Source organism: Urocampus carinirostris, chromosome 5, assembly GCF_059441175.1.
Source record: "Urocampus carinirostris isolate Australia breed hairy pipefish chromosome 5, RoL_Ucar_1.0, whole genome shotgun sequence".
NCBI lineage: Eukaryota > Metazoa > Chordata > Actinopteri > Syngnathiformes > Syngnathidae > Urocampus > Urocampus carinirostris.
The window spans coordinates 34514287-34658465 of record NC_142353.1 but is presented as its reverse complement, the minus strand read 5'-3'; the positions used below and the strand labels follow the sequence as shown (position 1 = coordinate 34658465).

Below are 144179 nucleotides of genomic sequence, written 5' to 3'. Positions count from 1 at the left end.
AATGGGAAGAAACCGGAGTGCACGCACGCACGGGGAGAACATGCAATTAGAGTTAATACAATGGAAGTAATGGTAATTGTTTATTTTTAAAATCAGTAAATGAAGGAAAACACTACCGGGTGTCGGCAACTGTCAGGTTGAAACCTTTGTCCGGGGGCGGCAGTGGCTCAGGAGGTAAAGCGCTCGTCTTGGGATCAAGAGATCGCAGTTTGAATCCCGGCTCCTCCGTGTTACATAAGTGTCCTTGGGTAAGACTCTGAACCCCTAATGCCCCCAATAAGCAGGTTAGCGCCTTACATGGCTGCACGGCCGCTATTGGGAAATGTGAAGCACACTGTAAAGCGCTTTGGGAAGTCTTGACTTGAAAAGCGCTATATAAATGCAGATCATTTCATTTCATTTAAGAAACTTTTAAGTTGCAATCAAACTTGTTTATTAAAGAAAAGCAAGTACATATAAACAAGGCACAGCTGCATCCTTGTAAATTGAAATGAAATACTTTTGCAGACTGAGGTGTGCGCCTCTTTTTATACAGTCTTGTGAATTCTGATTGGAGGACACAATAAGGTTTCTGATTGGTTCACACAGGAAATGCAGTGTTTAATGTTGGTCGCTTGAAAGCGTGTGAGTATAATAAATGAGCAATAGAAAATTGGAATTTGGGAGTCAAGCTTTCCCAAAACACAAAGTGCCCAGCGGCCTTTAAGTTGTAGATGGTTAGCAAGGGAGTTCCGTGCACCTGTTTGATAACAGATTTAACAGTGAGCGTCTAAATTGTTCAGGGTCTCCCCTGCCCACTGCCCGAAGATGGCTGGGATGGGCTCCAGCACCCCCGTGACCCTACTGAGCATAAGCAGTGAAGATAATGGATGGATGAAGTCATGTTTATTTGTACAGCCCTGAATCGCAAGGAGTCTCAAAGAGCTGCCTGTACACATGTTTGGACTATTTGAGAGTGCCTCACAAAAACAGACCGCAGTTACGGCACCCCTGAACATGACACCTACATGAGGGCAAGGAAAAACTCAAAAACCTCAGCATGAGGGAAAGGGAAAAAAAACTAGAAAATGGGCCGAACATGAAGTAATCCCCTGTCCAGGGTGACCAGACTATTTTTGTTGTTAGTTTGACAAATAAATAATAAAGAGAGCGCTGCTACAGTGACAAACATGTATTTGGGGTTATTTTTATGTGCAGCAATCACCTTTTAGACATAGGCTGTTTTGGCTGAGGCAAGAGCTGTTTTATAATTCAGCCAGTTTTGGCACATGGACGCTACTGTATGTCAGACTGAAATGGCATCCACAAAATAAAACACCAAAATGAGAATGACTTTTCTTTCTGAATGACGTCAGTTAGGTTAGCTGGGCTATAAATAATACAGAATTCCCTTTTTTTTTAGGAAAGCCATGAGGTTGCACATGGACACAGGTCATAGCGTGTCCCAGAAAGAAGCATTGCCTCAAGACGGCCTGCGCTGCCCCTTCTGCCTTTACCAAACCAACAACAAAAACAACATGATCGACCATGTCTTGCTGCATCGCGGTACGTCACCTTCACATTTCATTTATCATTCCTTGACGCCCATTTTCTAAGCCACGGTCATGGGCATTTGGGAATTTTGTGGGTCTGCAGAAGAACGTGTGGTTCCCATTGAGGTGAGGCGGCCGAAGCTGTCTCGTTACCTTCGAGGCCTGGTTTTCCGTTGCCACGTCTGCACGTACTCGAGCGCCAACGCCGACAACCTGCGCTCGCACGTCGCCAAGCACGAAAGCGTCAAGCCGTACCGATGCCGCCTCTGCTACTTTGACTGCGCCCGACTCAGTGACTTGGAGGCGCACTTGTGCGCGAAACATCAAGTGAGTGGAAGAGACGACATATTGTTTTGCTTTTAGGGTTGGGACGGTTACTCAAAAAATGAAATTCGATACAGTTTCGAGTTTGCCCAAAATATGTCTTGTATCTCAAATTTCTCTGATTTAAAATACTATAATCCCTTGGTTGACGCAAATCAATACAGCTGTGTTCCCGTTTGCCCGCGTCCCTGCGTCCTAGATGCATAATTTTTGCTGGGGACGCATCGTCTCAAATCAACGTGCGTCCCCGGGACGCAACTTTTTTGACGCAAAATTGCCATTATTACCCGATTACATTTTTTTTTAAACAAAGATTTACCGCACTCCAAACTTTTCGTCAGGCAGATCCGGCAGATGTTGTTTTCGTCTGCACGCCGATCTCTAGTTGTGTAGTGAAAAGTCCGTCTCTTTTTAGAGAACTGGCTTTTTCGGCTCAACTCATTAAAGAGGGCCTGCTCTCAAACGGCTCACTTGCTTTGATGCATTATATTACGAATTATGATGTTGTATAAAGAATTTAAGAAAAAAAGGAAGTATAAAAGGAGAAAATGAAAAAAAAGACAGGTTTGTGGTTATCCCTTTAATCGGTATATTACCAACAATAATTTGATGCAGAAAATGAATTAATAATTAGATTATTAAAACTGAATAAATATATAGATTTTTATTATACATTTGTCACCAATTTACAATTTCAACCTCGATAACACTAAATTTTGGGGAACCCATAGATCACTGTTGGACCCATAGATTTTTGATCATGCGAGTCCCCGGACCCATCGCTTTTCACAGGTAAAATGAACACTGGTACAGTGATGAGATAGTAGATTTTGAACATTTACCTGCCAAAATACAAAAATAAGATAATCAATTTACTGTACTGAATGTCCAGGACCGCATCATTAGCAAATTACTTTGCTGCTTAGTGCCCAATACACACACGACAGCAGCCTCACAAAACTGCATGCTCATGCCAATTCAACAAAATGAGTGCTACGTTAAAGAAAATATAAAATTCTGACAAGAAGAAAAATGCATTTACCTGCAACACACTAACAAACATGCAGAAGTGGATAAGGTGTGTACAATCTTGGACATTAGAGCCAGTTTGCGCACATTGCGTGTAAACCTAATCTCTCTCTGTGTCTCTCTCGTATCAGTGATTGAAATTATGACACAATTTGCATTATATGTACAAAATATAGTTTAAGATAAAATTGTAATCCTTATTTTAACCGTGGGTATTTGTCATCAGGTTGCTTTTTTTCTGTAACTGTTACAGAATACAGTTACATGTTGTTTTGTGTCCTTATTACATAATGCGGTTAAATGTATTCTATTGATCCCCTAAACGACAAAAAAGAGGTGTTGATCGATTTTGTCAAAAATATACATATCTCTAAATATCAACACATGATATCAAATTGATTATATTAATCCTATGAGTTTCCAATACAAATATTTGAAATTGAATTAATTCATAATTGATTAAAGTATATTAATATGTGAATTTCATAACATATATATTTTTATATAGCGTTAAATATTTTTTACAAATAAAAATTTAAAGCAAAAGATGACTACCAAATCACATAAAGTAAAAAAACAACCTTTTTTTGTTTTGCTACACAATATGAAAAAGTACTGAAAAGCGGGAATAAAAACTGAAATCTAAAAAAAGGTTTAGAGTAGTAAAATGTATTAAAAGTAAGAAAAAGTACTGAAAAGTACTAAAAAACTTAAATGTAAACAAGTGAAAACTAAACTAAAAAGTAATTAAAGTTCTTAAAGTAATAAAACATTAAAAGTATGGAAGAGGATGAAAAAGTATTGAATAATTTAAAAACCATGGAGAAGTATTGAAACTGCAATGTAAAACATGCTACTGAAAAGTATGAAAATGTATTAAAACTCTTTGAAAAATATGACAATACACAACAACGTTGAGGGGACAAAAAGTAGTAAAAAATACCAGAAAGCCTGGAAATGTGTGGCCCCTTCTCTAGGTCTTTTCATTTTCCTCATGCTGAACCTTTTGGGTTTTTCCTTGCTCTCATGTAGGTTTCAGATCAGGGGATGGTATAATAGTAGTCTGTGGTCTGTACAGCCCTTTGAGACTTCTTCTGATTAAGAGTTATACAAATAAAAATCACTTGAGTTTGAACATTTAACAATAATATTTCAATAAATTGCCTTATTGGAGTAATTCAGTATTTTTTGTTTCTTGGACGCAGGTGATGAGAAATCATGAGCTTGTAGGCCAAGTAAACCTGGAGCAACTTGAGCATGTCAAACCCGACAAGAGACCTGAAGATGATCACGCGTCTGAGGCAACGGAGCCGGGGTTCCCTGACGAGAACACGGAAGACTTTCTCTCCAGTGATAAGGAAACAGAGACTGAGAAGCTCACAGAGAAGCCTCTCCTTGCTGCTGTCAAGCTGGAGCATATAAAAGCTGCAGCCACACCACAGACGAAAGACGATGAGAATTTGGCGGAAAGTGCAGCGGAAACTCCCAGGGAACTCAATGAGAAAGACTATAGCTCAAGACTGAGCACCGTGGACATTGAGACGGGAATGAAAAGAAAAATCCTGCAGCCCGAGGAGGAGAAAAAGACCCTCAAAGAGGAAACCTCGCCGCCGCTTTCGGAACAATCTTTGGGACTACCTGGAGAGGACAAAACCCATAAGAGAAAGCTCTGTGAAGGACTAAAAGAAGGTACAAAGGGGGTGGAAGACGCGGACCTTGGAGGCCAGAAAAAGCGGATCAAGATGGAGGATGACTGCAAGCAGCAAGACAGAGACACGTCTGACGAGCTCACAGGTAAAAACTTTTAGTGGAGGTCAGAGGCAGAGGTAAGATCTGGCCTAAAAACTCCAGATCTATTAACATGAAATGATAAATACTATTATAATTTAGTAGAAATAGAAAGACTTTGTTGCATTACTGCCCCTTAGCTGATGTTTCCTTACGCCTGCAATAAGGCCTTGATGTTTCCAACTTGAAATCTGATTGGCTGAATACCTAGAGCTTTATTTGACTGATGTTATTGCTCACGGCCTTTGAAGGCTTCATGGCAGATTTCTGAGCACGGCAACCAGTAACAGCCTAAATGTGTAATGGTGAAATGCTTAAAGCCCCAATGTGTAATATTTGACCACTAGATGGCACTGTGTTGTCTGTTGCGAAAGGGCAAGAGCCACAGAGCACAGTTTGGTGGCAAGATGCCGAACAAACAGTTTTTGTACATCTAGCAGGCACTAAATATTACACACTTTCTCTTTAAATATGAAAGGCCAAATCTGGAATCAGAGCAATTATTCACTAAGTACGGACAAAATAAAATTACATTACATTATTCAGTCATATTTTAGGCCCACTACTGGGTAATATGGGTATTCAGATTTTGGGTGGTACAAGAAAATAGAAACACCAATTTGGCCTGATAAAGTATTTTTGTTTACAGGTTATGTTTCTGAAATGTAGCCTTAATTTTTTTATAGTTTTACAGGTTTCTTACATCATTTTCATGGCTAAATTCGAGCCCTTTTCAAGCACTTTTTCCAGTACTTCCAAAGGAAGAAATCCAGCTCCGATCAAAAGAATAGTTTTTGTTGACTTTGATGACTAAAACAAAGTCGCGATCTTGCTGCCAGCGTATACTTTGTGCTATTTTGAGCTGTTCCTATCTATGATATGCGATATTTTTTTATCAATGGGCTGCTATAAACTGACATGAATTCTGCCTCAACATTGCACGTGCAGCTTGGCTACTTCAGACTTGTTTACACGGAAAGGGCTCTGTAGGTGTTGGGTAATGATTTAGTTCAATACGGAAGTCAAAGTAATAAAGTATTGCATTTATATAAACAAATTAGCTGAATTTGGACTCATTTTATTGATATTGATTACTTCGAAGCAGAGTTTATTCAATCGATCAATATTGGAGACCGCTGATGTTTTGCTCTTTGTTTTATTTATTTTAATTTATATTTTTTGCATGTTTTTCAGAAAATCCTTCTCTTTATTGGTTAGAATACAATTGCAAATAGTTATTTTTTTTTGCATTTCATTATTTATATCTTGGAGGAGTTAACATTTTCTAATTTGTATTTCATAGTTTTTCATTTTCAGGGATTTTGTGTCTTCTCTGGACTTTCAATCTGTTCAGCTAAAATTGATTTGCATTTTACAATTTTCTTTTGTGGGCATGTGAATATTTTTATTTTTATTTCCTATGTTTTCTGGGTTCCCTTTAAAAACATGAAATTACTAAAAAAATATATTTTGGTGCATAAAGTTTTATTATTATTGACAAAATATAATTTAAAAGAAAATCTGAGGAACCATTTGGGAGCTGAAAGAACTGGATCTTATCAGCCAGATGAGCTGGTTTTCTAAATAGAGCTGTCCCTTAGGGTGCGACCAGTGGTGGGCAATGATGCTTCACATGACAACGCCTTAATGACAAGCCACCGGATTAGGCGTGTTTGCATCATTTTCACACACCTTTAAAAAAAAATATTCCTTATTTATTGTGTGTTCAATGGCAGTGTTTTTCAACCCTTTTGTTGATAAAAAAGTTCCGAGGCACACCGTCCGTCAAAAATGTTTGAAAATGAAGTTATGGCAAATATTTCACTGTACTACTTCATAAGCAGATAATTAGTATATAAAAAGAAGAAAATAATACCTCAAATAAAAAAGAATGATGTTCCTTATTTACGTTTTTATTTTTTACAGTGCAATCTTAAACCTCTTTGTTAAACCACTTATCAGTGTGCTACCTCATTCGCAGATAATTATTATATAAAAAGTATATAAAAATCTACTGCCACCAACTTATATGGATGATTATTACAGTTCCTCGTCTGAAGAAAGCAAAAATACTGGCCTTTTTGGAAAGATAAAATTGGGCAAATTCCAGCGGCACACTAGTGCAGTGTTTTTCAAGCTTTTTTGAGCCAGGGCACGTTTTTTACATTGGACAAATTTCGCGGCACACCACTAACCATAAATGTTATAAAATGACACTGAACAATATGTTTAATTACAATATCCTTTATAATAACCCAGTTTTACAGCACAGACACTTGACAATGACATCATATTTGCAGAAAATGATTCATAAATGTTTTATAAAATTTTAAAAAGTGACATTGTATAATTTCTCACAGCACACCTGAAGATCTCTCATGGCACACTAGTGTGTCACAGCACAGTGGTTGAAAATCACTGCACTAGTATGCCCCGGCACACTGGTTGAAAAACACTGTTCTATGGAGTCAGACGGCCAAGAAACATGGCAATGGCAACAATTTCAAGCACTTCACTCAAATTGCAAGCATTTTCCACAGCATTACAATTCAAGCATTTTTTAGGATTTCAAGCACCCTTACGAACCCTGAGTTTAATCCCTATTTAATATGTATATTTCTTTTTGTTTTTGTTGTTGTCGCAGAAGCCGAAGTGACGTTCTCTTGCGAATTCTGCGGGCGAAACCTCCAAAACGAAGAAGAGCTTCAGCGTCACACCTCTCGCCACCGAGTTTAGGTCAAAATGGTTGTGAACCAAAAACTCAACAACAAACCTAGCGTTTCAAACTCGATGACTATAGAAAAATATTTTCTACTTAATGTAAATATTTTCTTTTTTTCTTTTTTCGCTGATAGTTTAAATAAAGTTTTGGAGAGCAGCAGTTTAATGTCTTCACATTTTGTTTTTTTGTTTTATTTTAGAAAAATACGACTACTGTGAAATAGGCAAAAACTCTTACTGTTCTATATAACGTTCATTTGCTCTTTTTGTGTATGTTTCATGGCCTAAAAAGACCAAAACAAGTCTCATGTTGCATTCAGGTTCTTCACAAAGTTGTACCACACTAACAAAAGTTTATATCGCATCGTGAAATGTTTTATATATCGGCAAAATAAATCTTTTTTTTTCTACAATTCATTACTACAGACGACTGCTCAATTATGAAGCCAAACGTACGTTCTTCCCTTGAATACGTCAGAACAGGGGCGTCAAACCTGCTGCTGCAGGCCAAATCAGGCCCGCCAACGGATTGAGTCCGGCCCGCGAGACGACGGTTAGAGAAGCGCAAGAGAAAAATTAGACGCAGTTTTAAATATGTTCACTTGATATCGCCGAAGCCACTACCTAAGCAATTGTAGCTTCATTTATTTCTGTTTCTTACTATTTTTCTTCCTTTCTCTTTTTTGTCTCTTTTTCATCTCTTGTTTTGTCTCTTTCTCCCTTTTCTTTTTCCCTCTTTGTCATTCTCTTTCTCCTCCTCCTTCTCTTTTTTTCTCTTATTTTCTCTTCCTCTCTCACTTTATCTCTGTCTTCTTTTCTCTGTCTCTTTCACTCTAACTTTTCTTACTCTATTGCTTTCACGCTTTCTGTTGCTTTCTCATCTCTCGTTCTCTTTTTGTTTCCCTCAGGGTTCCGACATCCTGGAAAAGTCTTAAATGAACTTGGATTCATTATTCCCAAAGTAAGGCCTTAATTGGCATTAAAATGTCTTCAATACATTTTCGGAAGTCCTAAAAATGTGAACACATTAATGCTATTCATATTTGTTTGAACTAAAATTATTTAATGACATTTATCAATTTTTTTATTTTATTTTTTTAATCAATTCACTGATTTACTTTTTTGGTAACATCGCATGACCACAATATGGGAACTATCAAAACGGTGATGTGGTTTCATTCGGGCCTTTCAGAGAGGACACCTTTCTTACGTCTACCCACAATACACATTCCATGTTCGGGCAGAGATGTTTCCCAGGTTTACTCTGGGAAAGTGTACATTTAATTATGAATGGCTGTCCGACGAGTGTTTGTTTCGCCATGGCTGTGCCAGGTAATGTGTGCAAGACATATTTGGATTGTTTTTTGTTTTCAATTGATTTTTTTCAACTTGGTCTTGAATTCTGTTTAAAAAGTCTTGAATTTGACTTGCCATAAGCTGTAGGTACCCTATTCTTTTCATCTCTCTTTCGCCTTCTCGATCTCTATCTCTCTATATCTATCTATCTCTCTCTGTTTCTATCTCTCTATCTCTTTCTCTCTTTATGTCTGTTTATCTCTGTCTATCTCTAAATCTATGTCTATCTCTCTCTCTTTCTCTCTTTTGCTCTATATCTCTATAACTTTATATATTGCTCTATATATCGCTCTATATCTCTTCCTCTATATATCCCCATCGCTCGCTTTATCGCTTTATATCTATATAACAACAATTTATTTTTCTATCGCTCTATATTGATTTATCTTTTTATCGCTCTGTATCGATTTCGCTATCTATCTCTCCATATTGATTTAGCTTTCTATCGCTCCATATCGATTTATCTTTCTATCGCTACATATAGGTTCATCCTTCCTTCTCTCTATATCGATTTATCTTTCTATTGCTCTATATCGATTCATTTTTCCTATCACTCTATATCGATTCATCTTTCTTTCGCTCCATATCGATTGATCTTTCTATCACTCGATATCGATTTAGCTTTCTCTCGCTCTATTTCGATATATCTATATATTGATTTATCGACTGACCCTTTTACATATCCCAGCTACAGCAATGGTTCCCAAACTTTTGCAGGCTGGCGCCTTGGCTCCCCAGTGTAATCCTAGTCCACTTGTAGATGCACCTTCTTTGTCTTACTTGTAATCCTTTTTACATAACGTGATAATTTTTAAGGTGCTGGTACAAATTACTTGTGTTTCCTCTGGATCTAGCGACTACGCGAAAGCAAATTCTGCAACGGTTGTTTTCTTCTGATCCATGTCCGCTTCCTCAAAACCAAAATAGGTCCAAACAAGTGATATACCGCCCTTCTTCGGTGCAAGCTTCATTTCCTTCTCGTTTGTTGACTCTGGGACTATGTTTAAGGAGTCTGCCATACCAGCTCAGTAGCCTAGATGGTAAGGCGCCCGCTTTGAGACTGGGAGGTTCGGGTTCGCGCCCCGGCCGAGTCATTCCTAAGACTTAAAAAGTGGTCGGCGGCGCCCTCTCTTGGCTGCGGCTGCATCGGGTCAGATGCAATCGACATTTCGTTCTGTGTACATTGTTACACAGAATGACAATACAAGGAAATTATTATTATTATTATTATTATTATGATACTCAATGAGCTCACACGGTAGGTGTGGCATTGTGTGGTGCTTGCAAACTTTGAATCGCGTTTATTGGCCTGTACCATTATTAAAACTTGCCTCTGATTGGTCGGTGCTTTTAAAACCTGAACAGTAACAATTGTGGTTGGCCAAAACTCCATCACTCACTACGAAACCTTGAAAAAACGCAGTGCTTTGCGGTTTCACAACCGCACTACGTTTAAACTTCTGACTTCGACTTCGGACTGCCGCCCCGTTCTTCCTCACCGCCCCACCAGATCTTTCCACCGCCCCCATGGGGGCAGTACCGCCCACTTTGGGAACCACTGATCTACAGCATATATCCACTAGTCCTGCATTAAATGTAGATGTAAATGGTCTGCATTTATATAGTGCTTTTCAAGTCAATGAAGACCTCCATAAGCACTTTACAATGTGCTTCACACTTACCCATTCACACACACACACACACACACACATACCGATAGCAGCGTCAGCCATGCAAGGCAACTACCTGCTTGTCAAGGGCATTAGGGATTAGAAGTTACTTTGTCATGAATGCACTTGATTTAACAGTCGGAATGTGAAATTAAAGAAACCATCAAAACCAGTTTTTATATCAAATTTTCCTCAAAATATCACACATTGAGGGTACACAGAGCTTCAAATGGGCAGTGTGTATTCATTAACCACTGGATGTCGATGTATCGTGTCATGCAACCCAGACCTAATATACGATTTGGCTTTAATTGTGAGCGTTTCATAACCAATTGGATAAGACTGATCTCAAATTATAAAGAAATATAACTGTGAGCATGAATATTCATCCATATATAGATAGGTCTCCATGATTAGAGAAATGCGGCTCGTGTTTCCAAATACTTTCCCACCCTTCCCCAAACTAAATTTTACAGTGTTTATATTTTTATGTTCATTTTTTGCAAAGTGACGGAAATCCCACGAGTTTTTGAACGCCCCATTTCGAATACGCTCAATGGCGACGTAAGGGGCGTGGTCTGATTGTAAACCGACACTGCTTCCTGGTGCGGGTTTTCTTTATTATAATGGACTGATGATTTTTGCGAGGTGACGGAAATTCCACGACTTTTGAACGCCTCATTTTCAATACGTTCATTGGGGACATATACGGGGCGTGGTCTGAACCGACACTGCTTCCTGGTGTAAGTTTTCCTCCTAATAATGGACTGATGAGGGGAGGACTCTTCAAAAGTTTTGTTCGTCTCTTTCTACCGAAAAGTTAACTCGTCAGTTAACGCGTTTAATGTAAGTATTCCGACCATTGCCGACTTTTCCCACTGTTTTGTTTTGGTGTGTTGTATTCGAGGCGAAAGATGCTGAATGACGTCGGTCAGATTCGAGAAAAAGGCAATGGAACTTGTGGGAAAGTAATTATTAAAGGAAAATAACATTTGAATATCATTCGTTTTTATTAATTAACTCACGTTAAGGTTTTAAAAGGGTTTAATGTGTCATTTCCTTGTACCGATAACTCAAAAATCTCAGTCTGAAATCTGTCTTGACAAATCTTCAACACTTGTTGATTATCCACATTTTATGTACACAGGCTAACTTGAAATTAGCAAAATTGTTCAGTAGATCACTTGACATATTTTTTCCCTAATTAAGTAGAACAATTTTTTTCACCTATGGCTCATGAAAAGAGCTATATTTGGCTCGCGAGCCATAAGTGACACATTTTACATCCATTATCTGCACCGCTTATCCTCAGTAGGGTCGCGGGGGTGCTGGAGCCCATCCCAGCTATCTTTGGGCATTAGGCAGGGGACACCAAGAACTGGTTGCCAGCCAGTCGCAGGGCACACAGAGAGAGACGACTCACTTGCTCATTCGCACCATGCTTCCCTATTATAAATATATGAAATAGAATAAATTCAAGCATAAATTTATAATTTTTTTTTCTGTTATCGGACTGATTACAATGTCATCATAATACAAATCAAACAAAAATAGATTTCAACAATAGAAATAAATGCTTAGTAATACCCCCCAAAAAAGCTCTGACTTTCTAGGACTCCTATAATAAATAAAATCAACGACATGAATAAAAAGTACAAAAATAATATAATGCAAAAATTCTACCATATAAATATTACGACAGGTATACCACAGAAATACTTCTTCAGAAGTATTGCGACAAAAAAAAAAAATACTACAGACAAACTACAATTTCTTTACTATGGAAATTGTACGAAAATATTATTACAGAAATACTGCAAAATACTATAAAAATAGAACTACAGTAATACAACAAAAATGAAAAGAAACACAACAAAAATTCTACACAAATCCCTCCCCCAAAAAATAGCGATCATATTTAAGCCTATCCTGTCCTTTGTTATGGTAAAGAGAGTTTTTAAAACGTGTAACGTTTCACACAATGCTTTATCAAGGGATCGGGTAAGTCAGGGCGAGAGGAAAAAGACAGTGATCTGGTGCTAGCTGGGCAGGAGGAGCGGGAAGTCCTCGCGAACAAAGCGTGGTCGTAGATCGGAACAAGTTGGGCAGCCGGGATGGGAGAACGGAGCGTGGTCTGAGATCGGAACAAGTCGGGCAGCCGGGACGGGAGACGGAGCGTGGTCTGAGATCGGAACAAGTCGGGCAGCCGGGACAGGAGACGGATCGTGGTCAGAGAACGGAACAAGTCAGGTAGTCGGGACGGGAGACGGTGCGGGTCAGAGATCAGAACAAGTCGGGCAGCCGAGACGGGAGACAGAGCGTGGTCGTAGATCGCAACAAGTCGGGCAGCCGGGACAGGAGACTGAGCGTGGTCGGAGAATGGAGCAAATCGGGTAGTCGGGACGGGAGAATTTTGGGTAGGGGATCAGAATAAGTCAGGCAGCCGGGATGGGAGAGGGAGCGTGGTCGGAGATCGGAACAAGTCGGGCAGCCAGGACAAGTGGGAAGCCAGTGATTGGGGATTGATACAGGAAACGGAATCGGGCAGCCGGGACAGGAGAACGGAGATTGGATCAAGGATCGAAACAGGAAACATAATCGGGCAGGATGTGGGTAGTCGGGACAGGAGAACAGAGCTTAGATCAGGGATCGATACAGGAAACAAATCGGGATCAAAGCGGAAGCCAGAATTAAAAGTGCTTGCCTTCAATGCACTGAGGTTCGCTGACGGACTGAGCAGAAGCGAACGAGAATGACGTGCTTAAATAGGAGGAGGACTAATTTAGGGAACCTGTGGCAGCTGGGGCTGAACGAGTGAGCGCAGGTGAAAGTTATTGACAAATCATGACAAGGATTGCATTTTTCAAGCGAGCATGTATTGTTACTTGTGACCTACACCTAGTGGCCATTTAACAATCACGTAACAGTAATAAAAGGAAATTGCCCAAAACATTATGTTGGGTTTTAGTTTATTTATTTAGAATTTTTTTTAATCATTTTTAGCAGAGAGGAAGGGGATTTTATGTACTACTTGTATTGGTATCCGGTATCGGTATCAATGACTTCTCAAGATTTGTATAATGGGCTAGTCCGGTTTTATTGAACATCTCTAGTTTAGAAACATTACTCATGTGAATTCAACATATAAGACAAGGTAACGTTTTGCCACAATGAAATTGTCATTTTTTCCAGCTAATTCTTCAGATTTTTTTTTTCAAAGCGTGAAGAATGTCAGACACAAGCAAAGGATCCAAGGATGTCTTGGCGTCCTCTTCGAGGGTCATCTACGCGGTCTTCGTCCTCTTGCTGCTGGACTTGCTCGGGTTCACTCTCATCCTACCTCTGCTCCCCTCCATCCTTGACCACTATGCACAAACTGGGGTGGGTACGTCGCACTTTCTTATCCAGAAAATATGTAAAAATGATAAAAAGGAATCCTGCTCTCATTTCAAAAAGCTAAATTGTTCTCTGATTCTTTTATTATAAAACAAATATGAGAATCAAGCAAAATACAGTAGTATTGTTCTGAAGTGGGAATCACAGGGTGATATTGCCTTATAGCTGGGGATAGAAACCTACGGTAATGCAATAGGAATTGGGAAAAAGGCATTGAAAGTCCTTAAAAACTACTTGAATCTGACCATTAATAAGGTGTACAAACCCTGTACTTAAGTGCAAAAGATAGATAACATTATGAATAAATATAAATATTAAGACTCCACTTGACCTGGTACAGTGGAGTCAGTAGGTGGATGCAAAGGGACAGAGAGGAAGGTAGATTAAAATAAAAGCCTACAGGATTTAAAACTTGCAAGTTTTGTTACGCCCTTAGAAAACTTTGATACTTTAATCGCATCCTTATTCCTAATTATTGTCCCGATCGTGGAGTGGTTACATCATATTTCTTTGCGGGGGTAACAATGATTTATATTTCTCGATAATTGCAAAGTTCATTTTCAGGGTTATCGTGTTTTTGCTTTTCCCTTTAGCATCACCTCATGGCAAGGAATAACGAAATAATACAGTACAATAAATACAGTGTTGTATCGCCGACAAAGTCTTTCTGAAGCACATGAGATTTTGAACTGAACGGAGAGCGAGAAAGGCATTGTGGGAGGTACCGTAATTCAGCCAATAGAATATCGGCATTTTCATGATGCCATAAAGTAATTATAAAGGCATTATAGAGACGTAACATGTAAATACACTTGAACGTCGGAAAGTTAGAATTTTGTAGGTTTTTGGGTAGATTGAAATAATTTGTTGTGTATCTCATATAGTAAGAAGAATTGTTTTGCTTGCACCAAGGAAACATCGATTCTTCGAACATGAAATCGGGCTTTGTGGCTCAATCTGTTCCATTTTAATTTAACTTTTACACATTTTGTGTGTTTATGCGTGTGACAGGATGCAGCGTATCAGTCACTCCAGAGTGCCGTGGACGTCTTCAGAGAAACGCTCGGGATTCCTTTGGAAAAGAAGTACAACAGTGTCCTGTTCGGAGGTACAGGACAGTTCCTAGCGGAAGTATTTAAAGCTTTAAAGAAATTAAAATACTTTTGAAAAAATCAACAACATGCGAGACACAATAGTGAAGTGGAACCAAATTATTTCAACATTTTACGTTATACATACAACGAATAAACGGAAAAGTAAGTGTTGCAAAATTATTGTCCCCCTGCATTCTCAGCTCAGCCAAATGACTCCAGAAGTTCTCTGATATCTGATCCAATGTCGACCTAAATGACAAACAATGACAAATGGAGTGCATTCAGACTCCGTTTTAAAGAACCTGCTCTTCAATGGGCTCAGAGGTCTGTGAAAGCGGACACTAAAAAACAGACAGATAGCATTATGAAGAGTAGAGAACACTCCCGGCAGGATAACGTTATGGGAACGTTCAAAGCAGGAATGGGATACAAGAAGATTTTGCAACATTTATATATCTACGGGACTACTGTGAGGGCAATAATGTAAAAATGGAGAGAGCATAAAACCACTGAAAACCAACCAAGAGCTGGCTGTCCCTCTTAACTTTTGGAAAAAACAAGAAGAAAACTAATCAGAGAAGCAACCAAGAGACCCATGATCGCATTGGATGACCTGCACAGCTGGATGGGATAATTTGTGCATAAGACAACTTTTAGTCGGCCTCTGCATAAATCTGCTTTTTATGGAAGAGTGGCAAGAAGAAAGCCCTTTCTGAAAAAATACCATAAGAAGACCTGTTTTGCAATTGCCAGAAGCAACAAGCAAATATTTCTGTTTCAGTATAGAGACATACTCAAAAAGTTTTGTGGCTCTGGTCATAGAAAAGGAGGTTGTACTACATATTAACTCAAACCCCCCTTTTTTCATTTTTTTTCTTTTTTAGCACAATATGAAATGTTCAATCAATTTGGTTTCTTCTCACAATTTCATCTCATATGTTGTTGATTCTTAGAACATATTCTGAGGGTTTTTTTAAGCTATAAGTTTGAAGCCAGAAATATCCCAATTATGGGGAGGTGCATTACTTTTGCAAGTCACTGTTTTTGAGTTTGTGTTTTGTTTACTAGTTGAAATTCAGTTTTGTCGTCTAATTGTCTCAGCACTGAATGTTTTTTTTTCTATTTTAAAACTGACACTTGAACTGGCCCCGCCTCTAAAAGGTATTTGTATAGACACCACACTGATTTCTGATGAATATTTCATGCTCATAACTTGAAGTCCAAATAGCTTCTAGAGGTGTTGAACAAAACAAAAACAATACTATTTAATCTAGTCTCAAAAACACAACAAAATACATTCCAAGAACATACTTAAAATAAAAGTCATTCATTTTTTGGTAGCCAAATTGGACAGGTGAGTACATATTTATCTATTTATCAAGATATTTATGTATTTATTTTTAATGGAGCCGTTTTATGACAGTAAAATTGATACAGAGGAGGGGATTCCCAGCCCTCTCGCTCAACCCAACTGATGTGTTGGGAGTTATTATGTGACCAAACCCTCAATTCCAACCCCTAATGCCGATGAGTACCAATGTTGTAAGTCTTAGGTATGACTCGGTCGAGGCTTGAACCAGCAACCTCCCAGTCTCGGAGCGGGCGCCCTACCCCCAAGGCCACCGAGCTGGTATTCTATTATATTGTCACTCTTTTTAAAACTAGTTACAACGATAAACTCTAGTATCTACAAGACGACTACTGCGCTTCACTCGTTATCTTCCTCATTTTCACTGCGACCACCTTTGATTTTCTTTCCCTCACGCTGTGAGGGAATTTAAGTTTCATAAGACAACACAACATAAACAAATAGTTAATTCTCTCACATGATGGTTTCCAGCTCTTGGTTAATGCCGAGGGGGCGTGGCTAGGGTGAAACCGGGGCGCTCCTGAGCTGACTCGGTGAAAAGCGGCTTATGTCCCTCATTCTCCTACCTTACCCTATGCTTTGTGGAGAATTCGGACTTTATTACCCTCGATTTGAACGCACTTTGATAAAGTAAGGGGTAAGATTAAGGGGAAGGGGAAGTAATGGGATTAAGGCAGCCAACAAGTTTCACAAATGAGGTAAGAATGAGGTTGATGTAAACATATCTTCTCAGAGAAGATGGCTATACTAGTTGAAAACATTGAATAAATCTCTACAATGTAGTTTGAAAATAAAAAGTTTTCCTTTTTGTGTTTTTCAGGTCTGATCGGCTCAGTTTTTTCCCTGCTGCAATTTTTGGCGTCTCCCGTCACTGGAGCTCTCTCGGATCATTACGGCAGGCGACCATTACTTCTCCTTACCACCGTAAGTACGTGGAACAGGTTGTTAGTGTTTATTTTACAGCATTTGCTTGGATAAAAACGACAAAATTACTCATTCAGTGACAGTAAGAGTTTTAGACGTCACTATACTATTTCTTTTACGAGGCAGGCTGCTTGCGAATGCATTAATTAGAGAGAGGTGTTTATTTTTTTCAGCACTTAAGAACCAGTTCATCAATTGTCACATAGTTTTGCACGCTTCATCAAACAGGACACGCATGAATTGTTTAAGTAGACAATGGAACTAGTATTTACATTATGTGAGATTTGTTTGGGGTTGATATGCAAAATAATTGCTTAGATTTTGACAAACAAAACACAAAAATAATAGAAAAAGCATTTTAGTTGGTTGATATTTCTGCTGGTTAACCTATGAAATCCTTTATTGTATATTTGGTTAAGAAATAATTAGCTGAATTAACTATTTGGTGCTTTTGACCTTTTCAAAATACAAATTCTCAGTTATTTGATAACAACGTAATAGTAATTGGGGTTTGCATTAATGCATGATGATTAAACCCTGTTTTATGAATGATATTCCTGAATATTTATTCAGATTTATCATGAAAATGTTTGAAAAGGATACCTATATTTCTTACTTTTAAACAATTTGAGAAGTGGGATCTGTATGAATTCACAAAAAAACTTTGACACGCCGAGACCTCTTCTTTAATCCTTAATGGGATCATAAAAGACCAATTTATTTTCTAATTAGGCACAGAACGTGTAGCGTTCCTCCCCACATTCATGCAGATATGGCTTAAAATATTCCAAGTGCTGGGGGACTCGAAATTTAGTCTCAAAGTTGACCGATCGACCTCATATCCCTTGGAGCTGTGACGTCATCGGATGAAAACGAAGACCAATGGCAGGGTCCCGTTAAAAAATAGACAACGTTTTTAGTGAATGGCGATTTCACGGCTCTGATTTCTGCTTGGAGTAATAGGAACATAGCTTACCGTGTTAGAATAGAATAGAATATGCCTTTATTGTCATTGTTACAACATGGGATATGCTGTGACAACGAAATTGGACTTACTGAGTTTTTGTCCAAGTTGCGTGGTTCAGTCAGCAAAAGCCACGTGAGGTAAGTTTACCTGCTGTTGTGTAGAGCGTGCGTTCCTTTTTTGCCTTCGCCTCTTTTTAGGTAGGCAATTGTGGCTTTTCCTTTGTGTTTTTCGCCACGTGTCTTGCAATTAACATAATTCCAGAAGGTTTCCAGTTTTGTTTGGTCCAGGTTAGCCCCGATAGCAGTTGGCTAGCCTGCTGTGACCATTGTCTTTTTCTTGGCTTGGTTCGTGTTTGTTGCCATGGCCGTTTTCCGTTGTAGGTTCCCGTTTTCGGTCAGCCAGCCTCTCGTTTTTCCGCGGATCGGTCCTGGTTAGCCCTCCTTAGCATGCAGCTAGCCTGCCCCGATCGTTTGGCTATGTTACGGCTGGGGGGTGGGGGTTGTTGGAGAGTGATTTAATGCTTCTCATTACAGTTTTTTGTTAGTGTAGCAAGAAAATGGTAAAAGTAAAAAAGGCCTGTTTCAAATGCAGTCCATATGCCAACCTCAACTCCAAAATGATGAAAAACAAGAGTTAATAGGAGCGCATATTTTGAATGAGCTGACTGAGGCTGCGATCATGACTTTAAGCCAGGAGATGGCGGCAGAGGGTAACAAAGTTGCAATTTCCGGACAGCACATTTAAATATTTAAAAGTCCCGACTACAAGTCTGGTCTGTGAACGCATCACACAGCATGACTGGTCGCTCTGCCTCAGAGTGGTGTGGTTCATGTCAAAAGAGCTTTTTACTTCCACACGAGATATCTAGTAATAAAATATTACACAGTGTCCCTTTAAGTTATAGGTCTCAACCTGCGGCCTGGTAGCCAATTGCGGTACACACGATGATTATTTAAGGCCCCCACCTTCATATGAAAGTTTAAGTGCAGACCACTTAAATTTGTGATTGATAGATTGCAGTACCTAATTTGGCCATCAGAGGGCATTAGAGACCCCACTAAAATAATAATAATAATAAAGCAGATGTTTATCAATTTTGTTGGTATTTTTCGGAGTGTCTTGACACAAACTTAGCTAAAGACCCTCGCAGAGGCCTAGAGTACAATTGTGTAAATTTTCCCGAAAATCGGTTCAGCCGTTTTGTAGACTATAACTCACTCACTCACACACATAAATCTATATTTCTGAAGTAGTTTTGATAGATTAAATTTAGATATATAGAAATTATTATTAATTTTATATTTGTACATGTTATTTTGTGTATGAAATGTTCAAAAAGATGTGAACCACCATTGGAATCTTTTACCACAATATTTCTTGTGGAAAACCCGATTTGGCCCAAACTCACGCAGACCTTAGCTCTGACGGGCCCCGAGTAAATCGAGTTTGCGACCCCTACTTTAAATGAAAATACTGACGTGTCATTTGCTTTTGTGTGCAGGTGGGGATTATGTCTTCCTACCTTTTGTGGGCTTTATCCCGAAGCTTCAGCATGTTCCTCTTATTTCGAGTGGTTGGGGGAGTGTGTAAGGGTAACGTCAGCCTCTGCACCGCCGTCATCGCCGACCTGCCCGATCCCAAAGCCCGCAACCGTGGAATGGTAAACATATCGTTAACCTCTTGTGAAAATGGCACTATATATCACATTTTTGCTACTTCGCCAAAATTCATGGTGCATTTTATTTTGGATTCTGATTGGGTAAACAGTTACCCCAATCCTATTTTGCCTTTGTGCGGCTGCACGTGAATATTGTTGGGGTCTGGGTTGATGAACCAACACTATGTATGCGTAACTCTTTTTCAACCTCAAGTTTCTCTAAAAGCCATCATGTATTACAAAATCCTCTGGACCGACAGAAGCACCATAGGCTGGGGAAGAATCACAGTAAGATGCTTTCTATTGCCAACAAATTTGGACTCCTCCACCCGCTTAACCTGCTCTGGAGCCACATGTGGTGGTTTGGCGCTCCCTCGTGGTCCCCTGGCACTTTTTCAAGATTTTTTTTATAATGGATGGTTTCTCTAAAATGGAAACAGGACACGTTCTTAATGTTTTCCATTGAATATAGATAAGGGGCGGCAGTAGCTCAGGAGGTAGAGTGCTCGTCTTGGGATGAAGGGATCCCAGTTCGAATCCAGGCTCGTCAGTGTTACATGTCGAAGTGTCCTTGGGTAAGACACTGAACCCCTAATACCCCCAATAAGCAGGTTAGCGCCTTACATGGCTGCAAGGCCGCTATTGGGAAATGTGGAGAACATTGTAAAGCGCTTTGGGAAGTCGTTGACTTGAAAAGCGCTATATAAATCCAGATCATTTCATTTCATTTCATTTTGGATTCTGATTGGGTAAATAGTGACCCCAGCCCTATTTTGCCTTTGTGCCGCTGCATGTGAATAATGTTGGGGTCTGGGTTGACTAACCAACACTATGTGTGCGTAACTCTTTTTCAACTTAAAGTTTCTCTAAAAACCATCACGTATTGCAAAAAGGTCTGGATCGACAGAAACACCATAGGTTGGGGAAAAAAGCACAGTAAGATGCTTTCTATCGCCAACAAAGTTGGACTCCTCCACCCGCTTAACCTGCTCTGGAGCCACATGTGGTTGTTTGGCGCTCCCTCGTTGTCTCCTGGCACTTTTTCAAGATTTTTTTATAATGGATGGTTTCTCTAAAATGGAAACAGGACACGTTCTTAATGTTTTCCATTGAATATAGATAAATTGTATACAGTATGTGTTTTCTTTGTTAAAAGGCTTACATAAGGCTTTAACATTTTTGCTGCTCCAGACATGATTTTTGTTTGTTTGTTTGTTTGTTTTTATCCAATATGGCTCGGGTTGCTGACCAGAAAATAAATGCAGTTGACCGTAATGTCTACATGATCGCGACAAAGTATAATGTGAAGTAAAGTGGACTGTGTCCTTAATCAATAAAGCAGTGTTCTCGTTTGCCCGCGTCCCTGCGTCCTAGACGCATCATTTTTGCTGGGGACGCATAGTCTCAAATCAACGTGCATCCCCGGGATGCAACTTTTTTGACACAAAATTGTCATTATTACCCGATTACATATTTTTTAAACAAAGATTTACCGCACTGCAAACTTTTCGTCAGGCAGATCCGGCAGATGTTGTTTTGGTCTCACGGTTCGAGTTTTCGTCTGCACGCCGATCTCGAGTTGTGTGGTGAAAAGTCCGTCTCTTTTTAGAGAACCGGCTTTTTCGGCTCAACTCATTAAAGAGAGTCGGCTCTCAAACGGCTCACTTGCTTTGATGCATTATATTACGAATTATGATGTTGTATAAAGAAGTTAAGAAAAAAAGGAAGTATAAAAGGAGAAAATGAAAAAAAGACAGGTTTGTGGTCATCCCTTTAATTGGTATATTACCAACAATAATTTGCTGCAGAAAATGAATTAATAATTTGATGATTAAAACTGAATGAATATATAGATTTGTATTATATATTTGTCACCGATTTACAATTTCAACCTCGATAACACTAAATTTTGGGGACCCATAGATCTCTGTTGGGACCCATAGATTTTTGAGCATACGAGTCCCCGGGACTCATCACTTTTCAGAGGTCAAATGAACACTGATAGAGTTGTGCAATATTGCGGCAAGATTATTTTTAAGAAAACAATTGAATTGTACAGAAGTTGCTTGTAAAAAACATTTAAAGTACTTTGATTTGTCAAACAAATACTTGAGCCTGTAAATTGGGTTTATTCTTTTGTAATGTAATAGATAATTAAATAAAGGTTTCTACTCTGGGGGATTTGACTATCGAGGGACTTTTTTGGAAAGCAACCCCGGCCAAAAACGCGGGATTATTGCACAGACGATATTTGTTTTTTGAGAAAAAGGATAAAACCTATTATGTTTTGGAAAAAAATGGTTGCACTTAATTTGTTTTATTTTTAGAAATCAGGAATTAATTAGTATTGTTACCACAAAAGGAGTCTGTCGAAACAATCGCTATTTATCGAATAATTAATTGAAATTTTGATTTCTCATGCCATAGTGGCCTTATTATCATCGCTTTGCAGGAAAGATTATCGAAAAAATACTGGATTTCAGTGCAGCCATTATCGCATACTAGGTATGTCATTAGTTTTGGCCTTTATCGCAAAGTTGAATTATGGAATATCTGAGACTGTCTTCCTGCCTCCCATGCATAAAACGAAAGATAGAGAAAAAAAAAATCAGTAGTGCCATTTACGCATGAGGTTAACAAATATGTGCCTTTAATAAGTGCATTTCCAACAAGGTGAACTGGGTTTTATGTGTCTTGTTCCCCAGGCAATGATTGGTGTGGCTTTTTCTGTGGGCTTCACCGTGGGACCTCTGATGGGGGCCTACTTGGCCTTGACTTCAGGGGACATCTTCTTCCAAACACCGGCGTTGCTGGCGCTAGCTTTCAGCACTGCCGACCTGGTTTTTATTTGGCTCATGCTGCCTGAAACTCTTTCCAAGAATGCTAAGGTGAGAAAAAGGTGTTGATGAACTCTATCTATCTACCTTGGTCATACCCCTCGAGAGGGGTGACTGACAGCCAGACAAACGCATACACAAAAACTAAGAAAACAAAAAGGAAAAAGTAGCAAAAAACACAAACAATTTGACCATTGCCAACCCAAACACCCAAACAAGTCAAGCACCTCGGCACCCAAGTTGGCCATGCTTTCGTCCCTCTAGATGAAACGGGACACAAGAAAGCGGCCATGTCACTCGGGTCAGGGTGACACAACACACTCTTCTGTTCAACAGCAGGGCCAAACAGCTTTCGCTGGTTTACCCCTGCTGCATCATACGGGTGCCCTGCCCATTCCTTAGAGCGCATCCAAACCTCTCCACTCATTCCTATTACCAACAAGAGCTCTAGCTTCCACTATATTTAGACCTTTTTCCTGCAGTGCACTCATAACACCATCCATCCACGTCAAACGCGGCCTTCTTCTTGGTCTCCTTCCATTTACTTCTGCTCTGTTGATCCTCTTCAACATTCGCTCCTCATCCTTCCTCTCCAAACCAACCGAGTACAGTAAGACCTCGGTTATCGCGGTTAATGGGGACCAAAACCACCCGCGATAAGTGAAAATCCGCGAAGTAGCGGCGCACCTCCCCCCCCCATTTTTTTTTTTTTAAATTATTATTTTTTAGACCCAGTTAATGGGGACCAAAACCACCCGCTAAAAGTGAAAATCTGCGAAGTAGCGACGACCCTTCAAAATAAATAAATCTCATCTCATTATCTTCACCGCTTATCCTTATTAGGGTCGCTGGGGGGGGCTGGAGCCCATCCCAGCCAACTCCGGGCAGTGGGCAGGAGACACCCTGAACTGGTTGCCAGCCAATCGCAGATGCAAATCACATTAGTTCTCGCAGCTAGCTGCGTTCTTCATCGACGCACGAGCCGAGTGATCCACCGCTAAGAGTCGTACAGCTGGGCGATTTTCCGTCCGCCCGGGACGATCGGAGACAAATTCACGACAGGGTTGTTACTCATGCCGCACCGCATGTGCCGTTCGGACGCTCCCGCGGCGCGGGTAGTTCCGGGCGCGATACGCACGACACCGCGACAAGCCGAGCGGGTCGGGCGCTCGGCGCGGAGGCCGGCCTCTCCCGCCCGGGCCGCGATGGCTCTACATGGCGCTACACGGCCCTCGACGGCGGCCGCTGGGGGGACCTGTGGGGTTAGGGGGGGGCGGTGAAGCAGAAGCCGCACCGAAACCGCGCGCCGGGAAACGAGAACGGCGCGCCGTGCTAGGGTCGTCGGCCGTGGGGGATTCCCGCAAAAAGTGAAAATCTGCAAAGTAGCGATGCACCTTCAAAAAAAACAAAAAACAAAATATTTTTCTTTTTTTTTAACCATTACAGACCGCGAAGCTCTGAAGCCGCGAACGTCGAACCGCGAAGTAGTGAGGTCCCACTGTACTCTCATATCCACACGCTTGCTCAGTTCTGCTGATATACTCAGCCTGATTAATTAATAGCCCCTTTTGGATCAGATTATTTTGCCGACCTGTTTATGGCCATACCACCTTGAGAACGGCCGAAGTTGTGAGGTTAAGCAGGGTTGGGCCTGTTTAGTACTTAGATGGTAGATGGCCCGGGAATACCAGGTCCGGTAAATAGGTCTTTTAGCGCACACTCTGCTGCAATAGCACTGACTGTACCCCTGGTACAATTGGTGAAGAATGAATTTTCCTTAGGGGACCAAAAAAATTATCATTCTATTATTTTGATTCCCTGTTTTTGTATTCTTAGCCTGTCTCAATTATTTTTCATTCTGTTTAGGAGACGCTTCCTTAATTTGTACAAACAAGTGTGACATTTATTTAAACTCGAATGAAAATATCAGTGGGCAGAGTACAGAATCTTGTGAAACACCATCTGCAGCTCTTTTCTCTGATCTTTTCCTACAGTGGACACAAAAAAAACTTTGTGGAACACCATCTGCATCCTTCGGGTTTTTTTTCCGACTAACGAATGGCAAGTCGGCTTCACCTTTAACCTACTGTTTATGTAATCGTAACCTGTTTAAATTATTTTTCCTTCCCTTCAAGAGACGCTTCTTTAATCCTTAAGAACAAGTGTGACATTTATGTAAACTGTAACGAAAATATCAGTGGGCAGAGTAAAGAACCAAGTGGAACACCCTCTGCATCTCATTCTTTGTTTTTTTTTTTCTAACTAGCAAATTGAAAATCGGCTTCACTTTTGACTTCCTATTAGTGTAATCCTAACCTGTCTCAATTCTTTTTCCTTCCGTTTAGAAGTCGCTTCCTTAATTCATACAGTGGGACATTAACGCAACTTGTATTGGAACATCATTTGTATCTCTTTTTCTTTTTTTTTTTCAACTCGAGAATGGCAGGTCGGCTTCATTTTTACTTCCTGTATGTGTAATCATAAACTGTGTCAATGATTTATCCTTCTTTCTAGGACACTTCCTTAATTTATACAGTGTTACATTTCTGCGAAGTGTAACAGAAATATCAGTGGGCTGAGTAAAGAACCTTGCGGAACAACATCTGCATCTAATTTTTTCTTAATTTTAACCGATTTCCTTTCCTACTGATGATGCCTTAGTAATTTCCCCTTTAATCTGAACAGCATTTGCAGTTGTGGAGTTGTAATTACTGTTTAAAAAATGTACATTACAAAGACTACATTCCAAGCATTGTTTGTCTTCTAAATCCATTCCAGGGTTCTCATTCCGGGTTTGGTGACTTCCAAGACTTGCTCAGCCCATTGCCCTTGTTTAACTTTTCTGCTGTCTCTAAAACTAAGGATCCACCATCAGAATTAAGTGAGTATTGTGCAATACTAGCCAAATTTGATATAAAATGTATTTTTTTTCATTCCATCTATAAAAACAATTTTGGACTGCCTGCCTATCCAGAGAAATGTTTGTTTGCGTGTGATTTATGTGCAGATTATTTGTATTTTATAAAAATACACTGTAAAAACATCTGGGTCAAATATAAATTATTAATATTGGTTGCCCATTTAATTCAACTTTCCGGGATTTTTGGGGGCTCTTTTGGACAATCTGTTAAAAATGAATAAAACAAAAAGGCAGGATTTTTGTGGAGTTCTCTTGTGCAAATTGGCCAATTTAATGACTTTGGGCAAACGAAACCGTTTCGGGGGTACTCATTCAGTAAAATAACCCCGTTTTTTGGCCTCCTCAAAATAGGTCACAACTGCTGTTGTTGGTTTCTACACAGCTGATTATTTGTGTGATAATTTTGACCAAAAGTGATGAAAATGAATAAATGAAACCAAAAGCCACAATCTTGCATAGTTCTTCTGTGCATAATGGTAATTTTTTGGGCTTTGAAAAAAAGAGACATACTTTTTTTAACTGTTTTATGTTTTGGGGTCCTCCTAAAACTAAGATAAAACTTAAAAAAAAAAATTTTGGATTGATTTCAGATAAACTGATGACAATAAATGAATAAGAGAATAAAACTAAAATGCACATTTTTTGCTGAGTTTTTCTGTGCAAAATGGTCAATTTTTTGGTTTTGAAAAAATACTAAATTCTTTAGCTGTATTAAATAAAATGAGCCATTTTTGACGCCTCCTCAAGATAAAATGAAACCGTTATTGTTGTTCTTTTCACCAAATTCTTTTGTAGTGATTTTAGCCAAATTGATGGAAATAAATAAATAAACACATTCAAGTCTTACAATTTTTGCTGAGATTTGTCTTTGTGAAATTGATTTCTTTGATTTAAGAAAAAATCTTTTTTATTTCGGCTGTTGATTTTAGACAAATTGATGAAAACAAATAAGTAAATAAATGCAAGCAAAATCCACAGTTTTTCTGTGCAAAATGGCCAATTCCTTCAGCTTTGAGAAGAAAAAGATGTTTAAAAAAGATTAAAGTAAAGTAACTCAGCTTTGGAGAATTCTCAAAACAAGATAACTCCTTATTTTTATCATTTTCAATAAAACAAGCCATTTTTAGGCAATTGGGGGCAATATGGTTGTTGGTCAAAACCAGGGAGTTAAGTCAAATGAACAGATCCAATCCACAAGTCTCCGGCATTGTGTTATTTTTGTCTTGTTTTCGGTACAGCTGAGGGCTGCTTAAAATTTCAAAAACAATTTGTAATATGGGGCAGCACGGCGGCGCAGTGGTTAGCACGTGTGCGGCACAGTTCTGAGGTCATGAGATCGAACCTCCTGTGTGGAGTTTGCATGTTCTCCCCGTGCTTGCGTAGGTTTCCTCCGGGCACTCTGGTTACCTCCCACATTCCAAAAACATGCATGTCAGGTTAATTGGCCGGTCTAAATTGTCCCTAGGTGCAAATGAGCGAGTGTGATGTCTGTCTCTGTGTGCCATGCCACTGGCTGGTAACCAGTTCACTGCCCAAAGATAGCTGGGATGGGCTCCAGCACCCCCGTGACCCTACGAAGGATAAGCGGTGCAGATAATGGATGGATTTGTAATACGGCTTCACGGAATATTTTCCCACCAGGAATGCAAAAGCTGAAAACGTTAGGCCGGGTTTATTTCTGCTACCTATTCCTGTTTTCCGGTCTGGAGTTCACACTCAGCTTCCTCACGCACCAACGCTTCCACTTCACGAGGTACGCTCACTGTTGCACAACTGGTTCAAGAGAGGTTGAAAGCACCTTTTTTTTTATACTCACGGTCGTTTTAAACTTCAACAGCATGCAGCAAGGAAAGATGTTTTTCTTCGTTGGTGTCGTCATGGCAACCGTCCAGGGCGGGTACGCACGCAGAATCAAACCTGGACACCACGTCAAAGCTGTCCGAATGGTGAACAGAGATTTCATGTCCCTAACATTCGTTATTTGATCAAGTAAACAAGCACTAAAGTTCCTTTTTTTCCTCTTGTCTTATTTTTAGGCCATTGCTACACTGATCCCAGCGTTTATTCTCATTGGACTGTCCTGGAACGTCACTATGCTTTACCTTGGCTTGGCTCTCTATTCCTTTGGTGAGCATAATACACAATTTTGGTGTCTGATGAGTTTGCAGTAAACACTCAAAAGAAAGAGAGAAAAAAAATCATAGGATTTTGCACCTGCAAGGAGAGGACCCAAACCTCAGATAAGAAATTCCAACCTGTTCTCAGAAGCCTCCACTGAGCCTTTTCTTTTTATTAAATGTCCTAGTTTAAAAAGCAGCATTGGCCCTAAAGGATGTGGGTGTCAAAGACTAGCAACATGATTGGCCGATAGTCCCAATGGTGCAAACAGTGCATAATAGTCAAAACAATGAACAGGCCCTGCAACTGGCTGGCAACCAGTTCAGGGTGTCCCCTGCCCACTGCCCGACAATAGCTGGGATGGGCTCCAGCACCCCCGCGACCCTAGAATAGAATAGAATAGAATATACCTTTATTGTCATTGTTACAAAATGGGTAAACATATTGTGACAACGAAATTGGGCATGACACTCCAGTATCACACATTCACAGTGAGGTAAAAAACCCAAGAAGATAAAGGAGCAGAGAAGATAAGGTTATAAAACAAGGAGGATAAGGTTATAGTTATAATTTACACAAAATTAACCCAAGAAATGTCGGCATATAGGATGTTACATACAGTTTGGTATCGTAGGGTTTGTGCAATATGCATTTGGTGCAAAAATAGTCATCATAGTGCAAAAAAAGATAGTCAACATTGTGCAAGGTGAGCAGTAAACATAGTGCAGTCAACATGGGTGTGCACATCTCCGACGACCTCTCCTGGTCTGCAAACACCAGAGCGGTGGTAGGGAAGGCCCAGCAGCGACTGCATTTTCTGAGAGTGCTCAGGAAAAAACAGCTAAAACAGCAGCTGCAGGTGTCCTTTTACAAAGCCACAGTGGAGAGCATTCTGACGTACTGCATTACGGTGTTGTATGCTGGATGCACAGCAGCAGACAGGAAAACGCTCCAGAGGGTCATCAAAACAGCCCAGAAAATAGTCGGTTGCTCTCTGCCCAGTCTGGAGGACATTGCCTGCTCTCGCTACCTCAGCAGAGCAGAAAACATTAGGATAAGCGGTTTAGATAACGGATGGATGGATGAACAACAGTGAGGTATAATATTCAAAATCACAAACTTGAATTCCCAATGTTAAAAATGGAATAAACCTATCAGGCCCCAAATTTTCATTTAGGTGCATCCCTTATAACCAACGAATTGCAAGAAATTAGAGGACATTTTTGGGTGTTTTTTTCTTATCTTAGCTGCAGCAGTCGTGGTGCCGTGCCTCTCAACACTCGTTTCTGAACATGGTGAGTCTTTCGTTGTTACTTTTTCTTTATGCTAGTTTAGGAAAAAAAACCTTCATGATGGTTACAATTTGTCCTCCTTCCAGGCTCAGCCAGTCAGAAAGGAACAGTAATGGGCATTCTGCGCAGTCTGGGTGCTTTGGCCAGAGCTCTGGGGCCAGTAGTATCATCCTCTGGTAACTAGAGGCTGAAATCTAATTTGTGTGTGTCATTTATGTGTTTTGTAATCTTATTTTCTCCTTTTTTTTAGTGTACTGGTTGGCTGGGTCTCAGATCTGCTTCCTAGTCACTTCAGCGTCATTCGTGATACCTCTGATACTGCTAAGAAGAGCCTGAGCTCACGACAATGTGGATGTCCGTGTGTTTACATGTGATTGTTTGTGATGGTGTCTCAGAGGACGCTAAAAAGAGACCTACAAGGAAGAGAGTTTGTGCGTACGTATGTGTTGAAATGTTTTATACTGTCACCGAAGAACAAACACACTTAAAGTGTCTTTAAAGAATGTATTTTATTATTATTAAAAGAAATGTGGCCTTGTTTAGACTTTGTGCTGTCTCTATCCACCTATAGAATTAAGAGTTCACAGTTTACGGCAGCACGGGGGCGCAGTTCTGAGGTCATGAGATCGAACATTCCTGTGTGGAGTTTGCATGTTCTCCCTGTGCTTGTGTAGGTTTCCTCCGGGCACTCCGGTTTCCTCCCACATTCCAAAAACATGCATGTCAGGTTAATTGGCAGGTCCAAATTGTCCCTAGGTGTGGATGAGCGAGTGGGTTAAATGTCTCTGTGTGCCCTGCGACTGGCTGGCAACCAGTTCAAGGCTTGGGATGGGCTCCAGCACCCCCGTGACCCTACTGAGGATAAGCGGTGCAGATAATGAATGAATAAACAGTTCACAGATCCCTTAACCACCAGGGTCGTAGAGGAACCCCTTGCTGTGGTGTGTCTTGGGCAAGTACTGCCTGGCGGCGCCCATCCCTCACCTCATGGGTGGTTTTTACCGTGCAATATTAGTCACATTTGTTAAATTAAAAAAAAATAAACTATCAATGGACTCATGGCCGGCAAAATCTTTGCCATGTCTTTTGTGCAGAATGATCAGTTTTGTTAAATTTAAAAATATGTGTTTTATGTTTTAGTCATGTAACACAGTTTTGAGGTTTCCTTAAAATACAAAGTCATGCATGGACTTGCTCCCTCATATCTTTCAGATTTAATTTCCTCCTATGTTCCGGCCCGGAGCCTTCGCTCTGAAAATGCTGATCTACTAGTGATCCCAAGAGCCAAGAAGAAATCCGCAGGTTCGAGAGCATTCTCCATTCGGGCAACGGTGTTGTGGAATGCTCCTCCCCCTGAGATTCGATCTGCAACTTCAGTGGAAATGTTTAAATCTAAGCTTAAAACACACTTATTCTATAGCATATGAATAACGTATATTTTATGTTGTTATAATAGTCTGTAATAATAGTTTGCAATAGTTTTTGATCTGCGCAGCCCTTTGAGACTCTTTGTGATTAAGGGCTATACAAATAAACATGACTTGACTTTTTTTGGTTATTATCAACACATTGACACATTTTTCACATATATTTGTGATGGAGTCTCATAGGATGCTGAAATGAGGCCTACAAGAGAGGTTTGTGCGTATTTTTGTGTAGAAGGGTTTTATACTTTGCTATTTTGTCACTTTGAAGAAAAAACACACCTTAAGTGTATAAAAAGAATGTATTTTTTTTCTCGTTAACACCAGGGTTTGTGAAATGCTTGAATTTACATGTTGGGTTTTCAAGAGTTGAAAAGTGCTTGCAAATTCTTGATATTTTTGCCATGTTTCGCAACAAGTTTGCTTAAAAATGTCCCCGACATTGCTCTCTGGTGGCTTCACTTTGCCGTTGCATTTCTTCCCTCGTAATGTTCTGCAGCTGACATTAGTTTGTACATCATTGTCCTATCAAATATCCCCCTATAGGTCGCAACCAAGAGGACAGGTGCATTAAATGTGTATTACTGCATCAAAACGTAGAAATAGTAAATGGTCTGCATTTCTATAGCGCTTTTCAAGTCAATGAAGACCTCCCAAAGCGCTTTACAATGTGCTTCACACTTACCCATTCACACACACACTCATAGGGATTCAGTGTCTTGCCCTTAATGACTGAAAGATGTTTGTATGTGGATGCTGGTGTAAAGGGAAAGTGATATGACACTCTGGGTGCTTAGCATCCCCAAAGCTCTGAACCTAAAATTGCCCCTGGTTGTGAAAAATATATTTATAGCATTTAGCTACATTGGGTCGCCTCCAGTGTTAGTGATGTTCGCGTGGATGTCTTAATAAACTCTTATATCAATTATGGATATTAATTTTAGCACGGCGGCGCGGTGGTTAGCGCGTGTGCGGCACAATTCTGAGGTCATGGGCTCAAATCCAGCTACCAGCCTTCCTGTGCGGAGTTTGCATGTTCTCCCCGTGCTTGCGTGGGTTTCCTCCGGGCACTCTGGTTTCCTCCCTCATTCCAAAGACATGCATGTCAGGTTAATTGGCCGGTCCAAATTGTCCCTGTAAATTGTCTGTCCCTGTGTGCCCTGCGACTGGCCGGCAACCAGTTCAGGGTGTCCCCTCCCCACTGCCCATAGATGGCTGGGATGGGCCCAGCACCCCGCGACCCTACTGAAGATAAGCGGTACAGATAATGGATGGATATTAATTTTGGGCAATGGAAAAAATTATGGTAGTGCTTCCCGTGGTAAATTGTAATGGGAAGAACTTCCTGAAACTGAAAATGTAAAGTACATATAACGGTACTCATTCTTACCCAACAACTATTTGTGAAGAGATTTGTCTCAAAAACAAATATATTTTTCAATATAATCTAAAAATCACATGTCTTGATAATAATAATAATAATAATAATTTCCTTTGTATTGTCATTCTTTGTAACAATGTACACAGAACAAAATGTCAATACATCTGACCCGTTGTAGCGAGCCGATGCAGCCGCAGCCAACGCGCACACAAGATAAAAAATCGCAAATATAAATCGCAGTTATATTTGTGGCTCTGCAAAATAAACTATTTGCACCAGGTTTTTTATGAACCCCTATAAAACCAAAGAATAATTGTATTGCCAAAGACTATTTAATCACAGTAAACGCAACCAAAACTTTGAACCTACTGTACAATGAATACACAGTTCTCATCCTTTTATTTCATAATCAAAATAATGCATTTTTAATAACCAGGGTTGGGTGGGGTTACTTTAACTTGATTACTTTCAATTACTTTTGGATTACTCAAATACCAAATATGCTAATAAAAGACAAAAGAAACTAAATATCAATAAACTTACTAAATTTTGTGCAGGCTTGGGGAATAACGGAATACATGGAACGGCAAAAATGATGTTGGCAAGCTATTTGGATTTATTTTCATTTTGTTTCTGTCGCATTTTATGTTAGTTTTGCCGGAGATTAAAGAGATCAAAGCCAGAAGAGAAAGCTTACCACGTGTTGTGAGTCATCATTTTATTCATATTTAGTTTCTTTTGTCTTTTATTAGCATATTTGGTATTGGAGTAATCCAAAAGTAATTGAAAGTAATCAAGTTAGAGTAACCCTACCCAACCCTGTTAATAACTATACACATAATGGGGAATAAAAAACACGCTGACATAAAAAAAAATTCGCAATGATAATTGCAGTACCCAACAATACCGTTACGTGTCACTATCCGCCACATTGTAAACACACCGCTTGCTTACTCGAACGTTCATAGTTTACTCTTGTATGCTAATCATTCTTTTGCTCAAATTCATTCCATTACGGAGACAATGACAGCACCGTGGTGTACTCAGGGACTCTACAAACCGACGTGACGGTGTCAGAAGAGACGATAAGAAGATGGAGAAGGTAAGAAAAAGAAAGGAAATATGGCATTGAAGCTGAGCTAGCTCTGCTAGCTTCTTGCTAGCTGTGTCGCTGCTAACTTTTAGGAGGAAAGACATAAGCAGGGAAGTAACAAACCCACTCACCGAAGTTAAATTTGTTCACCTTAACGTAAACTATTCAAAATTCCTAATAGTTTAATTGTGTTCGACTCAAGTTGACTAGTTCTGTTTCTGTCTGTTCAATAAAGTTCAGAACGAGACGTTTGCTGTTTAAAACTAAAATGGAGGCCAATTGACCTCAATTGAGACATCTTGTTTTATTATCATTGACTGTTAATCATTTTAAGATTGTTGGTATTTATTTTCCCCTTCTCCAGGAGGGCAGAATGACACCTGCTGAACCCTGGAGGAGAACCGAGTCATCTGGGCAACAACACAGCACTTTGAATCGTCATGTGTCCAACTCGGATTATCAGCAACACAGGCCAAGAAGGTAAATGCACAAAATAAATGAGATTTGCACTTTACATATGATTTGCTGCAGACGTAGTAATAGCAAAAGTACTTGCACTCTGTGTTTACCTTAAATGCAGACGTGCGTGCTTTATAACAGAATCTTGTAAAGTATAAGTAATGTGTTGATATTAGCTCAACTTCAAATCTAACATGAGTGCCTGTTTTTTTGTCTCCCTTTCGTCCAAAGCAATCAGAAAGCCATGAAACAGAGCACTCTGTCAAACATTGGTGGGGAAGAGCTATCTTGGAGAGCAAAGGTGAGTTGTCTTTATTGTATGGCTCTTTGACCATTGATTAAGTTGACCCTGGCCTTTTTCAAGAAGGTGAATGTGCTTCAATTGTTGAGGTTGGAGGTATTTTGAAGAATGCATTTATAAAACCACCTGGAACTGTTAAAATGTGATGGACATTGGGTATGTTTACATGCAGGCAATGAGAAAAGGAATATTGACAGTTTTTTGATAATGATAAACACCGCTCCCCATGCTGCCGGCATTGTAGACATTGTTGGTTTGCGTTACTGCAGCGGAGCCATTGACATTATCAAAGACAATCCCCACCACCTCTTTCAATGTTAGCCTGTGGTAGGCCCTACAGGTCCCTCAAAACTCGGACAAACAACCTCAGAGACGGCATCTTATGCATGGCCATCACGACCCTAAACGAACACACAAAACTGAAAACATATCTTGTGACAATTTGTTTCCTTTTTTTGCTGTTTTTTTGTTGTTGCCAAATGCAACTGTGAAAAAAATATAACTATACCTTATGAATTGAGTTTTTTAAAATTACTAAATGTTATTGCTTCTTTTTTCCTTGCACTATTGTGACAATTTATTATTCTTCTTCATCATACTATTATTATTTTAACGTAGGCCATTTTTTTGAGCACTATGTTGAAATATATTATTTTTTGCCTACTCCTCCTGGTAATCATTTTTTTTCTCTTCAAAGTCTCTATTTGACATTTCCTGACCTGGAGTGCCATGTCTAATCTCGTTGCATATAATCTTTCACAGCATTGATATCAATGACAATGAAGTCGTTACCAGTTCTAATGTAAAGCCATTTGAACATGCACAATAATCTGTTTAAAGTCTTAGTCCGAGTTTTCCGATTGCAATTGTTGAGTTGGTCTTTTATGACTCAGAGCACTGTGGAAAGTTTAGTACACAGACGAATGATACACGCAAACTCCGGCCTACGCTCTAAGCCTCAAGTGTACTGGTTGATTTCTCAGGGAGATATCAGTTTTATTTTCTGGTGAAAATGCTGAGGTTGTTAGATACAAATACAGTTGATGCAACAGTTGCATCCATCCATATATGCATCCATCAATATGTAAGTATGCTTTTGGCAAGCCTCGTTATTCGCACATCTCATAAACACGGGACACAACAATAAAGCTCACTTTTGAAGCGCAGAGGAAACAAGCTTGGTATTTTGTTGAATTTGTTGAGTAACATGAATTAAGTTATTCTTTATTTAATATTTTCAATATTAAATAAAGAATAACTTAATTGCGGGAACAAGATCTATTTACATAATGACATTCCTCCTGCTTTGCCCCGCGGAATACTTGCAAACGCCATATTCTGTATACTGGGTTATTCCTTTGTTTCTAGGCATGTAAAAATTCATTCAGATTGCATTGAAAATCCAATATTCCATTTCCAATTGATTATTGCCCGCATGTAAACGTAGTCATTGTGATGCGTGTCTTCTAAATGAATAGTTAAACCTCCGCAGGCTACTTCAAAGAACAATGAACCTCGTGTGCAAAGTGGTATCATGACTAAAAAATCAGCCAGCGCACAGAGAAGAGGTAATAAGATCCCGTCATTACTTATGTTTGAAGATTGAGAGGGTCAAATTGATTACTTATTTCTAATTCAAACGTTATGTATTATGAGATGACTATTTTTTTCTTGTATTTTTTATTAAGTTAGTATTTTTTTTATCCTTTACATTTTAAAGGTAGCCTGTTTTAAAGCCACAAATATTTTGGGGTTCTGTTGGTGACACATCCATTGGCAAATATATTGTATTTTTTGGAATTTTCCACTATTTTTTTTTTTTTTTTACTGATGTTGTACATCAATTAAACCAATATGGTCGATTTGGGATGAAAGGATTTTATTGGCTTTTCTATGTTTATCATACTTGATTGAGCCCTTCTCCATTAACAGGTTTTCAGTATTCAGGGACGACAAGGACACCAAAACCCGCCCCGGTTGATTTGGTGGAGTTTGAAGTGAAAATGTCTGATTTCCCGCAGTTAGACATCGGGCCCTTGCACAATCACAAGGAATCCTGTTGGCCAAAAGTGGGAACTGAGAGAAGCCAATCTCCCAAGTCAATCTCTGCATTGGTAGATGGTCATCAGAAGGTACTTTTAGATAAAAACCCATCTAATTTTTATCACCCAATATTGACTGTTTTTTTTCTTCTATAACACAGTCAGCAATTAGAGGATCTCTGACAATAAGCGAGCCCCAAAAACCTGACAGCCAAGCCCCAGCTTCCTCAGAAAATTACCACACCGTTTCATCCTGGGCCAACGTCGCTTCTCAGCAGCCGAAAAAAAGGTTCCCGAAGGAAAAGACTAATTTGCAGGTCAGTATACAAAAGACATACATTATTCAGCTGTGGCACCAACTGAAAACAATGCCATCTTATTTAGGACATTACTTTTAGGTCTGTGTTTGTAGTATCGTTTGCAGAACGGCTGTCTAATACTTTATTGTTGTTGAGTTTTGCCTCATTTAAAGCAGCAATTTGCCATTGTTTTCACCAGATTGAGGAAACAGCTGGGAAGCAGGTAGAAGGAATAGCAGCGGGGAGGAAAAAATGCAGGAAGAAAAAGAAGGGAAAAGATGCAAATGACAACATGGAAGCAGAGCCGGAACATATAACGATCCAACAGGAGCCGCCAAAGTTTGAGGTAGATATTACATTTTTGATTAAATTAAAGATAAATCCTGTCTGAGCGGATGTACAAAATGTACGTGATGGTAAATTAATAAGGGTGTTTTCCAGGATGAAGACGAATTTCCTGATTTGGCCCCAACTCGGACATTGTCTATTCGACTGACAAGCATTAAAAACACTGGAAAGGGTGATGTAGTGAGTGGGAGCGCAGACATTACCAGAAAGAACTTTGTAAAATTTCTAAGGTGTTTATTTTTGTTATTCCTGATTTTTTTTGCTAAGGAAATCCATCAAGATGACAGCACTCAAAAGAATCTGGCGAAAACACCAACTTCAGAGCCAGCAAAGAAAGGACAGGTGATTATTTTGCACCCACACTAAAGTTATTAAAACTATGAACATGGTTCAATACCTCTCAGAAAGCCGCAAAGCCCTCTGTAAAGAAGAGTAAAGCTCCCGTGGAGTTGGACATTGGGAACATGTTGTCTGTCCTGGAAAACAAGCAGTCATCTCAGCAAATGAAGCAGCAGGTTATTTCAGGTGAAACTTGCTCTGCCTGCGCTGGCCATCATTAAGACCTCAACCTACAGTGTCTCTCAATGTGGCCCTCTAGTGGGTGGAGGGCTTCCAGTAATCTACAAGCAAACAACAGGCCAGAAGAAGGTGCCCGGGCAGCAGGACCGAATTGCTCACAACCCGCTGGACTCCACAGGCCCACTGGTGAAGAAATGCAAGCAAAGGGAGGTGCCCAAAGCCAAGAAACCCACTGCTCTCAAAAAGGTTTGCGCAAGATTGGATTTGGTCATTTTTCTTTAAGGATTCTCAGTGCTTTTTGCAATTAATAGTGACTGATGGCAGGTACACTGTAGTTATTTGAAATGTAAATTGTTGACAAATCCTTTTTGTCGCTTACTTAATTTTTTTTAATCATTTCCTGAATTATCAAAACAATCTCTTCCTTTATAGAAATTCAAGGCAAAACAAAAAAGAGGCGAGAGCTATTAATACATGATTTCAAACTGCTGTGAATGAGACATGTTTGAGGCACTGTGACTTTTCTTTTTAAATGAATTTCCTTTTTTTAAACTTGTGGGCAAAAAAACAAAACCATACACACTAAAAGAATCACTCCAAATTGCCTCACTTTCTAATCTAGCATCTCATGCAACAGTAAAACATTGACCTAGTATGTTATCATCCTAAGGTTATCCTCAAAGAAAGGGAGGAAAGGAAGCAGCGACGTTTGATTGTGGAAAGAGGAGAGCTGCCAGAAAATGATTCCGCAGTCGCTACTAATGCAGAAGATGAGCAGTGTCATACAAATGTGACAGGTCAGTGCATGTATTATCTAACGGTGAGATAAGGTATGTCGAAAATACGGCCCGCAGGTCAGGTCCGCCCCACTGCTTTACGCCGTGTCTAATCTCGTTGCATATAATCTTGATTTAATCCAGCCCGCCATAACTTCCCAATTATGTCCAAAAAAAAAGAAACAATTATTCAGATCATTTCCATAAAGGGTTATATATTTTTTTTAGATAAATGCATACCAAAAGCTCTCTCTGGCCGCTTGAGGACAGTGTTGAGTTTGCATAGCGTGGTGAGTTGATCCAAGTGTATAATTGCTTGAATAATTTGTTGAAAGAAACCAGTTAACAGATGTTTTGGATAGCATTTGTTGTCTTTAGAAAACATCCCTTGTCATCGGTGTTTATATAATGTAGGGTTGGTTACTAATTTAGTTCAGAATACTACAGCATAATATTGAAAAACTAAGCTAAAAATTCTGTTACATTCTTTTCTTGATCATGCCATGGTTAGATCTTACATTACATGTCCTTATTGTCCTCCCATGAAATGCTTTTAAAACCTTTCTTCTGGAAATGTTTGATTTAAAGGCTTAGTGTGTAATATTTGACAAGTAGATGGCACTACGTTGTCTCATGTGACCCATGTATGGCGGCAGGATGCCAAACAAACATGGCGGCGACATAATTGTGGATTCCTCTTTGTAAATGAAATAAATTCTCCACCTATGTTTTTTTATTATAAAAATTTACTTTGGTTTGATAGTTCATGTATTTTTTCTTTGCATTCAAATCAATGTGTTGTTTTTTTTTCACTAAATTAATATTTTTTCGTGCCAATAGGAGGCACTAAATATTACACACTGTCGCTTTAAGACAAACATAGTGTTAAAGTCATGGATCAGCTGGTTAAACTTTCACAACAGACCATCGAAATGCCTGATGGTCACTGGTTACTCAGAATACCATATTGGTCTATTACAACTTTACTTGGAAGATATTTCTCGTACCTCACAACATTATTGGGAGTCTGTTTCTAAATATAATTTCAATGATGTGAACTACAGATTCCATCAAAGTCCATATGAACAATCACATTTATTTTCAGAGGAGGATGTTGGCACTTCTCCGGCAAGTGAAGAACAACAAGAGAATGAAGACGAAGAGTCTGACCGCGCGCAAACTGAAGAGGAGCAGTGCTCACAGCAAGAATTAGCTGTCACTTTGCCGGATCGACCCAAAATCCACAGCAGGAAGTTCAGAGAGTAAGTAAAAACCTACCTGTAAAATTCAGCTTGCCCCCATTTTATTTTGTAATGCTGTTTTGGCACTTAGGTATTGTAGCCAGATGCTTAGCAAAGACGTGGACGAGTGTGTGACGTCTCTGCTGAAGGAGCTGGTCCGTTTCCAGGACCGCCTCTATCAGAAGGACCCCATGAAGGCACGCATGAAGCGCAGAGTGGTTATGGGCCTGCGGGAGGTGCTCAAGCACCTAAAACTCCACAAGGTCAAATGCGTCATCATCTCGCCCAACTGCGAGCGTGTCTCGGCTAAAGGTGTGACCGTGCGTCATGTTCTCTTTAAACTGCATCGCCATTTAAAATTTAAGTGGTACCTCTTTATAGGAGCACCTCTTAACACGAGAAATCCAGTATAGGAGTTTTATTTGCAACAAAATTCTTGCTTGTTATACGAGCAGTCCCTATGGCTACCACTAGAGAATGTTCCGGACGGCACAACACCTATGACCGCTTACCGTCAGCATTAGCAAAAAAAGTGCTGTAAAAAACGTTTGTGTATACAGACGCTGCCCTACTTAAGATTGAGGTTCCGGACGATCGTTCGTAAGTTGCTTCAGTGCTATATTTTTTATAATTTGTATAATTAACCTGTAATTTTTTGTACGGAAAAAATAAATATTTCATAAAATAATATGCTCTATAAGGATAAAGAAAGTTAAGTTTTACTTACTTTTGGAAGATGCGCTTCAAGAGGTCCTCCGCTGTGTTAAAAAGTGGCCAAAAAAAGCGGAGATAATATAGACATAGGCACACGAACTAGGAAGAGGAAGCAGATTATTTTCTTCGGGGTGGATACTGGGTGACCTCTCACAGCGCCACACACCGGTAGCGGCGGAAAGAAGCACTACAGTAGTGTCCTGTACTCGAGAAAAGGTGCACACACAATACAAAATCTAGCTTACAGCAATGTCCGGATATTTTTTCGACATCACGAAAAAAATGTTCGTATCTACCGTTTTACGTAAGTCGAATGGTCGTAAATAGGGGGGCGTCTGTACGTAAATTTAAAGTAACGTTTATTGTAAGTGTACAGTAAATGCTAATATATCGTCATCAAGTCTCTCAATCTCATACCTGTCAACTTCCGATAATTTCTCCCCTTATCAATTATTGCAAATCCTCCTTATTAAGCGATAATAAACCTTGCAAACACAACGCGGCACATATTTACTCACATTATTATTATTATTATTATTACGACAGTTTATGTAGAATACCGCAATCAATCTACAATGACATTGTCGTCAGCTACCAGTGACTGAGACGATCCGGATTGGAGCCGAAATTGTCAAGGTCCTTTTAAAAAACAAATAACAAAAATCCATTTAAAAACTATTATAAGAAGTTCACAACTTGAAATTATTAAAAAAAAAGTTACGTAATATGGGGAAAATGTATAAGTCGACAGGTATCCATAACTCTTCCTTGCTAACTCACCCCTTAATCTGCATCACGCGCCCACTTTTGCTACGGCAACTCCCTCCATGGTAAGTTCACATCATAAACTCGCATTTATTTCCCTAAAATTAACTTATTTGTCTTATTCCTGTATTTGTTTATGTTTGTTTTTAGCGATCAGGAAAATGTGTGATAGGTATTTAGGGTTCACTTGGAAGCTTATGGGAGGACGGAAACGACTAATTCGATTTTAATGATTTCAAATTGGAAAAATGTGCTCGTTAGACAAGCAATTGGAGCTAGAGGCACAATCGTGGAATGAAATAAGCTCGTATGAAGAGGTAAATGGGTCCAATTAGATCTATTTGGCCCTCATGTATCAAGCATCCTTTCTAATTAGGTGGTCTGGACGAGGCGCTCCACAAAATCATCGAGACGTGCCGCGAACAGGAGGTGCCGTTCGTATTTGCCCTTTCCCGTAGGGCGCTGGGACGTTGTGTCAACAAGATGGTGCCCGTCAGTCTGGTGGGCATCTTCAATTATGACGGCGCACAGGTTAGTGAAAAATTACTCATCAGCAGACACTCATCTAATAGCTTAAATACCATAAATTCCAGACTACAGGACACAACTTATCAAAGGCCAAATGCTCAAATTTGAAAATGAAACTCAACTTTGTCTTTGTACAAGCCGCACTGGATTTTGAGATACAGGCTTAAACAACCATGAAATGAGATTATTCATGTCCATTTTTTACATTTTAAGCCTAGCGCCAGCAACATTGGGTGGAAATCTGGCATCGTTGCTTTGCTGCTGGACGCCAACAGCACCGTGCCCCACACACCTGACGCCGTTTTCAGCTGGAGTCGTTTTTTTTTCTGTTCAGAGTTGTTTATGTCACGTGTTTCCGGATGATGTGATCATTCAAAGTGGCGACTACGAAGATGTGCACATATCTATTACTGCGCCCAAAGGAAACGCGCATGAGTGCTGCGTCGCGTAAAATGTGAGCTCTATATTTTCAGAAGACAGCTCCAGAGGAACCATACAGTGGAGAATAGTTCCAGATAACAACATGTACATGTCTTTTTATGTTGTTGTCATTGGTGGTTATTGCGTTAATGGACCAAATTGCATTCGCTTGTTATCGTTCCTTGGATTGAAAGAACACTACACATCATATCAGGGGCAATGATGTGTAGTGTTATTGATAAAAAACTTCCACTACCGTTCAGTTCAGATGTATAAATTAAGCACCTGATTTGTAGGTGAAAAAGTTGAAATATGGTGAGTATGTTGTAAACATTGGAATACTGGCAAACATCCCATTTTGCTTCTGTTTTGTACTACATAAAACTGGCAAAAAAATGTACTGGCAAAAAAATTCAAATTAAAAACAATTTCTCTTAAAGGGTATTTTGCATTTAGAGTTAATGTGTTGCGTAAAAATTAATAATAAATGGAATAAGCAACAACGTATTTAAAGCTGCAGTATTTAAAATGTAGCCTAAAGTAACGGCTTGTAGTCCAGAATTTATGGTATTTATCCTTTTTAAGTTGTGTATATTATGTACGGTAGTTCACACAAGAGACAAATGTCCTTTTTATAGAGTAAAACTGTCATACAGAACCATTAATACCTTACAATATCTCTGCTGTCACAGGACTACTACCACCAGATGATCGAGTTGTCTTCCGAGGCCAGGCGAGCGTACGAGGAAATGCTGGCAAGCGTAGAGCGGGCCGTACAAGAGGAATGTGGCGAAAACGCCGCAGATGCCCCTCAAGAGCATGGTGCCACCAGCTCGACGGAGCCGGTGCAATCTCAGGAGCCGGAATGCAGTACGTAACTACATGTTATACTTTGATCTCTGAGTTTTCTTTGCAAATTTTATTGGAATTAACACATAAAAGTCGAAGTAGTTTTGGGGGGAAATGTACCGTATTTTCTCGACTATAAGTTGCAGTTTTTTTTTCCATAGTTTGGCCGGGGGTGCGACTTACACTCCTGAGACTTATCTGTCAAATTATTGACACATTATCACCAGGTATACTATATCACATTTGGATTGGCAGTAGTTCAGGAGGTAAAGCGCTCGTCTTAGGATCAAGAAGTTGCAGGTTCGATTCCCGGCTCCTCTGTGTTAAATGTCGAAGTGTCCTTGGGCAAGACACTGAATGCCTAATGCCCCCGATGAGCAGGTAGTTGCCTTGCATGGCTGATGCTGCTATCGGTTAGTTAGTGTATGTAAAAGGGAAAGTGTGAAGCGCATTGTAAAGCGCTTTGGATGGTCTTCATTAACTTGAAAAGTGCTATATAAATGCAGACCATTTACATTTACATGGTTTTAGCATTTCACATTTTCACACTAAACTGCAAGAAGGGGCTAAAAGGCCTGTTTTGATCAATTCAACCTTGCCCTGTTGTGCCGATAAACTTGCCTTTCAAGATGAAATGTACGTTTTTGGTGTCGGGTTTTATCAAATAAATATCCCCCAAAAATGTGACTTATACCCGGTGCGACTTGCATATGCTTTTTCCTTCTTCATTATGCATTTTTGGGCTGGTGCCACTTATAGTCCAAATAATACGGTAGACAACATTCTTTAAAAAGAGAGGAGGGTACTTTTTTGGAAACCTTTTCTGTACCACGGACTGTTTTAATGTCTGACAATGACAATATTCTCAATGCCCAGTCCACTAATAACATTAGTAATGATAACTATCAAAACAATTATAATAAGCCTAAAGCCACTGTGTCTATATAGATAGATAGATAGATAGATACTTTGTTCATCCCCGAAGGGAAATTCACATTTCCAGCAGCATCCCTGAGCTGAGAACAATCGAGAACAATCGAAAATAACACGGGAGCTGCTGGAGTGGCTGCCATTCGTGACGGCGCCGGAAGAAAAGATTCAATTTGAATCATGTACAAACAAACAAACAATTGAATCATGTACAATCAAACAAACAAACAAAATATTCATGTTTCAATAAGTGGAGTGTTAATAAAATGGGGGGAAAATAATTTCTGATACTGATATAACCAGGTAAAACTAATTTTAAGTTACCTGTCCAAATGAATGTTGTGCCATCTCACCTTTCCCACTCTCTCCTCTCACCTTTCCCACTCTCTCTCCTGCAGTTGACTTGCTGCTGCTCGCTCCTGAAACTAATACTTACCTCTTTGTGTATTGCGCGGGCACACAGCCTTTCACGAGCGAACTGAGGCTGAACCACGGCCAGAAATTTCTAGCCGTGAAGCAGATGCTGTAGAGCGCTGTTGGACGTATTGAGACCGCCATGTAGACGAGATAGAGCAGTGCTTTACTCGCGGTCGGAAATTTTCACGTGGTTGGCCGCGTTCAAAACTTTTGAGCTGCTCAAAAGTTTGAGCACGTGTTAAACGGCGTGCCGCACACGTGGTCAACACGAGGTAATGACGCAGAAATGACGCGGAATGACGTGCTCTGGCCGCGGCCAGGGCGTGCTTACACATGGGTAGGACGGGAAATTTCAGCGGGTAATCGTGGGTGGAGCATGGTAATAGCATGTTCTGCGCCTGTATCGCGGTGTTATTACGTGAAATTAGCGTGTTACGCGTGTGACAGTCAAACGCCTTTCTCCGCGTATAAACAGCGCGAATGCCGAGCACACGTCATTTGTGCTCGTGACGTCAAGGGGGTGAACGTGGATCCCCGTCAGCGTAGTTTCTCTTCATTTCGAATAAATCTTTCGGTGCATTCGCAACAAAAGTTTAATTCTGGGACATTAGCTTAGCTTTTTGGTTGAGAGTAAGAGTCCCGGCTCCTGAGTTTTGTAGCGTAATATGACATGAGAAAAGTCATTCGATTTTCTCATTCATCATCACACTTGTCAAACTCGTGGCTCCACATTTTTTATTTTTGCGGTGCATGCGATCTGTCAATCATTATAAAACGTTGTTTTGGCTGAACTTTTTCCTATTATGATCAATTACAACGTTCAATGTGGCATAGTGAGTGAAAATAGTGTGATGATGAGATAAAACATTATGACACTAGCTTTGATATCGACAATCCTAGTGGTGATTGTGGCTAGGTTTCAGTGCTGGGATCTGGGTTCAATTCCTGCTGTATCCAATGTTGGGCAGATGAGGTAAGATTTTAGACGTCTAACCAATCCTTGCTCTAATTTGTGGTTATACTACCATAAAACCTTGGTGTCACGCACAGCCAAACTTTGATATTATATTTGGGATGAAAAAAACATGCGTGTATACACAACATTAGTTCAATATCAGCAAAACTAAGGTATTATTCTTTCTCTTGTGCGGCCCGGTGGTGTAAATGTCTTACGTTTACATCTTTGTTGATTTCAAGCTTAGTCACATGACGATTCCAGTTTCCAATCATCAGACCATTCTTTACTATTTTGCAGTCAACACACATTCCTTATGTATTGCACATAAAAATGGCATAGATCATTAAATCTATCTTCCTAAAAATAGAAATAAGAAACAAAAATAGGAGTCAAAAACGATTAAAACTAACTACAAGTCTTGTATGATCCTAATATCCACCAAAAAAAAGTTCAGCATGTAATCACAATGTATTGGAATTAATTTAACCATTTTGACCAGGGGTGTCAAACATTCAGCCCCACAGGCCAGATCTGGCCCGCCAACAGATTTTAACCGGCCTGCAACACAATGCTGAGAGAACCATAAGAGAAAAATGAGCCACATCAAGTCAATGACAGTTTTAAAAATGTCCACTGGGTGACGCCAAAGCCAGGTTCAACTCCCAAAGCAAACTACCCAATGTGACTGTATTTGCTGACTACCATTTATCAACCAAAGATCATTTGAGGAAACACCCATCTCGACGTTATTTTACTTAAAATGGAAGTCACTGACGAGCTGTTTAAAAGAAAATAAAAGTAAAAGAAAATGCATTTTGAGGGAAAAATAATAATTGTTTACAATGAAACACCCCCGAATCATATTTATAATTTAATTGTGATCCTCCAAAATTAACCCAGCCCTACAGCTAAGGCACTTATTCCATTAATTTACATACCTGTCAAGCTCCAGGGCTCCATGCCCTTACAAAATGTTGTATTTTCCCTTGCAAAATACAAAAAAATCTTACACCATATTTTTTTTCAAACGTGTTTATTTATGTAGTATAACATGTTATATTGTACATGTGTTTCGTTATATCATATATATTGAGGTTTATTATAAAAAAAAAGTTTGAAAATTAAGTCGCTTGGACGTTCACTGTAGAAGGAAAAAATACATGCAAATATATTTAAGTAGAATAATACATTTTCTTATTCAAATTATTAATTCATTTCCTGCATTAAATTATTATTGGTAATATACTGATTAAAGGGATAACCACAAACCTGTCTTCCTTTTTTTTCTTTTTCATACAACATAATTCGTAATCTAATGTATCAAAGCAAGTGAGCCGTTTGAGGGCCGGCTCCCTTTAATGAGGTGAGCCGAAAAAGCCGGTTCTCTAAAAAGAGACGGACTTCCTTTCACTACACAACTACCACATGAAATCCGAGGTGGCAGATGCATGCGCACAGTAGCATCTAACCGCTCGCTTCGTTTGCAATGAAAAAAACGATACCGAGATAGAGGCTACCGCGGCGAACCCGTTTGACTTGATTGATTTGCCGTTTCGTGATTATCGGTGTATATCAGATGATACCCATAATTGACAAATATGCGTTTTTCCGTACAGATTCTCTTATATGTCCTACACGTCTTAAAATGCATACTAAAAGTAACTTGTACGGCATAAACGTACAGGTTGACGGGTATGAATTTACTAGTCCAGCGTTTTCTACCACGTGGTTTCTGAGCTAAAATAAGTTTGTCACCCCTGTTCTGGACACTCGAATGTTCCTCACCTGTACCACTGTGAAAAGTGTTCTGTTGTCCTATATTGAGCCATCCTTTTCATGTTTTATTTTTCAAGGCCAGCTGTGGAGGAAGTTACTTGAGAAGGAGTCCAATGACAAGTCATTAAACTTTGACACATTGTCCAGTGAATGTAACGAGGAGAAGAGCTGACACTGGGAACCTTCCGGTGAGGTTATGAACAAAGTAGGAGATGCTTGCTCCACTTTATTGTCAGAAATTTGAATTTTTACTTGATCAGCTGTTTTAAAAGGTGATCTCCATCAACCTAGAAGATGTCACTTAGCCGATTGTCGGCGTTGAAGAGATTTTCAGATTCTGAAAATAATAGAGGCGCCAAAGCACTATTATCCAAGCGGCAAATGAAAACATTAGTGAGATGCTGCTGTATGCCACAACTCACACACCGAGATCCATGGGACTTAATTGCTTTATAATCCTTGATTTCCCATTTTTATTCCCGAGATATTTTGGGGAAATTTTGCGTCAAAAGACAAATCAATGTCTAATCAGCAATGTTTTTTTTTTTAAAGACAAGATCTTGGAGGATGCTTGAGTCCTTTCACTTCATGTTCTTTGATCCTGTTCAACCAGTCGCAATATTTTTTTCACGGCAGGCTAGCAGGGGTTTTCCCTCTTGCCACGAAAGGTTATTTCCCCTGAGATGCCTGAGGCTACAAGCTCTTCTGTGACACTTTTGTAACACTATGTTAGCCGCTGATCTTAAACACCCTTCCATGAAGAAGCAAATGCTGCCACTCTTGTATATTTTGTCATTTCTCTCGGTATTGATAAGAAGCCTGCTGTGTTTTTCTCAATCTGATTTTTAAGTCGAATAGCCTTCGTACCATAAACGTTACTTAGAACGTCGTTGGACCAAACAAGTTCATGTTTACCCTGCAATATGAGCGGAATGTTTTGCCTATAGTTTACTGCAACTAAGAGACTGTGATTTTTATTTATTAGCGGTTTGAAAAAAATACAGTTCAAACTCAATAAACATTATGTAAGCAAATGTATGCAGTAACAAAATATATGTAAAGGAATGGGGGAAAGATTGAACAACTAAAAATAAAAAAAAATTTGTTTGAGATATCATTTTTCTCTGGTTATTCATGTGAAAAACAATCTTTAGATTTGAAATGTTAGAACTTTGCTGTTGAAGGAACTGAACTCCATCATGCTTTTGTGTTTTCATTTTCAAACATGATCACGTAAAATAATCCATTGAGTATTATACAGACGCCTCCCTGCTTACGAACATTCGAGTTACAAACAACTGTACAAACGAACATTTTTTTCGGGATGTCGAAAAATATCCGGACATTACTGTAAGTTAGATTTCGTACTGTGTGCACTTTTATCCAAGTACAGGACAGCGCTGTAGTGCTTCTTTCCGCCGCATGGCGCTGTGAGAGCTCACCCAGCATCCACCCTGAAGAAGAAACCCGGCTTCTTCTTCCTCGTCGGTGGTATACACACTGCACTGTATCTCTAGCACGCTAAGAACTTTGACGTTTTTATTGTTTAATATCTCGTGCATCCATTCAATATGGTTGGTGTAAAGTGTAAAGAAGAGGCGAGACGTTTCTTTTGAAATGAAAGTGGAATAAGAAAGCTTGATGCGGTTGAGAAAATGGTTGGATCGCTTTTATTCGTCCACTTTTTACCATGGAAGAGGAAGTCGCCTGACTCTTCCAAAACTTACCTTTAATTATCTTTATCTATCTTTATAGTCAAGTCATGTTTATTTGTGACTTCCTTAATCACAAGGAGTCTCAAATGGCTTATCAGACCACAGAATGTCGACGCCTAATGTGTAGCTTTGTTTTTCAGTACTATGGTTTATCATTCAGCCTGCTTTGTAACATTATAGAGCATATTATTTTATTAAATGTAAAATTTTCAGTTTCAAAAAAATACAGGTTACTTATACAAGCCTTAAACATACTTATATAAATCTTAAACATACAAAATGTAGCACTGGAGCAACTTACGAACAAATTCAACTCACGAATGATCGTCCGGAATCTCGTTTGTAAGTAGGGAAGTGTCTGTACTTCAATTTGCTTTTCTGAGAGGTGAAGTTGGTTGGGCATCTATGTATCAACTGTCGATAAGATCGGTCTTAGCGGTTGCATTAGGGTGTTTAGCCGGCAGGTTTTTGAAGCAGTCGTACAGCATGCTATTTTTCCCAAACAGCAACATTTGACTGACAGCGCGAGTCATCTGGAATTTTCTCATGTCTGGGAAGGTTCGTGCTCTCGAGGAGAAAAACATTGTCGGAAGTCACAGCTGTAGTCCAACTTGACATTGAGTCGTTTCTCAACTCGCAGAGCTACTGTTGGTTGATCCTTCTGGTTGACCGCAGGCACCGCCAAGATTTTTATATTTTCCTTCAGTTGGTTGCTGCTGTTGAAGTTCCTCTGCTGAACTCCCGGATGGTGGTCCGACACGATTAGGTAGTCGTCTATGTAATCCTTCCAGGCAACTATTGGAGGGAAGTTCTGCTGAATGATCAGTGCACTAGCGAGAGTTGTCCGCTCTTAAAAGGACATTTTGGGATTAATTGAACTACCTCAACTTGAAGGAACATCAGGGAGGGTTATGTTGAAAAACAATCTTAACAAGCTGGAAATCTTGTCAAACCCTTCTTTTTTCAGACCAAGGAACCGGTGTAAGGAGATACTTGATCACACAAAGGGGAAAGTGGCAAAGCAGCAATAATCGCATGCTGCGTCAATGCTTTAGAGGACTGGGTTGGTATATCAGGGTAGAGATATCCATGGATCAGAATTTTCCGCGGATTTCCGCTGTTTTTGAACCCCAAAGGTCATTCCCGTAAATCGTCTAAATTCGATGAGAAAATATTTTGGGGGGGTGAGGTATGATACGTGACTGTTTCATCACCCCAAGTTAGCATTTAGACCATTGGTCGATAGGTTCGCTGATAACCAATCAGCGGAGCTTTTGTTCAGAGCATTGGCTTTCTCAAACATGGCGCTCCTTCCGGTCTTTTCAAACGGCGAAATGAGTGTTTGAAAAAGTAAATATGAAAATACTAAGAAAAGAAGACGAGGCTTTTGTCTCCGAGATTGATAAAGGAATCGAGAATAAATTTAAGTGGTCATGGCTGGAGAAGACTGTCACAGTAAACGTTAAAATCGGCGCAAAGATCGAGGAAGTTACAGAAACTTTGAGCCAGTTCATCGCAAAGTGTGATGTTCCAGGGAAAGAAAAAAAGTGTCTATACTGTGTCGATCTGATCAATTATGGTACGCGAGGTTGTGTGGCACTGATCGATCATGCTAAAATGAACAAGCACAAAGCAAAAATAGCTTGCCGGCGATCAAATTATGCACTCGGATCCGCATTTAAAATCGGCAGTGAAACTAACAGTAACACCACCGGTTCAACATTATTGGCCGTTTCAAATCCTTCCACTTCAAATACTAGCAGCAGTCAACCACTGGTTCCCCTGTGTGACAGAAAATCCCAATCTGAGGTATTTATAAATCTATTTATTTATGAAATGATTTTATCTTTTGTGTTTATACAATATTTAGAACAGGATAAACAAAATTTAAAATTTGTTATAAACATGATTAAAATAAATTATTTTGTATCATCATGATCATGTTCAATATTACAAATGCTTTTAATGTCAATATATTATTATTATTTTTAATTTATATATATATATATATATATATAATACATGGTTTCTGTTTTGTTGGATTTAATTCATTCTAGTGCAATTTTCACATAGCAAATAAGATAAATGCTGTTGAGCCCCCCACCGGGCTCCGCCCTGGACCTGGCCGGGGCCTGCGGCCCCTGGACCCTGGCTATTTTAGCTGAAAATGAAAATCTCCATTCTGATCCCTGGATATCGAAAAGGGAAGCACCTTTTCAGGACCACGAGTGCCGAAAGAAACAGACCGCCAAACAGAACCAATGTCCAAAACACCTTCTCCTTCCAAATACCTACTGGAAAACAATAGACTCTTCAATAAGTAATTGATTTGTCGGACTTGAGTCTTTAATATAAGAAAAGATGGACTTGCGCACTGCCGGGGAATTTGGCATAGGATGCATCACTCCTGGAACTCCAGGAACCGTGGTCCAGTCGGCACCACACCTGCACCTCAAATACCGCTCCAGGATGGCCACCGTAAATTTTGATTTCGGTTTACGTACCTGATTTGTACTCCTGGAATATGAAAGTCAAGTCACATTTGTTCAATAGCCCTTAATCACCAAAAGTCTGAAAGGGCTGCACTCTACACTATTACACCATCCCATGATCTGAAATCTACATCAGTTCTCTGAAAAATTCCAAACAGACTCGGCATGATGATAATTAAGCAAGATCTAGCATGGATGAAATGTGGTAGTCCTCTCAAGGACACCTAGGCTCGCGGACCAGTTCTGGAAATGGCTCACTGGCAGTGATGGACCATTGGGAGCTTCTATGAAATTTGATTTGTAACTGGAATGAGAAATCATTGACATAACAGTCTTTGAATCAGTTCTTACTGATGTATTTTAAAATTGCCCACAATTTGTACATGTAAATCACTCTGTGCCCTTATACAGAGAAGAGTTTTTAGTGTTTGACAGTGGCTATTTCATCCCTAAATCTAATTATTACAACTCGTAATAACATGATAACAACATAGTAGTAATATATCAAACTGGTAGCCCTCTGAACTAAGAAGTAACCATAAAGTCATTCTCAGCTTCAAAAAGGTTCAACTCCTGGATTAGACGATTTTACACATTAACACGATATCTCAAACAGGGTTGCACCAGGGAATCCTTGAAAATGGGGTCATTGCGCAAAAGTGGATTAAATAAATCCAGGCTATCTGAAAAACTCCAGCTTCATTTGGTATGGCATGCTCATTCGGCGTAATCGGTTGCACGTTTGCCGAGCCAGGATGAAAATGCAATGTCAAGTCAGATGTAGATATTTAGGATAAATGTGTGTTGGGCATCCTCATCTATATGGCCGCTGAACAACAGCTTCTCATGGTGTTTTTGGAGATATGGAGATGTGACATAAATTAGAAGAAAAAATATTAAAGTAACACTGCGATTGAGGAGGAAGAAAACTAATTGCGCAAAGGCTCCATGAATGTGGATTAGTGATTAAAATGGATGACATTCAGTGGTTAAGTCGTATATTGCGAGGCTAAATTCAGCTAAGATAATCAACATCCATCCATCCATTATCTGCACCGCTTATTCTCAGTAGGGTCGCGGGGGTGCTGGAGCCCATCTCAGCTATCCTCGGGTAGTGGGCAGGAGACACCTTGAACTGGTTGCCAGCCATTTGCAGGGCACACAGGGACAGACAATTTACAGGGACAATTTGGACCGGCCAATTAACCTGACATGCATGTTTTTGGAATGTGGGAGGAAACCGGAGTGCTCGAAGAAAACCCACGCAAGCTCGGGGAGAACATGCAAACTCCACACAGGAGGTTCGATGTCATAACCTCAGAACTGTGCCGCACACGCGCTAAGCACTGCTCCGCCATGCTACCCGATAATCAACATATCCCGGCTTAATCTTTTATCTTGGTTTTGTGCAATAAGCCCTCCTCCAAGATGATTACAGACCAAACTAGACAAATTGTGGCAGTAGTAGTCGAGAAGGAGCTATAATGGGATAGCAGGGTTGGGTAGGGTTACTTTAACAGGATTACTTTCGATTACTTTTGGATTACTCCATTACCAAATAAGCTAATAAAAGACAAAAGAAACTAAATATGAAAAAAATTACTACATTTTGTGCAGGCTTGGGGAGTAACGGAATACATGGAATGGCAAAAATGATGTTGGCAAGCTGTTTGGATTTATTTTCATTTTGTTTCTGTCGCATTTTATGTTAGTTTTGCCAGAGATCAAAGCCAGGAGAGAAAGCTTATCACGTGTTGTGAAAAAATAGTTTTTGGTCCTATATCTTCCATAGATAAGGCGCACCGGATTATAAGGCGCTACAATGGGAACGTGGACAAAACGGTCAGATAGTTTAGTCCAACTTATTACCCCCTTAACATTCCGAAAGCTTGCAAAGAAGCAAATACGTGTCGTAGACACGTGCGGATGCGGTGTCTGTACAATGTCACTCAAATGCATCGTTCCAAATATCATTCGGAAGTCTTGGGATTCAAGAAATGCCAACCATTCCTTAGTTTCTATTTTCTTTTTCGCTCGCAACTTTACTGTGCATATGACAATAAACGCTTTAAAAAAAGACCCATCACAGAAACATCGAAATCACTCTGAAACAAGATACTGGGAAAATATATAGCCGGAGTAGCTCACCGAAGTCGTCGTGTTCAATAATAAAGTGCAACCATGGTCTTCTTATATCCGTGAGTGTAGTAAATCCAGTAGAATAAAATATTTACAAATACAGAATAGTAAAACATGCTTTCTCTATGCCGTAGCCAACCAACCAAACTTGCTATTCACATTCATCTTTTTCGAACAATTGCAGGGTTTGTTTTGCCCCTTTAGCCTATCCGAGCCTGTAAATGATAAAAAGGATCCGCCTTTAGCCAATAGTGATCGATTCAAATGATGATTGACAGATTGGTTAGCCAATGAAACGCCGGCATATGTATCCCAGCATGCACCGCGGACCACATCGCCTACGAGGAAAAATCTAGTCGGCGGCTGTTGCATTAGTTGCAAGACTTTGCGACACACCATTGAGCCATATATAAGGCGCACTGTATTATAAGGCGCATGGTCAGCTTTTGAAAAAAATTAAGACTTTTAGGTGCGCCTTATAGTGCGAAAAATACGGTAGATAGATGGATTCTTTATTCATCCCCGTAGGGAAATTCACACTTCCAGCAGTATCCTTGTGTTGAAAAATAAAATAAAGATATATAATACAAAAATACCCAATATAACGTTTCGCTAAAGAGTTTTTAAATAGTGCTACGGAAAATACACACTAATAAAAATAGGGTAATAAGCAAATGTGAGGGTGTGGTTTAATGTGGGCTTTTACTCCCCCGGGTGGAATTAAAGAGCCTCATGGCATGAGGAAGAAATGATCTCCTCAGTCTGTCCGTGGAACAAGACTGTGACAGCAGTCTGTCGCTGAAGCTGCTCTTCCGTTTGGAGATGATGCTGTGTAGTGGATGTGATGAATTGTCCATGATTGACCACAGCTTTTTCAGTGCCCGTCTCTCAGCTACAGTTGTCAGGCTGTCCAGCTCTGTGCCCACAACAAAGATATAAAACTGTAATTTCTTGTGAAGCTTCAACAATAAGTGGGACACGATCATGAAGTGGAACACACTTTATTTGGATGTTTTAAACTTTTTTAACAAGTAAAAAATGAAAAAGTGGGTGTGGAAAATGATTCAGCCCCATTGAGTTAATACTTTGTAGCGCCACCTTTTGCTGCGATTACAGCTGCAAGTCGCTTAGGTATGTCTCTATCAGTTTTGCACATTGACTGTTATTTTTTCCCATTCCTTCTTGCAAAACAGCTTGAGCTCAGTGAGGTTGGATGGAAAGCATTTGTGAACAGCAGTTTTCAGTTCTTTCCACAGATTCTCAATTGGATTGAGGTCTGGACTTTGACTTGGCCATTCTAACACCTGGATATGTTTTTAAGTGAACCATCCAATTGTAGCTTTTGCTTTATGTTTTGGATCAATGTCTTGTTGGAAAACAAATCCAAATTGTCCCTCGGTGTGAATAAGCGAGTGAATGGTTTTCTGTCCCTGTGTGCCCTGCGACTGGCTGGCAACCAGTTCAGGGTTACCCCTGCCCACTGCCCACAAATAGCTGTGATGGGCTCCAGCACCCCAGCGACCCTACTGAGGATACGCGGTACAGATAATGGATGGATGGATTATTAAGTACAGTAAGTAATCGCATTGGTGCGTTGACGTACCTTCGGTAAAATGAATGCATGTCGCGTGCTGCCTTACAACTCCGACGGAGGACTGGAACGCACCACGGGAGGGAGAGACGCTTCTTATCAGGTATGAACCTCCCCAAAAAGAGATCCTGTTTTTACAGAGTGATGCTTGCTTCCACCAAAATCCTATGGCGCACACGTTTGTTGAAAACCTCTCTACAGTTTTTTCGCTGGTTCATCCTCACCTAAAATGCGATCTTTGTGAGGGAAATCAGTAGGCGTGACGGCGTCATTTATAATAGTTCTCCTTTCCCGGAAGTAAACCACTTTAGAATTTAGTCGCCATGAAATAAAGTTTCCAAATTGTTACTCAGTTTTTCTAAAACTTTCTGGCCGCGCGACATGGCCACATTTCCTGAGCGGTCGTCCAAGTTGAACCCGCTCAGCGAGAACCTGGAAAGGTTGTGCAAAGTGTTGGACCGGAGCCCCGGTAAAGGATGGCGGAGACTCGGGGAGATTGTGGCCGAGGACCGGCGCTTCAGGATCAGGTAGGCGAGGAGACAAATATACCCCAGCATCCATTATCTTCGAATTTACCAAATAAAAAAATCCCAATGTTGGAGTTCAAAATGTTAGGAAAGAATATATTCCTATTCATTGTATTTGTCGGAAAACTTTTGGGAGTGAAGAGAATATTTGGGAGGACTCGGGAGGAGGAGAGTTGATTTATGATAACAAATGATAGCATGCCCTTTGTAACAAAATCTAAGTTAACTTCTTGAAGCTTATCTTCCAAAAGTAAGTTGCACTTTCTTTAATCTTAATAGAGCTTATGTAATGTAATGTTTATTTTTGTACAAAAACATTACAGGTTACTTATTCAAGCCTAAACATACTAATATAAACCCACCATACAAAATATAGCACTGAAGAAACTTGCAAACAAATTTAACTTACTAACAATCGTCTGGATCTCGTTCTTAAGTAGGGCAGCGTCTGTAATTGCATGACAAGCAGCGAAAACTGTTAAGGATATGTCAGAGTGTGCAATTTCCTAATGCATGAGAAGATAGGCAGGACATCCTGGTTTAGCCTTTGAGCATATTTATTCCTCAACCAGCTCGGTGGCCTTGGGGGTATGGCGCCCGCCCCGAGACTGGGAGGTTGTGCTTCAAGCCTCGGCCGAGTCATACCTCAACATTGGTACCTGTTGCCTCCCTGCTTGGTGTTCAGCATTAGGGGTTGGAATTGGGGGGTTTGGTCACCTAATGACTCCCAACAGCTCAGTTGGGTTGAGCGAGGGGGCTGGGAATTCCCTCCTCTGAATCAATCTCCCAAAAAGAGTCAGAAATGATTCTAGCCACCTCCCACTAGGGGGATATGGCTGTGGTATATATATATATATATTCCTAAACAGCAAGCAAACAAGAACACGACTCCATTCAGTACAACATTGCAATCATCAATTAGCAAAACGAAACATTGTCGTGTGTAATGATGTCACACAATGCAAAACGTCTTACCTCAATATCACAAGTAAGAGCGCTTTTAAATTGACAAATTTTAACAAAACCATGAGAGGAAAAGTCACAATCAAATACCTAAAATGAGGCTAAGTCCAAAGGGAACGCACGCTGTACACAATACCCTTTGATGGAACACAATAGTCAACGACACGTTAAACAAAGTTCTAATTACTCCAAGCTGAAATGCGCACTATGCATTTACTGAATACCGCAATCTGATTTTCAACTGGACACACTGTTAGTTTCTCTTCTCGTTGTCACCCATCACAACTCTAAAGTGCATGAGGTCAAACTATTTCCTTTGAAAATTAATTTCTCAAGATCTATGGCGCGTGGAATATTTTGAAACAAATCTGTATGATTGTGGGGAGAAACACTACAGGTTCTGATAGATAGATAGATAGATGAATACTTTATTCATCTCCGTTGGGGAATTCACAATTCCAGCATTATCCTTGTGTTGAAAAATAAAATAATAAAATAAAGATATAGAACTCAAAAATACCCACTATAACGTTTTGCTATAGAGTATTTAAATAGTGCTACGGAAAATACACACTGTCAGTGTTCATTTTACCTGTGAAAAGTGATTGGTCCCGGGGACTCGCATGCTCAAAAATCTATGGGTCCCAACAGAGATCTATGGGTCCCCAAAATTTAGTGTGCTCCATGCCCTTACAAACTGTCGTATTTCCCCTTACAAAATACAAAAAATCTTTTTTTTTTTCAAACATGTTTATTTATGTAGTTTAACATGTTATATTGTACATGTCTTTCCTTATATCATATATATTGTTAATGAACATTTGTTGTGAGACACTGAGTTGCTCGACATGAATGAGGTTTCTTATAAAAAAAAGTTCAAAAATGAAGTCGCTTGGACGTTCACTGTAGAAGGAAAAAATACATGCAAATAGAATTAAGTAGAATAATACATTTTCTTATTCAAATTATTAATTTATTTTCTGCATTAAATTATTGTTGGTAATATACTGATTAAAAGGGATCACCACAAACCTGTCTTTTTTCATTCTCTCCTTTTATACCTCCTTTTTTTCTTAACTTCTTTATACAACATAATCATTCGTAATATAATGCATCAAAGCAAGTGAGCCGTTTGAGAGCCGGCTCTTTAATGAGTTGAGCTGAAGAAGCCGGTTCTCTAATAAGAGACGGACTACACAACTCGAACTCGAGATCGGCGTGCAGACGAAAACTCGAACCGCGAGACCAAAACAACATTTGCCGGATCTGCCTGACGAAAAGTTTGGAGTGCGGTAAATCTTTGTTAAAAAATGATAATGACAATTCCGTGTCAAAAAAGTTGCGTCCCGGGGACGCACGTTGATTTGACACAATGCGTCCCAGGCAAAAATAATGCGTCTAGTACACAGGGACGCGGGCAAACGAGAACACTGCACTGTAATGAAAATAGGTTAATATGCAAATGTGGGGGTGGGGATTAATGTGGGCTTTTACTTCCCCGGGTGGAGTTAAAGAGCCTCATGGCATGAAGAAGAAATGATCTCCTCAGTCTGTCCGTGGAACAAGACTGCGACAGCAGTCTGTCGCTGAAGCTGCTCTTCTGTTTGGAGATGATGCTGTGTAGTGGATGTAATGAATTGTCCACGATTGATCGCAGCTTGTTCCGTGACAATTGGGAAAAAAGGGCCTTTTATTATCCCTTTTAAGATCTTACCTCTGATTTATTGACAAGTCCATCTTCCATCAAATATCTGCGCAGAGCGGACGACTTGGAGATGTGCTCTTTGAAGGTCCTGCAGACTGACGGCAGCCCGAGCCGCATGTTGCTGATGCTCCTGGCCGAACGGGGCTGCACCTTCGGCCACCTGATAGACTTTCTCCACATGTTGGCCAACGCTGAGGCCCTACACTGCCTAAGGACGCCAGGTATGCTCATAACCGGCTACGGGAACCTGTCAAAATGAACCGTATGTTTTATGAAACATGTGCTGGGTGTTTTACTGAAAAACAATAATTACCGTAAATTCTGGACTATAGAGCGCACCTGATTATAAGCCGCACCCACCGCATTTTAAGAGGATAACCTCCTCTGTACTTACACAAGCTGCACCTGTATATAAGCCGCATCAAAGTCGTCTTCTTCAGTATGGGAAGGAGGCTTTGTCATATAGACGTCATCCCACGCTCCATTATTCAAAAACACGCTAACAACACGCTCGCAAAGTAAAATTTGCGTGCGGTAGCTCTGTTTCCTTTTTTATCGGACTGCTCGATTGCGTTTAGCGTGTAAGCTGCGTCATGTGCCTTGAACTCGAGCGCCGCTGGCGGCTGTTAGAAAAATTACATAAATTGGCCGCATCACTGAACAAGCCGCAGGGTTGAACGTTTGGGACAAAATTAGCGGCTTATAGTCCGGAATTTACGGTAGGTATACAGTGTTCATTTTACCTCTGAAAGGTGATGGGACTCGCATGCGAAAAATTCTATGGGTCTCAACAAAGATCAATGGGTCCCCAAAATTTTGTGTTATCGGGGTTGAAATTGTAAATCGGTGACAAATATATAAATAAATATATAAATCTATATATTAATTCAGTTTTAATCATCACACTTAATTGGTAATACAAAGCAGTTATCACTTCAGATTTTTCAGTTCACAAAAAAATTGTACATTTTACAAAATAATCTTGCTGAAATATTAGTCTATATATTCATGCAGTTTTAATCACTTCAGATTTTTCAGTTCATATATTCTTCGTGGTTTGCTGTACCGCCACAGTTGTAATGCCTTCTCAATGTCCAATCGCTGCAACGGAATTTCCATAGCTAATTTGTGGTTTTCATTGTCGTTGTGCCGATCCAATGTGCTTTTCTGAAAGTTTGTATTGCGAAATGATTATTGCAATCCAGCTTTTTTTGTCACGCTGGGTACACGCATCACAGAACATGTCGCCTCCATTATCATCCTCCTCATAGCGTAACCAGGAATATAATAGAGTCAATTTTTGCAGAAAAGTCATTTTCTTGTTAGGAGTATTCTTTTGTTTATTATCTATCGTCGAATCGTTCGCTTTAAAACACGTGTTTTCCTTGCCTTCGCGGTCTTCTGAAGAATTTCTCTGCCGTTTTTTCATGCCGTAATTATTGCCGTTGTTACCACTTTCTGTATTATGTTTCGACTTCTTACCGACACTGAAGAAATTACCAATTTTTTGTTGATTTGCACCTAATACCAACTGTTTTTTCGGAGGCATACCTCTCTCTCAAACAATGACGTCATCTCGAAGCAACGAGATTTCGTTTGCCGAGATCGGCGCGAGACCAAAACAACAATGGCGAATCTGCCTGACGAAAAGTTTGGAGTGCAGTAAATCGTTGTTAAAAAAAAAAAAAGTAATTGGGTTTTTTCATTTTCTACTTTTATACTTCCTTTTTTCTTAACTTCTTTATACAACATAATAATTCGTAATATAATGTATCAAAGCAAGTTAGCCGTTTGAGAGCCGACTCTCTTTAATGAGTTGAGCCGAAAAAGCCGGTTCTCTAAAAAGAGACGGACTTTTCACTACACAACTCGAGATCGGCGTGCAGACGAAAACTCGAACCGCGAGACCAAAACAACATCTGTCGGCTCTGCCTGATGAAAAGTTTGGAGTGCGGTAAACCTTTGTTTAAAAAAAATGTAATCGGGTAATAATGACAATTTTGTGTCAAAAACGTTGCGTCCCGGGGAGGCACGTTGATTTGAGACTATGCGTCCCCAGCAAAAATGATGCGTCTAGGACGCAGGGACGCGGGCAAATGAGATTACTGGGTATAGTTACTAGTTACTTCACTTAAAAGAGGGGGTCTCAAATTTAATTTACCCGGAGACCACTAAAAACAGCATCTGGTGAGGTCGGGCCGCCGCATCAGGTTTTTCACAAGGAAATCTCTGATAAAAACACTCCAACTATCTCAAATATCTTCATTTTTAACGCAAAATAAGATCAAAGAGATAAATAAAAAAATAGTAAAGTAATTAATAAATCAGGAATTAAATTCGTCATTTTCCTCATGTTGAGGTTTTTGAGTTTTTCCTTGCCCTCATGTAGGTTTTAGATCAGGGGATGGTGTAATAATAGTCTGTAATAATAGTCTGTAGTTTGCAATAACCTGTGCAGCCCTTTGAGACTCTTTGTGATTAATGGCTATACAAATAAAAATGACTTGACCTGACTCAAAAAGATAATACAGTGTCATGAACCAGAACAGGATCAGGACCCAAACGCGTGACGTTCTCACACAAGCCTTTTATTTAACGGGAAATCGGGAGTCATGCACGTTAGACAGCGGTCTGGCGTGGAAAGACAGGAAGCCAAAGACCGACGAGATCGATTCCAATTGTCCGAGTTGATATCAGACAGATGGGGTCGATACCAGACGGGACAGAGAGACAGGATAGATAATGAAACAGGATATCGAAAATAAATAGGACAAACAAGACGGGAACAAAACCTGGAGAGAATAATCAACAGGACAAAAATAGACAGGAATTAAACTGGAAACCGATATTAAACAGGACAAAAATAAACGGGAACAATACCGGACTGAAAATACCAACAGGAAAACAGGGCCGAGTCAGAACCCACGTCTTGCGGGGCAGAGGTTCATTGACGGACTGACAAAGTAAGAGAGAGCGCACTGAGCTTAAAAAGACAGAAAGCCAATCTGTTTATAAGCCGCAGCTGGCGCCACACGGGCGGGGCCAATTGGGCGCCATGGCAACCGTGACATAAAGAAGACGTTAACGACTTAAGCATTTAGTGACTGACTAGAAAAATAGAAATCTGTTTCTTCAGTTCAGTTGCCTGTATTGACGATTCATTAACTTTTCTTCAGGGTTCGTACGGGTGCTTGAAATTCTTAAAAATGCTTCAATTTTAATGACTTATTTTCAAGGATTGAAAAGTCCTTGTAAATGCTCAAAATTGTTGCCATGTTTCTCTACAAGTCTGCTTAGAAATAATGCCGACACGGTTCTCTGTTTGCTTCGCTTTGCCATCGTATTTCTTCTTCCCTCAGTTTGCATGGCAATGACACATGAAGCATCATTGCCCCCTACAGGCCACGCCCAAGCGGACAGGTGCATGTTACATCTAGACAAGGCACTGAAAAAGTGTATGATTCGAGTATACTTCCTAAACATGTACGGAAAAGTGAACATGAACTCTTTTGCCAACCTCTTAATGCTAGAAAAACGACTGTAAAAATGACCACAATACTACTGAAAACGGATCAAAAGCAACCCAAAACGACCGAAAAAAAACAACAGAAAACCAACTTTAACAGCCCAGAAATGCCCAGAAAATGACCAAAAAATGAAAAGTATCCAAAAAACAAACGCACCATAAAATGTAAACATTTGAATAATGTAAGAGAGACTACATACATATAACACACAAAAACACACTCCCTTTCGTATATATATATATATATATATATATATATATATATATATATATATTGTTAGGAATTAAATACGTTAAAATGTATCGTTTACCAAATTGTTCGAATTAGTTACCTGAATCCATTAACCAAACACAAACTTCATTCTCCTAACAATGGAAAAATGAACAAGAGACCGGCATTTCCACATGTGGGCAGATTTAATTTCTTATACAAATGAACTAAGTGAATTCCATCGAATTAGCCGAATTATTGTCGCTCTTCGTCAAGCCTCCTCTCGATGGTCCCTCGCGATCGATCTTCTGAAGTTCGTCCTCTGCCTACGCCTCTCACCCGCGCTGGCGTGTCGGCCACCCCCATGGTTGGGCCAGGAACGCCTATGTGGGCTCCACCTCGTCGCCACGATGTCTGAAGAAACTCAAAACAACACCAAGCGTTTCACGTCATCAGGCCCCGTTGTCCAAACATCGCCCGCCAACTGCGTCAGAACTCTGTCATCAACAGAACTAAACAAAACATTCGCATTCCCAACGGCGTGTCCGGTCATTGAACTTAAGCCTTCTCTGTGAAAAATCTTCATTGCATTCAATAAATGTAACTTGTATAAAATCCTTTATAGTCAAAGGGATAAAATCCTTCATTATCCTTCATATTTCCAGCCTTGGAAATCAGCATGCATCCGCAGTCGGTGTCGCTGCTATGCGGTCAGATTTTGCACCTCAGCTGCCATGCTGTGTGCCAATCGCCAGTGCAGTACCAGTGGTTTAAATCCAAGGAGGAGGTGAGCCTACTTACTTAACTGTCTGTCTGTCTATCCCTTTATTTTCTTTCTCTCTTCATATCTACCTCTCTCTCTCTCTCGCTCTCTCTCTCTTATTTTCTTTCTTATTTTCTTTCTCTCTCTTTCTCTCTCTCTCTTTCTCTTTCTCTCTATCTCTTTCTCTTTCTCTCGCGCTCTCTCCCTTTCTCTATTTATCTTTCTTTTCCTTTCTCTCTCTCTCTTTCTCTTTCTCTTAGTTTCTTTCTCTCTTTCTCTTAGTTTCTTTCTCTTTCTCTTTCTCTCTCTCTTTCTCTCTCTGTTTCTCTTTCTTTCATTCTCTCTCTCTTTCTCTTTGTCTCTCTCTCCTTTCTCTTTCTCTTTCTTCTTTCTCTCTATCTCTCTATATTTCTTTCTCTCTCTTTCTTTTTCTTTTTCTTTCTTTTTCTCTTTCTCTCTCTCTTTCTCTCTCTTTCTCTCTCTTTCTCTCTCTTTCTTTTTCTCTTAGTTTCTTTTTCTCTTTCTCTCTCTTTCTCTTTCTTTCTCTCTCTCTCTTTTTCTTTCTCTATTTCTCTTTCTTTCATTCTCTCTCTCTCTCTCTTTCTCTTTGTCTCTCTCTCCTTTCTCTTTCTCTTTCTTCTTTCTCTCTATCTCTCTCTCTATATTTCTCTCTCTTTCTTTCTTTTTTTCTTTCTCTTTCTCTTTCTCTCTCTCTCTCTCTCTCTCTCTCTCTCTTTCTCTTTCTTTCTTTCTCTCTCTCTCTCTTTTGCTCTCTTTCTCTCTCTCTCTCTCTCTCTCTCTCTCCCTCTCTCTGTGTGTATGTGTATACTTATATATATATATATATATATATATATATATATATATATATATATATATATATATATATATATAATCTACCGCCCTATTCATTCATCCATCCAGCGACCTACCTACATACCAATAAACCTATTCATCACCCCTAGAAAATCTCAACCATTTTTGCGAAGGTTTTTCCACGTGTCGTACCACAGGTACCCAACGCTTCCTCCGCCAACTTGATCATCAGCGGCGTCCGGGTCAAGGACAGCGGCTTCTACATCTGCCGGGTCAGTTGCGGCGAATCCTTCCAGTTCAGCCAGTGGGCCCAAGTGGACGTCCTGGATGTGCCCAAGTCGAGCGGTGAGTCCCCTGAAAAAACTCAAGCTCAGTATCAGGTGACTAATAGTTGGAGTCATTTGGAGAGAGATGTATAGCATGCACCCAAGACTTGGTTTCTGCTACTTAAATACTAATGTAGATTACCAAAATACTGTAGCTCCTTACCAGGTTACTTTTGAATTCGACAAAAGTGATTTTCTTATGTCAAAAGCTGTTCCTATTTTCAGAAGTGACAATGATGGCTAGAAGAGGGATGACCTCATGTGCGTTCCCTTCTCAAGGTTTCTTCAATTTCCTCATGTCGAGGTTTTTGAGTTTTTCCTTGCCCTCGTGTAGGTTTTAGATCAGGGGATGGTGTAATAATAGTCTGTAGTTTGCAATAGTTTGTGCAGCCCTTTAAGACTCCTTGTGATTAAGGGCTATACAAATAAACCTGACTTGATTTGACTTAAATTGAGCTTTATTAGAGACTGGGATATTACAACCTTTTTGAAGCTGAGACTTCCTTTTTGTTATCGATTAGTGCAGAGGGCTACCACTTTGATATGTATTTTTAGAATAACTTATTATGTAATTACTATGTTATTGCCAGCTCTGGGATCCCTTAATTGCCATTGCTGTAGGAGCACCACTTCCTGTGCCTGGTGGCGCTCATCCCTCTCTAGGCGTTTCCTTTTTTTTTGGGTAGGAGTTTGCTCCCCCACATGAAAAAGATACTCGTTTCCATGGTTATCAGTAGCAGGAGAAGCTTGATCCGTGTTTGCTTATCATATACTTTATAATCATGTAGGTCAAATTATTCTCGCTAATTGAACAATAAGGCGTGGATGTAAACTTACGTAATACGGTAGTAATAAAAACTGCTTGCCTCCTGCCCAGATGAAAATGAGTATAGTAGTCTCACCAAGACACTATGTGTTTGCAAATACTTGCAAAAACTTGCTCTGTTATACCCGCTGCTAATTATAAGAAGTAGGGTTAAAATCACCGGATAATTTTGGAATAATATATGATTCCAGTTAGACATCCAACTTCCTAGATAATCACCATTACCCATCTTTTGTGAGCTATTTTCAGAACCAGTCTGCGGGCTACTTAGTTTTTATTTGGGGGCTACCCAGTGTCCGTGGTATAGAACATGTTTTCAGGGGTCAATAGTTTTGGTATATGCTGCAGAAAGGCAACATAATCCTCCATTTACCGATTCTTTTAGTCGCTAAATTTTAATTTTCAAACTTTTTATTTTCAGCAGGCCAGAACTGCCCGTCTTTGGCCGATCATCTGGAAGTGGTGGTCCAGCCCCTACCGCAGAGGCTCCTCTCTGGCGCCGCCCTGCAGTTGGAGTGTGGCGCAATCGGGTCACCTCTCCCTCACTATCAGTGGCAGCGTGACGGCGTGCCTCTGCCAAGTGCCACCAGAAAGAAACTCACCGTGAGAAATGAGAGACGGATTCGCGAATTTTAAAGCAGGCGTGTCAAAAATACATCGTGCGGGTTGATTTAATCAGGCCCAACACAAATTTCTGACTACAGTGATCCCTCGGAATCCCCCGCGAAATGTAAAAATCACGAACTTGTTGGAACCTTCAAGAGTAAAACTTCCCTCGAGTTGACCTCCTTACCGACTGAGAGTATACGACTGTAACAAAATAACAACTATAGATCTACAGATAAAAACATCTAATTGAAGTTGAATGTACGGTCTATATCAGGGGTCGGGAACCTATGGCTCGCGAGCCATATATGGCTCTTTCTATGAGTACCTGCGGCTCAGAGTCAAATTTGATTGCATGCAAATTTTCTCCATCTCGTTCAAAACTTGAGCAATTAATCCTGTTCAGATACACGCAAAGCCAAACCAAAACTAAATTTTAATGCAGTACTTCGCAGAATATATAGGGCACGTTTTTCACTACAATTTACAGTCATGGTGTCACACCAAAAAATAAAAAAAACTCGTTTTGGCTGTACAACGCTAAAGAATCCTTTATATAAAAGCTCACTATATAATCTGTTTTCAGTGTTCAGATACCTTATGAAGAATACACAGAACAAACTGTAAATACACCAAAAGACCGGAAAAGAACTTAAAGTTATTCGATTGGGTGAGCTATGCAAAAAGTGCAAGCACTCCCTCCCATCTCTCGCCCTACTCCGTCTACGCCAAAGGTAAGCACATCAGGCTCCCTGTTTGCAGAATGTTGTGACGTTTTTACAAAATAACTGCTTGCATCTGGTTTTGGAACCGATATGTATGAAAAAAAGGGTCAAAATGAGTTGAACCGATCTTGAGTAATTGCAAGAAAGAAACAAGTTTAAAGTGGTATGTTTGTTGATTTTGGGACAGGGGCTCTGCCATTATTCTCTTTTCATAATTTTTATCAAATCATCAAAAAAAAAATAAAATGCTGAAGACTTAAGCTTTTGTCTGGGGCGCCGGTTTAGCAATTTAGTAAATTTGTCTCTTAATATATGGTGTGGCTCTTTCCCAAAATAAAATTAATATATTTTGCTTTTATGGCTCTTTGAGTCAAAAAGGTTCCCGACCCCTGGTCTCTATTGTCATTATTCAAAACTACAACAAAATTGTAGGGTTTCTCCTCTCAGTGTAAGAAATTAAATAAGAGAGCCGCTGGCTAGCTGCACGCTATCATTGGAAATCCTCGGCTTGAGCTAGGTCACTGCCATGATTAAAATACAACTGTCCTAAATGTAGTGGTATCCCACGAGTTGTAGCTCCAGGTCATCTGTTTCCTGGGTAATGTATCAGGCATTGGTGAGATGCGGGCTTAGCAGGGGTGGGTTAAAAGAGTTGTTAGCCTAGCCTTAGCAATAGACCGGACCTGCAGCCTCGCTCTTGCCTTCTCTCCTAAAGTCACCTCAGACGCTTTCCTGGACCCTTAAAAATCCACGGAGCACCTGCTGGTCCTCACCATTTATCTTCTGACTTTCTTCAGAGTCTGATTTTAGTGAGACATTTCTTTTCAATGTAACCAAATGCTAAAATACTACCCCAGCATTAGCCGTGCTGACTTGTGCGCCCACCCCACTGTTTGACTGGCAACATACACCAGTCTGTCATAGTTGTGCACACACAGTCACGCCCACCCAACACGCAAACGCCTCCTAACCTGCCCCTGTGATAGCATTTGGTGTCTTCTGTCTGCTGAACACAATGCAAGATACGTTCCCATCAATGACAATAAAGCTAATTTCATTCAAAATCCGCGAAGTAGTGAACCAGCGATAGCCGAAGTGCGAAGTAGCGAGGGTCTCTGTATCTGGTTTCATGTTAAAGACGATATTGTGCAGTATTTTTTTCAGCTTCAGTAAATCTAGCCCAGTAGTTGTATCTGATGTTATTGCCTGTTATTTATCTCAAAGCAGTATGACGATTCAGGCAAACATATTTTTACCAGGGTTGGGTAGGGTTACTTTAACTTGATTACTTTCAATGACTTTTGGATTACTCCAATCCCAAATATGCTAATAAAAGACAAAAGAAACTAAATAGGAATAAAATGATGCCTCACAATACGTGTTAAGCTTTCTCTCCTGGCTTTGATCTCTTTGATCTCCGGCAAAACAAACATAAAATGCGACAGAAACAAAATGAAAATCAATCCCAACAGCTTGCCAACATCATTTTTGCCGTTCCATGTATTCCGTTACTCCCCAAGCCTGCACAAAATGGAGTCATTTTATTCATATTTAGTTTATTTTGTCTTTTATTAGCATATTTGGTATTGGAGTAATCCAAAAGTAATTGAAAGTAATCCAGTTAAAGTAACCCTACCCAACCCTGGTTTTTACGCACGGGTCCCACTTGAGTTTGTTGAGTGTGGTGAATCGGTTAAAATAACGATTTGTTAAGTATTCAATGCCAAACATGAAAATAATCTTTTTTGTGCTTAGAAAAAAAATCCCTTTTTCATCTGTCATTCTAAATTTTAGGGTAGGCTACAAATGTAGGCTGAATGGTAAAGCATAATACTGAAATACAAAGCTAAATACTCGGCATTGACATTTTTTGAATGATCCGGCTCACCTGCGAAAAAAAAAATCTGGATCCAGCCTCAGAGCCAAACTGATACTGTCATGCCCGTGTTAAAGGAATCATTTTCCATGGTGGTGTTTGTGTAATTCGTGTTCGTACGGGTGGTTGAAATCCTTGAAAATGCTTGAATTTCAAGGTTGTGTTTTCAAGGTTTAAATGTGCTTGAATTTTGGGTGAAGTGCTTGTCAATGCTTGAATTTGTTGACATGTTTCTCGACAGTCTTGACTCTACAGACCATGCATTAAATCAGGGGTGTCAAACTCTTGTTAACTCGGGGGCCACACGATAGAACAAACATTCTGTCGGGGGCCGGACTAGTAGATTAAAGAGAAAGAAAATGAGAGATTAAGAAATAAGAGAAAGAGGGAGGGAAAAGGAGAGAGGGCGGGACAGAGAAAGAGAGAGAGAGCATGAGAAACAAAAGGGATAAAAAGAGAAGTCGTGAGAGGGGAAAAGAAAGGGAGAGAAAGAAAGAAATCCAAAGAGAAATAGAAAGACAGAAGGAGAGAAAAGAGAAAAGGAAGCGTGAAGGGTAGGAAGAGAGAAAGAGAAAAGAGAGAAAAGGGAAGTTAGAACAAAAGAGGTTAAAAGACAGAGCTAAAGAGACAAAGAGCAACAAAGGAAGAGAAAAACCACGGCAGCGCAGTGGTTAGCGCGTGTGCGGCACAGTTCTGAGGTCGTGGGAACCTCCTGCGTGGGTTCAAATCCAGCTACTGTGCGGAGTTTGTATGTTCTCCCCGTGCTTGCGTGGGTTTCCTTCGGGCAGTCCGGTTTCCTCCCACATTCCAAAGACATGCATTTCAGGTGAATTGGCCCGTCCAAATTGTCCCTAGGTGTGGCTGAGCGAGTGAGTTGTCTGTCCCTGTGTGCCTTGCGATTGGCTGGCAACCAGTTCAGGGTGTTCCCTGCCCGATGATTGCTGGGATGGGCTCCAGCACCCCCGCGACCCTACTGAGGATAAGCGGTGCAGCTAATGAGATGAGATGAGATGAGAACAAGTCTGCTTATAAATGAAGCCGACATGCCTTAATTCACACGATAAGGTAAACTTTAGAAAATTTGATAATATAATCTCCTCAGTTCCACGTCATCGAGCGCTGTCCGTAAGAAAAAGAACAAAAGAATTGGATACAACATAGACCAAACAAGGCAGCACAGCGGCCCAGTGGTTATCACGTGCGCGGCATAGTTCTGAGGTCATGAGATCGAACCTCCTGTTCGCCCCGTGCTCGCGTGGGTTTCCTCCCACATTCCAAAAATATGCATGTCAGGTAAATTGGCCGGTCTAAATTGTCCCTAAGTGTGAATGAGTGAGTTGTCTGTCCCTGTGTGCCCTGCGACTGGCTGGCTGGCAACCAGTTCAAGGTGTCCCCTGTCCACTGCCCGAAGATAGCTGGGATTGGCTCCAGCACCCCCGCGACCAATGTTCCCTGTAATTTTCCACGGGTCTGAGCGTTCACACAAAGTCGGTGAGCAGCGCTTGAAACAACAGTGAGCAACCATAATCCCAAGTGTGGCAAGATAATTCATTATCAAACATGTCCAAAACTTGACATCAAGTTATATTTTGCTGAGTTTCCGGCAAAGCAAAATGATTTTTCTCTTTTGAATGAATTGACTCATTATTGCAAAGGTTGTACGGCCTTCAAACGTCGTTTGTTCTTTCAATTCTTTCACAAGATATCCATTTCTTTTTATTTCCTGATATATTTTGTCGCATTATATTATTATTTTTGGGGGCTTATTTAGTCGGTTGTAAGATACAGAACTGTATTTGATCACATTTTTTAGTGGAAGTACAATGTTGGCAACAAGATTCACTTGATATAGTTGGAAATTATTTGAATGCAACACAAACTTTTTCTTCTTTTTTCCGTGCTTTTTTTTTTAAACTTTTTAAAAAATTCCTTTAAAAAAAATATCATTTTGTTTTTCTGAGCTGTTACTTTTTTCTTTTTGTTCTCTATTTACTTTTTCCCTACATTTCTTTTTTTTCTGGCTTTTTTCTAAATTGTTCCTTTTTTTCTCTTCCTTTTTTTTCTTTTTTTCTCAGCTTTTCACTACTTTTTCATTTTGGTATTTTTTTTCTTTTTTGTTCTATTCCCCCCTTCCTTTAAGTCATTTTGTGCATAGTTTTACATAATATTTGGTCACGTTGGGATGAAAGAAGCAAAAACAACCCAAAGAGCCGTTTAGGACCCGAAAGAGCCGGTTCCTTTTAGTGAGCCGAGCCGAAGAAGCCGGTTTTCGACCAACTCTACTAACTACTCAACATCGTTTTACTCTGACTCGACTTCAAAATATCGCATTTAGGACACAACGTCAGAGGAACCCGTGTATTTTTCCCTCATGCCCTGTAACTTTGACTTAAGTCGCTTTTCAATTAGTAATTTTGAGCCCTCATTTTTGTGCGCCGGCTAGATTTTCTTGTGCGCAGAGAATGTGCGAGCAGCTTAGAGGGAACACTGCCCGCGACCCTATTGAGGATAAGCGGTGTAGATAATGGATGGATGGATGGATGGATAGATAGACCAAACAGAGATGGCAGCAAAAATTACTGAAATGAGACATAGATTTATAACAACAAGGCTATGGATTCATTCACATTGGATTCCTTATTTTAATGATACTTAAGAAGTTAGAAAATTGCCTTTGAAAGTCCTTTAAAGTGCTTGACTTAGGAAAAGGGTTTACGAACCCAGATAAGTGTGCAGGGTCTCATTCTGACTTCTTTTTTTCTTATGCTCCAGATCTCCAACACCACACCAGATCACCAAGGCAAATATCGCTGCAAAATCATCAGCGGGGTAAAGCAAACTTGCACCAACGAAGTGGAGGTTGCGATCGGTACGTCACCTTTGATTTTAAAGGCGAATTCTTCCGTCTTTTCCTGTAAAGACTTATTTGTGTTTTTGTTTGGCTAAAAGCTCCGAGCATGCTGGTCCAGTTTTCCGGAGCAATGGAGTGCTCCGAAGGTAGAGTCGGTGAAGGGAATGCAATTAAACACCACAACTGCATGCACATTTGAAAGGAGACGTGCAATTCCTTCACAATTGAAATGGTTTATGCTCAAATTCGTCAACTTTTTGCCTAGTTGATGACAGAGACCTGATCATTTAAGGGAATTCACCTGTTGTTATATGCAAATACAACAACTCAGAATTCCATAAACATGTCTTTCCATTACTATAAACTGTTTGTTTTTTTTTCAAAACTGTTCAGCAGAGTTAATATCGTAACAGTCACAGGACTTTATTAATATCCTATGCCAAAACTAACTGCAGCTTAATAAGTTATTTAGTTATTATATTAAATTATATTTCATTTTGATGCATTTTGTTCTTTTGTTCTTTTTTTCTCTTTTTAATATAGTTTATTATCTTTATAATATATAATCAAATTATATAAAGTTTATTTTTATTTTTGTCTTATTTATTTTTTACAATATATATTTTATTTTATCAAGTTGTATTTATTTATAATTTATTGCAATATATTTTATTATTCTGTTTTGTTTTGAGTATTTTTAATACATATTCTTTTTTATTATATTTTATCAAACTGTTTTATTATTCTTTGGTAATTGTTTTTTATAGCATATATTAATATTGTATCAAATTTTATTTTATTATATCTTATGTTGTTGCAATATATATTTTAAGTATGTGTTTTTTACCATAAATTTACCTTTTATCTTGTTTTATTTCCTCCAATTATATTTTATTTTATTCTATTATATTGTAATGTATTTCATTTTATTTATTTATATTATACTTATTTATATTATACTAATTTATTTTACTTTATTTGAATGCAATCTATTTTTATGTTATATATTTCTCTTCTATTATATTTTATCAAACTGTTTTTTATTATTTTATTCTATACTATATATTATATTTATACTACAGTATATTTGATCAAATTCAATGATATTTTATTGCAACTTATTATATTCTTTATTTCTATTTTTTAGACATTATATTTGTCTGTTATATTTTATCAAATTATACTTTATTATAATTCATTATACTCCTCCATGGTAGCCAAGGCATGCACACTAGATAGAAAAATAAGGGCGACTATAATTCCTGTTTTATTTTGAAAAACTAAAGGTACCTGGTTTCAGTTGTAGCGGAAAACTGCACATCTCTTTCAAATTGGGTGATGGGTTCATATGCTGATTGATTCACTAACCCACCAATAAGGGGTGCATGGCATAAATAATGGGTGTAAAGGTCTTTGATGTAGTCAAAGGGCCAAAACATGATGAGTTTAACGTCACAGACACCACAAATTTATTTGGTACACCTCCTAAATAACTCCATGAGTTCATGACTGACTGTCCTCAATTCGTTCAATAAATCTCTACCAGGGTTTGTATGGGTGCTTGAAATCCTCGAAAAAACTTGAATTTTAATGTTATCATTTTAGGAATTGAAAAATGCTTGTAAATTCTTGAAATTCATTGCCATGTTTCTTAATCATTCTGCTTAAAAATGACGTCGACACTGCTCTCTGGTGACTTTACTTTGCCATTGCATTTCATCTTCCCGTCGTGATTAAGAGCAAATGGCATTAGTTTGTCAGGCATCGTCCTATAAAGCTTCATCGCCGCCTAGAGGACAGTTGGGCACTATGAAATGTGTCTTAGTGTAAGGATTACGTAACAAGTATTGACATTTTTTTGTGGGCCAGTAGCATTTCCCAGTGGAAAATGATGGCAACAACTTCCTGCAACTGAAAATGTCATTTTTACCCTATATAGGGTGAGATTTTTTTTCTCCAAAACAAATATATTCACGATTTACTCATGATTTAAAAATCATGTCTTGATAAATGCACACACTAAATTACAAATTGCATATGTAAATCTGAGTTATGATTGTGGCTCTGCAAAACACATGATTCTACCAGATTTTTTTCATTTAAAGGTACTGGAGAAAATGTAAAATTTGGCTTTGTCAGTCCCTAACAAGTGTTTGACTTTTTCCATGAAAAATCTTTTGGAGCTCTTGTCAACAACTTTGAGTCCGAAAATATGTTTGTGTTGCATTTCAAATCTTAATTGTGTTTTTTTTTTCCCCCTCATTTTAGATGACATTTATGCCATTGAAAGAGGTACTTTATTCAACACACACTAATCTCAGTAGCCTAGATGGTAGGGCGCCCGCTTTGAGACTGGGAGGTCGCTGGTTCGCGCCTCGGCCGAGTCATACCTAATACTTATAACATTGGTAAAATGGCGGCGCCCTCTGTTGGCTGCGGCTGCATCGGCTCGCTACAGCGGGTCAGGTGTATCGACATTTCGTTCTGTGTACATTGTTACAAAGAATGACAATACAAAGGAAATTATTATTATTATTATTATCAATGTCATATCCCAATTTTTTTGTCATTTTTTTCAAATATTTTGCACTTATGCAACATTTACAATTGTAAACTGGTAAAAGAAGACAATATTTGAACTATCCATCCATCCATTATCCGCACCGCTTATCCTCAGTAGGGTCGCGGGGGTGCTGGAGCCCATCTCGGGTATCTTCGGGCAGTGGGCAGGGGACACCCTGAACTGGTTGCCAGCCAGTCGCAGGGCACACAGAGACAGACAACTCATGAAATGAAATGAAATGATCTGCATTTATATAGCGCTTTTCAAGTCAATGACTTCCCAAAGCGCTTTACATTGTGCTTCACATTTCCCAATAGCGGCCATGATCTGTGCAGCCATGTAAGGCTGCTAACCTGCTTATTGGGGGTATTGGGGGTTCAGTGTCTTACCCAAGGACACTTCGGCATGTAACACGGACAAGCCGGGATTCGAACTGGGATCCCTTAATCCTAAAACGATCGCTCTACCTCCTGAGCTACTGCCGCCTCATTCGCTCATTCACACCTAGAGACAATTTGGATTGGCCAATAAACCTGACATGCATGTATTTGGAATGTGGGAGGAAACCTGAGTGCCCGGAGGAAACCCACGCAAGCACGGGGAGAACATGCAAACTCCACACAGGAGGATCGATCTCATGACCTCAGAACTGTGCCGCACACGCGCTCTGTATTCTGATTATCAACCCTTAATACTTTGCAGCAGTTTTTTTTTTTTTTTTGCGATTCGTCGTCTTATTGTGTTTCAAGTTGTGAAAAATGGGGCAGGCAACTTGTCAGAGTAGTCTGCCTTGGTGTCCTGTATCTTTTTGTCATGAGTTTCAGACTTTGGTAAGATGAATAAAGTAGGGATATAAACGTGTTAACTTATCTGCCAAAAAAAAAAAAATCTTATTTTACTGGGAAATATAATTAGATTATTGTAACAAAAAAAATAAATGAGTAAAATCTCTCAGGAATTGTTTTTTTCCCTAATAAATTGTAAAATAAATATGGTAGAATGACAAAAATAAAACTAACGTTCCTATTTAATCTTTTAAAGTTTACATTGTAAACATTCCATCTGTGCAAAAAAAAACAAAGAATGGAGATATTTTTATTATTCGTTTTAGTTATCTATATTGTCATGGACATCAACGTTTTTTACATGAGAACAGCGCTATATCTGATCCTATTTAGGTACATTCTTCTTTTTTACTTATTGTGTGTTTTGTTTTTAGGTTCTTCCGATTTCCTCCTGAACAGTATTCCCGAGCAACTGTACGGTGAGTGTTCTTACTCAAAAACTCAAATATGTACTGTTTTTCCTACACTATGAGGTGCACCCCATTGTAGGGCGCAACCCCCCCATAAATGATAATGTTTTGTGATATTTCTCTTTCAAATATGAGGCGCACCAAACAATAAGGTACATGGATTTAAACTTACAGGGAAGACTATGGTTGCAAAAATGTGAAAAAAGTACAACGTTTTAAAATATATCACTGATCCCGATTGCATGATATCGGATGCAATGGGAATAAAGCCCATAACGTGGCGTGGTGGGCAGTGTTCCCTCTAAGATGCGCGCGTGCACAATTGCGCACTCCTCGCACATTCTCTGCGCACAAGAAAATCTAGCCAGCGCACAAAAATGAGGGCTCAAAATGACGAATTAAGAAGCGACTCAAGTCAAAGTTACAGTGCATGAAGGTAAAAATACACGGGTTCCCCTGACGTTGTGTCCTAAATGCCGTATTTTGAAGTCGAGTCGTAGGAGAACGAAGTTGAGTAAAGTTAGTAGAGTTTGTCGGGGAACCGGCTTTTTCGGCTCGGCTCACTAAAAGGAACCAGCTCTTTCGTGTCCTAAACGGCTCTTCGGGTTGTTTTTGCTTCTTTCATCCCAACATGACCAAATACTATGTGAAATTATGCACAACATGACTTAAAGGAAGGGGGAATAGAACAAAAAAGAAAAAAATACCAAAATGAAAAAGTAGTGAAAAGCTGAGAAAAAAGGAAACAAAAGGAAGATAAAAAAAGAAGGCAAAATTTAGAAAAAAGCCAGAAAAAAAGAAAAGAAAGAAATGTAGAAAAAAAGTAAATAGAGAACAAAAAGAAAAAAGTAACAGCTCGGAAAAAATAAACACAATGAGATTTTTTTTAAAGGAATTTTAAAAAAAAGTAGAAAAAAAAAACACACGGAAAAAAGAAGAAAAAGTTTGTGTTGCATTCAAATGATTTCCAATTATATCAAGTGAATCTTGTTGCCAACATTGTACTTCCACTAAAAATGTGATTAAGTACAGTTCTGTATCTTACAACCAACTAAATAAAACCCCCAAAAATGTTCATATTATGCGACAAAATATATCGGGAAATAAAAAGAAATTGTATATCTTGTGAAAGAATTGTAAGAACGAACGACGTTTGTAGGCCGTACAACCTTTGCAATAGTACATGAGTCAATTCATTCAAAAGAGAAAAATCATTTTGCATTGCTGGAAACTCAGCAAAATGTAACTTGATGTCAAGTTTTGGACATGTTTGATAATGAATTATCTTGCCACACTTGGGATTATGGTTGCTCACTGTTGTTTCAAGCGCTGCTCACCGACTTTGTGTGAACGCTCAGACCCGTGGAAAATTACAGGGAACATTGGTGGTGGGCATTAGATCCTATCCACTAGACTACTAAGGATACAGACAACACATGAAAAGGCATTAGGACTTTTCTTATCATCACACAATTACTATCACTGTACCATTTTCTTTGTTATTATTGGGTCGAGCTGCGAAAATATTGTCTGACATTAAACCTGTCTGTGGTACAGAAAAGGTTGGAAACCTCTAAAATACAGTATTGTATCGCCGACTCTCAGAGTCTTCATAAAGCACACAAGATTCTGAACTGAATGAAGAGAAAGTAATTGTGGGAAGTAATTCAGTTGTTACTGCAGTTTGTTTTGGTGGCATATGTGCCCGCCCCTCTGTTTGACTGACAGCATACACAAGCTTATCCCAGTGGCGCACACACTCACACCTAACACAATGCCCTCTCTAAGCTGACCCGTGATAGCATTTGCTGTCTGCTGAACACAATGCATGATACGTTGATGTCAATGACAATAAGGACAATTCAATTCCAAATTTGCAATGAACCGGCAACCTAATCGCAATGAAGCGAGGGGTCTCTGTACTCATAAGTATTGCATTACACTATATTATATGCCTTTGTCTAATTGCCCTTATAATCATTATGTTTGTAGAGTGCTAATACTGTTTCATCCTCTTCGTTATTTTCTGTGCTCCTACAACCCAGCAACGGACAAAGTCGCCCTGCTGATCGGCAACCTGTCCTACCAGAACCACCGTCCCCTCAAAGCCCCCATGGTGGACGTGTACGACCTAACTAACGCTCTTCGGCAGCTGGACTTCAAGGTGGTCTCCTTGCTGGATCTCACCGAGTGGGAAATGCGCAACGCCGTCCACGAGTTCCTGCTACTGCTCCACAAAGGCGTATACGGTACGTTTTCCGGGAACGGGACTCGCCCAAAGAATATCAGAGTGACGGCGGGCTTCTCCTCGGCAGGGCTGCTCTATTACGCCGGGCACGGGTACGAGAACTACGGCAATAGTTTTCTGGTCCCGGTGGACGCCCCCAATCCGTACCGCTCAGACGACTGCTTGTGCGTGCAGGACATCCTCAGGCGGATGCAGGAGAAGGAGACGGGCCTCAATGTTTTCTTGCTTGATATGTGCAGGAAGAGGTGAGTCCGCTTGGAATCACACAAACGGTTTTTAAATGTGGAGGGAAGATGTATCTTTGAAAAAATGAGAGGGGTAAACCAACTCTGAATTGACAGCTATTGCTTGGAGACAGGGTTGGGTAGGGTTACTTTAACTGGATTACTTTCAATTACTTTTGGATTACTCCAATACCAAATATGCTAATAAAAGACAAAAGAAACTAAATATGAATAAAATGATGACTCACAACACGTGGTAAGATTTCTCTCCTGGCTTTGATCTCATTGATCTCCGGCAAAACTAACATCAAATGCGACAGAAACAAAATGAAAATAAATCCAAACGGCTTGCCAACATCATTTTTGCCGATCCGTGTATTCCGTTACTCCCCAAGCCTGCACAAAATGGAGTCATTTTATTCATATTTAGTTTCTTTTGTCTTTTATTAGCATATTTGGTATTGGAGTAATCCAAAAGTAATTGAAAGTAATCCAGTTAAAGTAACCGTACCCAACCCTGCTTGGAGATGATGAATCTTGTAAGTTAGTAAATACAGAATCTTTCTCCCTTTTGTCCTAAAATTAAAAAGAAAACACAAGTTATAATGTGTGCTAGACCTTAATAACCACAGTGCCTTGTGAAAGTATTCTCCTCCCGCCCGCCAAGAACTTTTTGTCACATTGCCACATTTACCAATAGGATCACGAACCTCTTGGTTGCTTCTCTGATTAGTTTTCTCCTTTTTTTGAGCAAAGGTTTAGACCAGGGGTGTTAAACTCGTTTTAGCTGGGGGCCACAAATGCTATAAAAAAATCTCACGGGGGCCGGACTAATAAGTTTAAGAGAAAGAGAAAGGGAGAAAAAGAGAGAGAAAGAGGGGGTGGGAAAGAGAGAGCGACAAACAGATAGAGAAAGAGTAACAGTGACAGAAAACGAGAGCAGAATTGAGATATATAATACTTGAGAAATAAAGAGAGAAATGAAGAGAGAAAGAAAGAAATGAAGAGAGAAAGATAAAAAGAATTAGAGAAGTGAAACGACAAAGAAAGAAAGAGTAAAGGAGTGAGCAGGGGAAAAAGAGACAAAGTGAGGTGAGAGAGGGATCAAAAAAGGAAGAGAAAGAGAGTGTGAGAAGGAAAGAGAAAAATAGAAAGAAAGAAAGAAAGACAATTACAGCATAAGTTACAGAGACAGGAAATAGAAAGAAAAAGAGTTGGAGAGTGAGAAAGAAATAGAGAAAAGAGAGTGAACAGGAGAAAGAGAGGGAGAAAAAAATATAAAAGAAGAGAGTTGGAGAGAAATAGAGAAATACTACCACAGCTGTTTTGCAAGTGTTAACTGGCTTGGGTAGCATCAGGTGGACATATTTAAAACTGCAGCTCATTCTTCTCTTGCGCTTCTCTCACTGTTGTCTTGCGGGCCAGATTTAAACCACTGGTGGGCCTGATCTGGCCCGCGGGCCGCCTGTTTGGCACCGGTGGTTTAGATGGATGGCCAGGTCTTGGTAGGCTTGCAGTGATTTTGTTCTCTCTCCATTTTGATATTAATACTCCCACAGTGCTCCGGGAAATGTGTAAATGTTGCAAAATCTTCTTGTATCGCGTAACTGCTTTGAACTTTTCCACAACTTTATTCCTGACCTGCCTGGTTTGTGCTTTATTAAACTGTCATAATGCTTGGAAATTATGTCTGATCAAGTGCATTTAAACTGACACTTAATGACACACGGGTGCACTCTGTCATTGTTAGTCATTTAGGTCGACATTGGATCATTCAGAAGTCATCAGGGAAGTTCTGCAGTCAGTTGGCTGGGCTGAGAGAATAGGGGGGCGCAAGGTTTTTGCAACACCTACTTTTCAGATTTTTCGTGGCAATAATAATATAAAACATTAAAGTAATTTGGTTCTACTTTACAATTGTCTTTCACATGTTGGTGATTCTAAGAAAATATTTTCAGAATTTTGTCTTTAAGCTTGAAATGAAGGTCCAATATTTTTGCTAGGCACTGTAAAAACATCAACATTTTTTCTTCTCAATATTGCAAAAAAAAATTCTGTTAACGGATCATTCTTTATAATATTATCTGTTTTTTACTCTTTTTTTTCACTTTACTTTCCAATACTTTGCGTAATATGTATCAAATTTTCCTCATTTACGGAAATTGTTTACACTTTCTCAAATACAATCAGAAAAATAATTTAGCAGGCAATTATAGATATGTTTTTGTTATTATTTTACTATATTTTTTTCCAGGTAAAAGGAGAAAATTAAATTTTTTAGATGAATTTTTACATTTTATGTTTTTTCTTATTTGACTTTATTTTCTTTCAATTTGTTTCCTAACAAAATAAGAAAATAATGTCTATTTGTTCATTTTGATTATGTAATAGATATTTAAAATGAGCAAATGTAATCATTTTTAATTTTATTTTTCTTATTTCACTCTTTTCTCCAGTATTATTGGAAAATTCTAACAATAATTAGGCTAATTTGGTTTTTTTCTGGTAAAGTAAGAAAATTGATTTTACTCATTTTATTAATTGTCTTACTTAATTTACTGTGTATCATAGTTATTTTTCGGGAGTATTTTCCTTTTTTTTCACTATATTATTATCCTTTTTTTAAGTACAATAACAGAAATGGAAATTAAACTGTATTCTTAATATAAGTAATTTTAAAAGTATGAGGTCTGAAAAATGATATTAGAGAACACTGAATTGTTTAGTTAAAAATATGATTATTTTACACCAGTTATCTTAACTGCACGTTTGTATTTCTATTTAGCAAATCCTTTTCATCAAAGTCTTGGTAACATGTATTTTTAACAAGCATTGTTAAAGACCTGTATTAAAACAAACAACATAATTATTATATTGAAAAAACAAAGCTGCACTAATGATGACTCACGACACGATGAAAGTCAATCTTTTGTGATAAAACTTTCCAGGAATTTCCATGACGACAGTGCGCACAACGTGGTCCTCAGGGTGACGGCCAACATTGTTTTCGGATACGCTACGTGAGTGACAAACACCTTTGCTCTCTTATGAGGGTTCCTACATCTTTTTCGTGGGCAAATTTAAGCACTTTTCAAGCACTTTCAAGGCCATTTTTTTCATTTTTTTCCCAGTACCTTCAAAGGAAGTAGGCATTGGTGAATAAAATGGCAATCTTGCTGCTAACACATACTTTGTGCTATTTTGCGCTGTTCTTACCTATGATCTACGATCTTTTTGTGTCAATGGGATGCTGTAAACTGATATGAATTCTGCCATTTTGCTTCAACATGCTACATAACACTTGTTCACAAACACAGAAAAGGCTTTATAGTTGTTGATAATAATGGAGCTTAATACGGAAGACAAAAAAAAGAAAAGTACTGTATGTACGAAAGACACGAAGATAAATTAAATTTGCTCGTTTTAATGATATTGATTGCTCCAAAGCAGAGTGCATTCAATTTTAGAGACTGCTGATCTTTTGCTTTTTGTTTTACTTATCTTAATTTTTATTTTTTGTGTTTTTTACAGAAGGTCTGTGATTGAAATTCTAAATAGTTATTTTTCGCATTTTATCATGTATTTATAGCACTGAAGACGTAATATTTATTATTTATATTTTATTCTTTTGCATTTTCGGAGATTTTGTGTCGTTGTTCGACTTTAAATCGGTTTCATTATGTAAAAATCCAAAAACAATGTTCTAGATCTGTGAATATTTTAATTTATATTTCATGTGTTTTGCTGGGATCCCCTGCAAAACATGAAATTACTAATTACTAAATAATTTTCTGCATAATGTTTTCTTATTGATGATCTATAACAAAAACAGGCGGCACAGCGGGTGAGTGGTTAGCATGTCCGTGGCACAGTTCTGAGGTAATGGGATCAAATCCAACTACCAGCCTTCCTGTGTGGAGTTTGCATGTTTTCCCTGTTCTTACGCAGGGTTTTTTCGGGCACTCCGGTTTCCTCCCACATTCGAAGAAAAACAAAAAACAAAAACGAATTCCTATGACTAGTCGGATATATCTGTCCTCTTGGGGGAAATCCCTCACATGACAACTCGACAATGAGTACTGGAACAGCCAATCGGCGGAATTTATACGCTCTTTTTAAAAATATTTTTTTCGTTTAAAAATGTGGTCTATAGAGTCACTGCCAGGAAACACAGATTGAAACCATTTCAAGCATTTTCAAGCACTTCACCCAAAAGTCAAGTATTGTCCTGACCTTGAAAACACAACATTAAAATGTAGGCATTTTCAAGGATTTCAAGCATCCGCCCAAACCCTGTCTTATATCCCCGCAGGCAGAGTTTTTTAAGTTAAAATTGTTTCATCCAAGGTGTCAAGATGCCGAGGCCTTCGAGCTGAAGTCCAACGACAACAGCAACGGCGTGTTTGTCAAGTTCTTGAAGAAGCGCCTGCTGGATGACGAGAAGATCACCGTGGTGCTGGACAGAGTGGCAGAAGGTGAGAAGAACTGTAAGAATTACAGACGCTGCCCGACTTACGAACGACGTTCTTAAGTTGAATTTGTTCGTAAGTTGCCTCAGTGCTATATTTCTATGTTTAAGGTTTATATAACTATGATTAAAGTTTGTATAAGTAAACTGTATTGTTTTCTACGGAAACATAAACCTTTAATAAAATAATATGCTCTATAAAGATGGATAAAGTTAAGTTTAACTTACTTTTGGAAGATGAGCTTCAAGAGTTAGGCGACTTCTTCCTCCGTGGTAGAAAGTGGCCGAAAAAAGCGATGCAGCCATTTTCTCAACCGCATCATAGTTTCTTATTCCACTTTCATTTCAAAAGAAACGGGTTGCCTCTTCTTTACACTTTACACCAACTATATTGAATGGATGCACGAGTTAATAAACAATAAAAATGTCAACGTTCTGGAGATACAGTATAGGATGTTTACACACGAACTAGGAAGAGGAAGCGGATTTCTTCTTCAGGGTGGATTCTGGGTGACCTCTCACAGCACCACACGCTGCTAGCGGCGGAAAGAAGCACTACAGTACTGTCTTGTACTCGGAAAAAGGTGCACACAATACAAAATCTAACTTACAGCAATGTCCGGATATTTTTTGACCTCACCCCAAAAATGTTTGTATCTACCGTTTTTCATAACTCGAATGTTCGTAAGTAGGGGAACGTCTGTATAACCCGAAATTCCGGACTACAGAGCACACAAGATTAGGGCTACAACAACTAATCGATTAAATCGATTTTTAGAAGCCTTGGCAACAGCTTAGATCAGGAATCTCCAAACATTTTCCTGTGAGGGCCACATAACATTTCCCTTCTCTGATGAGGGGCCGGGGTCAGTTTGTAACAGAAAAAGTGTGATGATTGCAGGAGTGCCTAAATGTAAAAATTTATTGTATATCTCACCTGCAAAATAGTCGTATATGTCAGTCTCACACGACACCATTTAATTGTTGACATTAAGAGTGATTTATTGAACAAGTCTCATTAAATCACGTGAGGTCCCGTGAGACTTGCCCCAAACACTCTTCTCTGACCTGTGAGACTATGTCATCTAGTGATGATATACTGGTACTTCACTTTTTTTGCTTTAGAAAAAAACACCAAAATCCCAAAATACAACATTTTAACTTGTCAGCAACCCTTGTTACGCCGCATAAAATAGTTACTAATACTTAATAATGAAAATAGTTCATAACTGAGGAACATTTTATTGCAAAAGTCCAACTTTATTATCAAATACAAATACACATATATGAAAAAAAAAATCAAAATGCTTTCTGGTATTGTTCAGGGGGCCGGACCGCATTCGGCCCACGGGCTGTAGTTCGGGGACCACTGGCTTAGATCATCAATGTACGCGTCCTCTGCACGTCTATTCAATGCAAATAAGATTACATCTTTGTAGTACTCAATTGGTCTGGCAGAGGGCGCCCTAAGACCCTATATTGACGTGACATAGCTAAATCCAAATTTATTTATAAAACATTTTTCAGATAACAAAATTCAACTAAATGTGCTGTACAAAACAGTCTATGTACAATAAGATGCACACATTGCAGTTATGAGTATTTGACCAAAAACCCTTCATATAATGTTGGTTGGTTGGTTGGTTGGTTGGTTGGTTGGTTGTAACCCCTAACCACTAGGGTTGTAGAGGCACCATTTGCTGTCTTGTGTCTTGGGCATGTACAGCCTGGTAGCGCCCATCCCTCACTAGGCCAACATAATGTACAGTCCTTTAATTTGCCTTACTTAAGGTATCGTACGGAGATTTGGAGAATTAGGTACAAGAAATATAGAATCGTACATTTAATTATATAGGAAAGCTATTAAGATTGTGTACGATGCTGGTTATAAAGAACATACAAACTCAACATTTGGAGCTATAGTTTAGATTAAATCATTATTAGAAGTAAAATAAATATAACATGTAGATGTCTGCATGTATATTTATTCATAAAAAATAAATTGGATAGGTCTCCAGGATCAGCTCCTTGACCCAACTTTTTTAACCCAATGTGGCCCCTGAATTGTCCACCCCTGATTCAGATGATACAGAAAGAGAACAGAAGTGTTGTTGATAGTTAACTTCAATTGCTGTTCAATTCTCATGTAAAAATTGACTACTTAAAAGTTTAAAAAAAAACACCTTGAGTACGTAGTCTATATTAAATAAAGTGCTACTCTGGGGCAGCCAAGGTTCACGCCGATCGGCAGCATCCCTTGACTTGAGATCCGTGATGCAGATTCATATCATTGCGTCTTCCATACTATATTGTGACTGGACACCTGCTCTGCGCACCTCTACATCTCACTGAGAATGTGCGTCCTGCTCCTTCATCATCCCGAAGCTTTTGTCCTTTTTCTCTTTCTCTCTCTCGTTCAAATTCTTTCCGCAGGGCTTTGATCAGTGCGCGTCGCTCCCCACAAAAACATCAACTGATTTAAAATAGGTACTAAATTTGTTTTCTCGCTCTCTTGCTGTCTCAGGGGTTCCCATGATCTTTGAAAAGTCTTAATCAAAGCCATTGAACTCATTAAAAATAAGACCTTAACTGGAATTGAATTGTTCAAAATCCATTTTTTCGAAAGTCTTCAAAATGCTGTAATCTGCAGAATAGGATTTGCTTTTCGGTGCCATTTTTGTTCAGCCCTTTATCAGTTGGTTTTATAAATTATCAGCAATGTTGAAATGAATAACACAGTCCTAGAGCGCCCTCTTGTGGTTTAGTGCGAACATAGCATGTGAAATGCTATAATAAAGTGCTAATAATTTCTTACATAAGGTGTAGTGTGAAAGTTACATGTGAGATCATAATGTGTTCATAATTTCACACTTGAGTCGCACCGGAGTATAAGTCACAACCCCGGCCAAACTGAAAAAAATCTGCGACTTATTGTCCGGAAAATGAGGTGCTGGATTTCTCCTGGACTCAGCTGTTTTTTTGGGTTCTTTGTACAGACATGGGTCAGTTTGACGCCACTAAGGGCAAACAGGCGCTGGAGATCCGCAGCAGCCTGTCAGAGCGGAGGGCCTTGACCGACCCGATCCGGGCCGGTTCCGCTCACCCTCCCGACAGCCAACATTGGGCCAAAGTTCACGGTGGGTTTGCTCCACATCAAGGACAAACACCAGCTGTTGATGTGAAGCAAATTTGAAGATGGCCAAACTTATTCGCACTGAAAATAATGAGCATGTTTCGTCTTGGAGAACAGAGTCGAGATTCGTATTGAATGGAATGCATACAAACTGAGGATTAGCCCATACCTGTCAAGCTGTACGTTTTTGCCGTACAAAGTACGTTTATCATGCATTTTAAAACGTGTACGACGTACAAGAAAATCCGTACGGGAAAACGCAAATTTGTCAATGATGGGTACCATCCGGTATACACCGACTATCACCAAACGGCAAATCAATCAAGTCAAACGAAGCAAGCGGTTTGATGCTACTGTGCGCATGCGTCTGCCGCTTGGGGATTTCTCATCATGCATCATTCCGATCACACGTGAACAAAGCGAAAGCATTACATTACAACATAGTTTTGAATTTTCTTTCGATACAATCATCAAGTCGCAATGGCCGAACCTGAATTAAAACGCCGTAAGTCATTCTGATCTGAAATCAACAGGCGGGGTTGATTGAGTAAATTTGAAATACATATGGTAGTTGTGTAGTGAAAGGAAGTCAGTCTCTTTTCAGAGAACCGGCTTTTTCGGCTCAACTCGTTCAAGAGAGCCTGCTCTCAAACGGCTCACTTGCTTGGATGCATTATATTCCGAATTATTAAGTTGTTTAAAGAAATTAAGAAAAAAAGGAAGTGTAAAATGAGAAAATGAAAAGAGACAGGTTTGTGGTTATCCCTTTAATCACTATATTACCACCAATAATTTATTTTCAGAAAATGAATTAATAATTTGAGAAAAAATGTATTATTCTGCTTAATTATATTTGCGTGTATTTTTTCCTTCTACAGTGAACGTTCAAACTACTTAGAATTTTCAACTTTTTTATAATAAACCTATATCATGTTGAGCAACTCAGTATCTCACAACAAAATCTTAATTAACAAAACATATGACATAAGTAAACACATGTTCAATATAACATGTTAAACTACATAAATAAATAGAAAATACGGTGTAAGGTTATTTTGTATTTTGTAAGGGAAAATACGACAGTTTGCAAGGGCATGGAGCCCTGGAGCGCGACAGGTATGTTAGCCCTTTGCAAAAATTAAGACTTAAAGGGACAGTGTGTATTCCATACCTACCACCACTACCACTTTACGCGATAGACATAGTTTATTTGTTGTTGGAGTGAATAGTGGATATTTTAAATTACAATTTTGTTGTGTGCTTTTAAGTGATTCTGAGTTGACGTTAAAGTTTAAATGAGTTACAAAACACAGTGACATCTTGTGGTAGAGTGAAAAAATAGAGCAAATATAGTAGTCAATAACTAAATCTTTGTTTCCATTCTTCAGTTATTTTAAACAAAATTTAGTCATTTTGAGGCGTCTTGTGATTAAGGGCTATACAAATAAACATGACTTGATGACTGCTTCTCTCCCGTAAAGCCCCAGTGTGTATTATTTGACCACTAGATGGCACTGTGTTATTTAATCCAAAATAAAACCAGTTTCAAGAGCACAGCGTATCAGCAATTTGCCAGACAAACATGGCGGCGACCTAAGGAAGGGATTCTGCTATGTAAAAGAAATATACATTTCTCAACTCCAACCTAAAAATACAAGTAGGAGTGTGACCAAATGGATAAAATGTATTACGAAAAATACAAAATATAGAGAATAATTATAAACATGTATACACTTTAGAAATGACATTTCAAATGAAATTGACATACGTTACAATTCCTATTGCAGCCTGGTCATCCTGGAAGGGGGATTATTTATTCGCGGTCCTTTCTCAAGGTTTCTTCATTTTCCTCATGTTGAGGTTTTTGAGTTTTTCCTTGCCCTTATGTAGGTTTTAGATCAGGGGATGCTGTAATAATAGTCTGTGGTTTGCAATAATCTGTGGCCTGAAAATTAACATTATTTATGATAGTTCAGGTATTTTTGCCTATTATTCAAATCAATGTTTTTTTTAATTTTCTACTATTTTTTAATGAAAGGTTTTTGTACCACTAGAGGGCTCTAAATATTACACACTGTCCCTTTATAGTCTTTATTACATGTTTACTCTGGAGTGCCATGTCTTTTCTCACTTTATATATTTCTCAACGTTGATGTAAATGACAATAAAGAAAACCCTGTTCCATTCTATTTTAGTCTATCCTATTCTAAATAATATACACTGTCCCTTTAAGTGCGGTAAGCTGTACTGGAGGCTACTTTTTGCCACCAATGCATAATTGACAGTGGGAATTTTATTTTGTTCACATTATATTTCGCATTTTCCATTCACGTTTTAAGGTTTACAATTGTAGATATTTTGATAACTATTTATCCACCCTTTTTATATAAAACTTACCCAACTTAAAAACAATTTTAAACAAAAAGTCTACGGCTGCTTTAATTTGATATGAGACTAAGTCTTTCTGCGTGAATAATACCTTATGATTTCCGTCTTGTTATGGAGTTTATTATGAATAGGCAAGTCTGAAGAGCAGCGCAGTGATTAGCGCGTGTGCGGCACCGTTCAGAGGTCATGAGATCGAACATCCTGTGTGGAGTTTGCATGTTCTCCCCGTGCTTGTGTGGATTTCCTCCGGGCACTCCGGTTTCCTCCCACATTTCAAAAACATGCATGTCAGGTTGATTGGCCGGTCCAAATTGTCCCTAGGTGTGAATGAGCGAATGAGTTGTCTGTCTCTGGCTGGCTGTGGCTGGCAACCAGTTGAGGGTGTCCCCTGCCCACTGCCCGAAGATGGCTGGGATGGGCTCCTACCAAGGATAAGGTGAAGAGGTGCATTTTGAGACTGGGTAGCGAAATTCCGGAGGTCAAGTGGTTATGAGTTCCAGAGCTGGGGGGCAGAGCGGCTGAAGGCTCTGCTCCCCACGGAGCTGACAGGGTCAGCAGGTACGGTGAGAAGAAGGGAGGAGGAAGATCTGATTTTTAGGTGGGCAGTACATGGCCTGCATGCAGTAGTTTGGAGACCAATGGTTTACGTTGTCAATAAATTATTTTTATCATGGCTGCATTCAACGTTTGTCACTTAGTTTTTCACACTGATTTTTGATTAATTAATTATACACGATTTATACGTGTTATACATTAATAAAGTTGGTATCTATTGTAAACTGGGTCACCGGCATACACCTTAAAGATGTGACTTTTTTGACCGCAGAACTCCCAGAGAGCATGCATGTGGACTTTGAATGCGGCGCTCGAATCAAGTTGGGCTTCGCCGCCGAGTTCTCCAACGTTCTGGTGGTCTACACCCACATCATTCGAAAGCCCTCCGAGCTCTCCCTGTGCGAGGTTCACGTCACCGACTTTCCGCAGGTTGGTGGTGGCACCAAGGAAGATGACTTTTAGCTGTTGCTTCCCTGGAGCATGCTTGTCTCCATCAGGAGCTGGACGTGGACCCGAAGGCGATGAACCGGACCACCCCGGAGGACACGGGCGGCTACCTTCTGTCCGGCAACCTGCCGCAGCATTGTCTCTACACCAGACTCTGCTCGCTGCAAAAACTCAAAGTCAGTTCAATGTTTTTTCTTGCTTTTTGGGAAAATTCAATGATGTGGACAAAGTCTGATTCCAGGGGTCACCAAGTGCTACTTTTTGTTATTGATTAGCTTAAACGGCTTCCAGTTTGATATGCATTTCTAAAATAGCAACTTATCATGTTATTACCAGGTGAATTATTGGAAGTAGCGCTAAATAGACTCAAAAACAATTTTACTAGAAAATCACAATGACCCAGCACTGGTAGGCTATTTACAGAACAGGTCCGCAAGCACCTCAGCTGTCCTTAGGGGGCACCCTGGAACTCACGGGGCCAACGTGGAAGACCCCTGTATTTTAATGATAATTTATAATAATTTGTTTTAATAATACACACTGTCCCTTTAAATTAGGTTTGGAAAACACATTTTGACTTGAGTATGCGGTACATGGATTATTTTGCAGCATATCTGCATAATTGTAAGGAGGAACACTACAGGTTCTGTGCCTTATTGGGAAGAAAACATTCTGTTTGGGAATAGATTAATCCATCGCTACTTGGCGCTTCGGTCATCGCTGGTTCACTGCTTCGCCGATATTGAATAGAATTGTCTACTGTCATTGATATCAACTTATAGTGGATTGTGTTCTGAGCAGACAGTACACAGCAAATGATAACCGAGGTGCTGGTTAGGGAGGGCTACGTGTGTTGGGTGGGCGTGACTGTCCAGGTGGTGTATGCTGTCAGTCCAACAGACGAGGTGGGCAGGCGCACAAGTTAATGTATCCAATCCCCCAGTAATTAGTTTTTTCTTGCTTTTCGTGGACAAAGTGGCCTGGGAAAGGTTTCAACACCCCCGCATCCCAAGTGAGGATAAGCGGCACAGAAAATGGATAAATGAATAGTAGGACTCTGAGGATAATCATTAACGAGCAAAGAAATGGTGATCACAAGCGGGTGCTCTATGGATTGTTATAGTGTCCGGGAAGCGACTGAGGCGGCATCTGGAGAAAGGGCAATAGCGAGGCTGCAAATCCAGCCTACTGCTATGTTTAGGCTTCATAGGAACTCTAATACGCTACCTTTGTCAATCCTGTATACCATCAACGCCAGATCCATTACTCATGCAACGGATGACCTGGAGCTACAACTCGTGGCAAACGGCGACATTCTGGACAGTTGTGTTTTAATCATCACAGAGACCTGGCTCAACCTGACGATACCCGATGCTAGTGTGTAGCTAGCCAGACGCTCTCCAAAGCCCTCCAATATCGTTGTATGATGACAAGAAAGACCATTCATTCAACTGCAGTTCTGCGTTTTTATTTGTAGATCTATGGTTGTTAGTTACAGATAGAGAGTATACAACTGTAAGCACATCATCTCGAGGTAAGTTTGACCCCTGGAGGCTTTTATGAAGGGAAGTAACAACTTCACAGATTTGCATGGTTCGCAGGGGCTTCTGGTTTCCATTGACTGCTGCGATAGCCAAATGATTACTGTACCTCATGTTAGGAAATAAACTATTAAAAATGTACCGTTTACCAAATTGTTCCAACTAGTCATCTGACTCCATTAACCAAACATACCCTTCATTCACCTGACAATGCATGCTCGTTTTTTTTTTTTTTGTGAAAAGACTATCGTACTCCAGTGTTATTGTTATTGTATAGTGACTTGTTTACCTGTCTGCCCATTTTGCACATCTGGTTAGCTGCTCCTCTTGCACTCTTTGCACTACTGTGTAATACTATACATAGCTATAATTATTTAGTATATTATTAGTACTTCAATACTCCAACTCAATACAACATTTTATTTATATCTGTACATTCAAGGAAACTCTGCGGGTCAGATGTATCGACATTTCGTTCTGTATACACGTGTACTAGAATGACAATAAAGTAGATCTGAATCTGAATCTGACAAGAGAACGGCATTTCCACACGGGGGCAGATTTAATTTCTTAAATAATAAACTAAGTGAATTTCATCGAATTAGCCGAATTAGTGTCGCTCGAGGCTTTGTAGAGTCTCTTCTCTTTCTCTGAGCTCCGATCTTTTCAAGTCCTTCCGGCCCACGCCTTTTTCCCAAGCTGGCGTGTCGGCTCCTACCATGGGCGGGCCAGAGACTCCCCACGTGGGCTCCACCTCGTCTCCTCGATGTCTGGACCCCGAGCGATTATCAAATCAGTGCCTGGCCTCCTGCGTCTTGGCCTTCTCCGTCAGAGTCCTGTTATCAACAGAACTAAACAAAACATTCTCATTCGGAACGGCGTGACCTGTCATTGGACTTGAGCCTTCTCTGTGAAAAATCTTCATTGCATTCAATAGATCTAAATCCTTTATAGCAAAATGTATAAAAGCCTTCACTCTTAAAGCCTCAATGTTTGTTTGAATTGCACTAAAGTAGTGGCTTGTAGTCCTGAATCTACGGTACTAGCATATGTTCTTGTCGTCCAACAGGACAATCTGGTGTTCACAGTGTGCCTGCGTGGCGCCTCGGCGGCCTTAGACGCAGACGATAGCGTCTGCTGGACCGAGAAGGTGGACATAGGCAAGCCGCTGATCGCCCGCTTGGACTTGCATCAAGTCGCGAGGCAAAACAGCTACCAGTTGACTGCTCAGTGCCAGCACCCGGACACGCACCCTGACCGCGAAAACGGCTGTCCGGCAGCCCGGCATCACCACCCGGACGTTTCTCGGCGCTTTTGGACGACGGGCGAGGGAGTGGCAGTCTACAGCTGCAACGTCCCCATCGAAGCGAGCGACGACATGGACGAGCTGCAGACGGCCTTCATCGAAAGTCTGCGGCTCCAGCAACCCTGAGACGGCATTGGACTAGTATGGAGATTGGCACAGTAGGAAAATAGATTTTTATTTTAATAGGATTTCTGTAATATTTTCCTGTGATGTAAAAATGTGTGGAATGGATATTACGTTTAATAAGGTGCTGGCACAAGTTCACAGGCTGAACTGCGGTGCATTGCTCCTCCGCTTTACTCTTGCTCTTCACTGTCCCTTGTTGCTGTGTGGCCCAAGCTCCGCCCTTTTTAAAGGGGAAGCGTCACCAGCAAGCCAAGCGGCTGTTTTCAACACATCGACCATGCGGAGAATAGAGGATTTAACGTTTCTCGGACCGAATTATTTGCATTCATTGCCAATGCAGATACATTGCCTGTATGTTTGCTCCGTAGAGAGAAGTTATCAAATAACAAAACAGTAATATGTAAAAAAAAAAAAAAGTTAAAGCATGCTCCATTTCCGGCAAAATACCCAGTTGGAAGTGAGAAAATAGGTACGATTGCATCACTTCTGGAGAAATTTGATGAGCGCAAAATAGATTTAAGAAGTGGATTGCATCTTCAAATTACACTATTGCTCAGGGTAGGGTAGGGTTACTTTAACTGGATTACTTTCAATTACTTTTGGATTACTCCAATACCAAATATGCTAAAAAAAGACAAAAGAAACTGAATATGAATAAAATGACTCAATTTTGTGCAGGCTTGGGGAGTAACGGAATACACGGAACGGCAAAAATGATGTTGGCAAGCTGTTTGGATTTATTTTCATTTTGTTTCTGTCGCATTTTATGTTAGTTTTGCCGGAGATCAAAGCCAGGAGAGAAAGCTTACCATGTGTTGTTAGTCATAATTTTATTCATATTTAGTTTCTTTTGTCTTCTATTAGCATATTTGGTATTGGAGTAATCCAAAATTAATCAAGTTAGAGTAACCCTACCCAACCCTGCTATTGCTGCGAGTGTTGTTTCAACCCAGGAGATAATAAAGTGGAGAAAACGTTCACAGATGGTGACTACATGAAGGAGTCATCCATCAAGATATCAGAACGCCTTTTTGCAGACTTCAAGAACAAAAGTGAAAATTAAAGACATGCATCTCTCTCCTAAAACAGTAAAGGTGTCATGATTACTGATGTGACTTAGCTGTGCCCGCTCTTTTGGCGCCATTATACTCCCGCGGGTTCTGATTGGCTCCCGATCAGTATTTGAACCCAGTCCTCTCTTTCCCCTTTTGTCAGTCCGTCTGGGAACCTCAGTGAACACTAGGCAAGCCTTTTTCGACCCTGACTCCCACCTGTCCCGTTTTTTGCTCCTGTCTGTCCCCGGCTTCGACCCGTTTTTGATCCTGACCACGTCTGCTCTCTCGTCCCGGCTTTCGACCTCTCTTTGTCTTTTTGACTACATCTTCTCCCCTATTCTGGCTTACAACTCGCTTCCGACCCCGACCACGTTTTTGCTCTCCTGTCACAGCTGCCGACCCGCATTTCCGTCCCCGACACTGCCATCGCTCGCCACGGATGATCCACTCCCGCGTTCGGATCACAATCCGAGTATCAGAGTGACTTGCTTCCCGCATCCCCAAACACCGGATCGTGGGCGCAACCCTTTTCTCTTTCTTCCAATAAAACTTGTGAGAAACGCAGCGCAAGTGAGTCTTGTCTCCGTTCTGGTCCTGACAAAAGGGAGTTAAAATGGCAAGCAACATCACCAAACAGCAAATTAAGGACATTCGCGCCATTTCAATTGTCTCTGGCCCTGATTAAAAATGGTGTGATCATCAAATGACACCTTTTTGTCCATTATTCATCTTGCTGGTGGTCCAGTGGTAAGGATTTTGTGTTCTCATTGCCTGCACCCGGGTTTGATTCCTGATGCAGCCAATGTTTCGCGATTGTAGTCAGAAATGCTTTTCGACCGAACAATCATTGCACATATATGGTAAAACTTTGTGTTTAACGCACACTTAAACTGAGTTCTCTTTTAGGTATAAAACGCGAACAAATAGGGTACACTAAATACATGGTAAATATTTTCTAAATGGTTTCACGCAATTAACAACAAAATAAAAATGTAGGATATTCGGTTTTGTTTTAAACCCTTTTAGCATCTTTAGCAACAGCTTTAGCTTAGTATTGCAAAAAAAAGATAAACAAAAGTTGGTACTTATAAATGTGCAATTTAGAATTTGGAAATCTTCTACCCGCTGTTGCCATTTTCTGGCTTAAATCCTCCTTGCAGCCTCTGTAAAGCCCCTTGTGTGACACGTGCAAGTACGTGCATTCTTTAGATGCGCTTGAATAAACTCTTCTTTTTTCATCTTTTTTGGAATTTGGGTCGGCGTTTGGACTATATTTGAAACCGGACTCCTTACTTTCACCATTTTCATGCTACACTAACAAAAAAACACTGGGCGAGCATGAAATGACTCTCCAATATGAACTGGATTTCTTTTTTAATGACTGGTTTTATTTATTTTACAGTGTACAATGTCAAATTTCCTTATTGAAACACTGGTTTGTGGGGTGCTTGATTGAATAAATATTTTATTGAGGGTATTAATAATAAATAATAGGTTGAGAAGCACTCAACTAAGGAATTACATCTACATGCATAGCACATTTCTTTGTATGGTATTTGATTATGCTGCTCTTATTAAATCAATTACAATACTGTTATCCCTCGCTATTTCCCGGTATGTACTTCACTTTGCTGCGCTTTGGGTCAAGCCTGTTGGCTCTTTTTTGCTGTTCTCTCAGCCCAATGAACTGTACTTGCAATCCATTATCCCCAATCCCAATTTGCTGTAAGCAGGGAAGGCACTATTGTCAGGATTCAAACGGTTCTGGTCTGCCTGTGGTTGTAGCCGCAGTACCTTATCCCCAGTTGACAAATGTTGAGAGAGAAAATTTGTGACATGCATGGCCATTCTTTCTCCTTTCTTTCCGCATAAGATGAACAACACCCGTGACAGTTATCCCCGCTTGACTATAGGCGAGACCAGGGCCCTGCAGAGCTCACTTTTTTCCTTTTGGGTCGTGGACGCATGACATTGTGAAACACCTAAAGTTAACTGCCTATTCTGGCTAAGATCCATTATTCCTAGTCAAAATTTGCAGAGAGTGACGCGTGAGAGAACACAAAAATTCTCATGGGTGATGGTTCTATCTTTCTTTTTTACCCCCTATATGATCAACATCCGTGCGGCTGCGATCCGTTATCCCCGGTTGACTATTGCTGTGATCAGGGCCCTGCAGAGCTAACTTTTTTCTGTTTGGGCCTTTGACGCATGCTACTGTGGAATACCTAAGGTTAACTGCCTATTTTGACTGAGATCCATTATCCCCAGTCAAAAATTGCTGAGAGTGAGGCGCGATAGAACACAAAAATTCTCATGTAGGATGGATCTATGTTTTTTTCTTTAATTTCCCCGCCTAAATGATCAACACCTGTGCGGCTGCAATACGTTATCCCCGGTTGACTATAGCTCAGATCAGGGCCCTGCGGAGCTCATTTTTTTCTTTTTGGGCCGTTGAGGCATGCCATTGTGGCACACCTAAAGTTAACTGCCTACTTTGGCTGAGATCCGTTATCCCCAGTCATAAATTGCTGAAAGTGGGGCATTAGAGAACACAAAAATTCTCATGACCGATGGTTCTATTTTTCTTTTTTTTCCCGCCTAAATGATCAACACCTGTGCGGTTGCGATCCGTTATCACCAATTGACTATTGCTGAGATCAGGGCCCTGCAGAGTTCATTTTTTTCCGATTGGGCCGTTGACACCTGTCATTGTAGTACACCTAAAATTAACTACCTTTTTTGGCTGCGATCCATTACCCCCAGTCAAATTGTTGAGAGTGAGGCGTAAGAGAAATAAACAAATTCTCATGCGTGAGTCCATCTTTACCTTTTTTCCGCCTAAAATGAACAACACCCGTGCAGCAGTGATCCGGGCTGAATACTATATATTTTTCAAATATGGGCCATTGTGGCCCTTTCAAATTTAACATTTTTCCTGTGATCTACTATCCCCAGTAACAATTGCTGAGAGCAGAAAAAAAATTGTGATGTGTCCTGGCCTTTTTTCCTTTCTTTCCACTCAAAGTGACCAACACCCATGCGGCGGTGATCCATTATCCCTGGTCAATTATTGCTGTGATTAGTTGCCGGCAGAACACATGTTAAAAGCCGGTAGGGGGGGGGGGTGTCTGCTACTTTGATTATTTTTGCATATCACGGTGGGGGTTTAGTACCCATTACCTGCAATAAACAAGGGATTACAGGAACATACTGTACATAGTTGTCTTTCTATCGAATTTTCTCAACTAAATTATTTGTGTGCATCTCTAAAAAAGGTAAAATGGTATATTTGTTTTCCCCTTGGGGTAAAAATGAGAGGAAACCATGCAGGAGCACTTGAGTTGACCTTGTACTTTTCTGACTTCCACTTAAGTCAGGGGTGTCAAACTCATTTTTACTTGGGGGCCACACGATAGAACAAACATTCTGTCGGGAGCCGGACTAGTAGATTAAAGAGAAAGAAAAAGAGAGATAAAGAAATAAGAGAAAGAGGGAGGGAAAAGGAGAGCGGGCGGGACAAAGAAAGGAAAAGAGAGAGAGGGAGAGAGCGTGAGGAACAAAAGATAAAGAGTCGTGAGAGAGGGGGAAAAGAAAGGGAGAGGAAGAAAGAAATCCAAAGAGAAATAGAAATACAGAAGGAGAGAAAAGAGAAAAAGCACGAAAGGTAGGAAGAGAGAAAGAGAAAAGAAAGAAAAGTAAAAAAGGAAGTAAGAACAAAAGAGGTTAAAAGACACAGAGAGAGAAAGAGACAAAGAGCAACAAAGGAAGAAAAAAAGAGTGAAAGAGAGAGACAGAGTAGGAGAAAAGGGGTGGAAAAGAAAGAGAGAGCGAGAGAAAGTACAGTGTCTTTGTGAGAGGCACCTGGCTTTGGCAACATCAAGTCTACATATTTCAACCTCCAGCTTGTTTTTCTCTTGCGCTTCTCTGAGTGTTGTCTCGCGGGCCGGATTCAATCCCTTAGCGGGCCACCTCTTTGACACCTGTGCTCTAGCGGGAAAGAACATTAGCACACAAATAAAATAATAAAATGTCACGAGTTTTTTCCAGACGTCTGCAGGAGCAGCCGGACTCGGGGATGCAGATGGCACGCTGACGTCACGGCGGAGGCGTTGCCGTGATGCAGCAAAAGAGGAGGAGAGGAAGAAGAAGAAGGAGGAGGAGGCACCGCTTCACTCTGCAAGAGAGGACACACAGAACGTCATCAGCTTCATCACGATGCCCGACTCTTGGATGCTGATGCTGCTGGCCTTCTGCCGACTCTGCAACACAAGTAAACCCGTTTTGTTTATCTCGTGTTCGGTGTCGAATATTCGTGCATTCGTGCGTGTGTTAAGTTCGCAGGCCTCGTCCTTTCAAGTCACGTAACCTGCTTCAAAAAGATCAGCTGCTGAAAAAGACTCTTCTTTTGTAGCAGTGTCCTACCTCCTCAAATAAGATAGATATAATCACCTTTTCACTATGTAACCGCAGTGTACTTGTCCCACCAAAGATCCACATTCACGCTGGACTGGATGATGAGGTTTTTATTACAGTCACTGCAGATGAAATGAGTCACAACATTAGCTTTTCTGCTGGCTTTGATCGCTTTGATCTTGTTAGCAGCTCTCTCTGTAGACTGCCCAAAGCATATCAAAGAGCTTTCTTTTCAATTTACATAAAATACATTTTAAAATATAACAATACATTTTTACATCCATTTCAAGAAGATACTTTTAACAAGAGATCGTATAGTGGATTTTTAACGTTTACAATGAATTCAACATATTTTCTTTAGTCTGAATTTTAACCAACATCATCCTTTTTAGTATATATATGAGAAAATAGAAATAAGAACATTAATGAGTATAAAAACGGATACAATTTACTTGCAGATGAAATGAGTCACAACATTAGCTTTTCTGCTGGCTTTGATCTTTTTGATCTCTACAAGGGGAATTAACATTTTAGTAAAACAGAAACAAAACGAAAATAAATCTAAACAGCTTGACAACATCAATCACATTACTTTGCATGTTGAGAGATTTGTCAGCTGTGGTTATAATGTTTAAAATTAACTTCTTTTGTGGAGCACCAAAAGATGTGTCTTACCAATGGCAGCTTGCTCTGTAGACTGCCAAAAAAACCTGCCTTCCGGTCACATGTCCAAAGCCAAAACCAAACCCCACCCCATACCAGCAGGTGGCACTGTTGGACTCATCATTGCAGGACACTTACCAAAAACTATACACATATTTCAGCAGGAATTTCAATGAAACAAAAGTTATTATTACACCCGTTACAACTATAATGTTATAAAAATACATGATATTTTTGTACGCTGTTAGGATCAGCACACAGGGTAGACCCAATCGTGTAACGTTTCCTCACAATTTTATTGAAAGAAAGAGGAAGGGCAGCGCCCGCGATCCGGTGCTCACTGGACGCGGGTAGCAAGTCGTTCTCGCACTCGGATTGCGATCCGAATACGGAAGCCAGCAATGGCGGGGTCAGGGACAGAAAAACAGGTCGGCAGCCAGGACAGGGAGAGCAAAAGTGTGGTCAGCGAAGGACTTTATACATTTGACTATAAAAAAATGTATACGATTGAATACAAGTTACATTTATTGAGTGCAATGAAGATTTTCACTGAGTGGGCTTCAGGTCACAGTGTTCCAAATGTGGAATGTTTTGGCTGGGGAATTTTGATAACAGGACTCTGACGAAGGACAGCAGGCATTGTTTTGATGAACGCTCTGCTGTTTTGAGTTTTTCCAGACATCGAGGCGAGGGGGTGGACCCCATGTGGGGGATTCCCTGGCACGCCCATGGGAGGAAAAACGTGGGGCGAGAGACTCGAGCAACACTAATTCGGCTAATTCAGCCATATTCGATGGAGTTCACTTAGTTAAATTGTTTAAGAAATTAAATCTGCCCCCGTGTGGAAATGCCGGTCTCTTGTCCATCTTTTCCATCAAGAAACGAGCGTGATTTGTTAGGTGTATGTAGGTTGTGTTTGGTTAATGGAGTCGGATAACTAATTTGAACAATTTGGTAAACGGTACATTTTAATAATTAATTCCTAATATCGGAAACGAGTCGTAAGCCAGGATGGGAGAGTAGATGTAGTCGGTATCAAAAATTGGTCGTAAGCCGGGACGGGAGAGTAGACGTGGTCAGGATCAAAACAGGTAGTAGCCGGAGACAAACGGGAGCAAAAACGGGACAAGTGGGAGTCAGGGTCAAAAAAAGGCTTGCCTTGTATAAGCAAAGGTTCGCAGACGGACTGACAACAGGGGATTGACAGGACTGGGCTTTTGTAGGGACAGGGAGCCAATCAGAACCCGCAGCGGTTGGCGCCAATTGAGCAGGCACAGGTGAATCATCCGTTATCATGACATACGCTTATCTTTAAATTATATGATATTTGGTGTTTTCGTATGGGTGCTTGAAATCCTTGAAAAATTCTTGAACTTGAACTCGTGATTTCAAGGTTTAAAATGTTCTGGTATTTTGATTGAAGTGCTTGTAAATGATCGAAAGTCTGATTCGATAGACCACCCATTAAACGCGGATGAATAAAACAAGTCTGCTTAAAAATGTCAGTAAGAAAATTTGATACAACATAGACCGAACGGAGATGTCGGCAAACATTAATGAAAGAAATCCGTTTCCTTTTTCATGACATGTCTCGTTTTCATTTTCTATGCCCCATTCAGTAAATGATAGCTGCTGGTTGACTTTTTGGTTTAAGATTTATCAAATTTTCCGAATCTCAAACAGCAAGGGTATTGATTGATTTACACTGAATTTCTTCTTGTAATAATACTGGAGGAATTTGAAAATGTGCTTTAAAAGTGCTTAAAAAAAGTGCTTGAATTTGGCTATGAAAAAGGTGCACAAACCCTGCACAAGTTATGACACTTAATCCAGTAGTAATATTGTAAATGCATTATTTATTGAGTTGATTATGAAAATTAAATTACACTTTGGCTTATTTTTAGTATTTTTCTTATTTTTAGAAAAAAGTTTTAAAATAGGACCAAAAGTGTTGCGTTTTACTTGTTTACAAGATATCCATCTATTATCTGCACCGCTTATCCTCAGTAGGGTCGCGGGGCTGCTGGAGCCCATCCCAGCCATCTTCGAGCAAGGGACACCCTGAACTGGTTGCCAGCCAATCGCGTTTACAAAATATTCTTTACAATAATATTCTTTACAAAAATAACGCCCTAATTATAAATATGTCAAAATAGAAAAATATATATTTTGATGTTATTTTTCTTGTCACGTAATCTGTATTTGCACGACAAACAACCAATAATCACTAAATAACCAGTATTTATCATTGATCGCTGCTAGTTCAGTTGCTGCCTACTGGGTTCTTATATTGTGTTCTGTCTTATGTTGTATGATTTTATATACATATATATATATAATATATATATATATATATATACAGTGAAGAAAATAAATATTTGAACACCCTGCTATTTCTTTCTCTTAGAATTCATGGAAGGGTCTGAATTTTTCATCGTGGGTGCATGTCCACTGTGAGAGAGATAAACTAAAAAGAAAAATCCAGAAATCACAATGCATGTTTTTTTTAAATATTTATTTGTGTGATACAGCTGCAAATAAGTATTTGAACACCTGAGAAAATTAATGTTAATAGTTAGTACAGTAGCTTTTGTTTGCTATTACAGAGGTCAGATGTTTTGGGTTCAGGTCTGGAAACTGGCTGGGCCATGCTAGAACCTTGAAATGCTTCTTACGGAGCCACTCCTTGGTTTTCCTGGCTATGTGCTTCGGGTCGTTGTTGTGTTGGAAAACCCAGCCACGTCCCATCTTCCTAAACGGCCCCAGTCATCCTCTCTTTAATGCAGTGCACTTGTCCTGTCCCATGTGCAGAAAAACAGCCCCAAAGCATGATGCTACCACCCCCATGCTTCTATAAACAAAGTTTTTCAAAAAAGACAAAAGATATACCTAAATATGAAAGAAATCTATTGTTTTACACTTTAAATGTTTTTACAAAACTAAATCTTGAGCAAAATCACATTCAAAGTTTATTTGTTTTTTGTCGTAATAATAAAAAAGAATACATAAATATACAAAATATTTCCATTTTTTGCTCCTTTTAATTTTTTAGGTTTTCGTTAAAAACAGGTCAAAATAAATTATAAGATAAGGAAAAAAGAGAAACTGTAAATCAGCTTATCATGGATATATCTTCTTTTACTGTTTTTTAAAGGAAAATTCTATTTTACATTAGAAGTATTTCTACCTCTAAACTTCCTTTCTTTCCGCATAAGATGAACAACACCCGTGAGGCTGCAATCCATTATCCCCAATCCCAATTTGCTGTAATCAGGGAAGGCATTATTGTCAGGATTTAAATGGTTCTGGTCTGCCTGAAATGAAATGTGTGGTTGTAGCCGCAGTACCTTATCCCCAGTTGACAAATGCTGAGAGAGAAAATTTGTGACATGCATGGCCATTCTTTCTCCTTTCTTTCCGCATAAGATGAACAACACCCGTGACAGTTATCCCCGCTTGACTATAGGCGAGACCAGGGCCCTGCAGAGCTCACTTTTTTCCTTTTGGGTCGTGGACGCATGACATTGTGAAACACCTAAAGTTAACTGCCTATTCTGGCCAAGATCCATTATTCCTAGTCAAAAATTGCTGAGAGTGACGCGCGAAAGAACACAAAAATTCTCATGGGTGATGGTTCTATCTTTCTTTTTTACCCCCTATATCAGGGGTCGGGAACCTTTTTGACTCAAAGAGCCATAAAAGCAAAAAATATTAATTTTATTTTGGGAAAGAGCCACACCATATATTATGAGACAAATTTACAAAATTGCTAAACCCGCACCCCAGACAAAAGCTCAGTCTTCAGCACATTTATTTTTGATGATTTGATAAAAAATATGAAAAGAGAATAATGCCAGAGCCCCTGTCCCAAAATCAACAAACATACCACTTTAAACTTGTCTCTTTCTTGCAATTACTCAAGATCGGTTAAACTCCTTTTGACCCTTTTTTGTCATACATATTGGTTTCAAACCCAGTTGCAAGCAGTTATTGTGTAAAAACGTCACAACATTCTGCAAATAGGGAGCCTGATGAGCTCACTTTTGGCGCAGATGGCGTAGGGCGAGAGATGGGAGGGAGTGCTTGCGCTTTTTGCATGGCTCCACCCATCCCTCCCACTCACCCAATCAAATGACTAAGTTCTCTTCCGGTGTTTTGGCGTATTTACAGTTCTGTGGATTCATCATAAAGTATCTGAACACTGAACACAGATTATATAGTGAACTTTTAAATAAAGGATTCTTTAGCGTTGTACTGCCAAAACGAGTTTTTTTCCCCCCTTTTTTGTGTGACACCTTGACTGTAAATTGTAGTGAAAAACGTGCCCTATATATACTGCGAAGTGTTGCCTTTGAATTTAGCTTTGGTTTGGCTTTACGTGTACCTGAATAGGATAGACAATTCCGGTTTTGAACAAGATGGAGAAATTTTGCATGCAATCAAATTGGTCTCTGAGCCACAGATACTCATAGAAAGAGCCATATATGGCTCGCGAGCCATAGGTTCCCGACCCCTGCCCTATATGATCAACATCCATGCGGCTGCGATCCGTTATCCCCGGTTGGCTATTGCTGTGATCAGGGCCATGCATAGCTAACTTTTTTCTGTTTGGGCCATTGACGCATGCTACTGTGGAACACCTTATTTTAAATGCCTATTTCGGCTGAGATCCATTATCCCCAGTCAAAAATTGCTGAGAGTGAGGCGCGATAGAACACAAAAATTCTCATGTGTGATGGATCTGTTTTTTTTATTTCCCCGGATCGCAACCGCAGGGGCGTTGATCATTTAGGCGGGAAAATCTTTTAAAAATGGTTTGTATTAAAAAACAACAACAACACTTGAAATTAATTCCTACAGGTGGAATTATTTAATAATAATAATAATAATAATTTCCTTGTATTGTCATTCTGTGTAACAATGTACACAGAACGAAATATCGATTGCATCTGACCCGATGCAGCCGCAGCCAAGAGAGGGCGCCGCCGACCACTTTTTAAGTCTTAGGAATGACTCGGCCGGGGCGCGAACCCGAACCTCCCAGTCTCAAAGCGGGCGCCTTACCATCTAGGCTACTGAGCTGGTGCTATGTAATGTTTAAAAAGATGCTTATTCGACTACATTTCTAAGGAGACTTTTTGCAGTGCATGGAGCAGCAACACATAACAAACGTAATCAAAATTACCGTATTTTCCGCACTATAAGGCGCACCGGGTTATAGGGCGCACCCTGAAAAAATAGTTTTTGGTCCTATATTTGACATACATAAGTCGCACCGGATTATAAGGCGCTACAATGGGAACGTCGACAAAACAGTCAGATGGTTCAGTCCAACTGATTACCCCCTTAACATTCCCAAAGCTTGCAAAGAAGCAAATACGTGTCGTAGACACGTGCGGATGCGGTGTCCGTACGATGTCACTCAAATGCATCGTTCCAAATATCATTCGGAAGGTTAAAGTCTTGGGATTCAAGAAATGCCAACCATTCCTTAGTTTCTATTTTCTTTTTCTTTACTGTGCATATGACAATAAACACTTGGAATTGAGTTTAATTTAAAAATAGACACTCTATTCCATCCATTATCTGCACCGCTTATCACAGAAACATCGAGTTCAGTCTGAAACAAGATACAGGGAAAATATATAGCCGGAGTAGCTCACCGAAGTCGTTGCGTTCAATAATAATGTGCAACCATGGTCCTCTTATATCCGTGAGTGTAGTAAATCCAGGAGGATAAAATATTTACAAATACAGAATAGTAAAAAATGCTTTCTCTATGCCATCAACCCAACGTGTGATTCACATTCATCTTTTTCGGCCAATTGCAGGCTTTGTTTTGCCGCTTTAGCCTATGCCAGCCTGTAAATGATACAAAGGATCCGCCCCCTTTACCTCCGAATAACTTTAGCCAATAGTGATCAATTCAAATGATGATTGACACATTAGTTAGCTAATGAAACGCCGGTAAATAAATCCCAGCATACACCGTGGACTACTTGGCGTTCGGGGGGAAATCTAGTCGGCGGCTGCTGCATTAGTTGCAAAACTTTGCGACTTAATATTGATCCATAAATAAGGCGCACTGTATTATAAGGCGCATGGTCAGCTTTTGAAAAAAAAAATAAAGGCTTTTAGGTGCGCCTTATAGTGCGGAAAATACGGTATCCAAATTAATATATCTTCCCATACAAAAGGAATCACGTTAAAATATGCATTGTTTATAGTTGAGTATTTTGTTCTTTTCAGAGTCCGTCATCCAGACCTCTCTTCCATACGAGCCTGGTGATCTAATCCCGGCAGATGTGCGGAGCGTTCTCCTAAAAGGTAACAACACACAAACCAACATGCATTAACATTAGCCCATCCATCCCTCCATTATTTGCACCGCTTATCCTCAGTAGGGTCACGGGGGTGCTGGAACCCATCCCAGCTATCTTTGGGCAGTGGGCAGGGGACACTTTGAACTGGTTGTCAGCCAGTCGCATAGCACACAGAGACTGACAACTCACTCTTTCACACCTAGGGGCATTTTGGACCAGCCTATTAACCTGAAATGCATGTTTTTGGAATGTGGGAGTGCCCGGAGGAAACCCACACAGAGAACATGCAAACTCCGCACAGGAAGGCTGGTAGCTGGATTTGATCCCACGACCTCAGAACTGTACTGCGAACGCGCTAACCACTCATCACCGTGCCGCCCAATATTAGATCATTATTCTCAGTGGCGGGCAATGTATTTCAACCTGGACTCTGCAGGTCTGCATCAAACCTTAAGTACCAGTATCATTTCTGTTCATTTTGCCGGCCGTGGCTTTTGGATTGTGTACTTCATATTCAGTTACAATTACGGGACTCAAAGCCGGGTTTGGGCTAATTTTGTGATTGTGTTACATGTTTCAATGTGGGCGCATGCGGCTTATATACAGGTGCGGCTTGTGTAAGTACCAAATCGGTTTACCTCTTAGAATGCGGTGGGTGCGGCTTATAATCAGGTGCGCTCTATAGTCCGGAATTTACGGTAATATCACATGATTCAGATAGCTTTTAGAAAAGGTCTCACAGGCCCTGACAGCCCACCACTGGGTCATTTCTATGTCTTGTTCAATCCAGGAAAAAGTCACGCGGACAAAGTGGAAGTGTCCAGTCCCGTCAATCTGACGCTGCAGTGCAATTGGTCGGAGAGCGAAAACGCTGCGGACAACGTGACGGGATTTTGGAGAAAAGACGGGCAAGATATTCCCAACAGTCACGTCGCCTTGCGGATCGAAAACCAGCAGCTACAACTCAAAAGAACGTAAGAAAGTCCGAAAAGTTACTGTATTTTCCGGACGACAAGGCGCACCTAAAACCCCAAGTTTGTCCAGAAACCCGGTGGACCTTATATACCAGAGAATAATGTGGTCAAAATTGGTATTGCATTCAGTAATTATAGGTATGCATTACTATACGAAGTTTTACTGTATGGTAAACAGTACTACCGTATACTATTGTATTCAATGGGGATTCGGTTGTGGCAGTAAAGGCGCCGAAACTTTATCACTATCGCTTATCCAATTATCGCACTATTTTTACTCACGATGCCAGAAACACTGATTTGCACCGTGCATTCTGATTGGTTCAACAGTCTCTCCACTTCTTCGCGAACAAAAGTTAGTGAACGGAGAAAACATAAATTCCTGCCACAAAATACTATACAAGCTCTTTTAAGTGAATATATTTCATACATATATATTGAAAGATTTTATACATTTTACTATAAAGGATTTTATACGATTAAATACAAGTTACATTTATCGAGTGCAATGAAGATTTTCACTGAGTGGGGTTCATGTCATGCTCTTCCAAATTCGGAATGTTTTCGCTGGGGAATTTTGATAACAGGACTCTGACGGGGGGGACGGCAGGCGATGTTTGGAGAACAAGGCCCTGATGACGTAGAAACGCTCTCCTGTTTTGAGTTTCTCCAGACATCGAGGCGAGGGGGTGGACCCCACGTGGGGGCTTTCATTGGCACGACCATGGGAGGAGCCGGAACGACAGCTTGCGGAAAAAAATGTGGGCAGAGGAAAGAAAGACAGAAGATCGAGAGAGGAGGCTTGACGGAGACAGGAGCGACACTAATTCAGCTAAGAAATTAAATCTGCCCCCGTGTGGAAATGCCGGTCCCTTTTCCCATCTCTCAGCAATTTGACTGGGTGTAAGAAACGAGTGCGCATTGTTAGGAGAATGTAGGTTGTGTTTGGTTAATGGAGTCAGATAACTCATTTGAACAATTTGTCAAACTGTACATTTTAATATTTAATTCCTAACAATTTACTTATATATATATATATATATATATATATATATATATAAGAAATACAATTAATACACAGCAAAATAATTGCAGACAGGAGAAGTAAAGAGACTGTTTAACCTATCGGAATGCACTATGCAAATCAGTGTTTTGATATATACAATATATCAATCACTCGTTATTAAAGCAAATTAATTTTGAATTGTATTTAATTTTGATTTAGATTTAATTAATAATTTGATAAATAAAATAATACATGTTAAAAAAATAGCAAGTGCAGTAATCCCTCATTTTCCTTGGAGGCTGCATTCCAAAAACGTCCCGCGACAGTCAAAACCCGCCAAGTAAAGACCTTTATTAATTAATTTATTAATTTGATTATTTATTACTCTAGAAAAAAACTAATTTACATTCTCAAATGTTTATTTAAGAAATAAAACTACTGTACTTTTTTTTTTTACAAATCACTTCAGTACTTAGCTGTACTTAAATTATCATTTTAAAAATAATCTTGCTCTTTTTTTGGACAACTCTATAGAGGACCTTTTACTTTACATTATACATTAGGGCCTTACGGAAAACTGCATTCATCTTCGGGTTATTCTGACAGAAACCATATGTATTTTTCCATTATCAAACATTTTTGAAAAAGCACGAGCCACTAGGGAACTCCAGAGACCTGCATGTGGCCACAGAGCAAGTTTAGCGGGTGGAGAGGTACAAGTTTGTTGGCGATAGAAACCATCTTCCTCTGTTTAGCCAATCAAAATGCAGAACACAATTCTCGGTGAAAATCTGGGAAGTAACAACAGGGAAAGAAAAATGCGAAGTAAAATGTAGCCAGCTATTAAAATGGTGGTCAGGGGTCACAAAACCACAATTTTTAGTACCACTTTGTTTACCATTATATATATATATATATATATATTATAATGATACAACTTTACTTTGGCGGGTTGCCTGAAGCCTGTGGGCCGTAGTTTGGCCACCCCCTGTATCAATCTTTATTTAATTTTTAATGAAAATCGACTTCTCTATATTTTGCTTCCTCAGGTTTATGATTAAAGACGAAGAAAGTCTGGGAACATATTCCTGCATGTTCGGAAATGAAGCAAAGGTAGATTTCAGTTTGGCAGGTGAGCTAAAAAACTGAGAAAACAAGGGGGGGTGCCAAGAAATGATACATTTGGTTTATTCCGTTTTTTGGTCCTGTGTTTGGGACCAGTGCCACACATAGGGGACGTGCGAGACAAACCGGTGGTGAGCTACGCCGGCGATTCAGTGGTGCTGTTGTGCAAGATGGATGATAACAAACCCAAACCCAAAACCTGGTTGTGGTTCAGAGCCAACGGTACCGATGAGGTAGGAGATGAATCTACATCAGGGGTCACCAACATTTAAGTATTTACTGTTACTATTGTAGCTTTTTTATCTTGTTTTTAAGAAGGAAATTGTTTTAGGACTTCTGAGTGCCGATTACCGATTCTTCAGATTCTCAAAATAAGACGCCAAATGTCCACTCTATAAAACAATGATCAGTCTCATAATTTGGAAGGAGCTACGCTTTCATTTTTTAATTCCTGGTTCATTAATTTGACGATTATTACTGTTTCAGTCAATAATCAAACATTCCAAGGAGATGGAAATTGTACTGAGATGGGTTTTCTGGAGACCCACAGGCCGTAAGAGCCAAAATGTGTGTGTCATTCATTGTTATTTTTTTTTCTCCCATGAGGTGGCGCACGTGAATTTGGTGGTGTATAAGGGTAGCAATGCCTCTATTGTTTTTGGAGAGAATGTCGTTGAGGGTTGCCCCAATTTATATGCAGAGAGTAGATATGGCAGAAAGGGAACACTCTTTATTGCATTCGGGACACGGTCAAAGTTCCAGACATTCAACATTGGTCTTTATAGTGTTCTCAAATAAAGTTAAGATATCTCGTGAAGGAAGTCCGCCCAGGCTCCACCAACATATTAGCTTGTGACCTCCTGCAACAACGTCATCCACATATCCACATTCCACAACATTGTCAGGCTGGTATTTGACCTGGATGAGCAAAGGGTTTTTTGACCACTAAGCTAGTTTGTTGTTAACCCTTGGTTCTGGCACGAGGTTTGAGAAGCTTCGCCTCCTCAGATACAATTACTGGTTTGATGAGAAGGTATGATACTCTGCTTGGTTACCTTGAATATCGAGTTATTAAGTCACTAAATCAGTTACTTTTTGGAAGATGTAGTGAGTAATGATGATTACCCGTAAGATTCGGACTAAAAGCTGCAACTTTTTTCCTAAAGTTTCAACACTGCGGCTTATACAATGATGCGGCTGATTTATGCATTTTTTCTAATGGCTGCCAGGGGTTCCCAAGCTTTAATGGTGAGAGTGAGACAGGTGGAATATGTGTCGGGGAAGACGAAATTTTAATGTATTTTGTGCATGAATAAAACTAGCATGAACAGACCCTCAGCATCGAAAAGGTGTTAATCAAAAGTGGAGCACTAACTACTATAATGGGAATAATTTTACAAGTCTGTTTATCGTGAGTTTTGGAGAAAATATTTTACACGGTTGGATTCTATGGATCGTCCTGGATGTAACGAAGCGATTTTTGCGGCGATCAAAGAAGCTGAAGACAGCCAGGGAACGTAATGGTGGGTTACGCCAGATTTATAGTTTTCTAGTATTTTGTTTCCGACTGATCGGGATGTTTCACTGGTGAGTATATTTTGAAATCTGAAGAGTTTAAGCTTTCCAATGATATGTGGCATGACGTATTTCAGTCACTGGTGACATCGTACAGACACGTATTTGTTTATCAAAAGTCTGGCGGGGTTAAGGTACCGTGTATTATTAAAACTCTTTTGTGTACCGTCTGTCTTTCTTTGTAAATATCTTATGTTTCAATTTGGGCACATGCGGCTTATAGTCAGGTGCGGCTTATATATATATATATATATATATATATATATATATATAAATTTGAAATTTGCTGTGTGTGGCTTACAATGAGGTCAGAATTTGACAGCAGTAACGTTTTTTAAAGTAACTTGCCCAACACTGATGACTGGTGAGCTATTTTCAAAATAGGTCTGTGGGCTACACAACTGCCCTGGTGCCCACAGACACCATGTTGGTAATCCCTGAGCTACATGCTGGTTTATAAGTGTACGAGATCGATAAAAGTCTAAACAAAACACGTCCCTGGCTTTTTTGTTCACAAGGAACCGATCAACACCGTGGCCGAACCTCACAAGTACCAAATCCAAATTGACGGCAAGGCCACCAAGCTCCTGGTCTCAAAATTGACCCAGGAGGACTCGGTTCGATTCTACTGTGGCGCCGTCTACGCCATCGGCACCGCCATCAGCCACTTGGAACTTAAAGTAGGTGATGTATACTGTCACGGAACATTTAGATTGTTGATGTAGGGCCATTAGTGAATTGTGTCGCTAGGGGGCGCACTTTCACTGTCTATTGTTTTAGTACCAGCTGACTGCACAAGTAGAAAGTCAAGTCATGTTTATTTTTGACGCCACAAGGACTCTCAAAGGGATGCACAGACCACATATTATTGCAAACTACAGTCTATTATTCCACCATCCCCTGATCTAAAACCTACATGAGGGCAAGGAAAAACTCAAAAACCTCAACATGAGGAAAATGAAACCTTGAGAAGGGACCGTGCAGGAGGTAATCCCCCTTCCAGGATGACCAGACTGCAATGGATGTTGCAGTAACACATAATACAAAGATATTGTCAACGTGAAATAAGAGTCATTCATAAACTATAGAATAAAAGTGTGTTTTAAACCTAGATTCAAACAGTTCTAATGAGGTTGCAGATCGAATCTCAGGAGGCAGAGCATTCCACAGTACCAGGGCCCTAATGGAGAACGCTTTCGAACCTGCGGATTTCTTCTTGGCTCTTGGGATCACTAGTAGACCGGCATTTTCAGAGCAAAGGCTCCGGACCGGAACATAGGGGGAAATGAAATCCGAAAGATATGATGGAGCAAGTCCATGCATGACTTTGTGTAGAAAAAAGTCTGCGTTGTTTTGGGTCGTTGGTGTTGTTGGAAATAGTTATCAAAATGTACCGTTTACCAAAATGTTCTAATTAGTTATCTGACTCCATTAATCAAACACAACCTACATTCATCCAACAATTTATGCGCGCTCGTTTTTTGAGGGAAAAATGAACAGGAAAGCCGACATTTTCACACGGGGGCAGATTTATTTTCCCTAACAAATGAACTAAGTAAACTCCATCGAGGACGGCCGAAGAAGCGATGTTGGAGTCTCTGGGAAGCCTTCTTCTGAAGTCCTTTAGCTTTCTCCTATTGGCCATCTTCTCCCCGCATTATGGTGTGCCAGCTCCTCCCATGGGCGTGCCAAGGAAGCCCAACGTGGGCTTCACAATCTCATAGACAAGCGTCCCGATGTCTTGCTCCCTCAAAACAACACCGGGCCTTTCCTGCTTCAACAGCGTCTGGGTCTGCTGATTATCTTATTAGCAGTACGTCCTGTTCCTGTAAACAACTTATTCCACCACCTATGCCTGCCCTGAACTTTTACTGCTCATTGAATAAAGGCAGAGTCAGTAAATAACTATAGCATGAAACTCAATAAATGTAACTTGTATTCAATCGTATAAAATCCTTCAGTGTGAAGGGAACCAGCACAGAGGTCGAGATGTGGCTGAGGCGTTCACTTTTAATTCCTTTTCAATCTAAAAGAAACACTGCTTACATTTTTGACGAAAAAATAATCAACAGTAATATAACACCTAACGTTCTAAACTAAATTTTTACACAAAAAAACGTATGAACAACCTCATACACAGCATATTAAAATAATATTGTACATAGACAACGAATGAAGACGTCCTCACCTTATCAATCCAAAAGAAACATTGACACGAAAATGGCGTCACATGGAGGCTTACATTGAAAAGGAATACGGAAACAATAGACGGTTAAATTGCGCCCCCTAGTGACTTTTTTCTCTAACTACCCTACATCTATATTTATTTAAATATATTTTATTTCTATTTGCTGCGAAATGAAAAGGTGATCACCATTTACGAGCCCCTGAAGCCTTTCATCGCCATCGTACTGGAGGTTCTGGTGCTGGTCGCCGCCATCTTGCTCTTTGAGAGGAGTCAGTCCGGGAAAAAACAAGCGCAAGAAGGTACGCAGTCAATAACATAAAAATCAAACGTGTTTCTGGCTTAATTGTGTGAGAGAAAGTCGAATTTGAAAAATAAATGTCTCACTAGAAAAAGGTTTGCTAGCAAGCTAACAAACTCTCTAGTAGACTAACTCAATTTAATTTCAAAATAACTAACCTCATAACTTTTACTAGCTTTTTCATAAAATATCTAAGATGCTTAATCAGCTAGCAACTTTTATCTAGTGAGACATATACTTGATTAGTTAGCTAGATTAAGCACCTTCGATATTTTATGAAGAAGCTAGTAAAGTTAGGTGGTTAGTTATTTTCATATTATGGTTTGCTCGCCAGTTAACAAACCAGCTTGTTGACTAACTTGATATCGAATTAACTAAAGTAGTACATCTTTGTTGTTTGGTAATAAAATATCTAAAATGCTTAACTATCTGGCTAGCTAGCTGATCAAATAAACGTCCCACTACAAAAATAAGTTGGCTAGCCAGCTAGCAAACTTGAATACAGTAAGTAGATATCTTTCAAATATGTGGATAAACAAAATGTATTTATAACAATAATTGAATAATGTGATTATCAAGTTGGAGTTTGGTTATTTAGTTCCATATTCTGCCAGCTACCGAACATTCTAGTTGACTAAATTGATATCTAATTAAATAACCAAGTAACCAGGGTTGGGTAGGGTTACTTTAACTGGATTACTTTCAATTACTTTTGGATTACTCCAATACCAAATATGCTACTAAAAGACAAAAGAAACTAAATATGAATAAAATGGTGACTCACAATACGTGGTAAGCTTTCTCTCCTGGCTTTGATCTCCGGCAAAACTAACATAAAATGCGACAGAAACAAAATGAAAATAAATCCAAACAGCTTGCCAACATCATTTTTGCATTTCCATGTATTCCGTTACTCCCCAAGCCTGCACAAAATTTAGTAATTTTATTCATATTTTGTTTCTTTTGTCTTTTAGTAGCATATTTGGTATTGGAGTCATACAAAAGTAATTGAAAGTAATCCAGTTAAAGTAACCCTACCCAACCCTGCTAGTAACTTGGCTAGCATGTTAATAAAATATCCAACGTGCCTAATTAGATGGCTATCTAGCTATTCAAATAGATGTCTTCCTAGAAAAAATGTTCACTATCCAGCTAACAATGTTTCTAGTTAACTACCTTGATATAGTAAGGTTTTAATTTATTAGACTGAAATCTGACTCCGAAGACACGTGTCTTGTCCAAACCCTTACAGTTGGAGCATGTTCAAAAGTCGGGGAAATTTAATCAGCCCAGCGACGAGTATAGTCCACATATCAATTTATTTAGCCTAATCAAAGAGTTGAACAGATCGGGTCTCTCTGTCGCGCCAGACTACAATAGTGTGGAGAAGACCCGGGGGCTCCAGGGTTTTCCCATGTTATAGCACATGGCGATGAAAAGTTCACGCCCCATGACCAAGATGCTGCCGGTCCACGCTGTTGCCGATGCAGATTTCCCAATCCATCTTTGAAGAATGGGAAGAAGGGTGATAGGTCATCGCCCTCCGGACAGAATGGGGCAAGAACAAGTCATTGTTATCTGCACAAAATGGAACAAAAGGCACATTCCAACGCAAAGCGCGGTTTACAACACCCTTCTGCCAGAGCTCGCACTCGAACGCTGAAGTCAGATTTAGGACAAGTATATTTAACTTTACGTAAGATAAAACGGTGTATAAGATAGTATACAACTTCATTATCTATATAACCTAGTAACTTTGGCTAGTGTTGGCGTTGGGCATTCCGTGTCTCGCTGTGTGTTCAACTCTCGGGACCAGATCGCGTATTTGGACGGAGAAAAAAATAAGATGAAAAGAGCAGTTCAGTTGAGGACTTTTATCACAAAGTTATCAAATAAAATAAAACTGAGTACTTTGGGTCGGTCTGATCAGGAGACCGTTTTCACAGTCAAAAGGGCATCGAAAATTGTTGACCACAGTTTTCATAGGAAAGGGGTGTGGATTTGAAACATGGAACATGAAACTTCATCAGGCAAAGAAAGGAACTCACATCTTATTCAAGACACATTTTTTTAAACTCATCGCAGCTGTATTTTGAAGGTCGTATGAAAAAGGCCGACTCATTGGAAGACCATTGCTGGGAAAGTACTGATATGAAAGGATACAGCAAGTAAATAATTCATACAACTATGTGGATGAACAGCACATTGAGTAATGTTATTATCGAAGTAAAAATGTTATGATTAAATAATAAAGCTGGATCGTGAAAACATATTCAGTGACACATTTTAATAATCTAACACTAGCTTGTTGATAAAATATCCAGGATGGCTAATTAGCTAGAAAACTACCTAATCAAACCAATATCTGACGAGAAAAATGGTTGCTAGCCAGTTAACAAACCAGCTAGTTGCCTAACTTGCTATCTAATTAACTAACGTCGTACATTTTTGTAGCTTGTTAATAAAATATCTAAAATATCAGCTAACTGATCAAATAAACGTCCCTCTTGAAAAAAAAATGGCTAGCCAGCTAACAATCATGAATACAGTAAGTAAATATTTTGTTCAAATATGTGGATAAACATAAAGTGCATTTATAACAGCTAAATGAATAATGTGATTATCAAAGTATCAATGTGACACTTAAAAACAAAACTAATGTTCCTATGAAACTGATACAAGAGTAACACATTTTAGTAATCTAATACTAGCGAACTAGTCGAATATCTGACTACAAATTAGCATCCCACTTAGGTAACAAGCACTCCGCCTCCATGAGTTTCACTACATCGTTAAATATCTTGTAAGCTAACTTGGTAACTAAACCTGAACCTTTATCCGTTTTCATAGCTAGCTAAATCACTAGCTAGCCACCTACCCAAATATTACTAAGAATTAGCATCATACTAGCGCCTATTAGCTAGTATCCAATTCCATATCTTTCTGTGACTTCCTTGTGCAATCCGCCTCCATGAGTTTCACTACATCGTTAAATATCTTGTAAGCTAACTTGGTAACTAAACCCGAACCTTTATCCGTTTTCATAGCTAGCTAAACCGCTAGCTAGCCACCTACCCAAATATTACTAAAAATTAGCATCATACTAGCGCCTATTAGCTGGTATCCAATTCCATATCTTTCTAGGACTTTCTTGTGCACTCCGCCTCCATGAGTTTCACTACATCGTTAAATATCTTGTAAGCTAACTTGGTAACTAAACCCGAACTTTTATCTGTTTTCATAGCTAGCTAAATCGCTAGCTAGCCACCTACCCAAATATTACAAAAAATTAGCATCATACTAGCGCCTATTAGCTAGTATCCAATTCCATATCTTTCTGTGACTTCCTTGTGCGCGCAGCATCAAATAACGAGGCGGCCACCGCCGAGCCCCCTACCACCAATACCGAGCCCCCTACCACCACCACGGCTACTACGTGAGTACCCACAATGCATTGCTTGAATTTAGCACCCACATTTATCTTGTGCTCTCCCCTCAGGCCTTCAGGAGAAAGCAACGGACTGGAAGAGAACTCCTCGGCCAGGCAGCGAAAGGTTTAAAGAACAAAAAAGCAATAACCACTTGACTTGTGGATCGATCATATAACTATAATTGCACATTCAAACTGTAATATCTACCTAGTGTCATACTTGAGCAGCTTTAATCATTTATTTTCAGACAAAAGGCAATAATGTCAATTGAGTGTATTATTAATAACCGGCTGACTAAAAAATGGTACTGTATTAGTAGAAGTGCTCAAGGTTTGAGCTTAAAAGCTAGATGATATATATTTTTTAGATGTATTATCACACTTTTTGTTCAATATTATGGCACATAGATGTATGTCAATATTGTTAAGCACAGTAGCACAATTATTAAAATGAATGTCTACAAATGTGATGGTGCCACACACATGAATGTAACGGAAAAGTACATTATACGATTTGTTTGTATTGATCAAAGACAATTTATACATCAGACAGCAAGTGCTAAGCCACGCCCACCATAGTAACTGTATCTATCTATTACAAGGAGAGCAAATAGGGCGGCTGAAGCAACAACAGCTAGCAACTCTTCAGTCGTTATTCCTGATTGTAAAATCCAGAAAAAAATGATACGGCTATGCTAACTTACGTTAAAAGTTAGTAGAAAAGGGTCTCGATTTTTATGTACAGAGTTCTATTCATTGTATCAAGGTGACCAAAGATCCTAATACAGTGGAACCCCGGTTTTCGAACGCCTCTCAGTTCGAACAAATCGGACTCTGACCAAAATTTCGAGAAATTCTTGCTTCGCTGTTCCGTCAAAAAATCGCCGGTAATGCGTGAGTGGGTACGCTAGGGTGCGATGCTGATCGGCGTACGGGTGTTTTAGCCCCTTATTATGCCTCCGAAGAAAGTCAGTGCAAGCGGCAAAGTTGCTACGGGTGAAAAAAGAAAAGTAGTGCGTACAACTATTGCATTTAAGAAAGAAATAAGAGCAAAATATGAAGGAGGTGTGCGAGTGTCTGATCTTGCTAGGGAATACAGCATGGCTTCTGCTGACCACCACAAAGTTAAGAAATCCTATTCATAATTATTTTCTTTATCCTTTTTTTAATTTTTACACGTTCATGTTAGCGTAATCTTTCGTATGGAAGATTACGATGGCGCGAACGTACGATTAGCCTGGGTTAGCTTTGTTTATGTTGAACATTCGCGGTAAACATTCAGGGTGTTGGAACGGAGCCCAACTTGCAGGGTGTTGGAACAGAGCCCCCTTTCCAATTAACCGCTCACTACTTGTTGTGGAGACCCGGGTGCTAAATGACTTGTAAACTACCTGATTTTTTTATTTTTAAACGTTCATGTTAGCGTAATCTTTCGTACGGAAGATTACGATGACGCAAATGTACGATTAGCCTGGGTTAGCTTTATGTTTACGTTAAACATTCAAGGTAAACATTCAGGGTGTTGGAACTGATTAAAACGATTTACATTATTTTTAATGGGAAAAATGATTTTGGTGATCGAACAAATCGGTTTTCGAACAGGGTTCTGGAACCGATTATGGTCGAGAACCGAGGTTCCACTGTATCACCTCTATCTTATTTCTTGGTGCATCTAATGCTATAAAATCCTGTCTTTCATATAACCTTATAAGTTCATAACCTATGACAGAACGAACCCATTCTGGAATTTTTTAAGCCATGTCCGGGTTTCTATTTCATGGTAATATATGGTGCTGTTCAAAATAATAGCAATGCAATGTGACTAACTAAAATATCTTGGGTTTTAGTATATTTGTTATTGTTACATGCAAGACGAGTTACCAGTAAGTGCCATAGTGACATCATAGGCACTGCCGCGAACTTTTGGCCTAGCGTGTGACGTCATCCACTCCGCTGTTGCTAAACTACAACACAGCACCCCGAGGCCATCCTGTTAATCTGTTAATAATCAACAAAAGGATACTGCTGGAAGTGTAAATTTCCCCACGGGGATGAATAAAGTATCTATCTTTCATGGATTCTCAGAAAGTTGTAGAAAGAAAATTCTCCGAAGTCTATGCAATTGGGCAAATAGTTCAAAGGGGTATGTATCAAAAAATAGCAGTGTGGCAACCAATCTCTGAGTTCATCAATTTTGGTGAACAAAAAAAACTAGGTGTGAATCAGGTGGCACCTATTTGAGGGTGATAAAACCCATGCATTTGAGAAATTTGGGTCATTCAAGACACTGTTCTGAAGTCAAGTCACATTTATTTATGACGCCCTTAATCACAAAAATGTCTCAAAGGACTGCACAGGATTACAATGATACAATTACCTGATCTTAAACCAACATGCGGGCAAGGAACAACTCAAAACCTCAGCGTGAGGAAAAAGAGAAACCTTGAGAAGGGACCTCACAAGTGGTATCCCCCTTCCAGGATGACCAGGGTGAATTACATGTAGCATTACAGTACACAAACATAGTAAACACTAGGTAACATGTTGAAAATTTGTCCGGAAAGTGCATGACAGGAGCAACGCCCCCAGCCTGTAAACTAGTCCAGAAAGTCTATGACGACCACGACGCAGCTCCCCATCTCTGCCAGCTGGTCCATGCAGGCGTTCACATGCTTCAGGTCAAACGCTGGTCCCCTGACTCATCTCCAATCGTCCTTCTCCTTCGTATCACCACTAGACAGGACAATACAGAATATGAGGTGGGCATCAATCATAAGCTTTGGAATAGAAGTGTTTCTTAAGCCTTGATTTAAAAACTTCCATTGAGGTTGTAGATCTTATCTCCGGAGGCAGGGCATTCCATAGCACCGGGGCCCGGATGTAGAACGCTCCCAAGCCTGCAGACTTCTTGGCTCTCAGAGTCACAAGTAGACCGGCATTTTCCAAGCGCAGACTCCGTGCAGGAACATAGGGGGAAATCAAATCAGAGAGATAAGAGGGTGCAAGTACATGCAAACATTTATATGTTATTAAGAGAACCTTAAAGTCACATCTTAAGTGGATTGGGAGCCAGTCCAAGTTGGCCAATACAGGAGTAATATGCTCAAACTTTTTGGTCTTAGTCAAAAGTCTAGCTGCTGCATTCTGAACCAGCTGCAAACTTTTGATGCTAGACATCGGGAGACTGAAGAGCGGCATTCTTTGATCAATAAAGTGATCGGAGAGGAAGGAACCAATAAAGTAGTGCAAACAATTGTTCAGCTAAAATGATGTCCAATGTATTAAAATGGGTAGAAAAACCAGAGACACGTGGAAGAAAACTGAAGACAACTTCTAAAACGGACTGGCGCCAATGACTAGCTCTAGGACGATCAAACACAGTCTGCAATTACCTGTAAGTGCTGTGACGGTTAGAAGACGTCTGTGAGAAGCTAATTTATTTTCAAGAATCCCACGCAAACTCCCTCGGTTAAAAAAAAAAAGACATGTGCAGAAGAGGTTCACAATTCGCGCAACAACTGGCTTGAAGAAAAATGGAGGAATATTTTGTGGACTGATGAAAGTAAAACAGTCCTTTTTGCATCCAGGGGCCACAGGGCGTGCGTGAGACAACTCCCAAACTGAATTCGAACCTCAGTACACATTGAAGACAGTGTAGCATGGTGGTGCAAGTATCATGGTCTGGGCATGTTTCTCTTACTCAGAATCTTGAGGAATACTGTATAAAGGCACACAAATTGTTACCCTCATGGGTGTGACCATTCCACAATCGGGACTGCATCCACCTGCTACTCTACTCAACCAGCTCGTCACTTCTCACCAAAGGTAAATCAAATCGCATTTTCCTTTTACATTTATTTATTTCCAATAATTAATCTTACACATGTAGATTATACCTAAGTTATTCACGGTACACGGATCTCGTAACTGCCAGGGTCGTTAAGGCGCCACTTTCTGGCAGTACCCATCACTCTCCAGCAGGGCCGTTACTAGCCATTTGGGTAAATAAGTCGTTCTTTCTTTTGATTAATACGGTGGTGACGTTTAAATGTGTTGTCTTGGTAAAACATTGTTTAAACATGCTTTATACAAGATTTGTGTTTGTAATTTAGCACTGTTTAAGTAATATTTTACATAGACAATTAATTCGTACTCTATGACTATTTTTTTGCACTATGATGACTATTTTTGCACCAAATGCATATTGCACAAACCCTTACGATACCAACTGTATTACGAGACCAAACTTTATGTAACATCCTACATTTCTTGTGTAAGTATTGTGTAAATTATAACTATAACCTTATCCTCCTTGTTTTATAACCTTATCTTCTCTGTTCCTTTATCTTCTTGGCTTTTTTACCTCACAGTGAATGTGTGAACCTGGAGTGTCATGCCCAATTTCGTTGTCACAATATGTTAACCCATTTTGTAACAATGACAATAAAGGTATATTCTTTTCTATTAAACACTTACACTGACAGTTTGGCGCTGACAGTGAAAGCACGCCCCCTAGTGACACTTTTCAGTATCTGCCCAACACTATCTTCCACTATGAGTTGGGACTTTGATAAAAAAATGTGATTTAACAAATTGTTTGGTCTTTTTTCTTACAATTTTGTTGTATAGTTGTCTGGTGTTTTACTTTGTGTTTTAATCAAGTATTTATAACAATCAAACCGTTTTTGTTCCCAGTGTTTTAAAAAAAATATATACGCACACTTGTTTTGGTATTAAAAGCGGTCGCGCGAAACTCGCATCTAATAGGCTAGTGGCACTGAGTGCGCCTTATGAGCCGACAAAAAATAATTAGAACCAAGGAGAGTGTGCCCTTTAAAACAGTGCGCCAAATGGGTGTGGAAATACGGTACAATAATGAGATTTTTATTTTAACATTGACTATCGTAAAGTGACGCTTCGAAGCTATGTTCCCGCAGAGTTGGGTAGGGTTACTTTAACTTGATTACTTTCAATGACTTTTGGATTACTCCAATACCAAATATGCTAATAAAAGACAAGAGAAACTAAATATGAATAAAATGATGACTCACAACACGTGGTAAGCTTTCTCTCCTGGTTTTTATCTCTTTGATCTCCGGCAAAAGTAACATAAAATGCGACAGAAACAAAATGAAAATAAATCCAAACAGCTTGCCAACATTATTTTTGCCGTTCCATGTGTTTCGTTACTCCCCGAGCCTGCACAAAATTTAGTCATTTTATTCATATTTAGTTTCTTTTGTCTTTTATTAGCATATTTGGCATTGAAGTAATCCAAAAGTAATTGAAAGTACCGTAAATTTCGGACTATAAGCCGCTATTTTTTCCCCCTAACTTCCAACCCTGCGGCTTATTCAGAGATGCGGCCAATTTATGTAATTTTTCTAACGGCCGCTAGCGGCGCTCGAGTGTTGCTACCATTAACTGCCCTGTCAAAGCTATATTATTATTATTAAAGCTTTGAAAACTCTCTCGGTGTACCGTCTTTCTTTGTAAATATGTGTAACCCATGTATAATATGTATTTGCAACTGTATATTTTTGTAATGTATTTATTTTAGACACTTATTCTGATGTTTTGCACGGATGAGCGAAATGAGGGGCGAAACAAACGCGCGGTGCCGAGTTTAAGTGGGGACCACTAAAGGTGAGGGACAGACAAGGAAAGAAGAGGGGGTAAAAAGTTGGTTAAAGAAAAAGGAGTTGTGTGAGTACATGTGTTCATCTGATATATTTTCCCCACCCTTACCTTTGGAAATATGCACTTTTTTCCTTGGATTACTTTCAACGGGACCCGGACTCTGCAGGTCTGCATCAAACCTTAAGTATCGGTATCATTTTCCGTTCATTTTGCTGGCTGTGATTTTTAGACAGTGGATTTTAATATAGGACATTTAGTTTCAATCGCGGGACTTGAAGTCGGGTTTGGGTTCATTTTGTGTTTAAATGTGGGCGCATGCGGCTTATATACAGGTGCGGCTTGTGTATGTACAAAATCGGTTTTCCTCTTAAAATGCTGTGGGTGCAGATTATTATCAGGTGCGCTCTATAGTCTGGAATTTACGGTAACCAAGTTAAAGTAACCCTACCCAACCCTGTTCCCGCAGGCGTTCAACAAATAGCAAGTGAGGTATAATCCAACATCAGGTCTACTGTATGAACATACTGTATTTAAATATCAATATTTTCTTAGTCGTTTACTCTAATTTGGTAAGGATGTCATCTCGAGGTAACTGATCCTTAAGGGCATTTCACGGAGAGGTTGTATCCTAGATTAACCGCAATAACCGAGGGATTACTGCAGACATGGGACCAAGTCACACATGTGCAAGTCTCAAGTAAGTCCCAAGTATTTTTTTCTTGGGCAAGTCAAGTCAAGTCAAGTCACAGGCTGTGTCAAGTCAAGTCAAGTCAAGTCCTGTAATAGGTCAAGTCAAGTCCAAGTCAAGTCACCTTTGGCGTACTGTTGTAATTTTAGCTTCAGAATCTGATCTTAATAAAGTGAAAGGCAATATATAAGAAATCAAGTAATCATCCTTGGCTAATGTGCCTAACCTGTAATAAAATATTTGTATCCTAAATACTCATGTTCAGTAAAATACATCATAGACTCAAACAAACAGTGATATCGTCAGTATTTGGTATTTATTGACAGAAAAAGTGATCTGTAGATCGAAACCCAAACTTTTACTTTTTTTTTACTTTTACAAAGTAACAATAACAGCTAAAACAAATACTAACTTACAGAGGATTAAACTGTCACATTTCTCTTGCTCTTTTCTTTGCAGATTTCTCTCTCACACGCTTTCTGTCACTCACTCAAACAGTATATCCATAAGTCAATCCCTTTTTATGAGGAAACAAATAACAGCTAAAACAAATAGCTTATTATTATTAAACTTTGTTACATTTCTCCTCTCTCTCTCACTCACACACTCACACACACTCACACACTCTCACTCACTCACTCACTCACTCACTCACTCACTCACTCACTCACTCACTCACTCACTCACTCACTCACTCACTCACAATGACACAAATTAACTCACTCACTCAGTCACTGTATATCCATCAGTCATTCCCTTTTTACAAGGTATTGCATTTGCAAAATAGAAGATTAGACAGGGTCTTATCTGCAAGCCGAGCTCGATGGGGTCTCATAATGATTCCACCATGGCTGAAGACTCTTTCCACTGGGGAACTTGAGGCTGGCACTGACAAAGCTTTCATTGCAACAGGAAAAAGGGCAGGGAGGACAGCCCTGTTTGCGTCCCAGAAGGACAGACAAGGCTGCCCACAACAAAGAGAAAAATAGTTATTTAGTTGTGTCTCTGGGTTGGTGGTTGGGTCCTGCTTGCGGCGTTTTTTGTAGCCTGAGAATAGGCCAGTGCTGTCTTCTTGCTGGCTTTCGCTTTCCTCCTCTAGGAATTCAGGACTCTGGGATGTTGTGTGAGGTTGCACCTCACGTAGAATCAGATCTAATTAAAACAAAGAAAAAAAAGGGCAAGCGTAAGATCTCATGAGCATTATTCAAAATTGAACATCCACAGTTTGATACGCTTGCAAAATCATCTCTAAAATGGATTATAATACTCATATAACTGTTTTGAATTACATTTCCATAATTTGATAATGGTGACACGCCTAAGTGTACATCACGTTAAAAAAAAAAAATCCACTGACCTTTTACCATGTCAACAATGTTATTCTTGACATCATCGGTGACAAGCACATCATGCTGAAGCCACATCATGGAGAAAGCCGGGTCCAGGACAGCTGACCTGATGTAGACTGGGTCTGCAAATGGCAGCTCTTCCCCTGATGCAGCTGACAACATCTTCACATTAACGAAGATTCCCCGGAACCGTTTCTTCAAAGAGAATTGCAGGCTATGGATCATGCTTCCCAGGAAGCGCACTTGCGGCTTGAGTCTTTCCAAGTGGTGGTTAAGAGACAATACACAGAGGAGGACAGAGCTAATCGTCACAATCTTCTCTCCCTGAGTAAGATCAGTGGCCTCTGCAAATGGCTGTAGCACATCACAAAGTTCCTTCATCAAGTTCCACTCCCTAATTGAGAAGACCAGCTCACTGTGTCCCGTGTTCTGAACAACACTGCACAAGTCCTGGTGACTGAATGAGAGCACTGCCTTGACTTGTCGGAAAGTTGAATTCCACCGTGTGTTTACAGCAGCGGGTATCCCTCGCTGATCAAACTTCTCCTCAAACGCATCTTTAAAGGTGCTGGATGTATGCAAGAGAGAGCTAAGCTTGGAGCATTTTGCAAAGGAACTGTTCATGATCCGTGCATCCTTGAGACCATCACCAACAGCTAACTGCAGAGTATGCGCAAAGCATTGCTGACGTTTAGGGCTTCCTCTGTTGATTGTGCGGTCCACAGTCTCCCAGTCACCTCTGGAGAGGTCTTCCCACAATTCTTCATCATCCAGATTGTCATCATCGGTTACTTCGTCATCTTGATCCTTCGGAAAACAGACTGAAAATGCTCGCTTCATATTCGCAGCATTATCACAGATTATGAAGTCGAGTTTTTTCCGAATGCCATAATCCTCACACAGGGAATCAAAGGCTTCAGCAATGCGCTCTCCTGTGTGAGATCCCTTGAATCTGCTGCATGCCAGCAGGTATGACTTCAGCATGACTCCTTCTGAGGTTGTTAAGACATGGCCAGTGACTCCCAAAAAGCCGCGCATCCTCCTATCTGACCAAATGTCTATGGTAACCGACACATGGTCTACACCAGCAAGAATCACTTTGATCTTTTCTTGCATGTCTGCAACAAGTGATTCTATTGTTGAAGTTGTTGTTCTGCGGCAGATAGGCTGGTATTTGGAGTCGACCACAGACATGAAGTGCCTGAAATGTTTATTTTCCGTCATTGAAAGGGGCATGCTACATCCAATCACAAGATCTGTAACAATAGCATTGGTTATGGACTTCTGTTTGGGATGATTTGCTGAATATGCTTCCAGAGGACGAGACTGGATGAACTGTGATATTGCAGGCTGTGTAGTATCAGTGCAGGCGTTTCTTGTCCTTTCATACTCTGCATATCTGTGAAGCAGATGCAAAAACAAGAATGAGATGTCCTGTATGGTTGGGCAGACATGAAATCATGACATATGGTTAAAAAAACAGTTGTTTGAAACTTTCTGTATTTTTTTTTATCTATCTTCTGGATGATATTACTTAATATCAAATCAACTGTAACTGAAGCTTTTACCACATTTTTTTACTTTTTTATGCTCATAAAGCTGGTATATCTTAACCATGTGATAGTTAATAAATAAAACAATTTATTTAACATTTCCAACCATGAAATCAAAATTTTTAAAGAAAATAATGAGCTAATATTTATTTTTATACTAAAAAGTTACTAAAAAAAAACTACAAAAAAAACTTCCATAATTGTCGACTTAGTGGTCTTAATTATAAGATTGGATTAACATTATTGTCACTATTTGATTTGGAGACTACTGGCATAACTTTTGATCTAGCCTGCACGATTGAGGCGGTTTTAGCGTGATGACGTTGTAGTCTGATTGGTTGTAGCATAGTCCAGTAGTACACAGAGGCATTTGATCAACGCAGCCTCTCGGATGGTTGGCCAGACTAAACTCGTGTGATGAGTTTATCACACGTTTATCACAGTTTATTAATAGTCGCGATAGCCAGGCTTTATTGTTGCACTTTTATTGCACTTTATTGTTGTCAATGTCTACGCATAGGACAGTGTGGAACGTAATTTCGATTCCGTTTTATGTCAAGTACATTTGAAGGAACTGGCAAATAAAACTGACTTTGACTTGACTATGTACGATCAGCATGCCTGTGAAAAAGAGCGGATCCCCCTGCAGCTGCCGCCAACCCCACACTCTCCCCAATCGTGGAAGGTGCCCTTTTGCCAACACTTCCAAATTATATGCAGATTGAGACTATAACATTAAGGCAAAGACACATTTTTCAGGGATGTGATTTTTCCGCTAATTCGCGGAATTCCGCTTTCGCTCCAAAAATAAAATTTTAAAATTTCCGATTCTTTTAAATGGTAAAAAAAACGATTTCGTCTCGACAGCGTTCCATTTTAGTGTTTCCGTAACTGAAATGAAACGTACTTGCGATTGGTTGAAGTCTCCGTGTTGACCAATAAACGCGCTCCTTATAAAGGCGTAGGAGTATGCCATTGTTCATTTCTCACACGTTTTTGCCGAGTGTTTAAAGAAAGATGTCCGAGATCGAACGCAAAGATGCTCCGCGAGTTAAAGAAATTGCTAAGATCGTAAAAAAACAAGTTTCGATCGGACTGGTTAGAGAAGGAATTATCTACAAATGTTGGTGACCCCGACGTGATCCAATGTAGCGAGCAGAGACGGGAGTCGTAAGCGGAGTGTCAAACAAAGGTGCCAACGAAAGCTGCTTTAATGACATTTAAACTGGCGATAACAAAACAAACACGAGAGTGGCTAGAACCGGCCGAATTAAGAGTCCCCCTAGGAACTCGCTAACTAAACAATGGTTCCGTGGGTGAATTATGTACAACCCACTACAGTACTTTCATTTATAGATAACATCTTCTTCTATAACAAAGACATTTATGGTATGTTCTAATATGAGTTACTTTTCATTTGGTCATGATACAATTATTTGTTCATGAAATTTGAACTCTTCAACATGATTTATGTGTTAACTTAGTAATCACATGAGTTAGATATGATGATATTCTCAGTGATAGTTTTTAATAGCAAAGGCAGTCCAATGTTTTTTAATGTGACTGATTTTGAGTTGACTTAAACTGTAATTTTATATGGGATAGTTCAAAATACATTGAAAATGTATGCTGTTGTTTTGTCTATTTCTTTGTCATCTGAGTGCATTGAAAGTACTTAAAAACACGGAAAACCCATGACCTCCGGGGGGCTTCGCCCCACTTCTCCCCCCACCAGGGCACTGCCCTGGACCTAGCTGGGTGCCCGCGGCCCCCAGACCCCCGCCTAATTTTCAGATAATTTCACTTTGGTCAAATCACATCCCTGATTTTTGATCATGTACAGTGCACGTGTCCTTCTCAACTTCACCGCTTAGCCTACCCTATTTTCTCAATTAGACAGCCCGTTTATCCGTAGCTCCTAGCTCAATATGCCTGGCTTGTCTTTTGCGTTACCCGTTGTAGGATAGACGAGGCACTATGAGCACAAATGCATTCGTTTTACTCAAACATACTGCAATGTTTATAAAAGTAAATGAATGAAGCATCATTGACGCAGGTTACGATAACCTCTCGTCTCTGCATAAGAATGTCACAATGATAAACTGAAACCCCCCTGTGCAGCGGCTAAATCGCCCTGCCGCTCACTCTTAGCTAACAACCAAAGAGTAAGCAACTGGACTTTTTAGAGATTGAGCTGTAGATGTTCCTCATGGAAGTTCCTCAAGCTCAAATTAGAAGTCCAGTTGCCTACAACTAAACTGTATGGATAAAATGACCTGGGTGAATGACAATATTCACAGACATTAGCCAACATCCAACTCACCAGATATTAACACATTGACAAACAGATATTAACACTGACAAACACTTACTGGGCAGAATGGCTCTTCAAATGTCGGATGAAATTTGAGGTGGTGGTCTGGCTGTCCGAAATTTTCCCGTTGCAAAATTTGCACTGCGCTGTTCGCCGTTTACCTTCTTCACAGAAGTTTTTGAAGCCAAAAGTTACTACCCTCGGAGCAGACATGCTGACTTCAGGTGGTTGCCGTGGAGGTGTGTGGCGCATGGGCAGAGTGGGCGTGACATGAGAGCGTTTCTCAGCCCGCATCCCGTACTGTAATTGTCAACATTATTTAAATAATGAAATATATATATATATATGAACACGCAAGTCATTCAAGTCATCGTGGCTCAAGTCAAGTCAAGTCCCGAGTCTTAGATTGCCAAGTCCAAGTCAAGTCACAAGTCATAAAAACAGCGACTCGAGTCGACTCGAGTCCAAGTCACTAAGTCTCAAGTCCCCATGTCTGGATTACTGTATATCATTGGCATTGAATGAAACGCCTTCCATGTTTATAGCACATCAACCAACTTTATTTACAAATTCTACTTTTCTTTTTCTCCAACTTCCTCCTGGTGAACGAGGGGATCTCGGGGCCTGTGGAGCAGGAACCGCACCAGGAGCCTCAGCACGTCCTCGTCCAGACCGACCACTTGGCCGTCCTCTACGCCCTTAAAGAGACAGGCGCTGTCGGTGCCCCACATCAGGTTTTTGCGGGCGTTGCCCGCATCGGTCAGCACAGACAGCGACAACGTGTTGAGTTGGTAGCAGAAAAAAGAGAAGTATCGGCCGTCGCTGATCACCGCCTGTGACGAGAACCCTCGGTTCAGGTCCTCGTGGGCCCAGAAACCTAGGGGGAAAACATATTTACATGTCGTCATACTTAAAGCCCTAATGCAGGGGTAGGGAACCTATGGCTCGGGAGCCATATATGGCTCTTTTCATGAGTACGTATGGCTCCGGAATAAAATGTAACTATTGCACATTTCTCTGTGGCGTTCCAAAGTCAAGTGATTTTCTCCCCATTTTGCTCCATATAAAGCCGAAGCAACTTAATGCAGAAGTTCGATAAGAAACTATTTAAACTGATAAATAAAAACGCTGGCTTTGATTGGGTGAGCAGTACAGGTGGGCGGATCCCTGCACACGGTGCAAGGCACTTCCTTCTCTCTCTCTCTCACTCAGTGCAGTCTACACCGAAAGTGAATATGACCGTATGCTTATTGTTTGCAGTCATTTGTGACATTTTTACAAAAGAACTTTGCATGCACATTGTTTTTAAAACGTTATTGAGGACAAATTTCATGGAAAACATTTGCCTCAACACTCTTAACTGAAGGTGGAAGACAAAGTGTAAATGGCATATTTACATTGATTTGAGACACAGTATATGGCATGATTATCATTTCAGACATTTGATTAAATCATCAACAGTGAAATAAAATGTGCTGAAGAATTAGCTTTTGTCGAGAGAGCGTGTTTGGCAGTTTTTTCAATTTTGTCTGAAAATATATGATGTGGCTCTCTCAATTTCTTTTTAAAACATTTTTTGCTTTTATGGCGCTTTGGGTCAAAATTGTTCCCGACCTCTGCCCTAATGTGTAATATTTGACCACTAGATGGCACTGTGATGTCGAGTACAAGCGAGGGCCAGTGATACACGGCAGAGCGTGGCAACAGGATGACAGACAAACATGGCGTGGACGTAAGTGGGGATAATTTTTTTTTTAAATAAAAAATAACATTGGTATGATCATGCATTTTTGCCATGTATTCAGATAAATGATTTTTACTGGATGACAGTATTTGTAGGAGACATTAAATATTACACACTGTCCCTTTAAAATTAGCAAGAGCAGTAACTGCTAATATACACACAAAGGAAGAGAGTACCAGCAGACGCAAGATGGCAGACAATCATGTCAGTGCCCTCTAGGTGAGCCTCATGTTACATAAAATAAATTCAAATTCTTTAACTACGAGTTGAGGTTTTTGAGTTTATCCTTGCCCTCATGAAGGTTTTAGATCAGGGGATGGTGTCATAATAGTCTGTAATAATAGTCCGTGGTTTGCAATAACCTGTGCAGCCCTTTGAGACTTTTTGTGATTAAGGGCTATACAAATAAACATGACTTGACGAGTACGTTTATATTTTAGTTCATGGATTCTTGCTTATTATTCGGATCAACATTTTTTTTCTTTAATGAATAAAGTGTTTTCATCACAAGGAGGCACTACACGATGTCCCTTTAGGACACATTTGGGTGGCAAAAGCATGCCTGTTACAAATGAAAGGGTCCCCATTTCCTGTGGTGTGTCTTGGGCAGGTACAGCCTGGTAGTGCCTATTCCTATCCAGGCCAAAAATGTTACCACCCGGTCTCAAACCGGCCCCTGTAAGAATGCTTTTACTTTACTATCCCAAACTTACTCCTACAATGACACGGGTTGGCGACTCAAAGTTCCAATGTAATGCTGAATTTTCGAAAAAGCGGTAATCAGGATTTTTCGACGGACATGTTGCATTTAACGGTCAACAATCAATAGTTAGGGGAAATGAGAAATAGTTTTATGACACGACGTTCCATATTTTTGATCATTAACTTTTAATACAGTTGTTCACGATAGATAAGATGGAGAAAAAAGAAGACATTTGAGAGTTAAGTTTAAGACCTGTAAAGGAAATTTTTCGAGGCGCTAATTTGCAATTATTACATTTAAGACTTTTTCGAGTTTTAAGACCCCTATACAGTGTTCATTTTACCTGTGAAAAGTGATGGGTCCCGGGGACTCGCATGCTCAAAAATCTATGGGTCCCAACAGAGATCTACGGGTCCCCAAAATTTAATGTTATCGAGGTTGAAATTGTGAATCGGCGACAAATATATAATATAAATCTATATATTCATTCAGTTTTAATAATCACAGTTAATTAGTAATACAAAGCAGTTATCACTTGAGATTTTTCAGTTCATATATTCTTCGTGGTTTGCTGTCCCGCCACAGTTGTAATGCCTTCTCAAGGTCCAATCCTTATCTTGCTTAGGAGTATTATTTTGTTTATTTTCTCTCGTCGAGTCGTTCGCTTCAACACACGTGTTTTCCTTGCCTCCGCGATCTTCCGAAGAATTTCCCCGCCGTTTTTTCGTGCCGGAATTATTACCGTTGTTATCACTTTAGCATTATGTGTTTCGACTTATTACTGACACTGAAGAAATGACCAATTTTGTGTTGATTTTCACCTTAAATCGACGACCACCACCACAACAATGACGTCATCTCGAAGCAACGAGATCCCGTTTGCCGAGATCGGCGTGCAGTTGAAAAACTCGAACCGCGAGACCAAAACAACAATGGCGGATCTGCCCGACAGAAAGTTTGGAGTGCGGTAAACCTTTGTTAAAAATAAAAGTGATCGGGTAATAATGACAATTTTGTGTTGAAAATGTTGCGTCCCGGGGACGCACGTTGATTTGACACGGCAAAAATGATGCGTCCAAGACGCAGGGACGCGGGCAGACGAGAACACTGCCTTTCAATCTTTAATAATAGATCATTTTCCTGTCCCCAATAATGTCAAATACGTTACCCTGATAGGAAGCCTGTGCTGCGGTCCACGCAAACAAGCTAGCGATGGCGTTCGCCCTGAGGTACACCTCAACCTGGTCCGACTGTTTTCGGCTTTCCATGCGTTCCCTGTGGTAGCGGTCGGGCACAAAGTGGAACTGAGTGTGACCGTAGCGAGCCGGGTCCATGATTTTGGAACCTGTCGTAACGAGCGAGACGAATTGGAGCGTGCGAAATTGCTGGGGAAGTAGCAAAAGGAGAAATGAGAGGTCACCTGTGAAGATGGTGTTGGTGTACTGTCTTTTGTAGAGGGGTAACCTGTCGGGAACGTGCGGGATTTCCGGAACCTCGGCTGTGAAAGAATCCTCCGTCGGAACAAACTGCAGAGTCATTTAGTTTGGAAAATTTCGTTTTTTTGTTTTTTCCTTAACCTCGGTTAGGACGTACAACAACTCTCTAAAACTATCACAACAGAGGGTACAATTACATGCAGGAAATAATTGGATCGGAAACTGACTATTGCCACTATTCAGATGATGTGAAGCCATGTAAACGCGCACGATATTCCAATTTCCATACCTTGATTAGTCCCTTAATATTCTTCTTATACATGTCTAGTTTCCCTCATCCAGGGATAGCCTTATGCCCCAAAGCATTGTGGGATTTGTAGTACAAATAACTGAGTTGATTTCTACACAACATTTCCTAATTATTTTCTGTGCTCACAGTGAAACTGCCACTGGTGTATCCCTCTATATAAAGTGGATGTCACAGAGGTATCCATCCATTTTAAGGGCCAATATCGTTTATAAATATTAAGAGGAGGCCGATAAACAGTTATTGGAGACGATATTCATTTGCTGTAAAAGCTTAAAAATTGGCGCGAGATTTTTTGATGTAAAAAAACAAAAACAAATAATATTTGTTATAAATTCAAATAAAACTAATAGCGGCTACCATATATTTACTACGTGCGGAAAGAAAAGGCGAATGAGGGCTGCACCTGACTCGTGTGCTCGCTATATGGAAGTGAAGGAAGGGAGCCGGCTTCTCATCCAATCATCAACTCGATCCTTCCGAGACAACTTTTTTCTTTAAGGATTGATCAATATGCATTTTGGGGGGATTCTGTGTTGTTGACTTTGAATTTGTTGAATGTAATATCACCCAGAGTGACTCGGTAAAAAATCTAAGTGTCATATTAGATCCCGATCTGTCCTTTCAAACACACGTTAAGAATATTACTAGAACAGCTTTTTTCCATCTTCGCAACATTGCTGAAATTCGCCCTATGCCGTCTCAGTCGGATGCGGAGATTATAATTCATGAAATGCTGTTCTACTAATGATCCCAAGAGCCAAGAAGAGATCCGCAGTTTCAAGAGTGTTCTCCATCTGGGTCAACAATATCAGGGGATTGGGTCATAAATGTGAATTTCCCTTCGGGGATGAACAAAGTATCTATCTATCTATCTATCTATCTATCTATCTAATAGTCTGTAATAATAGTCTTTGATCTGTGCAGCCCTTTGAGACTCTTTGTGATTAAGGGCTATACAAATAAACATGACTTGACTTAACATAACATAAAAAGGTTACATTTATTTTGTATTTCATCCTTTCTTTTAAATAATAATAATAATTTACTTGTATTGTCATTCTTTGTAACAATGTACACAGAACGAAATGTCGATACACCTGACCCGTACAGTTAAACTGTAGCGAGCCGATGCAGATTTATTAGTATTAAGTATTTTGATTATATTTCCTGTGTTTATATAAAAGGTTACCGTTATTCTTTTGTCTCTTTTTCCGCCTTTTGAAATCATTCCGTGCATAATATTACATAAAAATTGGGCATTAAAGCAACAAAAACAATTCAAAGAGCCGTTTGGGCCTCGAGAGAGACGGCTCTTTTCGGTGAGCAGAGCTGAAAAAGCCAGTTCTCGAAAAATAGGATTTCCCATCTCTATATGTAATAGTCTGATCTGCCATCTCTCCATGTCAAATCTCAAATTCTTTGACATACAATCACTTATTTTTAGAGTAGCGGAAATAGTTACTTTCACTGGTAAATAGTTACCTTACTATAGTGTAATTCAGTTACTTTTTGGTAACTATAACTAATTACCTTTTTAAAGTAACGTGGCCAACACTGTTCATTTAGCTTCTTGATTTTGCTCTAAAAATTGCACCAGACAGATACATTTTAATTCTCAGCGCACAAGAAAATCTAGCCAGCGCACAAAAATGAGGGCTCAAAATTACTAATTAAGAAGCGACTTAAGTCGAAGTTACAGTGCATGAAGGTAAAAATACACGGGATCCCCTGACGCTGTGCTCTAAATGCGGTATTTTGATGTCGAGTCAGAGTAGAACGAAGTTGAGTAAAGTTAGTAGAGTTGGTCAAGAACCGGCTTCTTCGGCTCGGCTCACTAAAAGGAACCTGCTATTTCGGGTTCTAAACAGCTCTTCAGGTTGTTTTCTTCTTTAATAACAACATGACCAAATATTATGTAAAATTATGCACAAAATGACTTAAAGGAAGGGGGGAATAGAACAAAAAAGAAAAAAATACCAAAATGAAATAGGAGTGAAAAGCAGGGAAAAAAGAAACAGAAGGAAGAGAAAAAAAGGAGGAAAAATTTTAGAAAAAAGCCAGAAAAGAAAGAAATGTAGGAAAAAAGTAAATAGAGAACAAAAAGAAAAAAGTAACAGCTCAGAAAAAATAAACACAATGAGATTTTTTTCAAAGGAATTTAAAAAAAAAAAGGAAAAATTTTGTGTTGCATTCAAATAATTTCCAATGATATCAAGTGAATCTTGGTGCCAACATTGTACTTCCACAAAAAATGTGATTAAGTACAGTTGTGTATCTTACAACCGACTCAATAAGCCCCCAAAAATGTTAATATTATGCGACAAAATATATCAGGAAATAAAAAGAAATGGATATGTTGTGAAAGAATTGTAAGAACATACGACGTTTGTAGGCCGTACAATTCATTCAAAAGAGAAAAATAATTTTGCATTGCCGGAAACTCAGCAAAATGTAATGTGATGTCAAGTTTTGGACATGTTTGATAATGACTTGGTTGCCATACTTGGGATTGCTGTTGCTCACTGTTGTTTCAAGCGTTGCTCACCGACTTTGTGTGAACGCTCAGACCCGTGGAAAATTACAGGGAACATTGCTAGCCATGTATACAAGGTTTTTGGTTTGTTTCTATGAATGTGAACGATTCATTCGGATTAAATCCAAATATTCAGTTTCCAATACGATTATAGCCTGCATGTCGTCAGAGGTAAAGTGATTTCGAACCTGAGGAAGCTGCTGCGTCGTTCTAATCTGACATAACGGGCGGTCGTCTATCTGGAACCTGATGGGCTCTATGTGCCCCCTTCTGTGGCCCTTAGGGATCATTCTTTCCCCTCTACTCCAGTAAAAGTTCACATTGGAATCTAAATCTGATAACGCACAAAGAAAAACGATATTTAAGTGAGGTCAAAATTAAGTAAACAGAAAGAGTTGACCTGGAAAATGGTGCGTTTGTTTACATCAGGAGATTTTATACCTAAACTGGAGTAAAGAAGCAGTGGGTTATATTTGGTTAAGCTGTATATTAAAGCTTTGACCAAATTCCTCAGGAAGGATCCCTCGAGCAGCTCCTGGTGTCGGTACACAAAAGGTTTGCGTTTTATAGTGTACCAGTGCTCTTGGAGAATCACCCGAGTCACAGATGAACGGATGTCCGCGAACGCCTCTTCACTAATGCCAAGGTTAGGTATTTCCGTGGCGGTGGGTCCATTCTCCTCCCCGGCTGAGGCCAGAGTTGGGTGCGTTACTGAAAAAATTAAAGTAATTTGTTAGCCCTCAGATTACTGTCACCCAAAAGTCGCATGTTACTCTGATAGTAACTTTCCAGTTACAAACAATTGCAGGGGTCTCCAGCCTCTTTCAAGCTGAGCTCTACTTTTCGTTACCAACTAGTGCAAAGGGCACACCGTTTCTAAAATAGCAACTGAGCTAGCTGGCTTGCTTAGCTTAAAACGATAGTTTGATAGAAAGGTAGAAAGGTAAACAGGTAAAAACGAAAAGGGAGCTAGCTAAAACAGTAAAAAGCCAAATAAATAGCCACATAGTTAAAAAAAGCAAGGTATATAGTGGGAAAGGAGCCAAATTGTTTGATAACAAGGTAAAAAGGTGACATTTTAGCTTGATAGCATGCAAAAAATGTAAAAAGCTAGCTTGAGAGCTTGCTAAATAGCTAAAAAGGTAGAAAGATAGCTAGATTAGAAAAACTGCACTTTATGGCTCATTTGCTTGATAAAACCCATAAATTGGAATTGAGTTTGTTGTATTTCCTGTAACATAAATAAAAAGATTAATAAATACATTGAACACATGAACTGATACTCATTTTGCTACTTTTATTTGTAACTACATAAAGCTGATGAATCGTTTGAGTCACGCGGGGCTTCAAATGTGTGTAAAAGGGAGTGTGAAGCACATTGTAAAGTGCCTTGGGAGGTCTTCATTGACTTGAAAAGCGCTATATAAATGCAGACCATCCATCCATCCGTTTTGTTTTAATTGCTTAAAAATAATTATCAAAACTGGCATAGATTTTTAGCATGAACTAGAATTTATTTGAATTTCTAAAATAACTTATCATGTTATTACTACGTTGTTACTATGGTATTACTAGGGTAATACCATAGGTGTTGTAAAAGGATAGTGGGATGTTTGGGCGCGTTCTAAGGGATGGGCAGGGCACCCGTATGATGCGGCAGGGGTAAACCAGTGAAAGCTGTCGGGCCCTGCTGTTGGACAAAAGAGTGTGTTGTGTCAACCTGACCTGAGTGACATGGCCGCTTTCTTGTGTCCCGTTTCATCTGGAGGGACGAAAGCATGACCGACTTGGGTGCCGACGTGCTTAACTTGTTTGGGTGTTTGGGCATTTGGGTTGGCCATGGTCCAAAAATGTTCATGTGTGTTTTTTGCTATTTTTCCCCTTTTTATTTTCTTTATTGTATGTGTTTGTCTTGCTGTCGGTCACCCCTCTTGAGGGACATGTCCAAGGTAGATAAATAGATACTATGGTATTACCAGGTTAATTATTAAAAAAATACATTGCTTTTTGCAGATATTCCATACTTTAAGAGAGAATGTCTTTTCTACGGTGGCCGAGAGGTGCAAAACACTTGTACATATCAGGAACACTTTTACATATCAAGAAACACTTTCTCATGTCACAAAACAAAATTACAAGTTTTGAAACAAATATAAATTTCAGAGAACAAACTTGACAAAATCAAACACTTTTACAAAATCTAATACACTTTTACAATTCCATCTTAAATTCTACTGGAAATGGAATGTCCCAACTCCAGGGCTCAACCGGAAATCATACCCGTCAACCTCCAGGGCCCCATGCCCTTAAAAACTGTCGTATTTTCCTTTACAAAATACAAAATAATCTTACACCATATTTTTTTTCAAATGTGTTTATTTATGTTGTTTAACAGGTTATATTGTACATGTGTGTCGTTATATGATACATATTGTTAATTAACATTTTGTTGTGTGATACTGAGTTGCTACACATGAATGAGGTTTATTATAAAAAAAGTTCAAAAATTAAGTCGCTTGGACGTTCACTGTAGAAGAAAAAATACATGCAAATATAATTAGAATACATTATCTTATTCAAATTATTAATTAATTTTCTGCATTAAATTATTGTTGGTAATATACCGATTAAAGGGATAACCACAAACCTGTCTTTTTTCATTTTCTCCTTTTATACTTCTTTTTTCTTAACTTCTTTATACAACATAATTCGTAATATAATGCATCAAAGCAAGTGAGCCGGTTGAGAGCCGGCTCTCTTTAATGAGTTGAGCCGAAAAAGACGGTTCTCTAAAAAGAGACGGACTTACTTTCACTACACAACTACAGTGGAACCTCGGTTTTCGAACGCCTCTCAGTTCAAAACAAATCGGTTCTCGAACAAAAATTTTGAGAAATTCTTGTTTAGCTTTTCGGAATTCGAACGCCGGTACACTAGGGTGCGATGCTGAGCGGCGTACGGGTGTAGATTGCCCCCACCCCTCGTGAAGAACTGTTATGACGTGCGCGCGCGCACTTCTTTTTGCTTTCGCTTTAGATATCGGTGAACGGAGTGTTTTAGCCCCTAATTATGCCTCCGAAGAAGGTCGGTGCAAGCAGCAAAGTTGCTACAGGTGAAAAAAGAAGGGTAGTGCGTACAACTAATGCATTTAAGAAAGAAATAATAGCAAAATATGAAGAAGGTGTGCGAGTTTCTGATCTTGCTATACATACAGCATGGCTTCTGCTGAGCACCACAAAGGCAAGAAATCCTATTCATAATTATTTTCTTTATCCTTTAACCGCTCACCACTTTTTGTGGAGACCCGGGTGCTAAATGACGTGTAAACGACCTGATTTTTTTAGTTGTACACGTTCATGTTAGCGTAATCTTCCGCACGATGGATTACGCTGACGCGAACGTACGATTAGCCTGGGTTAGCTTCATGTTTACGTTCATGGTAAGCGTTCAGGGTGTTGGAACGGATTAAAACAATTTAACCAAACAATTTTACCTTTAATGGCAAAAACGATATTCGGTGATCGACCAAATTGGTTTTCGAACAGAGTTCTGGAACGGATTATGGTCGAGAACCGAGGTTCCAAGGTACCATGGAATGATTCATAATGGGAAATCCCCAGGCGGCAGACGCATGCGCACAGTAGCATCAAACCGCTCGCTTCGTTTGCAACGAAAAAAACAATACCGAGATAGAGGCTTCCACGGCAAACTCCTTTGACTTGATTGATTTGCCAATTCGTGATAGTCGGTGTATACCAGATGGTACCCATAATTGACAAATTTGCGTTTTTCCGCACAGATTTCCTTGTATGTTGTACACGTCTTAAATGCATAATAAACATACTTTGTACGGCAAAAACGTAAAGGTTGACAGGTGAAATGAAATTATCTGCATTTATATAGCACTTTTCAAGTCAATGACTTCCCAAAGCGCCTTACAATGTGCTCCACATTTCCCAATAGCGGCCTTTCAGCCATGTAAGGCGCTAACCTGCTTATTGGGTGTATTAGGGGTTCAGTGTCTTACCCAAGGACACTTCGACATGTAACACGGACGAGCTGGGATTCGAACTGGGATCCCTTGATTCCAAGACGAGCGCTCTACCTCCTGAGCAATGAAAATTGTACACAAAGTAAACTTGTTTTGCACCCCTCGGCCACCGTACCTTTCGCTTTCAAGTTACAAAGTATTAAAAATAGCGCGTTACGGTACTCGTTACAAAAGAAGTAATTTCTTCCTAGGAACGGGTTAGTCCCAACACTGGCTAGACAGAAGGCTTACCCGGACTGTACAGCTCCGGTAAACCAGGGATGTATGCAGTCTTGGTGAATTGCTGGTACCATTTATCCGCGTTGCGTGCAAAAGTCCGCGGATAGATGACGTATTTTTCACGCTCGATGCGAGTTTGGAATCGGAGTTTCTCCTCCAGCGGGGATGCTTTTATCCTCTCCACTTGCTCTTCGAACTGACGCAAACGGGCCAATTTGCTTTTGGCCGTGAGGGAAGCTTTGATGGGCGGGTAAACGGCCTCCTTCTCCACTGCCACCGCCGCTTCCGTGTGATTAAGTCTGTGGTTTCTGAGAACGTTAAATGGGAAGCGAAAGGGCAGCCTTGCGAGCGCCGCCATCTTTGTGCTTCTTCTTCATCGATTCAACGAAGAATGAAAAGCGTACTCTTTGCACAGCAGCGCCCCCTAAAATATAAATATTTATCACGGAAACGTCTTTTTGGAACTCAAAGCTCTGATTAAAAACAACTACAAAAATGCTTTACAAACTTCTCAAGCACCTTTATTTTTACCACAAAATAAGCTGGAAATAAATATTCATCTATCTACCCTGGTCATATCCATCGAGAGGGGTGAGAGACAGCAAGACAAACACATACACAAAAACAAAGAAAAGGAAAAAGTAGCAAAAAACAAATATTGACCATGGCCAACCCAAATGCCCAAACACCTAAACAAGTTAAGCACCTCGGCACCCAAGTTGGTTATGCTTTCGTCCCTCCAGAGGAAATGGAACACAAGAAAGCGACTATGTCACTCGGGTCAGGGTGACACAACACACTCTTCTGCAGGGCCCTTCAGCTTTCGCTGGTTTACCCCTGCCGCATCATACAGGTGCCCTGCCCATCCCTTAGAACGCGTTCAAATATCCCACTATCCTTTTGCAACAACTCTCCGCTCATTCCTATCACCAACAAGAGCTCTAGCTTCCACTACAATTTGACCTCTTTCCACCAGTGCACTCTTGACACCATCCATCTACGTCAATCACGGCCTTCCTCTTGGTCTTTTCCATTTACTTCTGCTCTGTAGATCCTCTTCAACATTCACTCCTCATCCATCCGCTCCATGTGTCCAAACCAACCAAGTACTCTCATCCACACGCTTGCTCAGTTCCGCTACTACTCCAGTCGTGTCTCTCACAATTTCATTTCTCAATCTATCCAATCTTGTCACTCCTAACACACTCCTCAAACACTTCATCTCAAAAACATTTAATTTCCTTATCAAAACTGCATTCAGGCTCCAAGCCTCTGCACCATACAACACAGTTGGCACAATCACACTCTCATACAGTCCCCTCTTAACATCCATACTCTTGTTGTTCATCACTCTCCTCAGAGCACCTTGCTTCCTTGATTCACTCTGTGCAATACCTCGCACTCCATTCCACCAACTGCAGGCACATCACAACACAAGTACCTAAAAGCTTTCAACTTCTTCCAGCAATTGTTCATTCAACCTTATTTCCAACACCATGTCCACTCCATCCCGTGAAAACTTCATCGCCTTACTCTTCCCAACTTTCACACATAACTTACGCCTATCACACACTCTTCCAAACTCCATAACCAACCGTCTCAATGTTTCCTCAGAATCAGCCACAAGCGCTGTGTCATCTGCAAAAAACAACTGACTTACATGCCACACCATTCCACTGTTATCCATCATCTCTACACCTCGCCGGAGATTCGGAACACAAGGAAATTACATCACGAGTTTCATAAATTTTATATGCTGGATCACAAAGTGCATATTCTATTCATCCAATAATTAACAAGTTTTACTTCAATAACGTTGCATTTCGTAATTACTTTTGGTCATATGCTAACAAGGGTGCAGTGATCAGAGGTGGGTAGAGAAGCCCAAAATTTTACTCAAGTAAAAGTACTGTTACTTCAGAATAATATCACTCAAGTAGAAGTAAAAGTCGTCATCCAAATACTTACTTGAGTAAAAGTACTCGGTGAAAAAAAATACTCAAGTGGTGAATGTCATATTTATTGTTTTTAAAACAAACAATCAGATCATCAAATTGTTGTTATAATTATTAATTATTATTATAATGAATTGCTAAGCGACATTTTCCATCAGTTTCATCCGTAAACAAGTACTAAGAAGCATGAAAAGGGTGCTGAAAGGTATCTACAAGTACTGAAAAAGTACATATTACTTAAAAGTATGCAAATTAATGAAAAACGTCTGAATAATGAGCGAAATAAGTGACCAGAAAAGGACCAAAAAATGACTTAAACACCGAAAACAATCCGGGAAAGAAAAAAATGTCAAAATGACGTTCTGTTTTGGTAAGTTTGCCACTTTCGATTTTGAAGTAGCACATGTTATTTATTTTTTATATTCTGGAGGATATTTACCTATTTTTTTATCATCAAAAGTTTGGCATATATGGTTTATTACGTACATAAATTCGAAGTTAATGTCCCATCATTGCTCGTTATTTGTTATTTCAATTGGCGCGTAACTAGATTATCTTGAACGCAACACGCAGATCCCTGCTGGATGTGATACGTTTCAGTGATAAATTATTGCATATTTTAGAAGACATAAAAACTCACAAGCCAAATCTAATCCAATATTATACAATATACACGAGGGAAAATGTATATGTAGCATATAAGGTCACACTGCGAAAGGTATATTTTTTTACCAACGTTAAATAAGACATAATGGTCATATTGACGAGGTTTCCTGAAGGCAACGTCAATGTAACGTTTCCGAGACACATGGGTATTGTTGGGTCTCTCGTGCGGTTGTATTTTAGGAAATCACGACACCTTTTAGATTTTGACTAGATGGCTCAACTGGCCATGTTCTATCATCAAACCCTCCGAACTTGCCTGTTTCAAAGCCGAACGGCGACCCAACTCGGTGGTTTTCAACTTTTAAACAGAGGCCAGGTAGCTAATGTGTTATATGTCGACTTCGGTGTTGCTGACGTCACATTTTAATCATTTGTCTTTAAATCAAATGTATAGTTTTTCCTACATGAAGGGAATTGTCAACTTTCTTATGCGAACGAATCCAAATTTCATGTTTAATCTCCACTTCCTGTAGAGAAGTCTGTGTACCGGAAGTGACGAAGTACGACAAGCGGAAGTTGCCAGCAAGAAATATGACAGAGGAGCTCCTGCCACAATCTTCTCCAAAGTGATTGACAAAAGTCTCCCAGCAGATATCTTATACGAGGATAACAAGGTTCTCTTGAATTCTTAATTTAATAATGAAATGTGGTTATCGCATCACATGAAAATCTCTCACGTTTAGGAGAAATTCAATTCAAGTCAAGTCACATTTATTTGTGACGCCCTTAATCATAAACTGTCTCGAATGACTGTACTGGTTGCAATGACAGCATCCCCTGATCTTAAACGAACATGCGGGCAAGGAAAAACAAGCACGAGGAAAATATGAAACCTTGAGAAGTGACCTCACGAGTGGTAATCCCCCTTCCAGGATGACCAGGGTGCAATACAAATTTCTTATAAGGCATCGCATGGAAATCTCCCACCCTTAGGAGTTATTCACCGGTTTCCAGGAAAAACTGGTGTCCTATCTGCAACCTCAGTGGAAATGTTTAAATCTAAGCTTAAAACACACTTCTACTCTATAGCATATGAATAACCTATATTTTTTGTTGACGATATCTGTGTATTATTTGTTATTGCAACATCTATTGCAGCCTGGTCATCCTGAAAGGGGATTACCACATGTGCGGTCCCTTGTCAAGGTTTCTTCATTTTCCTCATGTTGAGGTTTTTGAGTTTTTCCTTGCCCTCATGTTGGTTTCAGATCAGAGGGTGGTGTGATCTGTAATAATACCTGTGCAGCCCTTTTAGACTCTTTGTGATTAAGGGCTATACAAATAAAAATGACTTGACTTGACTATCTGAATTGTGTAGATCCGAGGAGAAAATGTATTTTATATTGTGAGATTTCCCTGAGCGAATGTGGGTTTTTGAGGTGGCGCGTTTGAATTAAAATCAGTGTAGTTCACGCGGACAGCCATACCGTATTTTTTCATGTGTAAAGCACATTCGATTTTATATCATTATCACACTATTTTTATTCTCACTACCAAAGACGACGAATATTAAAAAGCGGAGAAAAAGGGAAAATTGCTGTTGTGGAATGTGGATAATAACTAATGATAAGTATGTCGGTATCTGGTGAAGGCTGTCTGATGACGTTGTTGCAAGAGGTCTCAAGCTGATATGCTGAGGGAACTGGGGTGGACGACCTTCACGAGATATCTTAACTTTATTTGAGAACACTATAAAAGCCAATTGTTGAACGTTTGGAACTTTGATCGTGTCCCGAATGCAATAAAGCACGTTCCCTTTTCGCCATATCTCCTCTCTGCATATTTTTTGATGTTCTCTCCAAAATTGTCTTGATGGTCTGGTCTGCATTTATATAGCGCTTTTCAAGGCAATGAAGACCTCCCAAAGCGCTTTACACTTACCCACTCACACACACACCAATAGCGGCCATGGAGCCATGCAACCTGCAGACTTGCTTATTGGGGGCATTGGGGATTCAGTGTCTTGCCCAAGGACACTTTGACATATAACATGGAGGAGCCGGGAATCGAACCTGCGATCCCTTGATCCCAAGTCGTGCACTCTACCTCCTGAGCTAATGCCGCCCCAAGAGATATAAATAAATGATGAGCCAAACAACTCTTTGGTGTATCTGATGATGAATCGCACTTTGAAGGACATGAAATAAACACAATGTAAATTTTATGTTTTTTTTGTGTTGATAGCGGTCGATAAATTATTTGAATAATAGTAAACAAAACTTTGTACCGATTTTTAATAAAATGACACACTAAATATTTTAAGCCCTGACATGTTTTCATGTCAAGGTTATAATCTTAATAATTTTGTGTTACTGTTTTCTAGTGCCTGGCTTTTCGGGACATCAGTCCACAGGCCCCGGTACATTTCCTGGTTATACCAAAGATTGTTATTCCCAGAATAAGTCAAGCCAGAGATGATGATGCTGAGGTAAAATTGATGTCATTGAATTTTGCGAAATTCTTCTTTCTGTAGAAAATAAATATCCCAAATAACCAACTTTTCGCATACATATAATACTAACTTCTACTATCCTTCTGCAGCTCCTGGGTCATTTACTCGTAGTGGCTAAGAATGTAGCAAAGCAGGAATCCTTATCGGAAGGTTATCGCGTGGGTAAGTTCCGCGCTGCCGTTTCTGAAGTCTGGAAAAACGTTATCGATGAAATTGTGCCGGTTTGCAGTCATCAACGATGGCAAGCACGGCGCTCAGTCCGTCTACCATCTCCATCTCCACGTATTGGGAGGCAGACAAATGACGTGGCCGCCAGGCTGAATCAATACAATTATATATAAACTAGTACATCATGTTGACAACATACAATGTGAGTAAGATTCCTCCCCTTTTGTCAGCTCAATGTTAGAAATAAAAAGAGAACATCTCAAATTCTTGACGTTTGCTGTTTTTTTCTGCAGGCTAACGACTATTGAAAACAGTTTGATATTCCATTAAAGGGACAGTGTGTATTATTTGGACCTCTAGATGTTGTTGTATGGTGCAACTGAAAGTGAGTGCTACAAAGTAGCTATAGCTACAGGTACATTATTTAAACAATTAATGCAATAATTCAAGGGGCAGTGTGTGTTATTTGACCACTAAAGGTTGCTGTGTTGTGTCGCGCAACCGAAAACAATTAATAAAAAAACACAAAGGAGAATACTATGTAAACTAATAGTGAGCAAAATGTGTCATTTATTTTCTTTCTTTTTGCTCACCAATTTTTAGTTTTTTTCTTGGTACTTTAGAAGCAAGATGGCGTACAATTATGTCAGCCCCCTTTACATGCAACTCAAGTTATGTAAAATATGTGCTTATGAATTAGGTCACTTTAATTTGTTTATTAATGAAATCAATAATTATTTTTGAATAATTGCCGTTTTTCTTTTACCACTAGTAGGCACTAAATAATACACATAGTCCATTTAAAATACAGACACACACACACACACATCTCTCGCTTTCTCTCTCTTTATATAGAATGTTTTTTAATTGCACTTGATCAATATATATCTTTGACTTACCTCAAAATAGGGAGGTCAAAAATTAGGAAGCGGAGGATTGATTACAGGATTTCATATAAACAGTACATTATATATATATATATATATATATATATATATAATTACATTTATACAATGAAAGGTTGTTTGTGTAAAGTTTATATTTATTTTTTTTCCCTCAAAAATATAGCCATTAGTAGCTAAACCCCTGGTAACAAAAGTGAGTACACCCTAAAGTAAAAGTTCCTGAGGTTCAATATTTTGTGTGGCCAATATAATTAAGCAGAGCCTTCTTAATCCTCCTGGCCATGGATTTCACCAGAGCCTCACAAATTGCCACTGGAATGCTCTTCTACTCTTCCATGACAATATGACTGAGATCTTGTGCTTCTCCACCTTCCGCTTGAAGATGCCCCAGATATGTTCTATTGGGTTTAGATTTGGAGACGTGCTTGGCCAGTCCATCCCATTGGAAAAGCCGTGGTCATCATAAAGGTTTGTTTGGGTTCATTGTCATGCTGGAACTCTGCCCTGCGACCCAGTTTCTGGAAGGCAGACATTCTTTGCTCCAGTTTTTTACATTACATCCTTAAGTTTGTGTTTCCTTCAATTAAATACTAACTCCCTGATTCCAGTTGCACTCATGTAGCCCCAAACCATGACATTCCCAACCCCATGCTTGACTTTAGGCACAACACAAACATGATTGTACTCCCCACCTAGTTGGCGCCACACATGCTTCGCACCATCTGAGCCAAATCAATTACCCTTTGTCTCATCAGACCAGAGGATATCTTTCCAGTAAGCCATGGTCTTAGTCGACATCCTTTTTTTTATTGTGTCAAAGCAATGTTTCTTCAGTGATGTTCTATAAAACATTATAATGAAATCGCTGCAAAAAAATAAATAATATTGTTTATATATTCATATAATATGATCAATCCCAGGACTAGTATTGATCCAATCCTAGTACTTGCTCAGTATCGATAATTTCGATATTTGGATTGAACCGGGGCAGCACGGTGATGCAGTGGTTAGCACCTGTGCGGCACAGTTCTGAGGTCATGAGATCGAGCTTTCCTGTGTGGAGTTTGCATGTTCTCCCCATGCTTGCATGGGTTTCCTCCGGGCTCTCCGGTTTCCTCCCGCATTCCAAAAATATGCATTTCAGGTTAATCGGCCGGTCCAAATTTTCCCTAGGTGTGACTGAGCGAGTGATTTTTTTTTGTCTTTGTGTCCCTGCGCCTGACTGGCAACCAGTTCAGGGTGTCCCCTGCCCACTGCCCGGAGATAGCTGGGATGGGCTCCAGCACCCCCGCGACCCTACTGAGGATAAGCGGTGCAGATAATGGATGGACGGATCATATAATCTATACCAGGACTAGTATTAATCCGATCCAATTATTTGCTCAATATCGATAATGTCGATATTTGGATAGAACCGGCCCACCCTTACCAAACATGGTTTTAAATACTGTAAATCTATATTTGCCGTTTCAATTCTGCAGCACTGTTACGTTTGCTTTGATGACGGCACTCAACAATCATTGACACAGAAGCACAGTGCTATGTTCGGTCACATGTGGTGTGATTCCTAAACCCGTGAGTTAGGTTAAAGTGTGTCACTGGAAATCAATATTTACTTTCTGCTCGCTTTAGTGTAATCATCCTCAATTGAGAGGATGAATTTCCCTTTTCATGCAATTTAAATGAATTAACCAATATCTTGAGCTACACTCAAGGTATTTGGACCACGGAATGCCAATGCCTTTGTGGTGTAATTACTTTGTCATTTTTGATTTTTTTTTTATTTCCAACCATTCAAAATGTTTCGGGAGATCTTAACTTTTTGTTTTCATTAACCCTTCGTGTTGTCCTTGGGTCAAAATGACCGTCATTGTGTTGTTCAAAACCCAGAAAAAAATCCCCTGAATCAGGGATGTACAACTCAGTTTGGCTCTAGGGCCGGATCCAGACTTACTGTTCTCAGGCTGGCCCGATCAATAATTGAATGTCAACTCAAAATTTCTTGCTTTGGTTTTCAGTATTATGTTTTATCATTCAGCCTAAATTAGTAACATACGCTACATAATACATAAGCAACAAAAAAGTCTGAAAGAAATATCTGATGTCTTGTCATGTTTATTTGTATAGCCCTTTATCACAAGGTGTCTCAAAGGGCTGCACAGATTATTGCAAACCACAGACTATTATTACACCATACCCTGATCTAAAACCTACATGAGGGCAAGGAAAAACTCAAAACCTCAACATGAGAAAAATGAAGAAACCTTGAGAAGGGACTGCACATGAGGTAATCCCCC

At 39.7% G+C, this 144179-nt stretch overlaps 7 protein-coding genes and 1 pseudogene across 16 annotated transcripts in view; 6 read left to right on the top strand and 2 right to left on the bottom strand.

Moving 5' to 3' along the window:
* The window catches only part of LOC148366133 (zinc finger protein 462-like), a 24325-nt gene extending 16518 nt beyond the window's left edge, over window positions 1-7807 (top strand). The window contains exons 7-10 of the mRNA XM_088336564.1: window positions 1403-1545; window positions 1636-1859; window positions 4091-4679; window positions 7318-7807. Coding sequence (XP_088192690.1) covers window positions 1403-1545; window positions 1636-1859; window positions 4091-4679; window positions 7318-7409 — 1048 coding nt within the window. The 3' untranslated portion in view covers window positions 7410-7807. The remainder of the gene's footprint in view (window positions 1-1402; window positions 1546-1635; window positions 1860-4090; window positions 4680-7317) is intronic.
* A 3199-nt stretch (window positions 7808-11006) lies between these two features.
* On the top strand, window positions 11007-29536 carry slc75a1 (solute carrier family 75 member 1). 4 transcript variants are annotated; one of them, XM_088335170.1, is made up of 13 exons: window positions 11007-11266; window positions 13641-13805; window positions 14828-14924; window positions 17100-17203; window positions 19672-19830; window positions 22533-22715; window positions 25443-25545; window positions 27226-27337; window positions 27422-27530; window positions 27621-27711; window positions 28950-28997; window positions 29081-29170; window positions 29245-29536. In XM_088335170.1, exons 2-13 carry the CDS (start codon window positions 13677-13679, stop codon window positions 29328-29330), a joined length of 1311 nt encoding a protein of 436 aa, XP_088191296.1. In that variant the 5' UTR covers window positions 11007-11266; window positions 13641-13676; the 3' UTR covers window positions 29331-29536. The 4 variants fall into 4 exon arrangements, with proteins under 4 accessions (XP_088191296.1, XP_088191294.1, XP_088191297.1 ...); XM_088335168.1 differs by having other exon boundaries at window positions 11009-11266; window positions 13641-13801; XM_088335171.1 differs by lacking the exon at window positions 11007-11266 and adding an exon at window positions 13325-13574.
* On the bottom strand, window positions 23561-23670 carry LOC148366132 (5.8S ribosomal RNA; annotated as a pseudogene; the record flags this gene model as incomplete).
* Window positions 29537-32724: 3188 nt separating the features above from the next.
* secisbp2 (SECIS binding protein 2) lies at window positions 32725-47346 on the top strand. 2 transcript variants are annotated; one of them, XM_088336563.1, is made up of 18 exons: window positions 32725-32901; window positions 33257-33372; window positions 33583-33652; window positions 35145-35220; window positions 35585-35784; window positions 35856-36011; window positions 36193-36339; window positions 36435-36521; window positions 36609-36683; window positions 36746-36866; window positions 36940-37106; window positions 37531-37657; window positions 38742-38898; window positions 38969-39189; window positions 40733-40887; window positions 41997-42174; window positions 46312-46422; window positions 46495-47346. In XM_088336563.1, exons 1-17 carry the CDS (start codon window positions 32893-32895, stop codon window positions 46404-46406), a joined length of 2157 nt encoding a protein of 718 aa, XP_088192689.1. In that variant the 5' UTR covers window positions 32725-32892; the 3' UTR covers window positions 46407-46422; window positions 46495-47346. The 2 variants fall into 2 exon arrangements, with proteins under 2 accessions (XP_088192689.1, XP_088192688.1); XM_088336562.1 differs by having other exon boundaries at window positions 46312-47346.
* A 7125-nt stretch (window positions 47347-54471) lies between these two features.
* Window positions 54472-92757, top strand: malt1 (MALT paracaspase 1). 5 transcript variants are annotated; one of them, XM_088336557.1, is made up of 17 exons: window positions 54472-54698; window positions 57421-57587; window positions 61769-61890; window positions 62880-63027; window positions 64259-64437; window positions 69814-69910; window positions 69991-70038; window positions 72161-72184; window positions 73675-73719; window positions 75756-75959; window positions 76026-76203; window positions 79131-79202; window positions 80530-80657; window positions 83647-83787; window positions 86998-87155; window positions 87224-87349; window positions 89784-92757. In XM_088336557.1, exons 1-17 carry the CDS (start codon window positions 54553-54555, stop codon window positions 90144-90146), a joined length of 2346 nt encoding a protein of 781 aa, XP_088192683.1. In that variant the 5' UTR covers window positions 54472-54552; the 3' UTR covers window positions 90147-92757. The 5 variants fall into 5 exon arrangements, with proteins under 5 accessions (XP_088192683.1, XP_088192682.1, XP_088192685.1 ...); XM_088336556.1 differs by having other exon boundaries at window positions 64256-64437; XM_088336559.1 differs by lacking the exon at window positions 69991-70038 and having other exon boundaries at window positions 64256-64437.
* A 2547-nt stretch (window positions 92758-95304) lies between these two features.
* On the top strand, window positions 95305-113666 carry emb (embigin). Its single transcript, XM_088336555.1, has 9 exons — window positions 95305-95471; window positions 102527-102604; window positions 103391-103574; window positions 105630-105712; window positions 105802-105938; window positions 107799-107960; window positions 109647-109767; window positions 113127-113202; window positions 113266-113666. The coding sequence occupies exons 1-9, from the start codon at window positions 95417-95419 to the stop codon at window positions 113324-113326; spliced, it is 957 nt and encodes a 318-aa protein (XP_088192681.1). The 5' UTR covers window positions 95305-95416; the 3' UTR covers window positions 113327-113666.
* An 11612-nt stretch (window positions 113667-125278) lies between these two features.
* Window positions 125279-136145, bottom strand: mrps30 (mitochondrial ribosomal protein S30). The gene is made up of 6 exons (XM_088336554.1): window positions 135749-136145; window positions 131908-132177; window positions 131655-131800; window positions 128608-128713; window positions 128356-128532; window positions 125279-125617 (listed from the first exon to the last, which is right to left on the bottom strand). Exons 1-6 carry the CDS (start codon window positions 136092-136094, stop codon window positions 125313-125315), a joined length of 1350 nt encoding a protein of 449 aa, XP_088192680.1. The 5' UTR covers window positions 136095-136145; the 3' UTR covers window positions 125279-125312.
* A 2330-nt stretch (window positions 136146-138475) lies between these two features.
* On the top strand, window positions 138476-141429 carry LOC148366126 (uncharacterized). Of its 2 annotated transcripts, XM_088335167.1 has the most exons (6): window positions 138476-138673; window positions 138831-138971; window positions 140681-140785; window positions 140899-140971; window positions 141039-141179; window positions 141271-141429. In XM_088335167.1, the coding sequence occupies exons 1-5, from the start codon at window positions 138569-138571 to the stop codon at window positions 141128-141130; spliced, it is 516 nt and encodes a 171-aa protein (XP_088191293.1). In that variant the 5' UTR covers window positions 138476-138568; the 3' UTR covers window positions 141131-141179; window positions 141271-141429. The 2 variants fall into 2 exon arrangements, with proteins under 2 accessions (XP_088191293.1, XP_088191292.1); XM_088335166.1 differs by lacking the exon at window positions 141271-141429 and having other exon boundaries at window positions 141039-141246.
* The last annotated feature ends 2750 nt before the right edge of the window (window positions 141430-144179 follow it).

What these genes read in the sequence shown, in the direction of transcription:
- secisbp2 (XM_088336563.1), top strand. An exon ending in CAGCAACACAGGCCAAGAAG is followed by an intron (nt 33,373 to 33,582) that starts GTAAATGCACAA and finishes TTTCGTCCAAAG; the next exon opens with CAATCAGAAAGCCATGAAAC. An exon ending in AGCCAGCAAAGAAAGGACAG is followed by an intron (nt 36,684 to 36,745) that starts GTGATTATTTTG and finishes AATACCTCTCAG; the next exon opens with AAAGCCGCAAAGCCCTCTGT.
- LOC148366126 (XM_088335167.1), top strand. Translation starts at nt 138,569, where the DNA reads ATGGCTCAACTGGCCATGTTCTATCATCAAACCCTCCGAACTTGCCTG. An exon ending in CCAGAGATGATGATGCTGAG is followed by an intron (nt 140,786 to 140,898) that starts GTAAAATTGATG and finishes ATCCTTCTGCAG; the next exon opens with CTCCTGGGTCATTTACTCGT. An exon ending in ATCGGAAGGTTATCGCGTGG is followed by an intron (nt 140,972 to 141,038) that starts GTAAGTTCCGCG and finishes GCCGGTTTGCAG; the next exon opens with TCATCAACGATGGCAAGCAC.
- mrps30 (XM_088336554.1), bottom strand. Translation starts at nt 136,094, where the DNA reads ATGGCGGCGCTCGCAAGGCTGCCCTTTCGCTTCCCATTTAACGTTCTC. An exon ending in GCTTCTTTACTCCAGTTTAG is followed by an intron (nt 131,801 to 131,907) that starts GTATAAAATCTC and finishes GTGCGTTATCAG; the next exon opens with ATTTAGATTCCAATGTGAAC. An exon ending in CGACGCAGCAGCTTCCTCAG is followed by an intron (nt 128,714 to 131,654) that starts GTTCGAAATCAC and finishes ATGACTCTGCAG; the next exon opens with TTTGTTCCGACGGAGGATTC.
- malt1 (XM_088336556.1), top strand. Translation starts at nt 54,553, where the DNA reads ATGGCCACATTTCCTGAGCGGTCGTCCAAGTTGAACCCGCTCAGCGAG. An exon ending in AGCAATGGAGTGCTCCGAAG is followed by an intron (nt 70,039 to 72,160) that starts GTAGAGTCGGTG and finishes CCCTCATTTTAG; the next exon opens with ATGACATTTATGCCATTGAA. An exon ending in ACATTGGGCCAAAGTTCACG is followed by an intron (nt 83,788 to 86,997) that starts GTGGGTTTGCTC and finishes TTTTGACCGCAG; the next exon opens with AACTCCCAGAGAGCATGCAT.
- emb (XM_088336555.1), top strand. Translation starts at nt 95,417, where the DNA reads ATGCCCGACTCTTGGATGCTGATGCTGCTGGCCTTCTGCCGACTCTGC. An exon ending in CAGCTACAACTCAAAAGAAC is followed by an intron (nt 103,575 to 105,629) that starts GTAAGAAAGTCC and finishes TTGCTTCCTCAG; the next exon opens with GTTTATGATTAAAGACGAAG. An exon ending in GGTAGATTTCAGTTTGGCAG is followed by an intron (nt 105,713 to 105,801) that starts GTGAGCTAAAAA and finishes GTTTGGGACCAG; the next exon opens with TGCCACACATAGGGGACGTG.
- slc75a1 (XM_088335168.1), top strand. Translation starts at nt 13,649, where the DNA reads ATGTCAGACACAAGCAAAGGATCCAAGGATGTCTTGGCGTCCTCTTCG. An exon ending in GGATCCACCATCAGAATTAA is followed by an intron (nt 25,546 to 27,225) that starts GTGAGTATTGTG and finishes TTTTCCCACCAG; the next exon opens with GAATGCAAAAGCTGAAAACG. An exon ending in AACACTCGTTTCTGAACATG is followed by an intron (nt 28,998 to 29,080) that starts GTGAGTCTTTCG and finishes TCCTCCTTCCAG; the next exon opens with GCTCAGCCAGTCAGAAAGGA.